General features: G+C 43.9%; 1 protein-coding gene and 1 long non-coding RNA gene across 2 annotated transcripts; one reads left to right on the top strand and one right to left on the bottom strand.

The window, feature by feature from the left end:
- Nucleotides 1–63,630: 63,630 nt before the first annotated feature.
- On the top strand, nucleotides 63,631–71,607 carry LOC123649356. The gene is made up of 3 exons (XR_006738999.1): nucleotides 63,631–64,909; nucleotides 67,668–67,833; nucleotides 71,310–71,607. It is a non-coding gene; the product is annotated as an uncharacterized LOC123649356 (long non-coding RNA).
- Nucleotides 71,608–74,907: 3,300 nt separating this feature from the next.
- Nucleotides 74,908–113,496, bottom strand: ZNF496 (zinc finger protein 496). Its single transcript, XM_045567433.1, has 10 exons — nucleotides 113,412–113,496; nucleotides 113,048–113,245; nucleotides 111,566–111,682; nucleotides 110,790–111,216; nucleotides 110,267–110,456; nucleotides 105,736–105,812; nucleotides 84,940–85,072; nucleotides 84,299–84,406; nucleotides 83,091–83,204; nucleotides 74,908–77,620 (listed from the first exon to the last, which is right to left on the bottom strand). The coding sequence occupies exons 4-10, from the start codon at nucleotides 111,177–111,179 to the stop codon at nucleotides 76,878–76,880; spliced, it is 1,755 nt and encodes a 584-aa protein (XP_045423389.1). The 5' UTR covers nucleotides 111,180–111,216; nucleotides 111,566–111,682; nucleotides 113,048–113,245; nucleotides 113,412–113,496; the 3' UTR covers nucleotides 74,908–76,877.
- Nucleotides 113,497–138,809: the final 25,313 nt, after the last annotated feature.

Below are 138,809 nucleotides of genomic sequence, written 5' to 3'. Positions count from 1 at the left end.
CTTTTTGAAATGTTTTTTCTGGATCTATTGGGATACTATGTTTATTGAAATTTGTTCTGTCAATGTGGTATATTAATTGACTTTCAGATATTAAAAAACATTACTTTTCTAAGTTATATGTCTCTTAGTAATGAGTATAAGTCTTTTCATATATGGCTAGACTCAGTTTTCTAGTGTTATGTAGACTTTACATCCGTATTCAAAGAGATTTGTGATACCCTATTATAGTACACAGTACATCATTATCTGCTGTATATAGTGTGCATATGTGTGGGTCTATATAAATAAGTAGATTACATCTTTATGTATACACATATATATGGAGAGAGAGAGAGAATGTCATGCCATGTTACCATATTGGCATCAGATGATGCACATGTGTGTCATTCAGGTTTTTTGACTTGAGTCCAGAGGATGCATATGTGTGTCATTGAGATTTTCACACACCTGTCTTAAAATGTAGAAAATACTATAAATCATTCATTTTCCCTTCAGAAATGTCATAACAGATGTTTCACAAATTAGAACAATTAGATATGTTTGCAACTTTTTGTTTTATTTCATGATTATCAACACCCGAACTGTCTATACATTAGGGTGGTAAGATACAAGTTTGACACTTGGATTTTGTTCTGCAATGTAATTAAAGACAGCAGATAAATTTGTTTATAACAAATGGGGTATCCCATTACACATAATAAAATGACCCTGCATCCATAGGGTGAGAATAAAATCTTTCAGATTTTTCTTGGCCTCTGCAACACTCACCTGTGTTTCTCACTAAGAAGTGCTTTATTTTTTGTTTCTGTGTTTGAGTGTAAGAGTGCCTGCATTGTGTATGTTCACCCAAGTGTTTGAGAGGACGATATCTGAGTTAGGACCCCAAGGGTCAGGGTGCGTGTGATGACCTGAGTGAAAGTGTGTCTGTATCTACGTGAAGGCATAGACAAAAAAGCGTTGCTTTTGAAAAACGAAGAGGTATGGTTGGTGGGAGTTAGTTGTTAGTAAGAGTTTGAGAGTCAGTGTCTGAAGAGAATTAGGGTGAGAAAGTCGGAGACAATCAGAAATCCAGAGGTGAAGATCCAGCGTGAGAAGATACACAGAGATGATCAATAAAGTGCTACCTGTTATTGTTACTGAAGAGTCTTTGATCCCAACCCAGCCCACTGGTTATATTAAAAAATGTGATAATCACATGTAAAAAAGTATAAATCATGATATGAAAAAAGTAACTTACCACTTTCCTCAAAATTTCTTTGAAAAATATCAATTGGTTAAAAAGTTACAGCAAGTTTTTCTAACATAACGTGATTGAGAGAAATGACGTGAAATCCCCCATACCCAGGTCAAGCGTGGCTCCAAACACCCTGACACCAATGTGTTAATATCAGGATTATATTCTGAGAAATATCAGTAGGCAAGTTTGTCATTGTGGAAACATAGAATATACTTACACAAACCTAACTGGTATTACCTACTGCATACCTAGGCTATATCATTTGTGAAGACTAAAATATTTCTATCTTGGATGCTAATCTGCCATGTTGACTTTTGATTAACCCCAGTTTTGGGACTGTCTCTAAGATTTTCACTTTATCTGTTACCTTAAATCCTAAACCCTTAGGTCAAAAACAAACTTGACATTATTGTAAATATGTACATAAATCTTGTCTTTAGGCAAATTTACAGAGTGACTTTGATTGCCCTACACATTCCTTCTCTATGGCACGTATACCCAGGGTTTGGGGGTTAAGAGTGCAGGAAACCATCATCTTGTGGCTGCCCGAGACTTATGTTCATTAGTCTCTATTAAATGTTCCTTTCTGAGAAACTGGATTTGTCAGCCTCTTTGTTCAGCCTCTCAGCTCCCTCAGCCTTTGCAGGGAGCTTTATATATACCAGGCCACTGTGGAACATTTGGCAATGTAGCCAGGAGCTAAGGGAAAAGGAATGGGAAAAGGAAATGAAGCATCCCATTGTGGCCAGCCACTTCTGTGTGGAGTGGTGTGGCTCACCTTTCAGGCCTTTGTGGACCACCATGTGAGCATGAGGACACCGCAAAAGCGCTGATGGGTTCAGAGCGATTGTTAACTGAGAGCTGTCTATCACACTGCTGCGAGGAAGGCCAGCAGACAGCTGCTGCCGTGGAATGGCTGCTTCTGTGGGCTAACCATTTGGAGACAGTAACCAGCTAGCAGTAAAAGCAAAAGTAAAATGGGTTGAGAAGGAATTACAATTAGAAAAAAGATTTTTTGGAAGTGCTCTATAGTCAAAAGTTGACTTAATTAAAACTGATATTTAGGCTATATATGTATACATATGTATTGTTTTAAGACCTGCGTTCTTTGTAAAACCGTCTCAGCTGACTGAATTCTGTTTCTCCACTTACTTCTGTCTGTCCCTCCTTTCTCTTGCCACCCTGGTCCCCCATGAGGGAACCTAAAAAAAAATCCTAACAGCCTGGGATCCTTTAAGGAGAAAAAAAAAAAAGTACCATAGACTCCTCTTTTTGGGAGGAACCTCTATTTTTCCTCATAACACCCCAAGAGGTGTGAACAGACAGATTCCTCTCAGGTCTAAAACTCTGCTCTCATTTGTTTCACATTACCTAATCTCTTTGGCTTTTAAAGGGTACCAGAGATTATTTTGTATGGTAAGAGGACTTGACCTTGGTGTGTGTAATGGTTGGTGAGTCCGTGGCAAGAGCTATAGTGTTAGAAGTGGCTGACCGCAGTCGTTTAGAGTAAATGGTTATTACTACAGGGGCCACTTGTTTCTTTGCATGTGTGGTTAAGAAAAGCATCCTTTAGTCACATAGAGGCTATAGAAACACTTGCCACTGAGGGATAAGATTCCTGTAAGGCGGTCAGGTAATTACATTATGGTATGATTGCCATTGGCTTGCTCAGCAGCCTAAGAAAGACACCTTGCAGTAAGGGTGCACTGTGAAGACATTATGCTGTCCAATCCTGTGGCATTTCCCCCTCTGGGGGACCCAGAATTCAGAGTAAAAAATGGGATCCTTGATTTTGGGAGATCTGTGTGTTCTGCCTTACAGCTGTGCCTGCTTTTTAACATACTTAAATATCAAGGCCTTAAAACTGCATATGTGTTGTTTATTTGTTTGTTTTCCATTCTCATTAAGGGGCTCAACCCTAAAGCCGGTAATCTAATTAAGAAATAAGCTAAGTTAAAAAGACTACCCATCAAACTAAATCAGTCTCCAAACTACAACTTTCTGACATTTAGCTGGCTATTTTAAAACTCTGGAAAAAAATTTGCATCTATAAAGAAAATACTCATTTATAAAGGAATCTCTCTCTCTATACCTAAAACCCCTAAATACTTTTACCCTGGAAAAGAGAATGGCTTAAATTTTACATAACCTTACCTTTCTTTAAAATGCTTTTCTTGGTAATCTTATCTTAGCTGGGCTTTTACTTATGTTATTCTTAGTCTCAAATAACAGTGTTTAGACCTAAGTTCTGTGCCTTGGACTTGTAAATTTTCTACCTTGTTTCACCTAAGGGTCATGTATTTAGAAATACAAATTTAGAGTTGCCTAGCTAACAATGGTTTAGGGCAATATAATAAAATAGGTAGTAAAGAGATTAATAGTCTAAAGAGGGGGAGAAAAACTATTTAAAAACTGACAAATGAAGAATCTTATTAATCTATAAGATCTGCTGTGTCCATGTGTCTGTATGTCTATATGTTTATCCTTTTGCCCTCTTTGTTTTGTTTTTATTATTTTTGTTTGGTTTTCTCTTATAAAATCTATACTTGTGGAAATGTTTTTTTATTATTATTTTATATTTGTTTAAATGTATAAGGTACAAGTATAATTTTGTTACATGAGTAGATTGCATGGTGATGTAGTCAGGGCTTTTAGAGTATCTATTGCCCAGATGACGTACATTGTACCCATTAAGTGATTTCTCATTATACACCCCCTGCAAGTCTACACTGTCTGTCATTCCACATTCTATGTCCATGTGTACACATTATTTAGCTTCCACTTATAAGTGAGAACACGCATTATTTGTCTCTCTATGTCTGATTTGTTTCACTTAAGATGATGTCCTCCAGTTTCATCCATGTGGCTGTAAAAGACATGATTTTATTTTTTTAAGGCTGAATAGTATTCCATTGTGTATATAGAATATACACACATTTTCTTTATCCAGTCATCTGTTGATGGACACTTAGGTTGATACTATATCTTTGCTATTGTGAGTAGTACGATAAATGTTAGGGTGGCCTTGAATCTCCCAATTTTCTAGTAACAGCTAAAGATCAATATTCAGCTCTCCCTACTCTGGCTGCTTCTCTCCCAAGGTAGCAGGCTATTTTCACAAACATCCGAAAAGAGCCAAAAGAAAGGAAGTGAAAATCTTTCTCTTTACCTTCACCAGCTCATAGCCGTTAGAATTTGTTTCTATAGCCTCAAGGTGTTCCCGAGAAGCTCCTAGACTAGACAACAGGTGGGTAAACTCCAGGCCCTCATTTCCTGCCCCAAACCGTGGGCAAAACATAAGTGCAGGTATATTTTAGATATATTATTAATAATTGTTTTTCCCTTTGAGTATATACCCAGCAGTGGGATTGCTGGATTGAAAGTTTTAATTTTAGTTATTTGAGAAATCTCCTTACTGTTTTGCATAGAGATTGTACTAATTTACATTCCTACCAACAGTGTATAAGAGTTTCCTTTTCTCCACATCCTTGACAGTATTTCTTAATTATGATCTTTTTAATGATAGCCATCCTAATTGGTATAAGATGATATTTCCTTGTGGTTTTAATTTGCATTTCTCTGATGATTAGTGAAGTTGAACATTTTTTCATATCCTTGTTGACCATTTTTATGTTTTCTTTTGAAAAATGTCTATTCTTAGGCCGGGCGTGGCGGCTCACGCCTGTAATCCTAGCACTCTGGGAGGCCAAGGCGGGTGGATCGCTCGAGGTCGGGAGTTCGAGACCAGCCTGAGCAAGAGCGAGACCCCGTCTCTACTAAAAATAGAAACAAATTAGCTGGTCAACTAAAATATACATAGAAAAAATTAGCCAGGCATGGTGGCACATGCCTGTAGTCCTAGCTGCTCGGGAGGCTGAGGCAGTAGGATCACTTAAGCCCAGGAGTTTGAGGTTGCTGTGAGCTAGGCTGATGCCACGGCACTGACTCTAGCCAGAGCAACAAAGTGACGCTCTGTCTCAAAAAAAAAAAAAAAAAAAAAGTCTATTCTTTGTTTAGAACTGGAAATTAGCAAAAAAATAAATGTCTATTCATTTCTTTTACCCACTTTTTGATGGGGGTATATGTTTTTTTGTCATTGAGCTGTTTGAGTTCCTTGTAAATTCTGGATATTAGTCTCCTGTCAGATACATTATTTGCAAATATTTTCTCCAATTCTCCTGGTTGTCTCTTCACTTGTTGATTATTTCTTTTGCTGTGCAGAAGCTTTTTAGTTTAATTAAGTTTCATTTGTCTATTTTTGTTTTTGTTGCCTGTGCTTTGGCAGACTTAGTCATGAATTCTTTGCCTAAATTAATATTTGGAAGAATTTTCCCTAGGTTTCTTCTAGTATTTTTATAATTTCAGGTCTTATATTTAAGTCTTTAATTCATGGCAATTTAAAAAGCATGCAATACAGTAATTGTTAATCCTAGGCTGTACAGTAGATCTCCAGCAATTATTTATTTTGCATAATTGAAATTATATTTCCTTTGATCAACACCTTCCCCCATCCTCCTCTTCCCGTCCCCTGGAAATCACCATTCTACTCTCTGTTCCTGTGTTTGACTATTTTATAGTCTACATAAAAGCAAGATCATACAATACTTGTCTTTGTGTACCTGGCTTAGTTCTCTTAGTGTAATGTTCCAGGTTCATTCTTGTTGTTGCCAATGGTGGTATTTCCTCGTTTTGTACGGTTAAATATTAACCAGTTCTGTGTGTATGTACCACGTTTTTATTTTTGCATTCCTCCATCAGTGGACATTTAGGTGGATTCCATGTCTTGGCTATTGTAAATAATCATGTAATGAACAGGAGATCTCTTTGAGATCCAGATTTCAATTCGTTTAGAGACAAAGAAGTTGTACTGCTGTATCAAATGATTCTATTTTTAATTTTTGAGATGGCTGTATATTCTTTTTTTATAGTGGCTCCACCAACTTAAATTCTCATCAAGAGTGACCAAGGGTTCTCTTTTCTCTACATCCTCATCAGTACTTCTTGCCCTTTGTCTTTTTGATAATGGCCATTCTAACAGGAGTAAGTTGATTTTTTTTTTTTTTTGAGACAGAGTCTCGCTCTGTTGCCCAGGCTAGAGTGCTGTGGTGTCAGCCTAGCTCACAGCAACCTCAAATTCCTAGGCTCAAGTGATCCTCCTGCTTCAGCCTCCCAAGTAGCTGGGACTACAGGTGTGTGCCACCATGCCTGGCTAATATTTTTCTATTTTTAGTTGTTCAGCTAATTTATTTTTAGTAGAGATAGGGTCTCACTCTTGCTGAGGCTGTTCTCAAACTCTTGACATCAAGTGAGCCCCCACCCCCAGCCTGGAGTAAGTTGATATTTTATCATAGTTTTGATTAACATTTCCCTGATGATTAATTATGTTGTGTCCTTTTTCACATACTTATGTGTTAGTTCGGCTTCTTTAAAGAAATGTCTGCTTAGGGCCTTTGCTTATTTGTTAATTGGATTATTATTAGATGTTTGCTTTGCTATTAAGTTGTAGGAGTTTCTTATATATTTTGGATATTAACCCTTTGTCAAATGTCAGATATAAGGTCTATGAATATTATTTTACATTCCATAGGTTACCTTTTTATTTTGTTAATTTTTTTCTGTTTGGAAGCTTTTACTTTAATATAATCCCACTTATATATTCTTGCTTTTCTTGCCTATGCTTTTAGAGTCCTGTGTAAGAAGTCTTAAACATAATTGAGACACACTGATTGCAGAGAGGCTTGTGAATAAAAGAGATAGAGATTCTGTTCCTATATGTAATAAATACTGAATAATAGCAATGGTAAAATAAGTTGTAATCATTATTTGTGTACGCATATAATTGTATTTAGTAATGATTACAATGTACAATCAATAATAAAAGTCTGTCCTAAAATAATACATATAGAAAATGTCTTTGAGTATGTAAATTGTAGTTTGAGATACTATATTTTTCCAAGGTTTAACTTGATATGGGATTGCAGGGATAGTTTGATTAAGACATAATAGCATGTGGGATGGTCCTTTAATAAACTGAAGGTAATCATGGGGAGATGGTTCTGGTTTGGCACAAGTGGCCTGGGATGAAGCTGGAGGGAAAATCAGGTGTTAGTTATTGTGGACATTGGAGGCAGGTTTTTAATATTGGGCCTTAGGTTTTGAAATATTATGCCTAAACATATTAGACATAATAAGTATATTATTCTTAAACATACGGGGTTTAAAAATTGGGACAATAAACTTCAAGAGACAAAGGGGAACACAGAAAGCTATGTTAGCTGTTTGTTATTAAAAATGGTGCAGTAAGAAAGCAAATGTTAAATAGAAATTTCATGTCTGTGATAAAATAGAATGTATTTCTAGAATCTTTAATAGGGAGATTGTTTGGGTTAAGCCTTGATGTCAGTTGACTGTTGATAAGAGACAGATTTTAGGGATAACTCCAGAATTTCCAATTTGAGGAAACAGGTTGATGGAGAAGACATTCATGCTTGGATCACTGGAGAATTAGCCAAAAACATAATCCATTTTGTGTATTGAAAAATTTCTTTACTTTTAAAATTACCAAGGGAACAAAGTAGACACATTCAAAAGCAAAAAATATATATTAACTCAGGCAAGAAAATTATTTAATGTAAACTTATTTAATAAAATTATTAACAATTGCAATTTTTAATACAAATTTTTGTTTTGGAATAAATTTGTATTTACTGAAGAGTTGCAAAGATAATGCAGAGTGTCTTCATATACCCGATGACCCAATTTCCCCTGATTTTAACATACTACATTACTATTTTCAATACCAAAAACCAACATTGGTCTATTACTGTTAAATTCACCATAGTCTTCATTCATATTTTACCATTTGTAACGCCAATGTTTTTATCTATTCTAGGACATAAACTAGAATATCACACTATAATTAGTCATCATATTTCCCCAGTCTCCTTTGCTTTGTGCCAGTTTCTAAGTCTTGCTTAGATTTTTCCTGACTTTGGAAGATTTGAGAAGGACTGGCCAGGCACTTTCTAGAATATTTCTAAAGTTGGGTTTGTCTAAAGTTTTTCCCACGAGTAGACTAGGTTTTTGGATATTTAGAATAATGTCTGATCTCATCATGTCTTATTAGGAAATTCTTGCAATTAACATGGCATCACTGGTGATGTTAACCTTGGTCACTGGGTTAAGATGATGTTTTCCAGGATTCTCCACTATAATTACAGTGTGTCCATTTTCATAGTCTGTTGTTTGGAAAAGAACCACTAAGTCCAGCCCCATCACAGGGATGGTCTCAGTCAAATTAATTTCTACCACTTGGCAAATTAAGGAGAAAAAAATATATATGTATTATTTTGCTTTCTTATGTCAGGAAGATTTCTCTCTTCTCCCTCATTTAATTATTCAGTCTTGATTCATATCAGTATATATTTATATACTTATTTATATTATACTTTCTATTATACTCAAATAATCTGATATTTTGCATACTTAATCCATAGTTGGCCATTGGGAGATATTTCAGGTTGAACCATGTAGCCTTTGATAATAATATTTTAATTTTTTTGAAAATGTTTCTTTAATGTAGTACAAGGTACACCAGGCCTGTGATATCTTTCTCTCCAAAACTTATAATCAGGCATTCTAAAAGATTCCTATAGGCCTTTTATTGGACAATGGTACTATAAACTACAATCTGATTATGGGTGTGGCCATTGCTCCTGAAATGTCATTGTTCTTAGACCCACTCAGTAGACAGAGCTAGAAAATGTTTGTTTAAACTCATATCTATCTACCCACATATATTTATCAGTGTGTTTAGCTAGCTAGCTATATATGAATTGAGCCTGTGTCTTAAATGCTAATCTGGCTCATTTAACCTTTCCACTTGATTATTTTTATTTTTGTTAATTTTTTTTTATTTTAACATATTACGGGGGTACAAATGTTTAGGTTGTGTGTACTGCCCTTGCCCCACACAAGTCAGAGCTTCAAGCATGTCCAACCTCCAGACAGTGCACACCACACCCATTACGTGCATATATTCCTATCCCTGCCTCCCGCCTCCGATCTGCCTGACACCTGATGAATGTTATTACTATATATGCACTTTAGTGTTGATCAGTTAATACCAATTTGATGGTGAGTACATGTGATGCTTGTTTTTCCATTCTTGGGATACTTCACTTAGTAGAATGGGTTCTAGCTCTATCCGGGATAATACAAGAGGTGCTAGATCACCATTGTTTTTTGTGGCTGAGTAGAACTGCATGGTATACATATACCACATTTTATTAATCCATTCATGTATCGATGGGCACTTGAGTTGTTTCCACATCTTTGCAATTGTGAATTGTGCTGCTATAAACATTCTAGTGCAGATGTCTTTTTTATAGAATATTTTCTGTTCTTTTGGGTAGATGCCCAGTAATGGGATTGCTGGATCAAATGGTAGGTCTGCTTGTATCTGTTTAAGGTATCTCCATATTGCTTTCCACAGAGGTTGTCCTAGTTTGCAGTCCCACCAGCAGTGTGTGAGTGTTCCTATCTCTTCGCATCCACGCCAACATTTATTGTTTTGGGACTTTTTGATAAAGGCCATTCTCACTGGGGATAAGTGATATCTCATTGTGATTTTTATTTGCATTTCCCTGATGATTAGAGATGTTGAGCATTTTTTTCATATGTTTGTTAGCCATTAGTCTATTTTCTTTTGAAAAGTTTCTGTTCATGTCCTTTGCCCACTTTTTTGATAGGGTTGTTTGATTTTTTTTCTTGCTGATTTTCCTGAGTTCTATGTAGATTCTAGATATCAGGCCTTTATCAGCTGTGGAATATGCCAATATTTTCTCCCATTGTGTAGGTTGTCTGTTTGGTCTCATGATAGTTTCCTTGGCTATGCAGAAGCTTTTTAATTTGTTTAGGTCCCATTTATTTATTTTTGTTGTTGCTGTGATTGTCTTTGGGATCTTCTTCATAAATTCTTTGCCTAGGCCAACGTCTATAAGAGTTTCTCCAACATTTTCTTCTAGAATTCTTATGGTGTCACGCCTTAGGTTTAAGTCTTTTATCCACTGTGAGTGCATTTTTGTGAGAGGTGAAAGGTGTGGATCCTGTTTCCGTCTTGTAGATGTGGCTATCCAGTTTTCCGAGCACCATTTATTGCGTAAGGATTCTTTTCCCCAGTGTGTGTTTTTGTCTGCTTTGTCAAAGATTAGATTGCTATATGAGGATGGATTCATATCTGGGTTCCCAGTTCTGTTCCATTGGTCTATGTCTCTGTTCTTGTGCTAGTACCATGCTATTTAAGTTACTATAGCCTTGTAGTATAGCCTGAAGTCTTGTAAATTGATGCCTCCCAGTTTGTTCTTTTTGCTTAAGATTGCTTTTGCTATACGGGATCTTCTCTGGTTCCATACGAAGCATAGTATTATTTTTTCTAGATCTGTGAAAAATGATGTTGGTATTTTAATAGGGATTGCATTGAATCTGCAGATCACTTTGGACAGTATAGACATTTTAACAATGTTGATTCTGCTGACCCATGAGCATGGTATGAGTTTTCCACCTGTTTACATCCTCTGCTATTTACTTCCTCAGTGTTTCATAGTTCTCCCTGTAGAGGTCTTTTATCTCCTTAGTTAAATATATTCCTAGGTATTTTATTTTCTTTGTTGCTATTGTGAATGGTATTGAGTCTTTGATTTGGTTATTAGTTTGACTGTTGTTGGCGTATAGGAATGCTACTGATTTGTGTATGTTGATTTTGTAATCTGAGATTTTGCTGAATTTGTTTATCAATTCCAGTAGTCTAATGGCAGAATCTTTGGGGTTTTCTAAATATAAGAGCATATCGTCAGCAAAGAGCAATAGTTTGATGTCTTCTGCCCTCATTTGGATGTCCTTTATTTCCTTCTCTTATCTGATTGCTCCGGCTAGGACTTCCAGCACTATGTTGAAAAGAAGCAGTGATAGAGGGCAACCTTGTCTGGTTCCAGTTCTAAGTGGGAATGCTTTCAATTTTTCCCCATTCAGTATGATGTTGGCTGTGGGTTTGTCATATGTGGCTGATATCATTTTTAGGTAAGTCCCAGCTATGCCTGTTATGTTAAGCGTTCTTATCATAAAAGGGTGTTGAATTTTGTCGAATGCTTTTTCTGCATCTATTGAGAGGATCATATGGTCTTTGTTTTTGCTTCTATTTGTGTGGTCAATTACATTTATAGATTTGCATATGTTGAGCTATCCCTGCATCTCTGGGCTAAAGCCCACTTGGTTGTGATGGATTATTTTTTTGATAAACACGTGAATTCAGTTTGCTAGGATTTTTGTTGAGAATTTTTGCATGTGTATTCGTGAGGCATATTGGTAGGTAGTTTTCTTTTTTTGTTGCATTCTTTCCTAGTTTTGATATCAGGGTGATGTTGACTTCATAGAATGTGTTGGGAAGGATTCATTCCTTCTCAATGTTTTAGAATAATTTCTGCAGGATAGACATCAGTTCTTTGTAGGTGTGGTAAACTTCGGATGTGAAACCATCTGGTCCAGAACTTTTCTTTTTAGGAAGGTTTTTATTGCTGTTTCAATTTTGGTACTTTATGTTGGTCTGTTCAGAAATTCTATTTCTTCCTGATTGAGGCTAGGGAGGCTATATGTTTCTAAGCATTTGTTCATTTCCTCCACATTTTCCTGTTTATGTGCATAGAGGTTTGTATTTCCATGGCATCAGTTGTAATTTCTTCTTTTTCATTCCTGATTGGGCTTATTAGAGTTCTTTCTTTTCTGCTTCTCATTAATCTAGCCAGAGGCATATAAATTTTGTTTATTTTTTCAAAGAACCAACTTTTTTTTTTTTTTTTGAGACACAGTCTCGCTTTGTTGCCCAGGCTAGAATGAGTGCTGTGGCGTCAGCCTAGCTCACAGCAACCTCAGACTCCTGGGCTCAAGCGATCCTACTGCCTCAGCCTCCCGAGTAGCTGGGACTACAGGCATGCACCACCATGCCCGGCTAATTTTTTTTCTATATAGATTTTTAGTTGGCCAGATAATTTCTTTCTATTTTTAGTAGAGACCGGGTCTCGCTCTTGCTCAGGCTGGTCTTGAACTCCTGACCTCGAGCAATCCACCCGCCTCGGCCTCCCAGAGTGCTAGGATTACAGGCGTGAGCCACCGCACCCGGCCAGAACCAACTTTTTGTTTTATTAATCTTCCATATAGTTTGTTATCAATTCCGTTTATTTCTGCCCTGAGCTTTGTTATTTCTTTTCTTCTGCTTGGTTTGGGGTCGGTTTGCTCAGCCTTTTCCAGTTCTTTGAGACAATTCATTAGATTGTTTATTTGTGATTTTTCTGTCTTTTGGGTGTAGGCATTTATGGATATAAATATTCCTCTCAGGAGTGCTTTAGCTGTGTCCCACAGATTTTGATAACTTGTGACTCCTTTATGATTTAGTTCAAAGAATCTTTTGATTTCCAGCGTGATTTCCTCCTTAATTAAATAATTGTTCATCAGAAGTTTGTTTAGTTTCCATGACTTTGTGTAGAGATGAGAGTTTCTGTTGGAGTTGATTTCTAATTTTATTGCACTGTAGTCTGAGAAGATGCATGGTGTAATTTCTATTTTTTCAAATTTTTTGAGATGTGCTTTGTGGCCTAGGATATGGTCAATCTTAGAGAATGTCCCATAGGCTAATGAGAAAAAGATATATTCAGTAGTTTGGGGGTACAATGTTCTGTAAATGTCAGTCAGGCACATTTGTTCTAGAGTTCTGTTTAAGTACATTGTTTCTCTGTTTATTTTCTTTTTGGAAGATGTGTCCTGTTCTGTCAGAGGGGTGTTGAAATCTCCAGCCATTATGGTGTTGCTTTTTATCATTTTGTTTAGTTCAAGTATGATTTGCTTTGTTAATCTGGGTGCACCTGAGTTAGGTGCATAAATATTTAGAATTGTTATGTCTTCTTGTTGAACTGTACCCTTGACCATTATATAGTGACCATCTTTGTCTTTCATGATTTTTGTTGATTTGAAGACTAAGTTATCTGAAGTCAGAACTGCCACACCAGCTGTCTTTTGAGTTCCGTTTGCTTGAAATATTGTTTTCCATCCCTTCACTTTGGGTCTGAATGCATCCTTATGGGTTAGATGTGTTTCCTGAAGATAGCAGGTACTTGGCTTTTGTATATTTATCCATTCCACCGGCCTATGTATCTTTATTGGACAGTTCAAGCCATTCACATTTATTGAGAGAATTGATAAATGGGGCAGATTTCTGTTCATCCTGTTGAATTGAACTTTGTTGTTTTGTTTTCTCTCTTGAGCCATTGTGGTAGCTGGCCTATGACCTTTAGCTTTTGGATGATTTTACATTGGTGAGTGTTTATTGTGCTGATCCATGTGTTAACACTGTTTTGAGTACTTCCTGGAGGGCAGGTCTTGTCTTGATGTATTTCCTCAGTCTTTGCTGGTCTGCGAAGGTCTTTATTTCTCCTTCATATACGAAACTTAGTTTTGCAGGGTACAAGATTCTAGGCTGAGCATTATTCTCTTTGAGAAGAGTGAGAATGGGGCCCCAGTCTCTTCTTACTTGTAAAGTTTCAGTTGATAAGTTTTCCGTTATTCTGATGGGTTTTCCTTTGTACATTAAGTGCTGCTTTTGCATTACAGCTCATAGGATGACCTCTTTAGTGATTATTTTGGTCAGTCTGATGACTGTGTGTCGTGGTGTCTTCCTGTTTACATTGAATCTCCCAGGAGTCCTTTCAACCTCTTATACCTGGATATCTAGATTTTTAGCAATGCCTGGGAAATTTTTCTCTATCATATCCTCAAATACCTTATCTAACCCTTGTGTATTTTCTTCTTCATTCTCAGGGATGCCTGTGATTCTCACATTAGGCCTCTTCCCACGTCTTGTAGGCTTTGCTCTTTTCTCTTATTTCTCTGCTCTGTCTCTGTGACTGACTTATTTAATTCAAAGTTGTTATCTTCAATCCCTGAGATTCTTTCCGCTCTTTGATCTACCCTGTTTTTGAGGCTTTCCACTATGTTTTGTAATTCCTTGAATAAATTCTTCATTTCTGGAAGTTCTGTTTGATTTCTCTTGAATATTTCAATTTCTTTAGTGAATTTTTCTTGCAAGTCCTGGATTTCTTTTGTGGTTTCTTTGTGTTTATTATCTATTTTCTCTTGCATATTTTTGAGTTTTCTTACAATCTATGTTTGAAATTTTTCCTCTGTCATTTTAGTGTTCTGAATTTGGTTGATGTCCATTGTTAGAGAGCTGGTGTTTCCCTTTGGGGGTGTGCTTTCCGTTTGATTTTTCATTCTTCCAGAGTTCTTTCATGGATTCCTTCCCTTCTGGATTAGCTGTAGCTTCTTACCTTTAGATTTTCATTTGGATAATCACACACCCTGTTTAGTCTCTGTGCCAGTAGGTGTTGTTTGTGGGTGAGATTTGACCACACCCTGTATGATGAGTAAATGCAGTAAAAGGGTGTGCAGAATTTACTGCCCTGTCAGTAGGTGGTGCTTGCCGGGATGAGTAAGCTGCAGTGTTTTTTTGGGTTCCTGTAAACAGCTCTTGTTCCTCTGGGGAGGCACTATAGTGCCTCAGGTGGTTAGTGGGGCCATGGGACTTCTAGATGTGTCCTTATTCTCCACCTCAGTGGGGGCAGGTGTGGGAGTGAGTCTGGGTGGAGCTGGGTTACGTGAGCCTGCCCTTAAGCTCCACAAATGCTGTTACCAGGGCTCAAGGGTCTGTTCTCTGCTTCTGGACAAAGCTGCCAGGGAGAGTCTTAAAGGGCCCCACTCAGCCAAAAGGTCTATGTTTGGGGGTGGGGCTGTCTGAGACCTGCAGTCTGGAGTGGGCCTGGTGACTTTCAACCCTCCCCTATTTGCGGTTTCTCCTGGACCTCTGCCAGCAGGCAGGACCTCAAGCCTGCGGCTCTCCCCTGGCTGTGATGCAGGCCGGGAGGTTCCCTGAGCAGGACAGCAGCCTCAGCTGGGATCACGGCCCTCCACTGGGAGCAGGGTTTCTGCTCAAGCACGCTGATCTGCCCCTGGGCAATGTGAGACCTGGGTGTATGGGATGTGGTCTGCAGACCTGTCCCCTCAGCCCCAGTGATCAGTCCCTGACCCTGCTAGTGAGAGGAGTGCTGGTCTTAAGTCAACCAGAGGTGCCCAAGCTGGATGGGTGTCTCTCTGTCTCGGGATTTGCCCCGTTCTCCTGGAGTCACCAGTCAAGCGGCAGCTGGGAGGGCTGGCTGGTAGGGAACTCACAGTCTGAGTATCCCTCAGTCCTCTGTAGGGCCCCAACAGAAAAGGTCCCGTTCATATAGATGCCTCCAGGTTGTGGCTAAATTGTCTCTCTCGATAGCCACGGGTAGGGAAGGGGAAGGGGAGAATGAAGCAACATGGCGCCTGCCGGTCAGCTCAAATATGCTGGCCAGGAGATGCCCTGAGGGAGCTGGGAGCCTGGTGCCCTGTCTGCAAGAGGCTCACGGCTCACTGGCAGTGGCCGTCTGACTTGGTGCTGGCAGGTCTCTCCAACTGCTCTGGAGCTCACCAGCAGTCTGAGATGCAAGGGACTGGAAATTTAACCACCTCACCTACTCTTGTCACTGGTCTCCAAGCTTCTCAGGGGCCTTTCTCCTTCCAGTTCTCCTCCGCAACTTCTTCCCGAGGAGTCTCCTGTAGTTTCAGGCACCCTTCCTTCCAACCCTCATCTGATCTGTTTGTGTGTTTATTTATTTTCACTTTCTTCTAAAATCTATCTTTCCTGTAGAGACACTCTGGCTGGCGTTTTTTCTCGTCTTCCATCTTACCCCTCCAAGATCATATAGTTATAAAGTTTATAATATTCTACAAATATTCTTTGTATGTTTTTTGACCTCTGTAACAAAAAAAGACACGAAGAATGCATGAAACTGTTTTCAAGAACTGGTAAAATTTGTCCTTGTACATCACTCTAGCAAGATTAGTGCCATAGCAATTGGGTAAAATAATTTTGAGAGGAACAGGGAATGTGTCTTCTGAGCTCTAGGTACCCTCATCAAGCCCACTGCAGCCCCAGGGTGCCCAAAATTACCCTCCCTAATTCATGAAATGCAGAATTCTAACGTGAATGATTAAGTTGAACAAATATATATAAAATTCTTTAATGTTTGGATACATAAAGAGAAGTTTTCTATTAATCATATTTTTTGAGGAGTTGATGTGCTTGGCACTACAGCTAGACAATCACTGTCATTATTTTGTTCCATTTAGTTTACAGCAGTGACATAATTCTGTGTTGTCTTTTGTTGTAAAGATGCATGGATACTAGGAAACTCTATTTTTTTTTCAAGTTTGGTATTGACTTTATTCTATGTTCTGTATAACTTTAAGTACATAAAGGTTTATTTCCACAGGCCTCAGGGAATGGGTAGAAATCACAGGACAATCTCGCTTCCCACCAAAAAAAGCTGCATATTTTGGTAATTGTCTAGAGAAAAAAACTGAAATTTACATTAGCAATGCTGTGCAAGATTCTTATATAAATCAAGTCCTAAAACCAGCCTGAAGTAGAAAACTCTATTTTTATTAAATTCAGAGCACATTAACAGGAAACTTATGATTCAGCCACTAAATTGAAAATTTATTGTTTTTGTGAATATGTGCTTCAATAAACAAATACAATTTGAAATTTTTGGAGGAAACATCAGGGATACTAACTTTGGAGAATTTATTTATTTATTATTTATTTTTTATAGAGATGGGGTCTCGATATGTTGCCCAGGCTGGAGTGCAGTGGCAATTCTCAGATGTGATCCCACGACTGATCAGCATGGGAGTTTTGACCTGCTCCATTTCCAACCCGGGCCAGTTCACCCCTCCTTAGGCAACCTGGTGGTCCCCAGCTCCCAGGAGGTCACCATACTGATGCCGAACTTAGTGCACACACCCAATTAGCATAGCGCACTACAGCCCAGAACTCCTGGCCTCAAGCGATCCTCCTGCCTCAGCCTCCCATGTAGCTGGGACTACAGGCACACACCACCTCATCCGGCTGGAGAATTTTTTTTAAATATACACTATCTTCTTCAAGTATTGCAAATTATTTTTCTAATTCTGCCATACAAGTTTTAGCTAACCTAATATTCTGATCAGTGTTTTAAGTTTTAGTTTATTTAGAAAAACTAAAATACTAAAACTGAACTTACTTTAAGAAAATATTTGAACTCGTGCTGAACATTTTCAGCTGACCTCCATCTAAGCTAGTCCTTAGTTTACAAACATTTGATAAACTTCCAGATACTTTTGTAGTAAACAGAAAAAAATCACTTTATTAGTAATTACTATAACAGAATAAACAAAATCATCTTTATAGCTATCTATTAAAAGCTCATTAAGAAGATGTTGGCCAGGCACATTGGCTCACACCTGTAATCCTAGCACTTTGGGAGGCTGAAGTGGGAGGATTGTTTAAGGCCAGGAGGTCCAGACCAGCCTGTGCAAGAGCAAGATCCCATCTCTACAAAAAAGAGAAAAACCATCCGGGTGTGGTGGCATGCACCTGTAGTCCCAGCTACCTGGGAGGGTGAGGCAGGAGGATCACTCAAGCCCATGATTTTGAGATTGTAGTGAGCTATGATGATGCCAATGCACTCTAGCCCAGGTGACAGAGTGACACCCTCTCTCAGAAAAAAAAAAAAAAAAAAAAGCAAAAACACTCATGGTTTATTATTTCATGAGTTTAATGTCCTAAAAGTTTTGAATTGTCTTTAAACATCTCCAAACATAAAAGGACAACAAAAAAATGATAAAAGCATACTGAATTAGTTCAAGAGTTGTATGTTTTACTATGTAAAATTTCATGTAAATGCATACAATAAGTTAAATTTTAAAATATTAAAATGAGAAGAATCAAATCTAATTCTAATTCAAATATATTAGAAAATTATAACTGTCCTTTCAGAAGCCTATGTATAGCCTTATAAATTTATGAAATTTATATTTTAATGTCTGGAAACATATGTTCCTAGTTGTGATGCAGTAAAATTTAAGACTGGAATTATGAGCAGAGAATTCTAATGTTTCACTGAAAAAAATTCTTGCTTCATCTCATCACCCACCTATGTCTTGTGCTCTCACTGTTGATGAAGTAGAGAAATACACCCAGCTAAGGTTTTGGAATGAGTCTGAGAGGTAAAGGCTCCAAGACATGTCAGTTTATGTCCTTCCAGGCCCATAATTGTCATGTCACTCATAGAAACAGGACAGCCCTAGCCTTGAGATTGTTAGAAACAGGAACCACTAAAGGGGAAAACTGCAATTAACTAATTCCTGGAAAGCAGCAGAGTAAAAACTGCTGGGGTCCAAACTTTTTCACGTGAGAGCTCATTTCACTAGACCTTGTCATTCTAGGTAGGTTGTCTGATCACAGTCTTTGTCAACAAAACAGAAGTAAAAATAATAACTACCCCCTTCAAAACAAGTAGAAAGCTATGCCAGGTTCCCCAGTGTATCTCCACTGTACAGTTTGGTGTCTCAGCTAGATGATACAACACCTTTGTGAAAATTAGAAAAATCTCTTTGACAAAGAGATATTTTCTTTAGAGAACACAACCCTGAGCTAGAGAACCTGCATTAGAAGCAGAATGTAGGCTTCATTTCTCTATCCCCTCATCCCTTTGGGCAGTTACATTTACGGAGGGCAGAAACGACACCTCCATTCCAGGCAGTATAGAGGGCTGGGATATGCGTGTTCCTCACAATATCTTATTTAGATGAGAATGTCCATGCTCCCATGGTAGTGTGTTTTTTCACCCCCATCCTCCTGTTTCTCGGTCTTCTCTACTGATTCTACTCACAGAACTGTCTTATTTCACACACGCACACACACACAAACACACACACACAGACAGAGAGAAACTGTTGTTGAGCAGTTGACAAATTTCTTTCTTTTTCTGTGACACTCACTGATCACTCCTTTGTTATAACTAACCTTAAGGTGAGCCTTAACCCTAATTATGACTGCCATAATTCTGATCCCCTTTATTAATCAAACACCATCTCATTTTAAAGTGGTGGCATTTGTATTTTAAACCTGTAGATCTTCTATCACAACACTAGCTCTGAAACTCTTGGGTAGAGCCTGGTGTACCTCTCCCATGTCACGTTTGGTCCTCCACAAACAGTTTTGATCTGGCCTGTGTCAGGACCATCTTCCCCAGCTGTGTCTGAATTAGGATGGATGCACTTTCTTATGAGAAGCAGAGGCCACCCTGAACCCAGACTACCCAGATCTGCACTGCCAGTCTCATTCCAGCAATGCAGCTGGCTCCTCTCCTGCACTCACACCTGTGGTGTCTGGTTATTGTGAAGTTGGGAGTTTACTTCCCTTAAGCCCTGAGGTTTGTGTTTACTGAAAACAGGAAATTTAATTAGAAAGATAGTTTTTTTGCCCCCAGGTTGGCTGAGCAGAAGCATTTTAACCACATCTCATCCACTTAGTAGAACAAAATTAGTATAGGCCATCACACTTTAAATACATTATCCAAGGGGAAACATGGAGTTCAACAGAAAAGCAAAAGGAAATTCCAAAATCTAGGAAGAAGAAGGAAGAGGTAGCCCAAGTGGCTGGGACTGGCTGGGAACCAGAAGTGAATTCCCAGTATAGCAGAGGGCGAATGAGTGAGTCCACTTGACCACTGGGGAGTCATACAATCCAGGCCACAGAAGAGCACCTTGAACTCCCAAGCCCTTAATCTAACTTAGGTAGTGGCCAGAGACTATGAGAAGAAACTTTTCCAGGGAGAGAATACACTTTGAGTCCACATCTTTCCTGAGACCTAAGTGGCTACAGGACGATGGCATTCTCAATCCTAGCTCTTACTAAACTGTGCATAGGCTTGGGAACCAGTGGTGCCAGTACTAGACATTAGGGAACATCTAGCTGTGGCTTGTGGAACAGGGAGTGAGTGAGCTATGGGTTCCCCCAACCAGGACTGAGAAGTGAGCGTGACATGGGATCCAGCCACCAGCTCTGGAACCAGGCACCCCCCTGGCACCCGAGCAAGATAACAGTTTCCATGGGGATACGTTCTTGAGCTGAGTGGTCTTGAGCTCCAATGGCCTGGGGCTGAGTTACAGGCTAGGTGTGAACTGTCCAGTCTGACTGAAAAATTGGATCGGCTGTGACAGCTGGGAAAGAGGAGGAAGCACTGCTGGGACTGCGATATGAGGGGGATGAAAATCCATCACTCACCAGCATAGCTGTCACCAGTGGAACTGGCCCCATCCTCACCATATTGGGGCCTCAGTGCAGCAGCAGTCATCCCTCACAAGCATTTCACTAGGACCACCCCAAAGCCCCATAATAGCTGATACGTACACTCACCAGTAGGGGGCCTTTGCAGAAACTTGCCTGGTCCATCTCCCCCTAGCTTCCCGCTTACCCAAGGCAGAGTGTAGAATCCAGGCTCCTGGGGGTTTCATAACCCAGTCCACCACATGGGATACCCAAGCACTTCTGGAAAGCTGAACTTGGATATAAATACCCAATTACTACCACCTCAATTGGATTCTACCTGAAAGTGCACCACTGGCCTGTAGGCTGACCCACACAGATCATTGCAACCACTGACAATACAAGAGTACAATATTTGGGAAGTAGAAGATCATCTCCCCCAAACTGCTACCATCATTATCCATGCCACCCTGGCTCCCCAGGAGCTTGAGAGCCTACTTATCCACCCAGTACACTGCTACTACAATCAGCATTTGAGAAAGCCACCTAGAGGCCCAAGAATCAGCCTTCCTGAAACTGCCAACACATGCTGACGTATGCTGCCCAGGTCACAAGGATAGACATGCTTAGCCCATCAACACTACCACTAAAAACCTGAAGATGGGCCCATATGACATTCTAGTTCCTACTATAATTTCACCACAGCCACTACCAATAACTGCACCCTAGCACACTGAGAAAACCACAAATACCACTAATGCTATTTATAGCCAAAGAAATCATACAGAGTCTTCACTACTTCACACATACAGAAACAAAGCCAAAAGGCCCTACAAAACCAACATTATAATCTCATATTTAAAAAAATTCCTCCAATCAACGTAAATTCAGAATAAGAAACAACTATTATGCCAGATGTGCAGAAACCAAGATAAAGACACATGAAACATAAAAATGCAAGGTAATTACACACCCTCAAAAGAACACAACACAATAATTGTCTACTAATTGCCCCCCACCCAATCCTCGAAATCTGAGATAAGGAAATGAAAAAATATATATTGATTTTTAAAGAAATTCAATGAGATACAAGAGAAATCTGAAAACCAATATAAAGAATTCAGGAAATCAGTTCAGGATATGAATGAGAAATTTATCGATGAAATGGATATCTTAAAAACAAACAAAAACCCTAGAAATTCTGGAAGTGAAAAATTCATTGAAGAAAATACAAAATACATTCAAAAGCTTTAACAGTAGACTAGACCAAGCAGAATAAGGAGTTTCAGGACTCAAAGAAAGGTATATTGAAATAATCAAATCAGACCTAATAAAAAAGAATGAACAAAGCCTTCAGGATGTTTGGGACTACATAAAGTGACTGAACTTATGAATTATCAGTATTTCTGATAAAAGGATCAAATCTCCAGACAAATATAATGCAAAAAGGACTTCCCCAAATTTTGATTGGATTTTATAAAGTCAAAGTGAAAGAGCAAATTTTAAAATCAACAAGAGAAAAGCATCTAGTCACCTATAAAGAAAACCACATCAGAGTAACAGTGTATTTCTCAACAGAAACCTTATGGGCCACAAATGAATTGACTAATATTAATATAATCAAAGTGCTGAAGGAAGAAAAAAAAAAAAACCTGTCACCTAAGACTACTATATTTATCAAGATTAAGCTCCATTAATGAAAGAGAAATAGTCTTTCCCAAACAAGTGCTCAGGAAATTCAATTTGTCACCAACTGACTGGCTTTACAAGGGGTGCTCAATGAGTCCTAACCCTGAAAGCAAAAGAACAATACTTACCATCATGAAAACACACAGAAGTATAAAACTCACAGATAAAGTAATCACACAAAGGAGGTAGAGAAAAGAATCAAATGGTACCACCATAGAATTCCACAAAACCACCAGCAGAGTAAAAGAAAGAATTTATAAAACAACTATCATAAAAAATAACAACATGACAGGAAAAAAAAACTCACATAGCAATATTAAACTTGAACATAAATGGATTAAGTGTTCCACTTGATAGATATGGATTGGCTGAATGGATAAAAGACATGATCCAATTATTTGTTGCTTACAAGAAACTCAACTGTAAAGACACATACAGACTGAAAGGGGTGACAAAAGACATTGCATGCAAACAGAAACCAAAAGTGAGCAGAAGTAGCTGTACTTCTATCAAATAAAACATGCTAAATCAAAAACAGTAAAAGAAAAAAGGTAAGGAAGGTCTTTATGTAATAGTAAAGAGATTAATTCAGCAGTAGGATATAACAATCCTAAATATATATGCATAAAACAAATATTACTAGGCCTAAAAAGGAAGATAGACAAAAATACAGTAACAGTGAGGGACTTCAACACCCAACTCACAACATTAGACCATGTAGACAGAAAATCAACAAAGAAACATTGGACATATGTTGGACATCAGACCAAATGAACCTAGCAGACTTTTACGGAATATTCTAACCAACAACTGCAGAATATACATTCTTTTCATCAGCACATGGAACAATCTCTATGACAAATCCTGTTAGACCACAAAACAAGTTTCAATAAATTTTTAAAAATCAAAATTGTATCAAGTATCTTCTCAGGCCACAGTGGAATAAAACTAGAAATCATTACTAAGAGGAATTTCAGAAACTATACAAATCCATAGAAATTAAACAACATGCTCCTGAATAATGCTTGAGTTGACAAAGAAGTTAAGGTGAAAATTTAAAATATTTCAAAACAATAGAAAATGGAAACAACGTAACAAAACTTGTGGGATACAGTGAAAATAGTGCTAAGAGAGAAGTTTATACCATTAAATGTGCACATCAAAAAAGTACAAAGATCACAAATTAACAACTCAACAAAGCACCTGAAGAAACTGGAAAGAACAAACCATACCCAAAATTAACAGAAGAAAAGAAAATTTACAGAAGAAAGGAGAACTAAATTAAATAGAGATACCCCCCCAAAAATCCAAAGGATCAAAAAAACAAAAAAGTTCATTCTTTGAAACAAAAATTGACAAACTGCTAATTAGACTACCCAAGAAAAGACCAAAATAACCAAAAATCAGAAATGAAAAAGGAGACATTACAACTGACACCACAGAGATACAAAGGATTCTCAAAGACTATTGTAAACAAATATTCACAAACTAGAAAACCTAGAGAAAATAAATAAATTATTATAAATATACTACTTCTCATAAATGAACCAGGAAGAAATAGAAACCCTGAACAGAGCAATCACAAGTACCAAGATTGAATCAGTAATAAAAAAAATCTCCCACCAAAGAAAAGCCCAGGACCAGATGGATTCACAGCCAAATTCTACCAAATGTATAAAAAAGAACTGATACCAATTCTGAAACTTTTCCAAAAAATTGAGGAGGAAGAAATTCTCCTTAACTCATTCTACTAGGTCAATATCACCCAGGTATCAAAACCAGACAAGAACACAGTAATAATAACACTATAGACTAATATTCCTAAAGGACATAAATGCAAGAATCCTTAATAAAATACTAGCAAACTGAATACAACAGCACACGAAAAAGATAATATACCATGATCAAGTGGGTTTTATTTCCAGGATTCAAGGATGGTTGAACATATGCAAATCCAAAAATATGAAACATAAAATAAACAGAATTAAGAACAAAATCTTTATGATCATTTTGATTTAATTGTTTAAATTCAGCATCCCTTCAAGATTTAAAAAAAAAAAACCCTCAAAAAACTAGGCATGGAAGAAACATACCTGAAAATAATAAAAGTCATATATGACACGTCCACAGCCAACCTCATACTGAATGAGGAATAGATGAAAGCACTTTCTCTAAGAATTGAAATAAACAAGGATGCCCACTTTGACAACTGCTATTTAACATAATACTAGAAGTCCTAGTCAGAGGAATCAGGCAAGGGAAAGTAATAAAAGGCATCCAAATTGGAAAAGACAAAATTATCCCTGTTCACTAATGTTGTGATCTTATATCTAGAAAAAACTAAAGAAAGACTCCACCAAAAACTACTAGATTTGATAAATGGATTCAGTAAAGTAACAGGGTACAAATCAATGTTCAAAAGTCAGTAGCATTTCTATATACCAATAATGATCTAATCAAGAAAGACATCAAGAAATCAATCCCATTTACAATAGCTCCAAAAAATAAAATATTTAGAAATACATTTAAGCAAAGAGGTGACAATCTCTACAAGAAAAACTACAAAACACTGAGGGAAGAAATTGAAGAGGACACAAACCAATGGAAAGGTATTCCATGCCCATGGATTGGAAGAATTAATATTGTTAAAATGACTGTACTGCCCACAGCAATTTATAGAGGCAATGCAATATCTAACAAAATACCAATGCCATTCTTCATAGAATTGTAAAAAGCAATCTTAAAGTACATATGAAACAAAAAAAGAGCCCAAATAGCCAAAGCAATCCTGAGAAAAAAGAACAAAGCTGAAGATATCACATTACCTGACTTGAAAATATATTACATGCAGCTGAGGTGAGAGGATTGCTTGAGCTCAGGAGTTCAAACCCAGCCTGGGCAATGTAGCAAGAATCCCATCTCCAAATATATCTATATTTTTAACTATATTTCTATATTTCATGGCTATAGTAACCAAAACAACATGATATTGGTACAAAAATACACAATAGACCAATATACAACTCAGGGATAAAGCCACATATTTATAAGCAACTAATCTTCAACAAGGCCAACAAGTACTTACATTTGGGAAAGGACACCCTCTTTAATAAATGGTGCTAGGCAAATTAGACAGGCATACACAGAAGAATTAACTGGACCCGTATCTCTCACCATATACAGATATCAACTCAAAATGGATTAAATACGTAAACACTAAGCCCTGAAACTACAAAAAGAATAAAATAAAACTAAGAAAATTTTTCCAGGATATTGGTTTAAGCAAAGAGTTTATGACAAAGACCTCAAAAGCACAGACAACAAAAATTAAAATAGGCAAATGGGACCTGATCAAACTAGATAGCTTCTGTATAGCAAAAGAAATAACACAGTAAAGAGACAACCTGTTGAACAGAAGAGAATATTTCGAATTATGCATCTGACAGGAACTAATTCCCAGAATATACAAGGAACTCAAATAATTTAATTGGATAAAAACAAATAATCCCATTTAAAATTGGTAAAAGGACATGAATATATATTTCTCTAAAGAAGATGTACAAGTGGCCAACAGATGTATGAAAAAATTCTCAACATCACTAATTATCAGAGAAGTGCAAGTCAAAGCCACAATGATAGATTATCTTACCCCAGTCAGAGTAGCTATTACTAAAAAGTCAAAAAATAATAGATGTGGGCGAGGATGCAGAGAAAAGGGAACTTTTACACAATGTGGAAATGTAAACTAGTACAGCTACTATGGAAAACAGTATAGAGATTTGTCAAAAAACTAAAAATTAGATTTATCATTTAATCCAGCAATCCTATTACTGGCTATGTACCCAAAGGAAACGATATCAAAGGGATACCTACACTTCCATGTTTATTGTGGCACTATTCACAATAGAAAAAATATGGAATCAACCTAAGTGTCCATCAATGAATGAATGGATAAAGAAAATGATACATATGCACTATGGACTAAAGATCATATGATCCTCTCAATAGATGCAGGAAAAGCATTTGACAAAATTCAACACCCTTTTATGATAAGAACACTTAACAAAATAGGCATAGACGGGGCCTATCTGAAAATGATACAAGCCATATATGACAAACCCACAGCCAGCATCATACTGAATGGGGAAAAATTGAAAGCATTCCCACTTCGAACTGGAACCAGACAAGGCTGCCCACTGTCCCCATTACTTTTCAACATAGTATTGGAAGTCCTGCGAGAGCTATCAGGCAAGAGAACATAATCAAGGGAGTCCAAATAGGGAAAGAAGAGATCAAACTCTCACTCTTTGCTGATGATATGATGTTATATCTAGAAAACCCCAAGGATTCAACCGAGAGACTCCTGGAAATGATCAATGAATTCAGTAAATTCTCAGGATACAAAATCAATACACACAAATCAGGGGCATTCATATATGCCAATAACAGTCAAACGGAGAACAAATTAAGGACTCAATACCCCTCAAAATAGCAACAAAGAAAATAAAATACCTAGGAATATATTTAACTAAGGAGGTAAAGGACCTCTATAGGGAGAACTACGAAACACTGAGGAAGGAAATCGCAGAACATGTAAATAGGTGGAAAACCATACCATGCTCATGTATCGGAAGAATCAACATTGTTAAAATGACTATACTGCCCAAAGTTATCTACAGATTCAATGCAATCCCTATTAAATTACCAACATCATTTTTCACAGATATAGAAAGAATAATTCTATGCTTTGTGTGGAATGAGAGAAGACCTTGTTTAGCAAAAGCAATTTTAAGCAACAAAAACAAAATGGGAGGTATTAATTTACCAGACTTCAAACTATACTACAAAGCTGTGATTATTAAAACTGCTTGGTATTGGCACAAGTGCAGGGACACAGACCAATGGAACAGAACAGAAAATGCAAATATAAAACCATCCTCATATAGCCATCTAATCTTTGACAAAGCAGACAAAACATACTCTGGGGAAAAGATTCCTTATTTAATAAATGGTGCTGGGAAAACTGGATAGCCACATGTAGAAGACTAAAACAGGACCCACAGCTTTCACCTCTCACAAAAATCAAATCACGGTGGCTAACAGACTTAAATCTTAGGTGGGAAACTATTAGAATTCTAGAAGAAAATGTAGGAAAGACTCTTACAGACATTGGTCTAGGCAAAGAATTTATGAAGAAAACCCCTAAGGCAATCACAGCAACAACAAAAATAAACGAATGGGACCTGATTAAATTAAAAAGCTTCTGCACAGCCAAAGAAACAGTCACAAAAATAAACAGACAGCCTACAGAATGGGGAAAAATTTTCGCATACTACACATCAGATAAAGGACTGATAACAAGAATCTATTTAGAACTCAGGAAAATCAGCAAGAAAAAATCAAACAACCCTATCAAAATGTGGGCAAAGGACATGAATAGAAAATTTTCAAAAGAAGATGTAAGAATGGCTAACAAACATATGAAAAAATGCTCAACATCCCTAATCATCAGGGAAATGCAAATCAAAACCACAATGAGATATCACTTAACTCCAGTGAGAATGGCCTTTATCAAAAAGTCCCAAAACAACACATGTTGGCATGGATGCGGAGAGACAGGAACACTCATACACTGCCGGTGGGACTACAAGCTAGTGCAACCCCTGTGGAAAGCAATATGGAGATACCTTAAACAGATTCAAGTAGACCTACCATTTGATCCAGCAATCCCATTATTGGGCATCTACCCAGAAGAACAAAAGTCATTCTATAACAAAGACACCTGTATCCGAATGTTTATAGCAGCACAATTCACAATTGCAAAGATGTGGAAACAACCCAAATGCCCGTCAATCCACGAATGGATTAGTAAACTGTGGTATATGTATACCATGGAGTATTACTCAGCTATAAGAAATAACGGTGATACGACATCTCTTTGGTTCTCCTGGAGAGAATTGGAACCCATTATATTAAGTGATGTATCCAAAGAATGGAAAAACAAGCATCACATGTACTCACCAGAAAACTGGTTTCCCTGATCATCACCTAAATGCACATCGGGGAAGGATACCAATTGGATATCAGACTGAGGGGTGGAGTGCGGGGAGGGGATGGGGTGTATGCCTACATGATGAGTGCGTTGCGCACCATATGGCGAATGGTCATGCTTGAAGGTGCTGACTCAGGGAGGTGGGGGGGTGGGGAGAGGGGATGGAGGTATGACTACATGGTGAGTGCCAGGTGCACTGTCTGGAAAATGGACACGCTTGAGGCTCTGACTCAGGGGGATGGGCAGGACATGGACAATGTATATACTGAACTTATGTACCCCCATGATGAGCTGAAATAAAAAAAAAAAGTCCAAAAAGAAAAAAAAAAAGAAAAAAGAAAATGATACATATGCACTCTGGACTACTGTTCAGTCATAAAAAAAGAATGAAATCCTGTCATTTGTAGCATGGATAGAACTGGATGTCATTATCTTAACTTGAATAAGCCAGCCACAAAAAGATAAATATCACATGTTCTTACTTATATGTGGGAGCTGAAAAATTTGAACACATAGAGGTAGCAAGTAAAAAAATAGATAACAGAGAGAGGGAAGGGTGAGTCAACGGATGGAGGAGGATGAAGAGAATTGGGTCAAATGGTACAAACATATAGTAAGATAGAATGAATAAATTCAGTGTGTTTGATAGCAGAGTTGGATGACTATACTAAACAAAATTGTACTCACATGATCTGAATCCCAGGACTTATATACTATGTGTTATATATGTGTAACAAAATTTCAGTAGGTATTATATACAGGTAACAAAATTTCTCATGTACCCATAATTTTGTACAAATAAAAATAAAAGGCAAAAACCCCCAAATTAGGCCTGGACTTGGCTGCTTATTGTTAGCATGCTAAAATAAACAGAGTGACTGCTTACTAAAAGAATATATTTTTAAAGAGCTCACAATCTCCTAACATACTATTAATAGGAAATAATATACACAGGATAAAACAACCGAAAAATTCATAAAATAAATTAAATCAGAACTGGAGTGAGAAAACACAAATGATACCAACACTAATATGAATTAGATGTGGAAAATTTTTTATCATTATTTTACATAAGTATAGTAAAGTATACAAGCATTCCCTTGTTATATTCAACTATGGCCAGGCATGGTGGCTCACATCTGTAATCCTAGCACTTTGGGAGGCTGTTACAAGATAATGGCTTGAGTCCAGGAGTTCAAGACCAGTCTTGGGAACAGAGCAAGGCCTCATCTCTAAAAAAATAAAAAAACATTAGCTAGGTGTGGTGGCACACGCGTGTAGTCCTACCTACTCAGGAGGCTAAGGTGGGAGAATCCCTCTAGCCCAGGAGTTCCAGGTTACAGTGAGCTATAATTGTACCATGGCACTCCAGCCTGGATGACAGAGCAAGACTTTGTATCAAAAAAAAATTTTTTTTCAACTGTGAACCTTCAAGGATAAAAAGTAAGAAAAAATGAAGACATCAACACAAAAACAAGAACTATGCAAGTTTTTTCCTAGTAGATTTATCTTTCATAAAAGGGCAAAGGACATTGTTTTGGCAGAAGTAAAGGTATGCTAGATGGTAACTCAAAGCCATATGAGGAAATAACACTATCAAAGGTAACTACATAAGTAAATAAAAAAGAAATCAATATTATTTTAGTATTGTTTGTAACTCGTCTCTTTTTCTATATTATTTTTAGAAATCTAAAAAATATATAAATAAGTATAAATAATTGTTAATAGACAAATGATATATGAATATGTGATCCATGGCAATAACAACATAAAGAAGGACAAAATAATAAGAGAGAAGGATGGAATAATATGGAAGCAGAGATTTTTGTATACTGTCAAAGCTAAGTTGGCATTAAACTGGGTTGGTATAGATTTAAATTGGCAGCCAGTGTGGTGGCTCATGCCTGTAATCCTACCACTCTGGGAGGCTGAGGTTGGAGAATCACTTGAGGTCAGGAGTTTGAGACCAGCCTGAGCAAGAGTAAGACCCTATCTCTACAAAAAAAAAAAAAAAAATGGAAAGAAATTAGCTGGACAACTAAAACTATATAGAAAACATTAGCCAGGCATGGTGGCGCATGCCTATAGTCTCAGCTACTCGGGAGGCTGAGGCAGGAGGATTGCTTGAGCCCAGGTGTTTGAGGTTGCTGTGAGCTAGACTGATGCCATGGCATGGTAGCCTGGGCAACAGAGCAAGATCCTGTCTCAAGAACAAAAAAAAAAAAATTAAATAGGCAATTGTTAATCATCAGGGTAACCATTAAGAAATATAAACATACAGAGAAAAGGAAATAAGAGGAGAATCAAAGTAAAATACATTTTTAAAAAACCACTAAAGAAGACAGTGATATAGAAAAAGAGGGCCAAAATGATTTAATATATATAGAAAATGAATAGAAAAATGGCAGAAGTCCTTCCTTCTGAGCAATTACTTTAATGTAAATGGATTAAACTCTTCAATAAAAAACATACTGGATAATTCAAACCATAATCAGATTATATGTTGTCTACATAAGATTGAAAATCTCAAATAGTTCGAAAGTGAGAAAATTTAAAAGTGTATTACATGGAAATAGTAATCAAAAGAGAATTGGAAATTATACTAATATCAGAAAAAACAGGCATTAAGTCAAAAATTGTAATAAGAGACAGAGAAGGACGTTACATATTGATAAAAGAGCAAGAAGATTTAATAATTATAAGCATACACACGTTACAGATGAACCCCCAAATATATAAAAATATCTTAAATATACCATAATATATGAAAAATTGACAGAATTTAAGAGAAAATTGAACAGTTCCACAGTAAGAGTAAATACTTCAATACTAGAAAATATCAGAGCTTCCCAGGACAAGAAATTAGTCAAGAAAAGATTCACAGCAAAATTAACAATCTTGTAGGCTGGGCGCAGTGGCTCACGCCTGTATTCCTAGCACTCTGGGAGGCCGAGGCGGGTGGATCGCTCGGGGTCAGGAGTTTGAGACCAGCCTGAGCAAGAGCAAGACCCTGTCTCTACTAAAAAAATAGAAAGAAATTATCTGGCCAACTAAAATATATATGTAGAAAAAATTAGCCGGGCATGATGGCACAGGCCTGCAGTCCCAGGTACTCGGGAGGCTGAGGCAGTAGGATTGCTTGAGCCCAGGAGTTTGAGGTTGCTGTGAGCTAGGTTGACGCCATGGCACTCACTCTAGCCCGGGCAACAGAGTGAGACTCTGTCTCAAAAAAAAAAAAAAAAAAGAACAATCTTGTGCCAGGTCAACTAGAAAAAATAAATAAATAAATATACTGATTGAAGACATTCATAATGGGAGATATTCCAAATGTGAGAACTAAATTATAAAGCACACAAGAAAATAAGCTGCCAGAATATAGGATCGGAAGAAATTAGATGCCACATAAATTTCTGATATTGGAATTGTGTCTAAAATGTTTAAGTCAATAAAATGGGAAAATAAGAAGCTACAATAATGTTGAAAGAGCCAGAATCTTTAAAGCTGAGAAGCATATGTGAAAAAAGCCAAGTATAAATTGAATAAATGAAAAATAAAAATGTATAAATTGAATATACAGCATATGGATTAACTATTAAGTTAGAATCAGCTGATGAGAGACATAGTTCACTGGGAGATTAAGCAGAACATCTATAATAAAAAAAAGGCAAACTGGTGTAAAATACAAACAGATATATAAAGACTAGAATGAAAAGGAATAAAACACATTTAATTACTTCACTGGAATATATGAAAAGGAAATACAACAATGAAAAATTATTATTTTTTTGTAAAATTAAAAACCCAAAATTCTTGAATTCAAATGTTCATAGTGTCTATAAAAGAGGTAAATAAAGGTAAATACTGATGCAGAAATAATCATCAAACTGCATCACACCAAAAGGAAGGAAAAAACTTAAAAAGTAGTGAGATAGAAAATAGGGATAAGGCCGGGCACGGTGGCTCACGCCTGTAATCCTAGCACTCTGGGAGGCCGAGGCAGGTGGATTGTTTGAGCTCAGGAGTTTGAGACCAGCCTGAGCAAGATCAAGACCCCGTCTCTACTAAAAATAGAAAGAAATGATTTGGACAGCTAAAAATCTATATAGAAAAAAATTAGCCGGGCATGGTGGTGCATGCCTGTAGTCCCAGCTACTTGGGAGGCTAAGGCAGGAGGATTGCTTGAGCCCAGGAGTTTGAGGTTGCTGTGAGCTAGGCTGATGCCACGCCACTCACTCTAGCCTGGGCAACAGAGTAAGACCTCTGTCTCAAAAAAAAAAAAAAAGAAAGAAAGAAAATAGGGATAAGCTTCAAAGTTAAGAAGCCCATCCCCACAGCTTTGATAGAAACCAGAACACAGGGAAATAAATATTAAGAATGCAAGAATTTAGTACTTAGCCAAATGTCTTTAATAAATATGGATAAAATAAAACATTTTCAAAAATATAAACACAGAGATTTCATTACCACTAAGACATTCTTAACATTATATACCAGGAAGAAAGAAACATTTTCCTGTACTAAGGTCCGAAAATCAAAATGAAAGAGTAAAGAAACTTGTAAACATGTGGATATTACACTAAAGGAACCCCAGAGAATTGGCTTGGTAACTGGCTGGCCTTGTACACCATCTGTGCAGGGCTAGGAGCATCATCTGCCTGACTACTGAAGCCCAGCTGCTGCATCTCGTTCTCTCCAAATGCAAACACAGAGTCAGCTTCCATCAGGACGAGGGTGTGGTTCTGCCCACATGCTGCTGACCCCATAACCCCATGGCTGAGACCTTCAATGAGTTTGAAGGTTTCATCTTTCTTGGTGTCATGAAGTTTCAGCTTCCCTTGCTCATTTCCATGGTGATGAGTGGGCTGTGGGCAGCACGTGGACCCCAAACCTCTGTCTATGCCAGACCTCCAACTGGCACTCAAATCTGTGGGACCCCCACAAATGCTGACGGAGATTACAATAAGTACCTTGTTGTTTACATACTTCTTTTTAACCAATCACATCCCAGTCCATAGCCCCCAAATCAAGGCTTCCGTTTGCACTTACACCCTCCAAGTCTGACATGCTCCTTGGTGTGCTTAGCTCTACAGATGACCACAGTCATTCCTACCTTTCTACCGCCTGGTCTGCAGAGCAGGGTGCTTGCCCCTGCTGGGGGCAGCCTTAAACTCTAGGCCTCCCTCCTCATGCAGCTACTGTGGACACTGCTGTTGCTACAGTGTTTGGGCTGCTTGCACTTACTGCCTGCCTAGCCATGAGCTTCCCGGGCCTGGGGTGGGCCATGCCATTGCCCAAGCTCAGCTCTGAGAGACTGTTCTGGGCTCCTGCCAGGCTGTCTTGGAGTCAGAGTGCCACACCTGGGTGCACAGAGATGCCTGCAACACCCTGAAGACAGCAGGGTGGCCTCAGGCTCTCGCCATGAGTGCCTGCTGGCCATGCCATGATGATGGCCTCTGCACAACCTCTGCCACGAGCCCTCAGTCACCTTCTCTGCTGTGGCTGGTAACATTGCAGAGGCAGCTACTCCTTCTCAGCCAAGTGTATTGCCTCTTTTAAATTTGTATTTACTAAATAGTATTCTATTATATAGATACACTTTTCTTTTTTCCTTTCACTGTTTGATGGGTATATGGGTTGTTTCTACTTTGGGCTACTATAAATAGTGCTGCTATGAGCATTCACATGTAAGTCTTTGTGTTGACATAGGTTGTCACTCATTCTGGGTGTATATTTGAGAGGGGAATTGCTGGATCATATGGCAATTCTATGTATGACACTGTGAAAAACAATCAAATTGTGTTTCAAAGTGGCTATATTAATTTACATTCCTGTAGACAATGTATGGGAGGTGGTCCATATTCTTTCCCTCCTTGCCATCACTTGTTATTGTCTATTCTTTGATTAGAGCCATGCTAGTGGATGTGAAGTTATATTGCATTGTGATGCTGGTATGAATGTCTATAATGACTAATTATATCATACATGTTTGAATAGTATATCTTCCTTAGAGATATGCCACTGAAATTCCTTTTACATTTTAAATAGTTTATCTTTTGTTAATGGGTAGTGAGAGATGTTTATGTCTGGATAGAAGCGCATTATCACATATATTATTTGCAAATATTTTATTCCTTTCTGTGACTTGTCTTTTCATTTTGAAAGATGAATATGCAAAAGGATAACAGCCAGTCTATATATAAAAAGAGAATTCTGAACACAATCTGAAACAATCAGTCCAAAACAGTCAAGTCTTGATTGATAAGTAACAGCTGTCCTAACTTTTGCCTCTGCTTTCAACTTAGGACCAAACTGAGAAAGCCAAACATGCACCCTCACCAGGAAAACAGGGTATTTGGGCTTCTACTTAGTGCTCCTACCGCTTCCCCATGTCAACAGCCTCCAATCAGAGCACATTGGAAGCCTTCCCTCTTTTTCCACTATGAAGCCTTCCCACTCCTCTGCCTGCCTTTGTGATGGTGGCTGATTTCCTTGCTAGGGCAAAGCTGGAATACATAGCCTTTGCTTGTTTTCATTTGGGTGGTTTACTTCCATTGTTATTATAGAGGTCCCACGGAGATATCTTCTGCACTTTCCACTGCCTTGGACCTTATCCTTTGACCAGCCCCTACCAAGTCATCTTGTGTCTTCTGCTTGTAGTTTGCCAAATCAGCACCGATGTGATAAGTCAGCACCAAGTCTGAACTCTGCTCTCTTTTCACTGAGTTCCTTAGGCATTTATTCTCCTTTTGTTACCTAGTTTTTGTTGTTGGTTCCCAGTTGTTTTTTTTTTTTTGTTACATTCTTGGTGGAATAATTAACCTGTTCATCCCATTTTGCTGTCTTTATGTTAATGTTCTGTGCCACACAAAAGTGTTGTTTACCATAAGGAAAAGAATCAGAGGGTAGAACATAGTCACAGACCCTGCGAGGCTGTAGTGCAAGCCAGCCTCACACACCAGTGAGTTTGTGGTTCTCACTAGACAGGTATCGTTTGGACAAATTTTGCTGTGTGTCATCAATGAAACTGGATCAGGTTCTCCTTTCCCTTGTGGATCTGAAGAGTGCGTTATTTTTTTATTTCCACCTGCTGGAGGCACAGAGTTTTGTGTCTTCATTCAGAGGTGAACAACCATCAGGATGAGGGCCCAAGACATGAGGTGCACAAGCATTATGTTCCTACTGAATGTTGCCAGCTCTCATAGGATTGGCTAAGTGTAAGTCCTCTCCACTTCCAGGAAAAATTCTTGCTCCTTTTGTGTACTTTCATCACAATCCTCATTCTTGTGCCTATCTTTCTAAATTAACCAGTTCATCGAGAATTGGGCCTTCTGTGGCCACTGTGGGGAATATTTGGTTTGAACACCCTTGCTCATTTGAGAGGTATCTTAAAAAAGAAGGGAATGATATTTTTCAGGCCCCATGAGCAGTGTTATTTTGTTGGTATGCAGAGGCTTCCAAATTACCAAGCTGGATATGCTACTGTCTTCTTTGACAAGGTTAGAATTTGGCCCCCTTCCTGATGCCACATATTCCCAACAAAAAGAACTTTATGTTCTCATGAGGGCATGTCTTTTAGTCCAAGGTAAAACATTATTTATACAGACAGTAGGTTTGCCTTCAGAGTAGCTTGTGATTTTGGCATGCTTTGAAAACAAAGAGGCTTTTTTTACCTTATCTGGACAGAAAATAAGGACCATGTCTTGGCACTCCCCCACACCATTCAAGCTCTAAGGACTTTAGCCATTATTAAAGTTTAGGGCCATTCCTCTGTCCAAAATAGAAATAAAAGGAAAGGTTCATACTGTTACCATGTCAGCCCCATTCCAAAAATTAGCGTCAGTCCTATTAACCAAAACCAAAATCTCACCAATTTCTGCCTTACCTCTGGTCCCCCAGTGATGTCAAAGACTAGCTAAAGCCCAAGATATCTCCCCAGAGAATGAAAGGGTGAAATGGATTAAACAAGGTTGTTCTTTTGACTTTTCTTGGAGCCTCTGTGTGAGTCCCTATCACTAGCTCATTCTTCTTAATAGCATCCAAAGAAAAATTTTAATATTTATGCATGACCTAACCCATTGAAACACTCACAAAATGGTCCAACATGGAAGACAATATTATTGGGGTCCCTCTCCCACTATTGCCCACTGGGTATACCAACTCTGTAAAATGCATTCACAGTACAATCCTGGAGATCCATTATATGCCTTCATGGGCCACTTGCCAATACCAATGTCTCCTTTGAAGTATGGCAACAAAAATTTATTCAACTCCTTGCCTCACTAAAATACCAATATCTACTGGTTATGGTTTGCAGGATTTTACACTGAGTTAAAGCTTTCCTCTGTCATCAAGCCACAGCCATGGCAGTAGCTCAGGCCCTATTAGAAAAAGATTATACCAACCTGGAGATTTAGGAAAAATGACAGACTAGAGATGGCCAGCCAGCTCACTGCTCCTAGGAAAGGAGGTTAACAGTGCAGGCAGCAGCCTACATGCACATCACTTGTGCTGGAAGCAGCATAGTGAATTCACAGAGAAGCAACATGGGACACTCAGTGCAAAAAAAAAAAAAAAAAAACAGGTGATGGGGAGATACCTATACAAAGATTAGAAAACATAAGAACAATAGAGAATAGAGCGTGGGAGGGCCATGCTTGTCTTCCCAGCACAGTGCAATCTGACCTGCAAGAAGACATCCACCAACCCTACAGACTTCCTACCTGCTCAGACAGGGACATGCCTGGAGTTAGTGCAGAGTCATTGTACTGGACAACAGGCAATGTGAAAAGGAGGCAATAGCTGGGACCATCCTGAATTCTTGGGTGCACTGTGCTGGGTCTACACCAGGCTGGGGAGGGACTGGACTGATTTGTGGCTTCTCTGAGTGATACCCTGGAATTTGGAGCAAGACACTTTGCCCCTAGAGCTCAGCAGGACCAGGGCATGGGAATTGACCAGGGAACGGCAGGCGCTGACCTGAGAGGCTCTGGGCGACCACTCTGGTGGGTTCTGGGTGGGGCATAGAGGGCAGTGACCACTCCATGTCTGACCTGGCCTCTGCCAGACCCTTGTGCCTGGGAGGCAGCCCACAACTGGCTTGGCCCTGACCCTGTCCTCCAGGTTGGGTTGGACCAACATTTGCACAGCCCCAGCCTCAGAGCCTTCAGTCAGAATTTTTGCTTCTAGCTCTACCCCAGTTCCAGCTCGGGGGCTCTCTAGCCGGGCCACAGAAAGCTCCACCCTCAGAGGCCTTGGCAGCTGCTTCGATGGGCTCTAGGCAGGGCCATGAGAGCTGCAACCTCTGCACATCTGACCTACAGCTGCAGGACCCTTATGCCCAAGAAGCAGTCTCCAGTCTGCTCCCAGGCAGCTGGAGAGTCCTTCTTCCCACACAAGTCCAGAGATGGCTGCCACTAGTGAGCAGGGAGCTTCTTGCAGACAGAGCGTCAGGCTCCCACCCCCGACCCCCAGGGCACCTCCCACCCCACAGACCCAAGCCAAACAGCAGGTGCCATATTGCTTCAATACCCACCAGGTGCCTTTGTGCTCTCCAGGGGCTTCAATTCCTCAGGTTCTGTCTTGCTTATCCCCACACTGGCATTTCTCAACTCTGACCCACACTGCAGGAGCCACAGGTGTCCAGTGGGTCCTGGGGCATCCTGTGTGACTCCAGAGCCCAGTCATTTTAAGCAGACTGCCTCCTAGAGAGAGGGTCAGAGAAAACCTGATTGCTGGCTTGTCTACACCCAGTCTCTTATTCTCCCCTGTCCCTATACCACCCACAGCTGAAGAGAGAGACAATGGAGCCACCACACGAGTATCCCACAGGGAACGAGGCACAGACCTTTCCTTCTGGGGTCCTACAGAAGACTGAGGGGTGCTCGGACTGTGAGCTCCCTGCCTGCCAGCTCTCCCTGCTGTGACTTGCCTGGAAGCCCCATTAGAGCAGGACAGGCCCCAAGGCAGAGGGATATCGAACCACCCGGGGCACCCAGTGGGTAACACAGGACCAGCATCCTTTGCCCTGGCATGGTCAAGGATTGATCTCTGGGGCCCCAGGGACAGGCCCACAGGACAGATCCCATACACCCAGGTCTCAATTGCAGTGCCCCGGGAGTTGGGGGGAACAGAGGGGATATTTGTGGTCTAGTCTTAGAAGGGGTGGGTGCCTGCAAGGGGCAGGTCAGGGAGAGCACACAGTGTGGGGTTCTAGCTGAAGCATGCTTGTGGGGCAACCCTCCTCCCATGGGAGGGCCACACTCCCAACTCAGGTCGGGATCCTGGGCAGGAAACCTCCCTGCCTGCATCATAGTCGTGGGGGAGTTCACTGTCTTGAGGTCCTGCCCACTAGCAGAGGCCCGGGAGAAACCGAGAAAGACGGTAGGATTGCAATGAGCAAGGCCTGCTGCAGACTTCTGGACTGTGGATCTCAGGAAGCCCTGCCTCCACACGCAGACTTTCTGGTTGAGTGGGTCCACTTTAGCCCCTCCCAGGCAGCTTTGCCTGGAAGCGGGGAATGGACCTTTACCACTGTACATTCGTTGCCAGCATTTGTGGAGCTTGAGGGGAGGCTCACCCAACCTAACCCTGCCCAGCCTCACTCTCCGACCCACCTCTGCTGTGGTGCAGAATAAAGGACTCACCTGGAAGTTCCAGTGCCCCACCCACCACCTGGGGCATTAGAGTGCTTCTCCTGAGGAACTAAAACCTGTCACAGGATCCAAAAACAACAGTTGAGCTTGTTCACTCCAGCAAACACCACCTACTGAGAGGAAGGTCAATTTGCACACCCCTTATAGCATTTACTGACTCAGTCATGGAGGGTGTGGTTGATTTTCACCCACAAGCACCACCTACTGACTCAGAGATTAAACTGGGTGTGTTATTATCTAGACAAAAGAAAATCCAAAAGTAAGAAGTCACAACTGCTCCAGATATGAAGGACTCAATGAAAGAATTCTGGAAACATGAAGAATCAGAGCAAAAGGTCACCTCCAAAAGGGACCACCAGCTCCCTAGCAATGGATACAAACCAAAACCAGAATATTGAAACAACAAATGAAGAATTTCAAACACGGGTTGTAAGGAAACTTATTGAAATACAAGATAAATAGAAACCCAACACAAAAAAACTGCAAAAACAATGCAGGAAATGAACAAAAAATTCACTAAAGAAATTGAATTATTAAAGAAAAATCAAACAACTTCTGGAAGTGAAAAATTCATTAAATGAATTCCAAAACACAGTGGAAAGCTTTAAGAATAGGTTACATCAGACAGAAGAAAGAATCTCACAGCTTGAAGACAACACCATTTGGTTAAAAAAGTCAGTCACAGAGGCCGGGCACGGTGGCTCATGCCTGTAATCCTAGCACTCTGGGAGGCCGAGGTGGGTGGATCGCTCGAGGTCAGGAGTTAGAGACCAGCCTGAGCAAGAGCGAGACCCCGTCTCTACTAAAAAATAGAAACAAAATTCGCTGGCCAACTAAAATATATATAGAAAAAATTAGCCGGGCATGGTGGCGCATGCCTACTCGGGAGGCTGAGGCAGTAGGATTGCTTGAGCCCAGGAGTTTGATGTTGCTGTGAGCTAGGCTGACGCCACAGCACTCACTCTAGCCAGGGCAACAAAGTGACACTCTTGTCTCAAAAAAAAAAAAAAGTCAGTCACAGAGACGGATCAGAGAAATAAGAGGAATGAGCAAAGCCTACAAGAAATATGGGATTATGTAAAGAGGCCTAACATAAGAATCATAGGCATCCCTGAGGGTAAAGAAGAAAATACAAAAGGGTTGGATAACTTATTTGAGGGAGTAATTGACGAAAATTTTCCTGGCCTGGCTAGAAATCTTGATATCCAGGTACAAGAAGCTCAAAGGACTCTTGGAAGATTCATCACAAAGAGGCAAACACCATGCCACATAGTCATCATGAAAGAGGCCCTCCTATGAGCCATAAGGCAAAAACAGCAGTTCATTTACAAAGGAAAACCCATCATACTAACTGCAGACTTCTCAACTGAGACCTTAAAAGCCAGAAGGAATAGGGGTCCCATTCTCAGGCTTCTCAAATAGAATAATGCCCAGCCTAGAATTCTGTATCATGCAAAACTAAGTTCTGTATATGAGGGAAAAATAAATAAAGTCTTTCTCAGACAAGCGAATACTGAGGGAATTTGTCAAGACAAGACCTGCCCTGCAAGAAGTACTCAGAACTTCATTATTCATGGACCAGCACAATAAACACTTACCAGTGTAAAATCACTCAAAAGCTAAAGATCAGATACCAGATACCACAATGGCTCAAGAGATAAAACAAAGCAACAAAGTTCTACTCAACAGGATGAAAAGAAATCCACCCCACTTATCAATTATTTCAATAAATGTGGATGGCTTGAACTGTGCACTAAGGAGACATAGGCTGGCTGAGGGATAAATATACATATGCCAGTATCTGCTGTCTTCAGGAAACACATTTAACCCACAAGGACTCATTCAGATTCAAGGTGAAGGGATGCAAAACGATATTCCATGCAAATGGAAGCCAAAAGAAAGTTGGTGTAGCAATTCTCATTTCAGATAACTTAGATTTCAAATCAACAAAAGTAATAAAAGACAAAGATGGTCATTATATAATGGTATAGGGAATAATTCAACAGGAAAACATAACAATTCTAAATATTTATGCACCCAACACAGGTGCACCCAGATTCATAAAGCAAATCCTACTTGATCTAAACAAAATGATAAACAGCAGCACCATATTAGCCAGGGACATCAACACCATCTGACAGAACAGGACAGATCCTCCAAACAGAAAATGAACAAAGAAACAATGGATTTAAACAGAACTCTAGAACAAATGGGCATAACAGACATTTACAAAACATTCTACCACAAAACCACTGAATATGTGTTCTTCTCATCAGCTTATGGGACATTCTCTAATATTGACCACATCCTAGGCCAGGAAATATGTCTCAACAAATTTTAGAAAGTAGATATTATTCCATGAATCTTCTCAGACCACAGTGGAATAAAATTAGAAACCAATAGCAAGAGAAACTTTGAAACTGTACACATACGTGGAAATTAAACAACATGGTTCTGAACAACAATGGGTCAAGGAAGAAATTAATGAGGAAATCAAAAAATTCTTAAAACAAAGTAAAATCAAAACACCTATACCAAAAGTCATGGGATTCAACAAAAGCAGTACTAAGAAGGGAGTTTGTAGCAATAAACACCTACATTAAAAAAGTATAATAAAATGATATAATTAAAAAATTTAACAGTGCACCTCAAGCAACTAAAAAAGAAATGATACCAAACTCAAAATTAGTGGAAGGAAAAAATAATAAAGATCAGAGCAGAACTAAATGAAATGAGCCTAAAAGAACAATATAAAAAGTCCACAAAATTAAAAGTTGTCTTTTGAAAAGATAAACAAAATTGATAAACCACTTGCTAGACTAAACAAGAAAAAAAGAGAAAAAACTCAAGTAACCAAAATCAGAAATGAAAAAGGAGACATTACAACTGATACTACAGAAACAAAAGACCATCAAAGACTACTATGAAAAACTATACACAAACAAACTGGAAAACCTAGAGAAATGGATAAATATTTGTACACATAAAACTTACAAAGAGTGAATCAGTAAAATATAGAAAATAACTGGCCAATAATGAGTGAGGACATTGAAACAGAAAAGTCTCTGAACAAAGAAAAACCCAGGATGAAATGGCTTCCCTGATGAATTGTATCAAACTGTCTAAGAAGAAATAGCACCACTTCTCTTTAAATTATTCCAAAAAATTAAAGAGGAGGGAATTCTCCCTAACGCATTCTACAAGACCAACATTACTCTGATGCCAAAACCAGACAAAGATGCATCAAATAAAGAAAACTACAGGCTAAAATCCCTGATAAACTTAACACAAAAATCCTCAAGAAAATACTAGCAAACAAAATCCAACAACAAACCAAAAAGATAATAAACCATGACCAAGTGGGATTTATCCCAGAGAAGCAAAAATGATTCAACATATGCAAATCAATAAGCATAATATATCACCTTAATAGAATGAAAGACAAAAACAATGTTATCATCTCAATAGAAACAGAAAAAGCAATTAATAAAATTCAACATCCCTTTATGATAAAATTCTCAACCGTCTAAGCACTGAAGGAACACATTTCAACATGATAAAGACCGTATATGACAAACCACAGTTAACATCATACTGAATGGAGAAAAGCTGAAAGACTTTCCTCTGAGAACTTGAACAAGGCAAGGACACTCAATTTCACCACTCCTATGCAACATAGTACTGCAAGTCCCAGCCAGAGTAATCAGGCAAGAGAAAGAAATGAAAGACATCCAAATTGGAAAAGAGGAAGTAAAATCATCTCTCTTTGCAGATAATGTAACCTTATATCTAGAAAAACCTAAAGACTCTACCAAAAAAAATTTCTTAGATCTAATAAATGAACTCGGTATAGTTGCAGTATGTAAAATCAACATACAAAAATTAGTAGCCTTTCTATACACCAAGAATGAACTAGCTGAAAAAGAAATAAAAATGGCAATCTCATTTAAAATAGCTACCAAAAAAATTAAAAACCTAGGAATAAATTTAACCAAAGAGGTGAAAGGCCTCTACAAGAAAAGCTACAAAACACTAATGAAAGAATTTAAAGAGGCACAAACAAATGGAAAGACACCCCATGCTTATGGGTTGGAAGAATTCATATCATTAAAATGACTATACTGACCAAAGCAATCTACAGATTCAATGCAATCTGTATCAAAACACCAATGTCATTTTCATATAAATAGAAAAAACAATCCTAAAATTTGCATGAAATAAAAACAGAGACTGAATAGCCAAAGCAATCTTGAGTAAAAAGAATGAATCTAGAGGCATCACACTACCTGACTTCAAAATGTATTACAAGGCTATAGTAACCATAATGGCATGGTATTGATATAAAAACAGACACATAGTCCAATGGAACACAATAGTGAACCCAGAAATAAATCCACATATTTACAGCCAACTGATATTTTACAAAGGTGCCAAGAACATACACTGGGGAAAGGAAGCCTTTTTCAATAAATGTTGCTGTGGAAATTGGAAATCCATTTGCTGAAGAATGAAACTGGATCCTTATGTCTCACAATATACAAAAATCAACTGAAGATGGATTAAAGACTTAAATGTAAAATCTGACTATAAAATTAGTAGAAGAAAACATAGTGGAAACACTTCAGGACATTGGGCTAGACAAAGACGTTGTGGCTAAGATCTCAAAACCACAGACAACAAAAACAAATATCGACAAATGGGACTATATTAAACTAAGAAGCTTCTACACACCAAACGATATAAGCAACAGAGTGAAGAGATAACCTGTTGAATGGGAGAAAATACAATATTTGTAAGCTATTCATCCAGCAAAGAACTAATACCCAGAATTTACAATGAACTCAAACAATTGAACAGTAAAAAAAAAATAATAATCAAATAATCCCATTAAAAAGAGGACAAAGGACATGAATAGATATTTCTCCAAAGAAGACATACAAATGGCCAACAGGTGTTTGAAAAAGTGCTCAACATCACTAATCATTAGCGAAATGCAAATCAAAACCACAGTGAGACATCATCTTAACCCAGTTAGAATGGCTATTAATAAAAAGATGAAAAATAACAGATGCTGGCTCAGATGCAGAGAAAAAGAAACTCGTACACTGTTGGTAGGAATGTAAATTAGTACAGCCACTATAGAGAATAGTATAAAGATTTCTCAAAAAACTAAAAATAGTACTACATACGATCCAGAAATCCCACTACTGGGTACTTAATCAAAGGAAAGGATATCAGCATATCAAAGGGATACCTACACCCCCATGTTTATTGCAGCACTATTTACAATAGCAAAGATACAGAATTAACCTAAATGTCCATCAATGTATGAATGTATAAAGAAAATGTTCTGTATATACACAATAGAATATTATTCAGTTATTTTTAAAGGATTGAAATCATGTCATTTGCAACAACATGGATGGCTCTGGAGGTTATTATGTTAAGTGAAATAGGCCAGGCACAGAAAAACAAATATTGCATGTTGTCACTCATATGTGGGAGCTAAAAAAGTTGATTTCATGGAGAAGAGGGTAGAATAATAGATACCAGAGGCTGAGAAGGATGTGGGGTGGCGGATGAAAAGAAATTGCTTAATGGGTACAAACATAGAGTTAGATAGAAGCAATAAATTCTAATGTTTGATGTCTGTTGAGCCTAAGAATACTGAGTTATAGAAATTCCCCCTGTATTTCTGGAGACAAGATTTGATTTCAGAAGTCACATAAGGCTTTGCCTTAAAGAAAAAAGAAAAGTGTTGGTTCAAAAACTGCCTCGTCTCAGGAGGGCGTCTCCTTGGTCAGTAATAGCTACACTTCAATGAGACAGCTGTAAACTGGGCCTATGGTTCTCACCTGTTTTGAAAGACAAGACAGGCCTCTTCCTAGAGCCATGGGTTGCTGGAGCTGACAAGGACCCCCGGAGATGAGAGCTGATCAGAGAGATATGCTAATGCCCAAGCCGGGCCCAGAAGGAGCCATGCGGTTAAAGTAATTAACACAAAGCACAGCTCATGTTGACTTCTGAGATCATCTCTGTCTCCAAGAACACAATCACAGGAGCCAAGATGTCTCTGTTTTTTGCTAAAGTAATAGCCTTATCAGAAAACTTAGAAGTTTGCCCCAAGAAGATTTTACAACTCATTGTTCCCCTAGTTAGAGTTAGTTAAAGATCTGTAGTAGCCTTTTAGAAGACTTTGACCCTAAAGCAAACTGCCTGTTAGTATGTGAATTCCGTTGCCCTTGGCAATGGGAGCTTGTAGCTACCCTATATAATACCTGTGTGGATTTTCAGTTGGGGATATATTTTTGGCGGGAAGAAATATATCCATCCGGATACCCTCCTTTTATCTATTTTCATAAACCTTTACTTTATAAACTATATCTTTGGCTCTGTGTATTATTATTATTATTTCTGTTTCCTACTATTTTTTCATCCTTTGCGATGACCCCTGCCTGAGAGACCTGATCGGAAGAAAAAACCTCTTTGCTGGGAGCGAAGCTAACTCCCTGCAAACTGGCGTGGTCAACTTAGAGACCTGATCCGAAGAAAGAGAAAAAACCTCTTTGCGGGGAGCGTAGCTAACTCCCTGCAGATGTCAGAGTAGAGTGACTACAGTTAACAAGTGCATTATATATTTCAACATAACTAGAAGAGAGGACTTGAAAAGTTCCCAGCACATAGAAAAAATAAATATTCAAGTTAACGGATACCCTGTATCCTGACTTGATCAGCACACATTGTATGAATGTAACAAAATATCACATGGACCCCATAAATATTATGTATCAACATTAAAAATATAAAAATAAATAAATAAATTGATACCAAAGACATTCAAAATGAATTATTACAGTTGATACAGACTTCAAATAAAATCATAACAAAACTAAGCTACTTGGCTGAATAAAATCTGTAGAATGCAACTGATAGAGCAGAGTGATCTAAAATATGTAACAAAAAGACTTTAAGTGATACAAAGAAAAAAAGAGCATGCTTAATTTACATTATGTTGAAAATTCAGAAGTAGAGAAGAGGGGAAATAAATACATAATATTTGAAATGATAAGAACTTGGAATTTTATAGAAAAGACAAAGTCAGGAAGTAGGGATTTATGTGGGATATCAAATAAATGTGATAAATAAAATAGTATATCCATATACAGATAGGAATAGTGTATAAGAACAGAAAATTTAGAGAAAAATATTATATATATATAAAAATAAATGTCAGCATAATTTTCAAAATTTGTAATGGAATCCAAGAAATAAGGTAACATTATCTTCAAACTGTGGTAAGAAATAATAAATATAAAACTATATACAGTTAATCCTCATTATTTTTGGATTCCATATTTGTGATTTCACTTATTCATTGAAATTTACTTATACCCCCCAAATCAATACTGTCAGTGCTTTCATGGTTATTGAAGGACATGTGCAGAGCAGCAAAATATTTGAGTCATCTGATACTCATGTTTCCAGTAGAGGTCAACAAGGCTCTGTATTAAATTCATTGATTTCATCTTTTTAAATTAATACTTTCCTTTTATTCATTTTATTCTTCATCATTGCGATGTTAATACATTTAGTTGCATTATTTATGTAGCTGTTAAATACTGTAAATAGCCATTTGATAACTGGAATTTCAGCTCTCTGAAAGATGCTGAGGGATAACTGGGTGTAGATATTTCTAAATATGTTATATTCTTGTCTTTTTCCATTGTAAAATATCTTTCTCACCTTGTTTCCTGCTCTTTGTCATGTTACCATGTCATATACTAAGAAAGCAATCTTTACTTTCTTTTTATTATATTGCCCTAATTTTTTTACACATCTTTTTGTTTAAAAATAGTGCTGAAATGCATAGTTCATGTAAGTTTTCTGTTTTTGTTTTTATTTGTTTGTTTGTTTGCCAGGGTGTCTTTGGAATCCTAGATAAGGGAATGATGAACCAAATGATAAAGGCACAGGTTTGTACATGAATATCACCCAATTCTCCTCCTTTGGAATTGTATCATTTTACATCTCAATTGGCAATGAATAAGAGTGACTTTCCCCAACAGATGATTCATTGCCTGGACATCAGAAACTCTTTGTGCCCCTTACACTTACCCTGAAAGCAAAAACTCTACTGACTTCAACACTGTAAAGAATAGCTTTGCCTATTTTGAAGTTTAATACAAATAGAAACACACACAGGAAGTACTCTTTTGTATCTGGCTTCCCTTCTTCAACGTTATAAGATTCATCTATGTTGTTGATGTAATTGAAGCTCATTCATTCTCATAGGTTAATCAATTTGAACATACCTCTATTTATAATCCGGGATGAATATTTATTATTTTTCCATTCTAGGCTATTACAAATAGTGCTGCTATACAATCTTGTATATATGACTTGTGGATACACACACGCACACACATTTCTTTTGTATTTATATCTAAGAGTAAGATTTATGAGCCATAGTATGTTCACAAATTCAGCTTGTAGATTCTGCCAGTTTTCAATTTATATCCCACAGACAGGCAAGTAGAGTGGAATGAAATAGAATAGAACAGAATGGTGTGGAGTGGAATGGAATGGAATAGCATAGAGTGGAATAAAATAGAAAAGAATGGAGTAGAGTGAAATTAAACAGAATGGACTGAAATGGAATAGAACAGATTGGAATGGAATGGAGTAAAACAGAATAGAATAGAATGTATTGGAGTAAAAATGGAATAGAGTGGATTGGAGTGGAATGGAATGGAATGCAATAGACTAGAATAGACAGTGGAATGAAATGGAATCTAATGAATGAAATGGAATAGAACACAATAGGTTGGAATGGAATAGAATAGAATGGAACAGGATAGATTGGAATGGAATGGAGTGAAACAGAATATAATTGAATAGAATAAAATAGAGTGGAATGGAGTAGAATGGAATAGAGTGGAGTGGAATGAAAGGAACAGATGGTAATGGAATGGAGCAGTGAAGTGGGATGGAGTGGCATTGAATGAAATGGAATAGAATAAGGAGAATGGAATAGACTGAAATACAATGGGATAGGATAGGACAGGATGCAGTGGAATGGGGTGGTGTGGTGTGTAATAGAGTGAAATTGAGTTGAATTGAATAGAATAAAATGGAGTTAAATGGATAGAGTGCAGTGGAATAGAATGGACTAGAATGGAAAAGAATGTCATTGAATAGAATAGAATGAAATTGAGTCAGGTGGAATGGAATAGAATAGAATGGAATAGGAAAAATGTAATAGATTAAAATAGAATGAAGTAGAGTAGTATAGAAAGGAATTGAGTAGAACAGAATAAGTGAAAGGGGATTAGGCGGAGTAGAGGGAGTGAAATGGAATGAAAGGGAATTGAATGAAATAGAACAGAATAGAATTGAATAGAAGGGAATAGAATAAGTGGAATGGATTGGAATGGAATTGAGTGAATTGGAGTAAAGGGAGAGGAGTAGAGTGGAATGCAATGAAATAGAACAGAATAGAATGGAATACAACAAGTGGAATAGAATGGCATAGAGTGAAATGGAATGGTATGGAATGGAGTAGAATATAATGGAATAATGGTATAGAACAGAAGAGTTGAACAGAGTAAAATGGAAGGGAGTGAAATGAAATGGAGTAGAATGGAATAGAATAGAATAGAGTGGAGTGAAATAGAATGGAATGGAATGAGTAGAATGAAATAGAGTGGAGAGGCATCGAACAGAACAGAATGGAATGAAAAAAATAGATCTGAATGGAATGGCATGGAATAGAATGAAGTGGAGTGGAGTGAAATGGAATAAAATAGAGTGGAATGGAGTACAGTAAAGGAATGTATTAGAATAGAATATAGCAGGATAAAATAGAATGGAAAGCAATGGAATGGGGTGGAGAGGAGTAGAGTGAAGTGGAGTGGAATGGAATGGAATAGAATAGAATAGAAGAGAATGAAATGGAATATAATGAAATAGAATCGAGTGAAATGGAATAGAACAGAATATAGAAAGAGTTAGAAAAGCCAAAAGTTTTAGTAGAGTCAACAAATGTAATAACAGAGAAATCATCTACAATAAGGACTATAAACTCTCCTAGCATGAGAACAGTCACAGGAGTGCAACATAGCAGAATGACTGGGTGTCTTATTCTGGTTTTTTGTTATTGTTGTTGCTTATAACAGAATGCCTAAAACTGGGTAATTTTTAAAGAAAAGAAATGTATTTCTTACAGTTCTGGAGGCCGGGAAGTCCAAGATCAAGAGGACACATCTGGTAAGGGCCTTGTTGCTGGTGGGGATTCTCTGCAGAGTTCCAAGGTGGCCAAGGCATCACATGACAAGGGGGGTGAGCATGCTAGCTCAGGAGGTCTCTCTCATCTTATAAAGCCACCAGTCACAAGTCCCATACCCATGATAACCTATTAACCCATTAATTTATTAATCTATGAATGAATAATTCATTCATAAGGGCAAAGCCCTCATGACCTCATCACCTTCTAAAGGCCCTACCCCTAAATACAACCACATTGGGAATTAAGTTTCAACATGACTTTTGGTACGAAAAAACCATATTCAAACCTTAGCACTGGAAGAGTGTGCTTTCCTTTTAAAGTTGAAAGGGTAGAGATTGCCAGGGACATAGAGCAAAGAAATCACCATGGAAAAAAATTTTGTTTTTAATTTTTTTTTTTTTTCTGAGACATGGGCTCGCTTTGTTGCCAAGGCTAGAGTGCAGTGGCATGATCAGAGCTCACTGCAGCCTCAAACTCTTGGGTTCAAGCAATCCTCCTGCCTCAGCCTCCCAAAGTCCTGGGATTACAGGTGTAAGCTGTATTTAACTTAATGTATTAAAAATGCATTCAGATGCTTCAAAATTGAAAGGACAGAACAACATAACTTGAAAACTCTCCAGACCTTTTATCACCTGGACCCTCAGTTCCCTTTTCCAAAGAAAATGTTAGCGTATCTATGCAAATCTCCAAGAAATATTTTATAGATACACAAGAATATACAGGTATATGTGCTTTAAAACAACACATATTTATTATCTTACAGTTTTAGAGTTCAGAAGTCTCACATGGGCCATACAGGCCTAAAATCAAGGGATCACCAAAGCTGTTTTCCATTTGGAGGCTCTGGAGTAGAATCAGTTTTCTTGAATTTTTCATCTTCTAGAGACTGCCAACATTCCTTGGCTCAGACCCCAATGTTCCTGCTACAGAGAAACTAACCCACTCCCTCTAAATTCCTTCTTCATTTAACAATTCCGAAAGCAGGCCTTAAGGGATGGACGCAGGCCAAATTGCAAAGATAAATAATGCCTTTCTCCAAGATTGCAATTCCTGCATGGCCAAAACCCACCAAATTTGCAACTAACATTTTGCCACTTTTGTTTCTTACTCATAAAACCCCACTCAGTCTCAGGCACTGGTCACTGAGCCCCCTCTCCTTTGGAATTTGAGTCTCAGGGAATTTTTAAAAGTTGGACCCAATGAGTAGTATGTCAAGACTCAGAGAACTGAATGTGTTGTCACCATCTGCCCAGCATGGGCAGGGGCCCCACATGGGATGGAGGAGGAATTGAAGGAGCAGGGCCAATATGCCAGAGTTAGGATGGAAATGGGGGAGGGTTAGATTGGATCCTGGGGTGGGGATGGGGGAAGTCCCAGAGCTCAGAGGCTCAGAGCTGGTGGAGAGGGGGCTCCACCCTCCTGAGAGTCTGCAGCAGCACTCTGCAAGCTGCATGTCTAAGCAGATGCCTGGTTGCCATATTGATATAAGACTGGGGCTTTGCAGGATGGTGGGGACAGGGCCTGACAGCTGAGCTGGTTCAACAACGGGGTGGTCAGAGCACTCTGTTGGAGAGAGAAGTCAATGCAGACAACAGGGGCAGAGGGTCTCATGCTGCAAGGAATAATGAATCACAGTCATGCACACGTGCAGACTCACACACAGCCACACAAGCACATACATGCCTGCACACACACATATACAGACGTGTATGCAAACAATGCAGATGCCCACACATGCTGGTACACTTGTACACATACAAGCATATATACTCACATGCTCACATATATGTACAAGTGCATATCCATACATATGTATGCAAACACCACACACAGACACACCCCTACCCGCACTGATATACATGCACAAACTTACACACAGATGTGCACACAACTCACATGCACCCCTGTAGGCACAGACCCACTTACACATTGATACACAGTGCACACAGGCATGTGTGTGCTCATGCACAAATGCTCATAAACACAGACTCACATACATGCACATGCATACACATTGCACACAGGCACATGTACACACTCACACACACACAAATGCCTTTTTTATCCTTAATGAAGACATGCACTGGGATTTGCCATAGCAGAGCCCGGCTGCTTCTTCCATCTCCAAGAAGACAGCAATGGTGAGTACAGTGCAGGTGGGGCCTCCTGTGAGGCTCCAACAGCGTTTTCATGTGGGTTCCCCAGGGCTGGGGTGCCGGCTCTGCTGGAGTCACCGAGAGCTGAACATGAGTCCTGGAACGCGTGGTCACATGCTTGTGGAGGGAGCTCTGACTGCTCATTTTCACACTTGGGGAACTTCTAGTCAGTCTTTCCCTCTGGGCCTTTCATCTGTATGCGTGGGCACCCGCACTGTTCGCAGATGTGCCTGCCCATCCCGGCCGTCGGCGCAGCAGAGACAGCTGACCTGGGCATCAGTTTCCTTCTGGAAAGTTTGTAGTTTTAGCTGTAACATTTAGGTCTATAATCTATTTTTTTTTTTGAGACAGTCTTACTCTGTTGCCTGGGCAACAGTGCCATGGTGTCAGCCTAGCTCACAGCAACCTCAAACTCCTGGGCTCAAGTAATCCTTCTGCCTCAGCCTCCTGAGTAGCTGGGACTACAGGCGCGTGCCATGAACCCCGGCTAATTTTTTCTATTTTTAGTAGACATGGGCCTCAAATTCCTGACCTCAAGCGATCCTCCCACCTCTGCCTCCCAGAGTGCTAGGATTACAGGCATGAGCCACCATGCCCAGCCTATAATCCATTTTAAGTTAATTTTTGCATATGGTATGAGGTAAGGGTCTAGGTCTATTCTTTTGTGTTTGGATTCTAATTGTCACAATATTATTTATTGAGAAGCTTATTTCCGGACTTTCTCTATTCCTTTTGCATAGCACCATATATGTATTCATATGTTCAGTATCCGTTTCTCCTGCTGGACAGTTTGTTCATATGATATTCACTGCTAGATCCCCAATCACTAGAGTAGCACCTGGACTGTTGAGTGACTGACTGGAGGCTAAATACATGAATTACTTTAACCTGACCTCACTGCCCATGTGTCAGTTGCTGTGCTAAATCCTTTCTATAGTTCACGTTATCTGTTCAACAACCCTGACAAGGAGGCATTATTGTCCCCATTCCACAAGCAAGGAGGTTATAAACTGGAAGGTCGAGTGACTTATCCAAGTTCCCTCTGCAATGACTAAAACCCAAAGCTTCTGATTCCAAAAACCGTCTTGGTAAATGGTATCATATCACTAACAGGATGTGAGTACCATTAAGATCTCCAATTTTCCCCAATAAATCGGTTCAGGATTCTGAGTTCAAATGTTCTATTGTTAAAATTGCAAACACACTTAGGTCTCAAATGGATATTAAGTGGGCATTTACATATGCTGTGATTTTAATGCAAATTCTCTTTACCTTCAAAGTGTTTACATATCTCTGGCATTAATATTTCCCAAACTTATATGCTTTCAAAAACACTAGACTTGTACGTTTATTAGGCACCTAAAGCTAACCTGATTGACTAGTTGGTTAGGTTCTGTTGTTAGCAAATGCCTGGCAGAAATTCTGGGGTTTCCTCAGTAAGAGAAATCTGACCCATTCTCACACGGAGAAAGAACAGGCCACATTCTCATTTGGCTTCAATGGTGAGCTCTAAGATTGATTTCTATTGTCATGTAAGACAGAAGCAGATTTCAAGACACAACTTACCTTTGATGGAGGTAGAGGCCAGGCTGCCCTGGACCCACGAGGTCCCCATTTTTGCCATCCCCCTGCCCCATGAAGGAGGCATCTTAATTAAGCTCTCAGACTCAATAGCACTGGCGAAGATCTGTATTTGGATAGGGTGGCTAACCTTTGTGAAGGAAAATTTAAAAATCTCAGGACCTCCAAACCCATTATGCCAAAGGGCAAGTTAAGCCTGGAGATGAGTCACACAATGTCCTTCAAATAGACAGCTGTCACTTAGCAATGTATCAAAGCATTATACATAAGCCAGACCTCCACAAAAGGCAAAAAGGCTTCATGCATCTCTGGATGACTATCCTCACAAATTGCCCATAAATAAATTCTTTGCTGGCTCCTACACCTTTCAAGATGTATGTTGGGCCGGGCACGGTGGCTCACACCTGTAATCCTAGCACTCTGGGAGGCCGAGGTGGGTGGATTGCTCGAGGTCAGGAGTTCGAGACTAGCCTCAGTAAGAGTGAGACCCTGTGTCTACTAAAAATAAAAAGAAATTATCTGGCCAACTAAAATATATATATAGAAAAAATTAGCCGGGCATGGTGGTGCATGCCTGTAGTCCCAGCTACTCGGGAGGCTGAGGCAGAAGGATTGCTTGAGCCCAGGAGTTTGAGGTTGCTGTGAGCTAGGCTGACACCACGGCACTCACTCTAGCCTGGGCAACACAGCGAGACTCTGTCTCAAAAAAAAAAAAAAAAGATGTATGTTTTCCACAAGTAAGAACATGTCAACTGTAACTTTAGGTCTGCAACTTAAGTCTAACTCCTGGTCCACAAAACTAAAGTCTGTTAAATTTCACATTCACAACGTCGATTACAAGCTTATCTACGGGTGCAGAACAAAGACAGGATAAGATCAATCGTTCCTCTATCTACCCTGAGAAATCTACAAAATTAACTCTTCCTATATTCCCTTTGGTTTCTGAATGTTTACCTTATCTTATATATAACAGATTTACTGGGCACTTATTAAAACCTCACAATCACTTGATGTCAGGAGTTCGAGACCAGCCTGAGCAAGAGTGAGACCCCATCTCTACTAAAAATAGAAAAATTAGCCAGGCCTGGTGGCCAGCACCTGTAGTCCCAGCTACTCTGGAGGCTGAGGCAGAAGGATCACTTGAGCCCAGATGCAACAGAGTGAGACTCTGTCTCAAAAAAAAAAAAAAAAAATCTCATGAGAATGTAATCATTGGCCTCACCCTTATCCGCCATCTTCCTACATGCCATCCCCCCTTTAATCAAATTTATGATACTGAGCCTCCTAAAAATCTCTTCAGAGAGCACGGGCCACAGACATTTTCATGGCTTGTGTTTTTTCCCAGGCACACCCTCAGGCTCTGGCTCAGTAAACCCCAAATTGGGTTTTCACTTTACTGTAGGAAAAGTCAGGACTGCCCTCCAGAGTCGCAGGAATGAAAGTGAAGATAGGTGCTTGGCAAAAGAAAGGCAAAGACTTTTTTTCAAGTAAAAATTCTGTTGATACCCCTTTATTGACATTTGCTCTGTACCAGGTCCCAGGCTGTGCGCCTGGCATACATCCTCTCTTAAATCTCATAGCAACTGTTGGGGCTCAGAACACGGTACCCCAAAGTAGGCACTTTGGTCTGCTGAGTAGTTTAAACTGAAGGTCAGAAAGGTCTAAAAGAAAGAAGTTGTCTCTGACCTTCTCTTAACCTACTTTTTCCTTCCTCTATTTCTCCCCCAAAGCAGGTCATAGAAACTAGAATTTTTCTTCCCCATGGTGGGCCATAGAAACTAGAAACTCTCCCTTGGGGCAAACCATAAAACCTAGAAATGTCACTGTCTGACCTTCTCTCTTCTCCCCTGAAGGCCCTGTGTGACAGGTATCCTGCTATATACCTGCATACGGGAGGAAGGAATGCTACAAAGAAAGGCTAAGCCAGCCTCGGCAAGAGCAAGACCCCATCTCTACAAAAAACAGAAAATTTAGCCAGGCATGGTGGTGCACACCTATATTCCCAGCTACTCAGGAGGCTGAGGCAAAAACATTGCTTGAGCCCAGGAGTTGGAGGCTGCAGTGAGCTATGATGATGCCACTGCACTGTAGCCCAGGTGACAGAGTGGGAAGGAAGGAAGGAAGGAAGGAAGGAGGGAGGGAGGGAGGAAGGAAGGAAGGAAGGAAGGAAGGAAGGAAGGAAGGAAGGAAGGAAGGAAGGAAGGAAGGAAGGAAGGAAGGAAGGAAAGGAAAGGAACCTGGGAAGGAAAGGAACCTGAGAAGCATCTAAATAGGCCTTGCTGGGTTCACCCGTTGGCTCATCACCATTAGATCATATCCTTTTTGTCCACTCACATTTCTACATGGCTGCCCATTCTTTTTCTAAATTTTATTTTATTTTTTAGAGGTGTGGTCTTGCTATGTTGCCCAGGCTGGCCTCAAACTCCTGGGCTCAAGCCATTCTCCCGCCTCAGCCTCCCAAGTAGCTGAGACTACAGGCATGCCACAGGGCTGTCCATTCTTTGTCAAACCTAAGTGTCACCTTCCTCCAAGTGGAGGGCTTTTTCCAAGTTCTTGGTGTTCCTCGCAGAAAAGAATTTCAGGGCACACCACCCACATAAGGCAAGCAAGCAAAAGCTTCATTGAAACAGAAAGTACACTCTCGAGAACAAGAGCACACAGGCCGGAAAGAGAGCAGCTGCCCTGAGGAGAGGTGGTCTTGGACCTTTTGCAGCCTTACTAATTGAGGGGAGAAGTGTCATGGCGATCTGAAGGGTGGAGAAATGTTTAAAACCACAGTGTAAACGATGCTGTAATAGCTAAAGTTCATGTAAGGGGGCAGAGATAGCCGACCAGCCGCCGCGGTTATCAGCCCCTCTGGTTAAGTTCTGCTTCAGGGTTTACTTTACCGCCCGCACCTCTCTCAGGCCCATCCCCTCGTCTGCGAGGCTACATAAGCATGAAAATGCAGTTTTCCTGGGGTTTTCAGGTCTTCCTTTCTGAAAGTTCCTGTGTCTTGTAAAACGTGGATTAAATACATCTGTTATGCTTTTCTTTTGTTAATTTGTCTTTTGCTCTAGGAGTGTTGGCCGTGGATTTTAAGACGAGTAAGGAAACACCTTTACCTTTTCGCCCCCGCACAACCCGCCGGGCCGGCCACTCCGGCGAGCGGAGAGGAGCTGCCCCGCCGGTCCGCTTGCTCCCCCAGGAGGCTCTGGGCTTTGCTTCCGAATTTTTATCTCTAGGCATTTTATTTAGGCAAAGAAAATGAAAAGGAAGAAAAGGGAAGAAGAGACGGAGGGAGGGAGGGAGCGCAATAGAGAGGAAAGAAGGGAGAGCGGAGGAGGGAGTGGGGCCGAGCCGGCCAGGCCTGGACCCGAGCGGCAGAGGCGGCCGCGGGGGCGGTGCCACCTGCGTGCCCCCTTCCCCGTGCGTGCTCCCCCCTCTGTGCTCCCCCCTCTGTGCTCCCCGCTTCGTGCTCCCCCTATGTGCTCCCCCCTCCGTGCTCCCCGCTCCGTGCTCCCCCTTCCGTGCTCCCCCCTCCGTGCTCCCCGCTCTGTGCTCCCCCCTCCGTGCTTCCCCCTCCATGCTCCCCCTTCCGTGCTCCCCCCTCTGTGCTCCCCGCTCTGTGCTCCCCCCTCTGTGCTCCCCGCTCCGTGCTCCCCCTATGTGCTCCCCCCCCGTGCTCCCCCTCCATGCTCCCCCCTCCGTGCTCCCCCCTCCGTGCTCCCCCTCCATGCTCCCCCCTCCGTGCACCCCCGTGCGTGCTCCCCCCTCCGTGCTCCCCCCCTCCGTGCACCCCCGTGCGTGCTCCCCCCTCCGTGCTCCCCCCTCCGTGCTCCCCGCTCCGTGCTCCCCCTTCCGTGCTCCTCCCTCCGTGCTCCCCCTTCCATGCTCCCCCTTCCATGCACCCCCCCCTCCGTGCTCCCCCCCGTGCTCCCCCCTCCATGCTCGCCCCCCTCCGTGCTCCCCTCCTGGAGCGGATCCCTCCTCCCCAGCCACAGAGCAGCCCCGGAAGCGGAGGCCCAGCCTGTACAAAGCAGCTCAGCTCCAACCCCTGGGGCCCGGGAGACCTCAGAAAAAGAAGAGCAGGAAGCAACTGAACATGCCCATGGAGTCCGATGGGAAATCCGCAGACTTAACGATCACGCCAGTGAGGAGAATTTTGAAAGTAGAACAGAAATATAACAGACACCCCCAACCATTTTTTTCAGAACAGTTCAGAACTGAGCGCTAAAATCCCCAATTTTAGGGTAATAATATTTGTCAGCCGTCCACAGGTACCTGCACGGCTTGGGGAGGACAGAGAGGTGCTGCATTATCTGGCCAGAGTTAAAGTGACAGAACTTGAAGATAAATTAAATCAGGTTATAGAATTGATTTTTATTTAGACGAAAACAAAGCTCTCTTCAGGCTGGGCGGGGGGTTCACGCCTGTAATCCCAGCAGTCTGGGAGGCTGAGGCAGGAGAAGCACTTGAGGCCAGGAGTTCAAGACCAGCCTGGGCAACATAGCGAGACCCCTCCCCCACCCACACACACACACTTCTCTCCAAAAAAATCAAAAACTTAGCAGGGTGTGGTAGCACATACCTGTAGTCCCAGCTGCTCAGGAGGCTGAGGCAAGAGGATCCCTTGAGCCAGGAGTTTGAGATTGCAGTGAGCTATGATGATGCCACCTCACTCCAGCTTGGGCAACAGAGGGAGATACTGTCTCCAAAAAAAAAGTGTGAAAGTTGCTTTATTACAATAAAACTAAATGTGTACAAAAAAGAAAAAAGAACAAATACTTCTCAGGCATATATTGGAGTGCTCACTCTTGTAATGTGAGTATTCCCCATTTTTCTGACAATTCTACTTCCTGTAGATACATCTCTACTAATATCTGTTCTTGGGTAATTGACCTGGGCATATAACATTACTAAAGATTTTTGCCTTTCCTCAATCCCCCATCTCCATCCACCTATCTCCTTTTTTCAAAGGCAAGCACTTTCTGCCATTGCTTCTAACCCAGCACTGCCCAGCTGAAATGTCATGCGAGTCACATACACAATGTTAAATCTTCTAGTAGCCAAAAAAAAGTAAAAAGAGGAAGGCAAAATTAATTTTGATATTTTATTTAACTCAGTATATCAAAGCTATTGTCATTTCAACATGTAATCAATATAAAATTATTAATGAGACCTCTTACATGTTTTTTCTTTGTTTTTCCAAATGGAATCTCTAAAATGTGGCACCATGTATCACTGAGGACTTGCCTGTTTCACATGTTCAATAGCCACATGCAGCTAGTAGCTGCTGGGTAAGAAGGCACAGAATAATACGGTCTCAGCTCCCTTTGCTATTGAGCTGATGCCAATCTTTCATCCTGCTGAAACTTGGCTGGTAAGGAAGGCATTTGTTTTCTCTCTCATCCCTGGAACACATTTTATAAGCACCTACCATGGGCTATTTTTAATTTCATGTTTATTCCTTTACAAACATTTAGTAAGCATCTCTTATATGCCAATTACTAGCATTACAAGGAAGCATAAAGATGGGGCCTTTCACCTTGTGTGGGGAAAGACAGAAGGAAAGAAAATGGGCCGGGATGGTGGTTCATGCCTGCAATCCCAGCACTCTGGGAGGCTGAGGCAGGAGGATTTTTTGAGGTCAGGAGTTCAAGACCAGCCTGAGCAAGAATGAGACCTTGTCTCTACTAAAAATAGAAAAAATTAGCTGCGCGTTGTGGCATGCGCCTGAAGTCCCAGCTACTGGGGAGGCTGAGGCAGGAGAATCACTGGAGCCCAGGAGTTTGAGGTTGCTGTGGGCTAGGCTGATGCCACCACACTCTGGCCTGGGTGACAGAGTGAGAGTGAGACTGTCTCAAAAAAGAAGGAAAGAAAACATTACAATGCAGGGACCATGTGCCTGTGATGTGTCCTCAGTACTGGCAAATGAGAGCCCGCGAGCCCATGCGAGCTGTTAGGGGCAGGGAGGGCTTTCTGGGGAGGAAATGCTTGGCTGGGCTTTGGAGACCGTGCACAACTGAGCCAGACAGGGAAAAGGGGATGCTTCTTCCTCCTTTTCTACTCACACTGTAGTCTGTAAATTGTTTCCCACCTAGAGAAGCATAGCTCCTGGAAAGGCAGCTGTTTTTAGGCTGAAGAAATGCTCCTGTAACTGTACCAGAAAGCAAGGCTGGTGGCCAAAGGACTCAGGTTCCCAAATGTCAAAGCTCCCCCAAGCCACAAATGAAACAAGTTGAGCGTCAGTGAAGACAAAGACTACGTTGGTTGGAACAGATCAAAAATGTTCATGATGATATTTTTAAAAACTCATTAATTGCTTCTATAGGACATTAGAGAAACATACAATCAAAAATGGATAGTTTAGGCTGGGTGCAGTAGCTCACACCTGTAATCCTAGCACTTTGGGAGGCCAAGGTAGGAGAATTGCTTGAGACCAGGAGTTCTAGACCAGCCTGAGCAAGAGCGAGACCCCATCTCTACAAAAATAATAAAATTAGCAGGGCATGGTGGCACGTACTCGTAGTCCCAGCTACTCAGGAGGCTGAGGCAGAAGTTTGAGGTTGCGGTGAGCTATGATGGGGAGCTAGCCTGGGTGAAAGAGGGAAACGCTGTCTCAAAAAAAGAAAAAAAGATGGATAGTTTAGTTTATTGACTCAGAAGAAAGAGTAAAAAGAAAAAATAGATAATTTACAGAACCATCAGGAAAACATGAACATTGGATATTTGATGGTATTTTGGAATAACTGTTAATTTTTTGTATGTGATGATGGCATTGTAGCTCAGTTTAAAAGTATTTTTTTAAGAAATGGATACAGATATATGTATTTATTGATGAAATTTATTAAATGTTTAAAACCATATGATTCCACCCAGCAACCACACTCCTGGAAACTTATCCTATAGGAATAAAACCACTAGTATGTTAATGTTAAAAACATTAATTGTGGCATCATTTATAGAAATGAAAATGGAAGTTCAAATGCATGCCCATAATAGAAGAATGATTGAATAAATTATAATGCATCCCATAAAAGAAAAAATGGAAACTAAACTAGGTAACTTGGAAGGATTTCTCAGTAAAAAAGTCAAGATTCAACAAATGACTACCAACTTGGCAAACCTGTTGTGTGCACGTGCATATATATATGTTTGTGTAGAAAATCATGGAAAGACATACACTAGGTTATCAACATGGCTGAACTGTCGGGACGGAGCACAGGCTGGCAGACGGGTTGGGAGCAGGGCAGCAACGCAAACGAGAAAGCAAACAAAGGACTGCACAAAAAAAAATTGACAGGAATGTCTTAGACTACTATATACATAGATTTATGCAAAGTCATATGGGAATTTCTGTGAAGAAATGATAAACTTATTTAAATGGAAAGGATTCTAAAATTGGAAGCTGGGCTGGGCATGGTGGCTCACACCTGTAATCCTAGCACTCTGGGAGGCAGAGGTGGGAGGATCGCTTGAGGTCAGGAGTTTGAGACCCATCTCTACTAAAAACAGAAAAAATTAGCCGGGCTTCATGGCACATGCCTGTAGTCTCAGCCACTCGGGAGGCTGAGGCAGAAGGATTGCTTGAGCCCAGGAGTTTGAGGTTGCTGTGAGCTGGGCTGAGGACACGGCACTCTAGCCCGGCAACAGAGTGAGACTCTGTCTCAAAATACATAAATACATAAATAAATAAGTAAATAATAAAATCGGAAGCTCCCTTCTACATCTGAGAAAATAATAACCTTGGAAAGGCATGAGACCAGAGGCTTAGTGAACAGCTTCTGAATACTGCAGGAAACCCCATGCTGGGCACTGAACACTGGAGCTCAGCCCGACTCGGGGATGGAGGTGCTTTCCCTCTTTCAGCTCTCTCTTCCACTCCCCGTAACACCTATCCCAAACCCCTGCAGGTCTCCAAAACACTGCATTCAAAGTTTGTAATCCTCCAGCCCCATCTTTGCGTATTCCCCATCTTACTTCCAAAAAAAAAAAAAAAACGGTCTATTGACCCCCTCATACCTTCTTGCCTTCAAATCCACAAGCTTGCTCACAGGTGCACCCCCTGCCCCCTGCCTGGGGCCCCTGTGGGTTTCCCTCTTCCTGTCCGGTCCCCTCTCTCCGCCACCCACCCGAGGCCCACACCCTCTTAGGCTTTCCGAGCATCTCACCTTTTCTAAGCCATGTCTTGGCTTAATTCTCCTCCTCTCTCTGATGTTTTTCAAAATAAACTTTGTTTTTTGGTACAAAATGTACATGGCTAATATTTTTCAGAACGCTGCTTTGCAGAGATATGCATAACTATGCATATGCAGTATCAGTTAAATAGATGAGCCAATCTGACATATTTATTTCTTTATTTTGAGAAAGGGTCTTGCTATGTTGCCCAGGCTGGACTCCTGGGCTCAAGTGATCCTCCTACTGAGCTCAGCCTCCTGAGTATCTGGGACTGCAGGCTCAACACCACCATAGAAGGATATATATTAAACACCTGCTAGATCCAGGGACTCTGGTGTTGGGAACACAACAGATATGAGCTCACAGTCAGTCCAGCATCCAGATGAACAGCAAGGATTCAAACTAAATACAGGATGATAGCTCCCCAAACCACTGGCTTCTTGTTTCATAAATACAGCATTTCTGATTCTTCACTTATTCACAAACCACTTTCATGACATTGCCATTATGAATGTCACCTGTAGTAAGTCAAATACAGAACAAATTCCAATTTAGGAGAGACTTTATTCAAAAGGATTATTGTGAGGGGAGGGGGGAAGGGACTGTTGTAATGGGGAGGGGACTACTTCAGTAGGGAGAACACTCCCACCCCGACATCTGCCAGCATCTCAAATGTTGGACAGAAAGGGGTTTTCCTTCTAGAGTGAGGAAAGGCTATAAAGAACCAGGTGAGGCGAAGTGGGATGAGCCCGAGGAAAGTAGAGCGAAAGGAAGGTAGATGAGAGAGTATTTTACCGGGAGGCCAGCCTATTCTCAGGAGGGGTTGTCTGCTGCCTCAAGCTGAGGATGAGTCACAGAATTTTAAGGAAAGTTTGGTTAACAAGCCCTTTATTCTGATGGATCACTGGCGACAGGCAGTTCAGCTAATTTGTGGGATAAGGAATGGGAATTCGGAAGATGATGTCTGACCTCATGCTAGGTAAACAAGGGGACATCCACTAGTCTTCTCTAAGTCACACGGGGAACGGTGTTCTTTGCTGTGTGAACCAAAATTAAGGCTGTTGAGCATGTTCCACAGTCTTAGAAGCTGGCACGCTTCTATAAGGAAGTTTAGGAGTAGGGAGGGGGATTTCTTTTGTCAGAGGGTACAATACAGAGTTTACAATCGTCGGCTACAGATTACAACATATAGACTTAAATATAGACTTAAGCGTTTTATGTTCAAGGCAATTAGTAACACTTAATGATTTAGAAATAAATCAGTATCTTCCTTAACGTCATTAAGTTATGTATTAATTGGCATGTCAGCAGTGTGAGAAAGTCACGGTAAGATTTGAGGACTGGCAATGAGATTTTTTCACTCAGGGACCGGATGTAAGCCACACATCATTACGACCTTCTGCAGGTGGCTAGTTTGGAAGCTTGCCCAATGTGCCCTGTAGGTTATAAGCCGCTTCCAGAACACAAAGGGGGGGAGGGATTATTTTAACTCACACTCATAGGGCTCAGATAAAAGTCAGCATTGTCAACTAGTACACTTACTATTCCTCTTTTCAGATACTGTAATCAAGCTCCTCAAAGAAAGCTTCATATTACTGGTACGAAAAGACAACCAGTAGCATTTGCCATACAGAAAGGGTGCCTTGGCCGGGTGTGGTGCCTCACGCCTGTAATCCCAGCACTCTGAGAGGCCAAGGCGGGAGGATCACTTGGTCTCAGGAGTTCGAGACCAGCCTGATCAACAGTGAGACCCTCGTCTCTACTAAAAATAGAAAAAAGAGCCGGGTGTGGTGGCATGCCCCTGTAGTCCCAGCTACTCGGGAGGCTGAGGCAGGAGGATCACTTGAGCCCAGAAGTTTGAGGTTGCTGTGAGCTAGGCTGACGCCAGGGCACTCTACTCAGGGCAACAGAGTGAAACTTTGTCTCAAAAAAAAAAAAAAAGTGTGCCTGAAGATGAACTCAAAATAAGACAATGGTATTAAATTCTAGACACTGCTTTCTGCCTTGGACTATGAGCTTGTCTTTATTAAACAATGGAGATTAGCAAATGCCAAGGAAGCCATAAAGACATCCTAGCACTGAAAGTGGCTCACTTTGCGTTCTAATCAGAGGGTTGAAATGAAGAATAACTATTTAGTATCTCATTCAATGTTTTTAATACTACATCCATCTGCCACCTAAAATCATCTCATTCATTCCTTACTTTGGGAACCCCAAATAATATGTTATGATGCTAGTGAAAATTTTCACTTTTTCATTTTTTTTTTTTTTTTTTTTTTGAGACAGTCTTGCTCTGTTGCCCTGAGTAAAGTTCCCTGGTGTCAGCCTAGCTCACAGCAACCTCAAACTCCTGGGCTCAAGCGATCCTCCTGCCTCAGCCTCCTGAGGAGCTGGGACTACAGGCTCATGGCACCACACCTGACTAATTTTTTCTATTTTTAGTAGAGATGAGGTCTCGCTCTTCCTGAGGCTGGTCTCAAGCCATCCTCCTGCCTCAGCCTCCCAGAGTGCTAGGATTCCAGGCATGAGCCACCATGCACGGCCAGTTTTTTAAAAAAATTAAACTTTTTTTTTTTTTTTTTGACACAGGGTCTCACTCTGTCACCCCAGCTAGAACGCAGTGGCATCATTATAGCTCACTGCAACTGCTAGGTGAGAAACCATGGGTTCTTGGCATGCTCACGGCTGAAGAACGAAGAATGACCAGACACACCAAAGCTAGGCAAGCATGAAAATGAGGTTTATTGAGGAGAGAAAGACAGGATTATAGGGCAAGAGCAAGATACAGGTTTACAGAGCAAGATACATGTGCCACACATGACGACGGGACCCATTGTCCTAGCAGAGCAAGCAAAAGGAAGGGCAAAGAGAGAGCTTGGCTGTGGTCTGCATCCTATTTTATAGTGTCCAGATAGAGACCTCCCTCGTGGTTCAGAGGTCACCAAGAAACCACTTTGATTAGACAGTTGGGAGTCACATGACCTGAGCCTTAACTACACATGTGGGTTCTAGGTCACTTTCCGGACTTGATGGTACCCATGTGGCTTGGCCTGTGGGCTAGAGAGTCCTCTGCATTCTTTTGTAGCTGGTGTACCAAGTTCTGACTGGCAGATTCATATGGTGTTCCCTCCTCCCCCAGGTGTGGAGAATTAGGGTGGGGCAGGGCCAAGACTGGGGCAACAGCACCCCCTTCGTCCATAGGAGACCTGGAATCCCTCACTATCTACCTAACACAACCTCAAACTCCTGGGCCCAAGCAGCCCTCCTGACCCAGCCTCCCAGGTAGCTGGGACTACAGGTGTGCACCACCACTGCCCAACTACTTTTATGAGTCTCACTCTGCCTCAGGCTGGGCTCAAGCGACCCTCCCGCCTTGACCTCCCACAGTGCTAGGATTATAGGTGTGAGCCACTGCACTGGCCTCAACTTTATTTTTTAGAACAGTTTTAGACATACAGAAAACTTAGTAAGATAATGCAGAATTTCTATAAACCCTGCATCCATTTTCTCCTATTACTAATAATTTATTAATTTATTTGGCACTTTTTTTTAAGCAAGCACGAAAATGAGGTTAATTGAGGAAAGATTGGATTACAGGACAAGAGCAAGACACAAGTTTACAGAGTGTGATACACACACCACTGAGGGCGACTGGCCCCGCTGTTGCAGCAAAGGGAGAGCCACTGGAGGGGCACAAAAAGAGGACTGGTACACTTGCTATAACTAACGAACCAACGTTGATATTTTATTAACTAAAGCCCATGCTGTGTTCGTATTTCCTTAGCTTTCCCCTCGTATCTTTTTACTGTTGGAAGAGCTCATTCGGAATACCCCGTCATGCTTGGTCCTCCTGTCTCCTTAGTCTCCTCTTGACTGTGAGTTTCTCAGACTTTCCTTGTTTTTGATGGACTTGATGGTTTTGAGGGACTCTGGTCAGGCATTTCGGAAATTGTCCCTCAATAGGGTTTTTTCTCATGACTGAGCTGGGTGTGGGGGAGGAAGTCTTTTGGAAGGAAGATGGCAGAGGCAGTGCCCCTCTCTTCACTTCATCTCAAGGGTTCGAACTGTCCGGTGACTTATCACTGTCGATGTTGACTTTTGTCCTCTACCAGAGGTGATGATTGTCAGGTTTCTCCGCGGTGCAGGGAGCCCTTCCTGCGTGCCACACCGTGCTTTGCAAGGAAGTCGCTGTGCACAGCCCACACTAAGGGTGGGGCATCATGCGCCCCCTCCCTCGGGGGAGATCATCTACGGAAATTATTTTGTGAACTAAAATAACATCTTAAGCTCCTTCCCCCCTGCTGACTGAATGGACCCCTCTTGGCCAAGGGGATACCTTAAAACTGAGTTGCTGGTCATGAGAAGGGAGGTCAGACAGGCCTCCTCGTCCCTCCCTCCCCTGGAGACATCCTTCGTAACTCACTAACAGGCGTAAGGCTGTGAAGACAAAGCTCAAACCACACCTGCAGGTCCTCAGTTTACTTAACAAACCACTTGAGTCTGGGTATGTGTCCAGCATGGCTGGTGGCTCATCTCTGACTAACAGAAGCCCTTATCTTAACTCAAGCATCCCGGCAGATCTTTACCCTAACTCTAGTGATCCTCCTGTCTTGACCTACCTAGAGTGCTCAGACCTTATCTTAACTTGAGCATTCCTTTCCACTGACTCTGGGAGTTTTAGACAAAGCTTAACTCTTTCAGCCAACTGTCAACTAAAGAATCCTTAAACCAACCTATGACTTGTAAGCCCCCGCTTGGAGATGTCCTGCCTTTTCAGCCCAGACCAAGATTTACGACATTGCTGTAATTCCTGTCTCCCTGAAATGTATAAAACCAAACTGTAACCTAACCATGGCGAGTCCACTTGCTCAAGGCCTCATGGGCATGGCATGGCTCTGGGCTCTGGTCCTCAAACTTGGCTCAGAATAAACCTCTTTAAATTATTTTACAGAGTCTGGCTTCTTTTCTGTTGATGATTTGGATTTCTACACAGGTGATTTGTATCTACTCCCCCATTTATTTATTCAGTTATTTGTTTTAACAATATGAACTTGCTCTTGACTTTTAAATACCGAGCAAGGCCTGTCCACCCAGGCTTCCTTGTCTGTGTCCTTTCTCCTCTGACCATCTCAACTATTCTCACAGCTGTAATGACAGCGACACAGCAGGACGCCCAGCACTTCTCTGGCAGTCTAAAGCTCTCTGTTTTCGGGACTTGCGTGTCTCCCCTCCTCCTGCCCAGGGCTACCCGCAGGCGCAGCACGCCCCACACCAAGCTTGTGCTGCAATATTCCTTTCCTCCCTCGGACGTCACCCCGTGTTTATGTTTAGAAACCTGGAAGTCCTCTTCAGCTTGCCTCCCGGGTACTTCCCAGCTCTCTATACTCCTCTTCCCCCACAATGTTGCCTCCACACTGCTCCAGGCTGGCCTCTCACCTGTCCTAGCTCAGTGGCCTTCAAACGCACCTCCCCAATCCCCCAGCACTGCCCTCTCCCCTGTACCCCACTGACCTCTTCCCCGTGTCCCCCACCCCTTCCACACTTACCTCTCCCCCACACCTCACTGCCCCCTTTCCTGCTTCCCACTGTCCCCTTCCCGGTACCCTACTGCCTCCTGCACCCTACTACCCTCCCCCTGCACCCCACTGCAGCAGAGCCATCTTTAAAAATGCAAAGTTGGTTACGCTACACCCCTACTGTAAGAGGAGCTCAAGGTGCCCTCCAGCAGGGTCTGTTCCACTCTGTCCCTTGTTCCCCCAACCTCATGGTTCCCCCTTACGTCCTTCCAGCCGTGGAAACCCTGCCTTCGCCCTTTACCCTGCTACCTTTTACTCATCTTCCACATCTCTTTCGAAGTTACTTCTGTGAACTAAAATAAAATCCTAAGCCCCCCAGCTGACTGAATGGACCTCCTCTTGGCCAAGGGGACCCCAGAAATACCACTGAGTTGCTGGCAGTGAGAAGGGAGGTCAGTCATACCTCATCACGGCCCACACCGCTTCTTGGAGACGTCCTTTGTAACTCATCAACGGGCCTAATGCTGTGTAAGACAAAGCTCAAACCACATCTGCAGGTCCTCAATATACTCAACAAATCACTTGAGTCTGGGGTATATATCCTCCGGTATATTCCTGGTGGCTCATCTCTGATTAACAGACTTCATATCTTAACTTAAAACATTCCAAGCCTTTAAACGAAACTTCATTTCTTTAACTAATTACAAATCAAAGAATCTTTAAATCCACCTATAATTTGTAATTCCCCGTTTAGAGATGTCCTGCCTTTTCCGGCCAAACCATTGTATGCCTTCCGTGTATTGATTTATGACTTTACATGTAATTCCTGTCTCCCTGAAATGTATCAAACAAAACCATGGCAAAACCACCTGCTCAAGGCCTCTTGGGGTCTGGCTCTCCAGGCCATGGTCCCACATATTCAGCTCAGAATAAACCTCCTTAAATTATTTTACAGAGTTTGGGTTCCCTTCCATTGACACTTCCTGGGAAGTCTTCTCTGATCCCTCAGATGAAGGGAATACTCCCTGTTATATTCTCTTAGTATTCCTAATCTCTAGCCCCTATCACAGCAATAATTTTAAATCATTTATTATTTGATGCCTTTAATTACTGTCAGTGAGCGCAACCCCGCCTACTATGAAAAGCCCAGCCCTTGGATGTGCTGCCTGGAATGAAATCGCGGGTCTCCTGTGTGTTCCTGAGCAACTTCCTTGAGCACCCAGCGCCTTCTCTGTAAAACGGGCGGTGATGTCTCCTTCAGGCTGGTCACGTACATTAAATGGGTGAGTGTGTGCAAAGCTCTTTCAAGAGGGCCTGGCACTCAGCAATTGCCATGGGAGGTAAATGGTAAGTACACAACTCTTCTCCCAGGTCATAGGAAGATCCCTGAGCCTGTTTTCCTGCTTTGCACGGGGCGGAGTGGGGGAGGGCATGTTGAAGCATAAACAAAATCTTGTAGAAAGAATGTACTTTCCCTTTCCAGTTTGCCAGGCTCCTCTCCACGCCTCCGCCATGCCCGCCCAGCCCAGCTTAGGTTAAGGGCTTTGCACACGCAGCTGCACCTGTGCCCACGCAGCCCGGAGGACACGGTCCTGGTGCTGCTTCCGCTCCCAGAACCCTGAGGCTCAGAGCGGCTAAGTGACTCCGAGGAAACCACTGAGGGCCATGCAGACGTGGTGCGACCAGAATGCGGTCAGGCCTGCGGCCTGGGTCTGCACACGACTCGCAGGCCTATCTGGACGGCAGGGCGGCAGGGCGGCAGGCCGAGGCTGGCGAGGAGCAGGAGGTCAGAGCCGGGAGCACGGAACGCCTCCACGGGGGCAGCTGTGCACGGGTAGCCGGTGGTTCCACGACTCACTCTGGAGGCCCAAGTCAGTTATGAGGACAACAGATACGCTCGGAGGCGCCACAGCCACAAATGAGCCGGCCCCAGAGGCGATCGCTTGGGGTCGCAAAGAGAGCTCTGCCCCGAGGGGACGGGCGGGGCTGGTCGGGCGGCGCCGCGCGGCAGCCAAGCCGGGCAGGGGCGTCTGCAGCTCGCTCCCGGCGGCCGGGCGGGACGGGTGGCTCTGGGCACCTCCAGGCCAGACAGGTCCTCTTCCTCCAAGTCCCTTCTCCCCCAGCCCCATTTCAAAACAGACCAGGGTCTTCTTATTATTACGAAAACGATTATTGTTTCCTCCTCTGGATTTGTCGTGGCTTCGGGCCGACGCTCAGCCCGGGCAGAGGGTTCCTTGTTCAGCCACACGCCGGCCGGAGCGCGGCCACCAGGGGGCGCCCACGGGCCGGAACGGCCGCCCCCACCCCCCGCCCGCGCCGCCGCCGCCGCCCTCTAGGCGGGAGCAATCCCGGCGGGGGGGGGGACGGCTGGCTTCGGCCAGGCCTTTGTCTCAGACGTGTCCTCACCGTGCAGCCAGGATAAAATTCAGAAGCGCCATTTGCTTTCTCCCGCTTCTTCTCGAGACCCAGCTCAGAGAATCTCCCCTCCCCACCCGCGGTCACGCACTCCGTGTTCTCGCTCCGGCTGCGGCCCCCGACGGAGGGAGGCCGCACCTGCCACGTCTGTCCGCCCTGCTGCGGGCCCGGCCCGGCGACGGCAGCGCCTCCGCGGCCCGTGCGGCCTGCCCGTGTCCCCGCCTGGCGCCGGCAGGAGCGGCGGGGCCGGCCAGGACTGAACGAGGTCGGCGACGGAAACTCAGCGACCCACGCTCTGAGTCTTGGCCTCGGATAAACCGTCCGGCCAAGCTGTCCCCAGTGGCCAGACGAGGGCTAGAGACGACTCATCGTGTCTCTTTCAGTTTTGACACTCTGGATTCTTGACTGAAAGGAAACATTTCCGGGGGAGCATCACTTTGCTATGGACAACCAGAAAGAATGCCAAGGGCAGCTTGGGTTTCCTGGTGCCGTAGAACATTATTGATGGGCTAACTGGTTTTGGGATTTAAATCCTCCCTTGAAAGAGCTGGATGGATCATCGATAATCTCTGTTGTGGTTTGAATGGGGCCCCCATGAAGATCTGTCCCCTAGGAACTGTAAAGGTGACCTTATTTAGAAGAAGGGTCTTTGCAGATGCAATTAAATCACAGATTTTGAGATGGGGTCATCTGGAATTACCTGGGTGGGTTTTAAATCTGATGACCTGAGGGCTTAAGAGAGACAGAAGAGAAGATGTGACAAGAAGGCCATGTGAAGAGATACAGGCAGAGTTTTGAGTAATGCAGCCACAAGCCAAGGGCCCCCAGAGGCCACAGAAGCTGGTGTAAGTTAGGGCTATTGTAACAAAGTCCAGAAAACTGGGTGGCTTAACAGACCTGAAATGTATTCTCTCACAGTTCTGAAAGTCAGAAGTCTGAAATCAAGGTTAGAAGCCCCTCGGGAGAATCTGTCCTTGCCTCCTGCAGTTCCTGGTGGCTCCAGGTGTCCCTTGGTTTGTGGCTGCATGACTCCAATCTCTGCCTTTGTCTTCACATGACTTTCTCCTCTGTGTGTCTCAAATCTCACACTCCTTCCTCTTATAAGGACACTTACAATTGGATTTAGGGCCCACCCAGTTAATCCAGGATGATCTGTTCTCAAGATCTTTAATTCAGTGACACCTACAAAGACACTTTTTCCAAATGAAGTCACATTTGCAGGTTCTGAGGGTTAGGATATAGACGTATCTTTTAGTGGGGACACAATTTATCCCTATCCAGTTTCCCAGCATATTCTCTCATTCCCTAGGACCTTGCTTTTAATCTCCTTTTATATGCAGGGTTTAATTATTATAATCTTGTTAATAGCAGATTATCAGAAATTTTGAATGAAAGTTCTCTCCCAACAGTATTTGCTTTAACTTGGGATTTTACTCCTAAGAGTGAAGCCTACGGCGCCTAGTTGTGTGGTAAGAGATGAGTCTCTGTGGCCGCTCAAGATCAAACTAGTCCCAAAGAGGGCATTCAGGTGACCATAGCCACTGGTCCGAAGGGTCCTATGTTAAATCAGGCACCTGATCAACCCCCCAGGGTCCTGATATCAAGACCCTGCCACAGACACTAATAAGCCTCAGGTTCTAATGTTTTCTGTTGCTTATAACAGAATAGCTGAAACTGGGTGATTTATAAAGAAACAATAGGCCAGGTGTGGTGGCTCATGCCTGTAATCCTAGCACTCTGGGAGGCCAAGGCTTGAAGTCAGGAGTTCAAGACCAGCCTCAGCAAGAGTGAGACCTCGTCTCTACCAAAAAAAAAAAAAAATAGAAAAAATTAGCTGGGCATGGTGGCGCATGTCTGTAGTCCCAGCTACTCGGGAGGCTGAGGCAGGAGGATCGCTTGAATCCAGGAGTTTGAGGTTGCTGTGAGCTAGGCTGATGCCACCCCACTCTAGCCTGGGCAACAGAGCGAGATTATCTCAAAAAAAAAAAAAAAAAAGAGAAACAAAGTTTATTTATTACAGTTTGGAGGCTGAGAAGTCCAAGGTTGAGGGGCCGCATCTAGTAAGGACCTTCTTGCTAGTAGGGACTTTCTACAGTCCAGAAGCAGCACAGGCTACCACATGGTGAGGGGGCTGTGGGTGCTAATGTGCTAGCTCAGTGTCAGGTTTGTTCCAGGTGGGAACCTGAAAAGTATGTATAGGACAGAATGTGGTTAATGCAAAACTTAGGCTGCTAAAACAATAGCTGCAGGAGTCCAGGGAGTCCCCGGGCTTTGTAGATCTAACAGCTGCAGCCAGCATTCCTCCCCCTCCCTCCCTGACAGAGAGTGGTTCATCCCTCCCTAGCTCTCCTGATAAGAGCGACACTAGAGCTGAAGGATGGATGCGACTGGGGCAAAGGGGTCGTAGGAGTTGGTGGTTTGAAGAATTCATTACAAGCAGCTGTTCTGCCCACCGTCCTCTGCCGTACACGAACTGCACCTAGCAGGAAGCAATTCTTCACCTGCCAGTTTGGCCCTGAACAGGGCAGGTAGGATGGGGGGCGGCTATCTCGGTTTATAAAAACCCTCACAAAACCCCCTTCTGTGCTGACTCTCTTTTCGGACTCAGCCCTCTTGCAAATAAACCAGCCATGTTGCTCCCACATAGCCTGTGTGTTAAATGTGTCCTTTGGGTCATTCACTCTTTCACTCAGGTCTCTCTTCCTCTTCTTCTAAAGCACCAGTTCCCCTTCCATGATAACCTGTTAATCCATTAGCTCTGTAATACATTAATCCGTGAAGGGATTAAACCATTTATGAGGGCAGAGCTCCCATGATCCCATTGCCTCTTATCGGCCCTACCTCTCAATACTGCCACATCGGGGATTAAGTTCAGCAGGAGTTTTGAAGGGGGACATTCAAACCATAGCAGATGGTAACTGGATTCAGTCCTGGTATGATTTCCATGTGAGTTTATACTCTTTCAGGTCTTCTTCTGGTACCTGTAAGAGCACCAGAAAAAAACTCTTAAAAATACTCCAAAATCTCCTCTGAATTTACCGTCAGTTGGCTGCAGCAGGCCCCATCTCCTCTCAGGGCAAACAGACAATTCCAAGGGGTTCCAGAGGGGTTGATTTGGATAGAATTGATTTACCCCAACTACTAGATGTACCTTTTCTGACTAGCAACACTTCAGGGCAAGAGTACTGTCAATATTTCCCCCCAAGTTTCTGGATATTATGGTGTTTGGACACCTTAAACAACCTTTCTGTCTGGGGAGAGACTGTCCCTCTGGGGCTGGCCAATGCCTGAGAGATAGCAAAGTGCCCAGCCAGGAGCATGCATTGATTTGCAGACTGACGGATCCAGACCCGTACCTCCCCTATCTGGCCTGTATACCCCCAGGAGGCAATATTCCTCCACCTCAATCATCCCAGGGTCAGACGCCAGGCAACTAAGGACCACCCCTGTAGCCCAGAGCCCACAGAAATTATTCAAACTAGCCAATCCTAAACTGTTCACTCTGCCCTGACTTGACTCTCTCCTAGGAAACCCCAATACCGATAGCGATGTAAACCCTCCCCTTGCTCCTGACTTCTGCCTCCTGGTGTCTTTCCCATGTGGCCCTGCGTGGCATGCTGTGCTTCCCGTCACTAGGATCTGTGAGTGTAATAAACGTTGTCTTTTCCTAAGACTCTCCTCTTTCTTCTCCTGCAGCCACAAATCACTGAGCATCACATAAAAAAGTGCAAAAGCCAGGCACCCTAGTGTGTGCCTATAGTCCCAGCTACTTGGGAGGCTGAGGCAAGAGTATTGCTCGAGGCCAGGAATTTAAGGACACAGTGTGCTATGAGCACTTCTGAATAGCCACTGCACTCCAGTGTGGGCAACATAGGGAGACTCTCTCTTAAAAAACAAACAAACAATAACACAAAATAGCAGGTATCCCAGCCCCTCCATGTTTGGACAAGATATAGCAAGACCAGTATATAATGGCCCAGTGTAGACACCACAGGTGAGGGAAAAAGAGTGGTTCCCCTGCCATTTGGTTGCATGATTAGAAGATGGTCCTTAGTCTTGTAGAGGCTACCAGCACACCTGTGATATTCTTGGCTATAGCCAAGATGTGTGAGGTGGGCCTCTGGTTCTTCCCATTTGTATTTAACATGTATTCCTGAAGAATATGTTTTCCCATCCCTTTCTAAGAGAATTTGGCATCTTCTCACAGGGAATTTCCAGGATGTCAATGTACTCTGGTGATTACGAGGGCTGTCCAAAAAGTATCCAGCCATTGTTAATACTATTTTTCATATTACAAGGGCTGGATACTTTCTGAACAGCCCTTGTATATACACATTAATAATCATGGCCCTGACTGTAGGCTATGTTTTCAAGAGAGGATAAAGCCCCCAATCAGTATTGGATGGTCTAAACAGTTAAGGATGGACCCCTGGGCTTTGCCCTTGATGAGCTTGTGGTCCCTGCTAACCAGCCCACAGATGCTGGGCTATGGGCGCTCTGCTGCGTGCCCTGGCTGTGGGCAGGGCTGCAGGAGGCACCTGGTTGTCCAGTGGTCCTATCAATACGCCCTTTCCTCTGGCCAGTCTGCCTTAAGCAAGTTTTCTAAACTGTAGCCTTGTTGCATGGAACACTGGTGGGCATTGGCCATCACTTTTGAGACCAAACATTATCAATATTTGTTGCTAACAGAAAAACATGTCTGGCCTTGTTTGATGGAATTGGGAAAGGGCTATCATTATCACCAAATGTCCTACATAATGCTGCAAGCAGAAGTGCCTGCATCTGGTCCAAACTTTGCTTTTGGCAGAGGACAAGAAACCATCTCACAAGAAGAGTGACTTGGAGAAGATCTCCACAGGCTTGGACTCTCGCCTTCTCTTCCATTTGTCATGGTATGATTTAGGACGGACAGTGGACCTTCCCACCACTGGCCTCCTTTTGTTTGTTCTTCCTAGCTGGGGTGAGAGGTGGGGAGATAGAGGATACCAGGAAATGCCAAAGGTTGGGTTAAAGCAGTGATGTAAGAATGCAACCTACCTCCAGTGAATGAGAAACAGTCGTCACTTCCTCTGTACTTTGGGGAGGGGCAGATCAGGTGACTGGAACTGTCCGAGCCTAAAGGTCTCACAGGACACCTGACACCCACCCCTCTCAGCTGTGCTCCACATTACCTTTTCAATGAAGCCTATCACGAATATTAATTCTGTGAGTGAGTTTTTATTATGCACCTGTGGGTTTGTGGGAATGATGCCAAGGGATCAGGGGAACAAGGAGGGAGGATGTCGGGGTTCAGCCTGGATGGCATGGTGGAAACAGAGCTCCAGTTGGCCTGCCAGCCCCTGTGAGGAGGGGAGAGAGGAAAGGGACCCAGTGTGTCAGCTGAGGCCAAAAGTATCAATGGCCAAGAGGGAAACAGAGACCAACTTGGTCCAGCTGCCCCGCACCGGGGCGAGGGTGTCAGGCTGGAGGGCTGGCAGGCCTTTCCCCAGAGCAGGTAAGCCACCTGCTCCTTCTGCATGGGGTGAACCAGGGAGTGGAGCTCCATTACCCAGGAGGGTTTCCAAGTCCAGAGGAAATGTGACTTCTCAATTACTGAGGTGACTTTGTTGGCTTTGGATCAGTGATGGGGGCCTCCCTGACATCTGGTGGGGACTCAAGAGACAGCCTCCTGTGGGCCCCAGTTCCATTACATTTCCTTTGTCACTTTCTCATTTAGGATCTGGTTTTACATGTAAAATATACTGGTAAGTACAGCAGTTGTTGCTCTTTTAGACAAATGTCTGGAGCAGGAGGGTAAATAACCTTCCCAAGGCCTTGGAGCTGCTGGTGGAAGTGGGTGGGGTAAATGTGCAGTCTGCCTTCTAGTTGGAATGTTCCCCTCCCTTGGCTTTAAAGATCTGATTTCTCCCTTATCCAGGCAGATCAATACAAGAGACAAACTATTTAGAAACTAAAAGCCTCAACAGTTTATTTCTTGTTCAAAGTATGGCCAAATGGTTTTATTGCATTTACTATTCCTGGATATGTAGATGCACCTACACAGAAACAGTGATTGTAGTTATAAAATCTTTTAACTTTCTTATTGGGTTTGGAGCAGAGGCTTCTTGATGTGAAAATTATGTGGGTGACAGAGCACCAGGCACCTTGCATTCACTTACCCAGGCTTACTGCCCATGGGGGGATCTGGTGTACACAGCACAAAATACCTACCTGGGTGTGGCTTTCAGATTCAGCCACTGCTACATTCCAGCCTCGACGCCTCCTCATTGCTGACCCTAGCTGACATAAGCAGTCTTCCAGGAACAGTAAGACCACATTTTTGGTTGCTTGAGGTTTCACTACCAATGGTCTCCCACAGTCCAGAACCCCAGGCTATGAACTTTAAAGGCGTAAGATCTTCCATGCAGAGGATACCAGCCCTGAGTGCAGACGCTTGGGGCTGAAGCCTGCCTTCAGTGGAACCGTGAGCAAGCTAACTGGTTTGTAGTGACTCGCGTGAATCAGTAATGACAGCACACTGAAGGATTAACTGGAGTTGTGGGTTGAATTGTGTCCCCCTAAAATTCCAATGTCGAAGCCCCAACCCCTAGTACTTCAGAATGTGACTTTATTTGGAAACAGCCACAGCAGATGTAGATGAGGTTATACTGGAGTAGGGAGGGTGGGCCTAATCCAGCATGACTGGTGTCTTTATACAAAAGGGAAACTTGGACACAGACCAGCCATGGCGAGAGCACCGTGTAACAGTGAAGGCAGAGTTGGGGCGATGTTTCCACACACCAAGGGACACCAACAACTGCCAAGAAGGCACCCGAAGCTAGGACACGGAGCAGGCTCTGCCTCACGGCCCTCAGAAGGGACAAACTGCTGACACCTTGACCTGGGACTTGTAGCCTCCAAAACTACGAAAAACAATTCATTTCTGTCATTCTAAGCCACGCGGTGTTTGGTACTTTCTAACAACAGCCCTAGGAAACTAGCACAACCGGTACTCTAAGTGTCCACAGAGTAGGACGTCATGGAAGATTCTGTTCGGGGCTTGGCTCACCCAGACAGAACCCTTCATTAGGGGCTGAGCTCCATATTCCTAGACAGGACCGAGTGGGAGGAGGGATTTAAGTGCCTTTTAAATGATGACAACTCCGTTTCCATCCCACAAGCATTCACCAAGGGCCTTCAGGGTACAGAGACAAGACAGTTTGGGGAGGGTGTGCAACATAATTTAAAACACAAGCTTTGCCTTCCATGAGCTCCTGGTCCCAAACAACCAGCCGCCAAGGCAAATCCAAAGGCATGAGGAGCTTCCACACCTCAAGGAGCTCTGGGGCTTCCCACCATGGACTCCAGGCCCAAAGGGCCACCTGGTAATCTCAGGGTCTCTGCAGTGCTCCTTGCCTGTGGGCCTGACGGTCAGGGACCTGGGCTCAGACTTCTGGTGCCATGACATGGCTGTTGTGCTTGCAGGCACTGCTCCGGGCTGCGCCTACAGGTCCTGCCCGCCAGTCACCCTCCAGCAGCCACCCTTGAACTTCAGAATCCGCCCCTAGTGTTTAGACAGGGTAGGATGGGAAGGAGTGTACTGAGGGGCGGTTGGTGACCGGGAGGTTGCTGCGACAGGAGCAACGCAGTCCCCTCCATGAGCTCTGAGGGCGTTTGGCGGGGGTCCCTAAGACCCGACACACCGGGTACGTTGAAGCTGGTAGTGACGCCCCTCCCTGTTTTTTGGCACAGCAGAAACAAAACACACTCTTAGTGGCCGCTCTCTCATTATCTGTGGGGAGGGAGGGGACTACCATGGCACCACGCAAAAGTTGGGCACTACCTGAGAGCAAGGGCAGGAGGAGGTGCGCCCTCTGGCCCGGGGAGGGGCCGGGCTGGGGCGCGAGGGCAGCACCCGCCCAGGGGCCGCGGCTCAGTAGGAGTTCAGAGCCTGCTTGGACCGGCGTTTCATGTGCAGGCGCTCGTGGCGGAGGAGGTCGCAGTTCTGCTTGAAGCTTTTGACGCAGTACCGGCACTGAAAGGGCCGGGCTTTGTCCTTCGGGTGCAAGTAGCTGCGGTGCCGGACCAGGTGGTCGTGCCGCTGGAACGCCTTCCCGCAGTCACAGCACTGGAAGCTCAGCTTGGCCTTGCCCTTTCCCAGCAGGTGGCTGGGGTCCTCGCCAGCGTCCTCCGAGGCCCCCTGCCCGAGTGTGTCTGGCTGCAGGTGTATCCGCCGGTGCGAGAGCAGGTGGGAGTTGAGGCGGAAGCTCTTCCCGCAGGAGCCGCACCGGTAAGGTTTCTGAGCCTCGTGGGTCTCCAGATGCCCGTCCAGGTCCTCGCTGTCACTAAACAGCTCCCCGCACACGGAGCACTCGTGCGGCTTCTCCTGCTCCTTGCGGCTGCGCAGGTGCCGGATGAAGTTGACTCTCCAGCGGAAGATTTTCCCGCAGTTCGGGCACACGTAGCACTTCTTGGAGGAGGTCTGCACCTCGCCCCCCGCCTCGGCACTGCTCCGGCGGGAGGCGGGGAGCCCCCGCTGCTTTTCCGCGGGGCTCCCCGGCTCTTCAGTGCAGTACGGGCTGTGCTGGGAGTCCTCGTCCCCAGAGCTGGACAGGACAATCTCGATGGTCACTTCCTCCTCGAGGCTGTGCTGTAGGGATGGTGCGTCGCCTCCAGCTACAGGAAAGCACGGTGCAGGTTAGTGGCGCTACGTCCCAGCCCTTAGGAATCTGACCCAGGAAGGTCCAGCATGGAGTCCAGAAACCCACGCTTTTGCAAGGCTCCTTGGGGGCCAGGGCGTCCAGCCAGTCCTGCAGGGGCCACTGGTGTAGCCCGTGAGAAGGAAATTCTTAGCATGGGCCGTGTGTCCAAAGCAGCCTAGGGACCTCTTTATCCTCTCGCTCCCTCTTCCCAGCCATTTCCCCCTAAGCCCCACCGCGACCGTTTTATTCTCTAGTCACTGAGAACCACCCCCCAAGCCCTAAGAGTCTGTATTTGTCCGTGTAAATCCTTGACCATTTACACATTATTTATTACCACCTTACTTAACCAGGTACAGGGAAAAATTCTATCAGGATATATGACAGTACTTGGGAGAGAGCGAGACCTCCGTTCTATACACGGAGTTCCAGGAAGGTGCCCGCTACCATGCTCTGCGCACTTAAATGCTCCAGGGACCGTTCCAGACGCCTGCCGTGGGCAGCCCCATTTGCGCCTGGATGTTGTTATTATACCACGTCAGGCACACAAACAAACTAGGGCATCTGTCCCAGGGAGGAGGGTTGGAGTGGTACTCACGCCCTGCTGGGCTGACATTAAGGCTGCTGCTGCCCAGGGTCACTGAGTCCCCCCAGCATCTTCCCCTCTCAGTGTCACCGCACGTCTGAGGCCGCCCAGCGCTGATGGGTAGAGATGCTTCAGACTTTCTAACCGAGGCTGAAGCAGGCTCAGTGGGTCCCGAGTGTGTGACGGTGGAAGGCGGTACCATGGGGAGGGGTGAGCAGGCAGCAGGGAGTCCAGCCGGAGGTCCTGCCCTGTGGCCCAGAGCCCATCACACTGGTGGCCTCTGTTTCCTCACTTCGTAAAATGTGGAACTCAGGTCTACACCCAGCCGGGGCGGGGGGCGGCGAGGTGCTGAGCCCTCCCAGACATTAGTGAAAACATGGCTGGTCTGGCCTTACTGGCTCGGGGGCGGGGAGGGCCCTGGCCGGTCAGAGCAGCTTAGGGCAAGTGCAGCTGGACAGACAGAAGCAGGGCAGCAAGACCCAGAAGCTACCAAGAGCAGGGCAGTGGGAGACCTGTGGGGCATTAGTCCCTCAGTCAGAAGGCAAAGGAGTGGGGGTCAGGGGAAGGTGAGACTGCGGGGCGGGCCAGGAGCCTGCCAAAAACCCATGCAGTGTCCGAGAGAAATCACCAGATGAGGGCTGAGTGTGTTTCATGCTCATCTGTCCTCTTGGTTTTCTAGTTTCTGGGGCCTCCTTCTAGCCAGACGGCTTCTCTGAGCTTGCGTCACTCCATCTATAAGGTGAGCATGGCACTGGCAGCCCAGCGTTCCAGGTTGCTGGTGGGGTAACTGAGGTCGTGCGTGTGACGTACTTTGCGGGCCTCATACGGTGGACAAGTGGAGGGTCTTAACTAAACTTTATCAGCTCTCGATGAGAAGACACCTGATCAGCAGTTTGCCTCTGGTAACTGTTGATGGAGTTTGGTGGAGGAAGGAAGAACAGTGCTATAGTGGACCACTAAGGCCTTGTCTGCTACCTGGGCGAGGGGCGGGAATTACGACAGCAGCAGGGCGTGCTACGGGCCGAACTGGGCCCGCCTGAAAACTCATATGTTCAAGTCCTAACCCTTCGTACCTCAGAATGGACTGTATTTGGAGATGGGGTCTTTTAAGAGGCAGTCAAGTTAAAACAAGGTCATAGGAGCAGGCCCTAATCCAACAGAGTGGTGCCTTACAGGAAGAGGGAAGACCCTGTGAGAACACAGCAAGAAGGGGGCTGTCTCTAAGCCAAAGGAAAGGCCTCGGAAGAAACCAGCTGACAGCTCAGGCTTGGACTTGTAGACTCCAGAATTGTGAGAAAATAAATTTCTCTTGTTTAAGCCGCGCAGTCCGTGGTCCTTTGTTCTGGCAGCCCTGGTAGAAACCAGCACAGACTCTGGCAACAGGAAGTATACGTAGGGGTGATTTTAGAACTAGGAAATGGGTCAAGGCTAGAAGAGTTTTGAGGTACATGTTAAAAAAAAAAGCCTTGAAGAGATGGTTGGTAGAAACATGGACATTTTCCATCTGGTGAGAGCTCAGACAGAAATGAGGAAGATGTTACTGGAAACTGGAAGGAAGGAGATCTTGTGTTTTGTGGAAAGTAGAAATTGTAAGTGATGAATTTGGATACCTAGCTGAGGCGTTTTCTAAGCAAAGTGTTGAAGGCATTGCCTAGTTTCTCCTTGCTGCTTATAGTAAAATGAGAGAGGAGAGAGATAAATTAAAGAAGGCATTCTTATGTAAAAAAGAACCAGGACATCAAGATTTGGAAAATCCTCAGCCTCTCCATATTGCAGACACACAGCGTACTCTGGAAAGAACACCGAGAGCATGGCTGCAAAATCACTGCTGAAGCCATAATGTGCACAACTCACGGACCCAATCAACCATCTCAGGAGCAGGCGGGAACACAGACAGGGCTATCCAGGAACAATCGAGGGAAGACACTCCAGTCCGATGGCTTGGACCCCGTGAACTGCATGGGAGGGCAAGGTTTCTGAGAATTTTATACCAGCAGAAACCCTGCCAACTTGGACTGAAGGGAACAGAGATGGGGGGAAATGAAGGACTGCGTCAGGCTGCTGGGATTTCACAGAACCGGCCAGTAGAGCTATCTGGCTGCGAACACGTATTATCCTTTGACAAAAGGGAAGAATGATCCCAAAGGCGGCTCAGTGGTTACAGGGCTGCCATTGGCATCATGGGTCCAGAGGGCACAGGTCAGGGGAATGCAGGCATCACCTCCTGACTTTCAGAGGGCAGGGCTGCCACCCTCATGGGCCTGGAAGGTGGTAACCTGGAGAACAGAACTGAGCCAAAGATTCTTCTTCCAAGGGAATTTGCCCTGTGGTAGGTTCTAGACCTGAGTGGGACCATCACCCTTTCTTCTCTCTAATTTCTCCCTTTTGGAATGGGGCGAATTGACTGTCAGGATAATGTTAGGAAAGACAGGGAAGAGTTTTTGGTCCAAATGCCAAAACATATATTAAATCACTTAATTTTTAACAGTAACTCTACAAGGAAGCTATAACCACTATCTCTGTTTTATAGACAAAAAATTTAAAGCAGAGAAATGAAGTTGCCCAAGACTGCAGAGGAATTGAGCCCAATGTGGGTGGAGGACCAGAGCCTGTGGCCGCGAGGGCAGCAGCAGCCAGGCTGCTGCGCGTGTCCACGGGGGCGGGGCAACCTCGGCCATCGCTAACAGCTCAAGAAGGGCACTCTGTGGGCTGGAAATAAACGGTTTCCTGCGAGCTGGAGGGGTTGAGAAAAAAGCAGGAAGGATAAGAAGCTAGATGTGAAAAACCAAAATGATAAAGGCATTATTAAAAAAGCATAGAATAGTCTTATAAAGTTAGGATGGGGAGGCTTTTCTTAAGCAAGACATAAAACCAAAAAATGATGAATAAATGTATTTACATTTTAAAAATATAAAAAACACTTTTATATGCTGCAAGACACATAAACAAAGTTTTAAAAAATCGAAGAAACTACGTTTAAAGACATAAGAGGAAATAGACTCAGACCCATAATTTTCAGTTTCCATGAATCCATAGAAAAAGCAAAGTATGGTTTGGTTACGTGAAGTAAGAGCGTGGGTCTGGAGCCCGACAGACCGGGTTCAGATCCTGGCCTGCCACCCCCGGCCTGCGTGCACTGTGAGCACTGGACCCGGGCAAGTGACTGCAGCCTTTGGGGCCTCGGGTGCCCCAGCTGCAGAGAGGGGACGGTCGGCACGCACGTCAGAGGTGCTGTGAGGACACAATGCACAAAACCATGTGAGCACTTTATTCTGGTGCAGTGCTTGGGGCATAAAGAGAGCTTAATAAATGTGAGTGGGGGCTGGTCCCACAGGAGTGGGTTATCAGAACTTATTAACATTAGTGTCATCAAAGTTGGTATACAATCCCCCACTGCTACATCTGACTGGCTTTAAAAAAAAAAAGAAAAACAAAAACAAACCCCCCAAAAATGTGGAATGGAAAAATGCAAAAAAGAAAAAAGGACAAATGAATATTAAAAAGGCAATTCACAGAGAAAACACAATAAACAAAAAAAGATATTCCACCTCAGTGGCAGACACAGTAAGGCTTTCATCTGACTGGCACAAACTGAACAGTTTGGGCAAGTCCTGTTGAACGTGGGCAAGGAGAGGCAGACCCTTCACTGGCTAGCGGTGGGCATGGGCTGGCAGGAGAGGCCTTTTCGGAAGGTGAGCTGGCAGGAGCTGCCAAAATAAAAATGGTGCCTGCTCTTTGAAATCCATCATCCCTACCCCTTCTCAGGTAGCAAGCGTTGGCTTCCTGCCATTGGAGCAGATGCTGCGTCAGAGCTCGGGAAGAGGAGAATGGAGTTGAAAACTCCCCTGTGTCAATGAACATCCACCCACCTTCTGGAAGTACGCTGACAGGGCTGAGGGACACACTCCGGGCAGAGAAAGGCCAGAGAAGATTCCAAATGCACTGCAAACAGCAAGTCTGCATCCAAACGGACAGTGGGCCCCTCATGCTCTTTAGAAAACCAGGGGTGGACATCGGTGCTTGTGGGGAGGGGTCTCATCCTTTCAGATCTACCACACCATAAAATCCCCTTTGTCCCCACAACAGGGGCCAAACACAAATGGGTACGTGCCCTGCACGGGGCTAGGTAAAAATAACACAATCTTGCCTTCAAAAGCATCACAGGTGAAAGAGATAATGTGTGCATGTCAGTCTCCACAGCTGCAGAAAACCACAGCGACACAGCGGGTTCGAGCAAGAATCAGAGACTTGGGTTTGGTATTTAGAAGAATGTCTGAAACTGAGGATGTTAAAAACAGCAACAATTTAGTCTTTGCCTCTGGAGGTGGTGACTTTTACCAGGATGACTCAGCGATGATACTGTGGCTATCCCTGAGGGGAGTAATGGAACACGCACTTTCCAGAAGTTCCTTGCAGTTCTGGCATTCCAGAAACCTGCTGTTTAATGCCAGGGCTCTGTCCCAGGATTCTGGCCATCCGTGCTCAGGGAAGAAATACACTCTCTACAATAGTGCTGCCTCAGCATCCTGCCTCAGGCTACCCAGGAAGGCAAGGAGGGAGAATCTGGGACTGGGAGTCAGCTGGAGAGAGACCCCAGCAAAACAGGACCAGGGCAACAGCTGATAACGCCACAGCCGCGGTCAGCGGTCAGCGGGGATCTCGGAGAGTTTAACTCCTCACTGTACCGTGCCCCACCACTGCCACCACGCACACACCTCCACGCCAGACACAAACACACACCACCCGTACCACACGTGCACACGCCCCACAACCACCCCCCACCACGCACACGCACACAGACACGCCATGTGCGTGTCCACACAGGCACACGCCCCTCCACACGCCCCAGACCCTCCTTTACCTGGGCAGGCGCTTTGAGCCGGCGATGTCTGTTGGCAGGTCTGGGACTCTGGCACCTGCAGCTCGTCCCGTTTCCTTCTTTCTTCCACCTGGAATGGCTGGAGACTTGGAAGGTCTTTCCAGAGGAGAAAATGGAAAAATGGATTTGTCTTGTACCTACAGCGCTATCTGGGGGAAGTATCTGAATAGATGCCACGTCGTGATCTGAGGGTGGTCTTGGGCTCCCTCCTGGGGCCTGGCACAGGGTGGCCACTCAGTAAGTGTTTGCTGAGTGAATGAACTTGAAGGCAAAGTAGGCCAGCTCCATGAACTCGGGTTCCGAAGCCAGACAGAATCAATTCAGATCCTGGTTCTGCTCCATCTAACTCTGCGGCCAGAGACATGTAACTGCCCCAACCCAGAGGCCGTTTCCACTTTCTGTGGTAGGTTTTTAGGTACCACCACAGGGCCCTGTTTACCCTGTATATGCTCCAGTCTGCCTGCGCAGACCCTACAGGGCAGAGATGGGACGGAGCCACCAGGCCACACCGAGGCTCTGGATTCCTGTTCCTGGTGGGGATGGGGCACCGGGACCTTGTCTGCTCCGTGCCAGCTCTGGGCCCCAAAGGGGAAGCAGGTGCGGGCTGCTGCCAACTCTGTACACAGCTGTTTTCCCCTGAAGGCGCAGATGCTTCCAAACACCAAGGCATGGAGGTTACAAGTTCCAGTGACACAGAAAGCCTGGAAGAGGACTGGAGACTGCCACTGCTGAGCCCCAGCACCTCCCCGCGCTTCAGTGTCCTCACGCAGCCCTGTATAAAGCCGCATGGGAGGACTGACAGGTGAGGCATCTGAAGGGACTGTGCTCGGTGCCAGGTTGAGAGACTCCCTCTCCAACCAGGCTTGTCCTGGGTATCTGACTCTCAGAGCGGCCACTGGATCATCAGCACAAGCCAGGTGTTACTTATAGGCAGAGGAAAGAAATTCCTATTATTTCCTAGTCCCTGGTAGAGGGGGTACAATCCCCATACCTGGCAAAATTAAGATCGTCCTGATTCTTTCTGGGGAAGTCAGGGACAAGGCAAGACGTGCAAGACAAAGACAGAAAGAAGCGAGGGGGACAGGGGAGGCATCTGGGGGCCGCAGAGAGAAGCCAGGGAACAGACCTGCCTCTCTGGCTGGCAGCAACCTTCCCCCACTCTTCTACCCAGCTCTGGAATCATTACTCACCCAAGTAGGAGACCTGGGGCGCTTCTTTCCCCTGGAGGTCCTGCAATTCTGAAACCTGTAGCTCGCTCTCCTCTCCCTGGGAGAGATCTGGGTGCGCAGCTGGGTCGTCTGTTCACAAAAAAAGGTAAAATATTTGTTTACTAGTGATCTGCTCCTGCCAGCAACCAGAGCGGGCCCAAAAGAGAGAAGGTGGAAGGATGCCAACAGGCCATGCCTATCATGTGTAAAGCGCGCGTGAAAAGAGAGGATAAGTACAAATAATAGGAGAAAAGCGAACACGTTCTATCTGGTTTTGTGTGACAAACAGCCAGGTGAGCCCAATCCACATGTGGTAAGATGGCAGACCGTGGTCAGATGACCTCCCGTCAAGGATGGGGGTGAGCAGACAGATCTGACGTGGCTCCAAGTTCCCTGATTTTCCCCCCGTTTTTAGTAGAGACGGGGTCTCGCTCTTGCTCAGGCTGGTCCCAAACTCCTGAGCTCAAGCGATCCTCCCACCACAGTCTCCCAGAGTGCTGGGATTACAGGCATGAGCCACCGCGCCTGGCCCCAGTTCCCTGATCTTATGGGAAGAGGTTGACTCTTGCTCAGAGTGAGAACCCTAAGTTCCCTGGTCTGGGGGTGGGGAGGTTAAGTCTTACTCGGAGGCATTGAGACCCTGCAGTCCTCTTCAATGATGAACTCTCCATAGAAGCCAGTCTGGGCAGGGTCTAGGAGGGACCAGTCCTCTTCAGAGAAGCACAAGATCATGTCCTTGAATGGAGAAGCCCGATTCTGAAACCACAGAACAACAGGGATGGCTCAGTGCAGTGACGAGGTAGGTGTTAGTCCATTCAGGCTGCTACACAAAGTACCAGAGACCGAGTGGCTTATAAACAGCAGAAATTCATTTCTCACAGTTCTGGAGGCTGGAAGTCCAAGATGGAGGCAGACTGGGTGTTTGGTGAGGGCCCGCTTCTTGGTTCAAAGACAACTGCCTTTTCATTATGTCCTCACGTGGTAGAAGGGGCCAGGCAGCTTTCTGGGGTCTCTTTATAAGGACACTAATTCCATCATGAGGGCTCTGCCCTCGAGACCTAATCACTGAATGGGGCAAAGGCAATATATATAACCTAAACATCTGTATCCCCATAATATGCTGAAATAAAAAATAAATAAATAATTTAAATAAATTTAAAAAAAAAAGACCTAATCATTTCCCAAAAGTCCTACCTCCCAATATCATCACACTGGCAAAATTCAACATATGAATTTTGGGGGAGACAGAAACATTCAGACCATATTACTCTGTCCTTAGCCCCCCCCAAATTCGTATCTTTCTTGCATGTAAAACACATCTATTCCATCCCAAGAGCCCAAAAAGTTTTAACTCCTCCCAGTATCAACTCAAAAGTCTTAAGTCTAATGTCTCATCAAAATGTTGTCTAAATCAGATATGGGTGAGACTCAAGGTATGAGTTTGGCTAAGACAAACTGCTCTGCAGCTGTGAACCTGTGAAATCTGCCAGAAAAAAGAAAACCTAAAAGAAAAATTTTCTGAAGTGGCCCAAGATGGCTACAGTTTGGACAGAGGGTAATAAAAACGAGGCCTATTAACAAAAGTCGAACTCTCACTTGCAAGGCTGGGGTTTGTCAAATATTTCACTGACAGGTACTGATTACAATTTTGTCTGTCAGATGAAGCACAGAGGCAGGATAGAATTAATCATCCCTCCCCAGACCTCAAAATGCCTACATACTAGTTAACGTTTTACCCGATATAGGTCAGCCACATATTTGCTTTGTCTTATGTACAAAGTCATTTAGCACCAATCAGAGTTGTAAGAATGCCACCTCGGCTTCACTCTCCCCTTCTCCCACTTTCTATGAACAGAACGTAAAAATGCTGAGCCTCACGCAGCCCGTGCCGGGACGCATTCTCAGTTTGCCCTGAGTCCACGTCTCTGGGTTACAATCCTCACACTTGGCTCAGAATAAAACTAACTTTGATCTCTTTAAGTCTATAGTGACTATTATTTCGAATTCTGGTCTGTTATGTGCTTCCAAAACACAATGGTGGCACAGGCATAGGATAGTAAACATTCCTATTTCAAAAGGGAGAAATAGAAAAAAAGAAAAGGAGTAGCAGGTCTCAAGTAAGCCTGACACCTACAGGGCAAACATTAAACCCCAAGGTTCAAGGATAATCCTCTTCGGCCTGATGCTCTGCCCTCCAGGCCCTCTGTGTCAGAGGTCCTGCCTTCCAGGTGGGACAGGAGTCAGGTGGCTCTGCTCCTGGCTTTGGGTGGCCCCACACTCTAGGTGGCTCTCCGTGGTGGCCCCACCTCTGTGCCTCTTTCAGAGGTCCAAGGCTCCCTTGGGCTGGAACTGCACTGATGACTCTACCAGTCTGGGGGTGCAGGGGTGGGAAAAGGGGGTTGCTGTGGCCCCATGCTTGCTGGAGCTCTTGCCCTCTGGGCCTGTGATGGCAGGAACAGTCCTGATGATTTCTGAATTGCCTTGGGAGTCCTTGTCTTGGACAGTAGCTCCTAGCCTCAGCTCAGATTTCCCAATCCGATGTGCATTCCGCTACACCTCTTGTGTTCTCTCCTCAACAGGCTCTCTCATCCCGTTCAACATAGATATGGTTCCTGATCTTTAAGTTGTGCTCCCCTTTTGAGTGGCAATTCCATCTTTAAATCATTTCTCTCTTTTCACATTTTACAAGCTGCAAACTTGCTTAGATATTTCCATAGCCAAATATCCAATTTCGTTGCTTGCAAGTTCTACCTTCCACAAACACTAGGACATAAACACAACTCAGCCAAGTTCTTTGCCAATGTATAACAAGAACAGCTGTCCCTCTAGTTTCCAGTAACATGTTTCTTGTTTCCATCTGAGACCTCATCAGAATAGCCTTTATGGTCCATATTTTTACCAACATTCTGTTCACAACCACTTAGTTAGGTATTCTTTTTTTTTTTTTTGGAGACAGAGTGTCACTTTGTTGCCCTGGCTAGAGTGAGTGCCGTGGCGTCAGCTTAGCTCACAGCAACCTCAAACTCCTGGGCTGAAGCAATCCTACTGCCTCAGCCTCCCGAGTAGCTGGGACTACAGGCATGCGCCACCATGCCCGGCTAATTTTTTCTATATATATATTTTAGTTGGCCAGATAATTTGTTTCTATTTTTAGTAGAGACGGGGTCTTGCTCTTGCTCAGGCTGGTCTCAGACTCCTGACCTCGAGCGATCCACCCGCCTCGCCCTCCCAGAGTGCTAGGATTACAGGCGTGAGCCACCGTGCCCGGCCCCTTAGGTATTCTTTAAGAAGCCTGAGACTTTCTCTACAGATCTCCTGTCTCTGTGAGCCCTCACCAGAATTGCCCTTAACAGTCTGTTAGGCCAGGCACAGAGGCTCACACCTACAATCCTACCACTTTGGGAGGCCAAGGCAGGAGGATCACAGGAGGCCAGGAGTTTGAGACCTGCCTGAGCAACATAGCAATACCTCGTCTCTACAAAAAATTGAGAAATTAGCCGGGTGTGGTGGTGTACACCTGTAGTCCCAGCTATTCCAGAGGCTGAGCCAGGAGGATTGCTTGAGCCTGGGAGTCGGAGGTTGTAGTAAGTTGTGATCTCACCACTGCACTTCAGCCTGGGCAACACCCTGTCTCACAACAAACAAGCAAAAGTCTGTTCACAGCAACGTAGGCTTTCTTTAGCCTGCACTTCAAAACTCTTCCCGTTATCCAGTTCCAAAGCTGTTTCCACATTTGTAGGTATTTGTTATAGCAGTACCCCCACTTCTTGGTACCAAGTTTCTTAGTCCATCTGGGTTGCTATAACAAAATACCATAGACTGGGTGGCTTATAAACAACAGAAATGTATTTCTCATAGTTCTGGAGACTGGGAAGTCTCTAACCAGGGCGCCAGCACGGCCGGGTTCTGGTGAGGGTGCATTTCCTTGTTCCTCGTTTCATTATGTTCTCACACGGCAGAAGGGGAATGGCAGCTCTCCGGGGCCTCTTTTCCGTCTCTTTCTTTCTCTCTTTTGTATTCAATTTCCTCTTCACAGAATCTTGGGCCTCTTTTATAAGGGCACTAATCTCATTCATCCCACCCCATAACCTAATCATCTCTGAAAGCCTTTTAATACCATCACTGTGGGGGTTAGAATTTCAACATAAGAATTTTGAGGGAATGCAAACATTCAGACCATAGCACTAGGGGAGAGGGGCGGGGCCCAGGCTCCGGGGTCCATGCTGCCTCATAATTCCTACCCTGAGAACTACTTCACGCCTGCTTTGTTTGGCAGAATCCAGAGAGTGGATGCCTCATGGGGTGGCCAAGGATGTGGCCACCAACAGGCCTTCCTATTCAGGCTGCACACCCACAGCTCCCACGGTGGGCTGCCGGGCAATGTCCACCAAATTACCAGTGTGCTCACCCTTCACTGCAGAGATTCCATTTCTAGAGTTTACTTTGTATGTGTGCAATGTGAGGTCTGTATAAACTCCTTCACTGCAGCACTGATATAACAGTTAAAGACTGAAAACAGGCTGGGTGGGGTCACTCATGCTTGTAATCCTAGCACTCTGGGAGGCCAAGGTGGGAGGACTGCTTGAAGTCAGCAGTTCAAGACCAGCTTGAGCGACAGCGAGACCTTGTCTCTATTAAAAATATAAAAATCAACCAGTCATGGTGGTGCATGCCTGTAGTCTCACCTACTCAGGAGGCTGAGGCAGGAGGATCGCTTGAGCCCAGGAGTCTGAGGTTGTAGTGAACTACAATGATGCCACTGCACTCTACCCAGGGTGACAGAGTAAGACTCTGTCTAAAAAAAAAAAAAGACTGAAAACAACCTTCATGACCATCAACAAAAGAAATGATTATGTAAACTACCAAGGGATGCTCATATATGTTAGAAAGGGTGAGGGCTTCTCTGTACTGAAGAGAAATTCTCTCCAAGGTATATCGTAACAGGCAAAGCCCCTGTGCAGAAGGGAGTTTGGACTGCCACCACGTTCAGAAGTCGAGAAGGTCAGCTGCTTCTGAAGACGGAGCTGAGACCTTGGGGTTAGGTGTAGCAGGGAAACTTTCTAATACACTTTAAATAATGGACCACGGGAGTGCATAAAAAAAAAAAACAATTTTTAACTTTTAAAATGATGGTACATCCATATAATACCAGAAGACCTTTATACAATTAATCGGAAAGGACTTCAAAATAAAATTTTTATAGAGAAAAAATACAATTTGTAGGACTTTTGTATTACTAACATCTATGTGAAAAATAAAAAAGAAACAAAATAGAATAATTTTTTAGACATATGTCCTTGCATCTGCCTAAATCTCTGGAAGACTGCCGGTTATTGCCAGATGGTTTCCCTGGGTGACAGTGCCCAGGCATCCGGGACAGGGCTGGGAAGGAGAGTTTTCAATGAATGTTCTCTGGTACCTTTGTACTCATCCTTCTCCACACACACACTTTTTTCTTTTAAACTAAAACCCAGGAAAAATACAGAGAGAAACTTTGCTAAATATAAATTGTGTCTTTACATGTCAACTCTCAGGAATACAAGAGAAATTCAACAGTCTTCCATATATTTACAACTATTATTGTGTGTGTGTGTGTGTAAAATCTCATCCAAGCAGCAAAGATCGGAAGCATGATGCACGATGCTGCACTGTCGCTGAGAATGCAGGAAAATGGGTCCTCAGACACACTTAGGAGAACGCACGTTTATAGACAATACTTGGGAGCATGTAACAGAAGCAAACTCTGAGATCCAGTAATTCATCTGCAGGAAATTTTCCTAAGGAAATAATCAGAGATATATGCAAAGATATGTAAAAGGACATACAACACATTATTCCATGGAGGTTACTTCTCTTCTTCATGTTTTTCCCTAGTGTCTGAGGATTTGTTCTGAGCATGAGTCATTTTTAATGCATTATTAAAAATGGTGATCAGCCTGAACAGGAGCGAGCCTTGTCTCTACAAAAATTAGAGAAATTAGCCAGGCATGGTAGCACATGCCTATAGTCCCAGCTACTCGGGAGGCTGAGGCAAGAGGATTGCTTGAGTCCAGGAGTTTGAGGTTGCTGTTAGCCGTGGTGATGCCACTACACTCTAGCCCAGATGAGACAGCAAAACTCTATCTCAAAAAAAAAAATAAAAAAAGAAAAGAAACAAAATACTCATGTACCCACCACTAAGATTTAAAAATTGCTGCCATACAGTGATCTTAGATTTTCTTTGGCAGGGCGTGGGTGTCTCAGGTGGGACTGTGGTCTCTGAGCTTCTGTTCCCAGTCCCCCTGCCCTCCACTCTGGACATGGTGTTTAATATTCAGTGCATGCCTTTTAAATTCAACAACATCTGAATACAGCTTGAAATGATATCATGATAACATTTAAAAAACTGTTCTGTTTGATTTCAAGTGTTAAACTTGCGCTATACTCACCATCACGGTTAAGATTACTTCACGTCAGTACAGGTGGGTCTAGCTCGTTGACTTAAATAAATGTGTTCAAATTCAGAGTACACAGTTGATTTTACCCATTCTCTATCAATAATGTTTAGGTTTCTTCCAGTATTTTGCTATTATAAGCAACAGTTCAATGAACTCTCTTGTCTATCTGCCTTGTCCATATGTAAAAGTGTCTCTAGTGTATACATGTAGGAGAATTACTATCCTAGACCACTGGGAACACATCTTCATCAATATTAAATATTTCCACATCATTCTTCAAGTGTAGTACCAAGTACACTCCCAACAGCAGCACACTGGTACCCCTGTCTCCAAACACCTTTGCCAGCACTGGGTGTTGTCACGTGTCTGCGACTCTGGAGGTGCCCTGGGTGTGCAGCAACCATAGCATTATAACTCCTCTTTCTCTGACGGGTATCGCCTCACGGGTTTATTGCAGAACTGGGTTTCATCTTGTTTGAGATGCACATTTATTTTCCTTGTCTATATTTCTAGTGCATTTTTTTAAAAATTGGCTTGTAGTTTTAAATAGTGGATATATTTCACTATTATGACAGAAAGGATAACACTATCTCAATTTTAAAAAGTTAAATATGGCCGGGTGCTGTGACTCACGCCTGTAATCCTAGCACTCTGGGAGGCCGAGGCGGGTGGATCGCTCAAGCTCAGGAGTTCGAGACCAGCCTTAACGAGACCCCGTCTCTACTAAAAATAGAAAGAAATTATTTGGACAGCTAAAAATCTACATAGAAAAAATTAGCCGGGCATGGTGGCACATGCCTGTAGTCCCAGCTACTCGGGAGGCTGAGGCAGTAGGATCGCTTAAGCCCAGGAGTTTGAGGTTGCTGTGAGCTAGGCTGACGCCACGGCACTCACTCTAGCCTGGGCAACAGTGCAAGACTCTGTCTCAAAAAAAAAAAAAAAAGTTAAATATAATCTAAATGTGTCTCAATCATTCACAGTGGTATAAGTAATCAGTAATATTGGTGGTAAAGGATCAGTATCAAGAAAGTATTTAACAAATTAGTATGGTAATAATTTTGATAAAAGAGCTTTGAAATCAGAAATGTGATTTTGGAACAAATAGACTGATAGAGAAGAAAAAGTACAGAAACAAAATTTGGTCAACAAAAATTTAATTTACAAGAAAGAACAAAATGATGAGGAAAGAGAAAGATGATTTTTATCCAATGTGCCTGATATAAATTATTGACTATTTAGAAATACAAGTAGATTCTTAATCATAATTAAAGTAAAAGCATTAGAGAACCAAAAGATTTTTAAAAAAGGTCTGTCAGGGGATAAAAATAAAGAAACTATATGAAAAAATGACTGGCAGATGTTCTACATAAAAATTATAAAAATCTACAGCAATGAAACAGCATAAATGAAATTAAAAGATAAGTGACAAGCTGAAAACAAATGTATATCATTTATGAAAGGCAAAGGGTATACCCAGAGCCCATGGAATACAACTGGAAAAGCCTTCTAGCCCAATAGAAAAAGAAAATGGACCACAAAAGTAGGCATCTAAAAACATACAAGAAAAAGATCACCTTCACTAATAGATGAAAAATTCATATAAAATACCATTATCAATCATCACTTTGATGAAGATTCAAAAAAAAATCATGGAATTTCATCATAAAAATGTCATACTGGAAACACTTTAAACCCCACTGTAGCCTAAGAAGCCCAAATTCCCACAAACCAATCACAAAAAACCTCCGGAATCTTCAGAAAGCTATAGTAACTAATGAGAAAATATAAGAAGGTTGCTGGATACAAAGTAAATATATAGAAGTCATTTTTTTTTTTTTTTTGGAGACAGGGTCTTACTCTGTGGCCCACGCTGGAATGCGGTGGGGCAGGATTGTGGCTCCCTGTAACCTCCAACAGTCCTGGGCTCTAGTGATCTTTCTGCCTCGGCCTCCTGAGTAGCTAGGACAACAAGCACGTGACACCATGCCCAGCTAATTAAAATAGTTTCTTCTTATAGAGATAGGGTCTCGCTGTATTGCCCAGACTGGTCTTGAACTCCTGGCCTCAACTGATCTTCCTACCTTGATCTCCCAAAGTGCTAGGATTATAGATGTGAGCCACCACACTTGGCCTAATTGTATTTCTGTATACTAGTGACAAACAACTGGATGATGATGATATATATATGGATAGACATAGATATATTTTAAAAAACATATCGTTTACAATAGCATCAAAAATATGAAATTCTTTAAAAAATGTTTACAAAATATTTACCTGAGCTGAATAGTGAAGAACTAAATAAATGGAAGAATTTAACATATTCCTGGACTAGGAGACTCCATATATTGTTAAGATGTCAATTCATCCTACACTGATCTATGGATTCAGTGCAGTCCTATACTAAACTCCAGGAGGCTAGTTTTAGAAATGAATGAGCTGGTTCTAAAATTTATACAGGCACACAGAACACTTAGAGTAGCCAAAAGAATTCTAAAAAACAAGAATCAAGTCAGAGGATTCATACTATCCCATAGCAAAACTTGCTATAAAGTTATAGTGGTATTGCATAAAGGATCAAAACATAGGTCAGTAATGGGCATAGTCCAGATGTACAGATGTATGTTAACAACTAATTTTCAATGTGGGTGACAAGGCAATTTGATGGGGGAAAGAAAAATCTTTTCAGTGAATAGTGCTGAAAGAACAAAATATCAACATTAAAAAAAAGATCCCTACACCTCACATCATATACAAAAAAAAAATCACTTAAAATGAGTCAAAGATCTAAATGTAAAACCTTCAATTGTAAAACTTCCTAAAGGTATAAATACAGAAGAAAAATCTTTGTGGCCTTGGAGTAAACAAAGATTTGTTAGGACACAAAAAGTATAAAACCATGAAACACTGATAAATTGGACTTCATCAAAGTTAAAGATGTCTAATCTTCAAAAGACACCATTCAAACAATGAAAAGGCAAGTCACAGACTGGTGGAAAATATTGTATAATACAAATATCTGAAAAAGGACTTTTATCCAGAAATATTTATATATTTATATATATATATATATTTATATATTTAAAAGTTCTTAAAACACAGTAAGATGACAAGCAACCTAATATATAAACAGGGAAAAGATTTGGACACTTTACAACACAAGATGTATAAATGGCTCACAAGCACATGAAAAGATGTTCAACCTCATTAGTCAAGAGGGAAATACAAATTAAATCCACAATGAGATATCTACTTTTTTTGTCTTTCTTTTATTTTTTTTTTTTTTTGAGACAGTCTCCCTCTGTGCCCTGGGCAGAGTGCAGAACTCCTGTCCTCAAGTGATCCTTCTGTCTCAGCCTTCCAAGTAGCTTGGACTACAGGTATGTGCTACCACACCCGGCTAATTTTTCTGTTTTTTATAGAGATGGGTCTTGATTTTGCTCAGGCTGGTCTTTAACTCCTGACTTCAAGTGATCCTCCTGCCTTGGCCTCCCAGAATGATGGGATTATAGGCGTGAGCCACTGTGCTAGGCCTGAAATATCTACTTTAATGACCAAAATTTAAAATTTGGTATAGATGTGGAGTAACTGTAACTAATCTACTGCTGGCAGGAATGTAAGTGGTAAACCACTAGAGAAGGGAATTAGCCATTTCTCACATATTTAATCATATACGTAACCTATGACAATTTCACTCATAGGTAATTACCCAAGAGAAAGGAAGACATATGTCCACCAAAAACTTATACATGCATGTTCAAAGAAGTTTCATTCATAAGAGCCAAAAATGGAAGTGACCCAAGTATTCATCAACAGGTAAATGGGGGCCAGGTGCAGTGGCTCACGCCTGTAATCTTGGCACTCTGGGAGGCAGAGGCAGGAGGAATGTTTGAGTTCAGGAGTTCAAGACCAGCCTGAGCAAGAGCGAGACCCGGTCTCTAATAGAAAAAATTAGCCAGGCCAAGTGGCGCATGCCTGTAGTCCCAGCTACTCGGGAGGCTGAGGCAGGAGGATCGCTGGAGCCCAGGAGTTTGAGGTTACTGTGAGCTAGCCTGATGCCACGGCACTCTAGCCCGGGCAACAGGGTAAGACTCTGTCTCAGAAAAAAAAAAACAAGAAACAAAAAATAAATAAAAATTAAAAAATAGAAAAGTAAAAATATAGAGAGCAGTTTAAGTCATCATATTGGTGACCATTAAAAGAATGTTAACATAAAAATAAGCACCTATGGAACAATTACACGTAAATTGTGCATGTGCATACTGTTAAATATCCCTTCAGACCCCTTATCCCAGTGACCACAGCTGACATGACCCATGCAGGGCACACTACCATTGATGCCGCTCGATGTACCCCACTGGGACGCACACAACCCAGCATGGTACTCCTGCAAAACGTGTGACTTGAATGTCACTGTGAGTCACACCCCACCTGAGAGAAGTCTATATCACAACTATCCTTCTACTCTTCAGAACATACCGCTGTCACTTCAATGGCATGACAGACACAGAAGATGTGAGGAAGAAATGTGAGAGAAAGGACGACATGAGAAGCAGTGATGCTGGACAGTTATTGTCTCAGTGTTAAATTTCCACAATGTGATAACGGTATTGTGGTTATATAAGACATTGTCCTTGTGTTTAGCAAATAATCCCCCTTGGCATGCATAAAGGTGCAAAAATGTCTGTTATCTAATTATCTAAAGATTTAGGGAAAACTAAAATGGGGGGGGTGGAGTTAGAGAGAAAGAGAGAGAATGAATGGGGAAAATGAAGTAAAGGGTATTTGGAAGTCTCTGTGCTATTCTTACAATCTTTCCCAACTTTGAAATTAGTTCCACAGAAAAAGTTTAAAATAAAAATAAAAACATAGAATACTTCAAAAATTCTAAATTTGGATCAGGGTTTTGGAACAGGGATTTTTGCATGTACATACAAATTATCTGGGTATCTTAGTAAAAGTGCAAATTCTGGCTCAGTAAGTGGGGTGGAGCCTGAGAGGCTGCATCTGAACAAGCCCTAGGCGGCTGTGTTGCTAGGAAGAGGTCAGTGTGGAAAAGCCTATCTTCCCACGTTGTTCCACAGAACGGAAAACAGCCCTCAGGAAGCTGCTGAACTCTTTACAGAGGCTTCTGAGACACAACCTGATGCTGGTTTTCTTTTTTTTTTCTTTTGACACAGAGTCTGGCTCTGTCACCCGGGCTACAGTGCCATGGTGTCAGCCTAGCTCACAGCAACCTCAAACTCCTGGGCTCAAGTGATCTTCCTGCCTCAGCCTCCCAAGTAGCTGGGACTACAGGTATGTGCCACCACACCCAGTGAATTTTTTCTATTTTTAGCTGCCTGGCTCATTTCTTTCTATATTTTTAGTAGAGACAGGGTCTTGAACTCCTGAACTCAAGTGATCCTCCCGCTTCGGTCTCCCAGAGTGCTACAGGCATGAGCCAACACACCCAGGCATCCTGATGTTGGTTTTCTTAGTTGGGGAGAAAATGGTAGTTGCCACTGTTGACAAAGTGGGAAAGAACGCAGCACTCAGACCGCATTGCGGGGGAGGGCGTGTGTGTGAGGTGGGCTGTATTGGGAGTAATTGGGAAAACTTGGGAGTATGTATTAATAAGAGACTTGGCTATTTTTTCCCTTTTCCTTTTGGTTGGATGTTTCAGAATCTACACACACGAAACTGAAAATAGGAACAAAGCTAAGTGTGCAAAGATGGTCATGGCATAATGGAAACAAACCCAATCTGAGGGCCAGGTGGGTAGACAGATAATATTCCAATCACTGACAGAATCTGACACAGCCACTTAGCAGGATACCTGGGGATCTTTTAGAATCATATCGGAAAATGCTTACATATTGGGCAGAAGCATAAAAATAAGACAAAATTATCTACAGCAGGATCCTAGTGAGGCACAGAAACAAAATGGCAGAGAAGAGTCAAGAAGGAAGCTCATGGGAACATTCAGAGGTCTTCTCACATGATTGGGAATGAATGATATCCTTTCACTTTCTAAATTTTGCCTATTTTTAACATGAGAATGGATAGGGAAAATAGATAAATATGTCTATTTTTTTTTTTTTTGAGACAGAGTCTCGCTGTGTTGCCCAGGCTAGAGTGAGTGCCGTGGTGTCAGCCTAGCTCACAGCAACCTCAAACTCCTGGGCTGAAGCGATCCTACTGCCTCAGCCTCCCGAGTAGCTGGGACTACAGGCATGCGCCACCATGCCCAGCTAATTTTTTCTATATATATTTTTAGTTGGCCAGATAATTTCTTTCTATTTTTAGTAGAGACGGGGTCTCGCTGTTGCTCAGGCTGGTCTCGAACTCCTGACCTCCAGCGATCCACCCGCCTCGGCCTCCCAGAGTGTTAGGATTACAGGCGTGAGCCACCGCGCCTGGCCTAAATATGTCTATTTAAGATTAAATCTTCCAAGGAGACTTTTCTAATTACTCCCACTAAGTAGAACTAAAAGCCCTGACATTGTACATAAAATAAACACTAGAAGACTCTGCAAAGTGGAGAGAGGGCAGCAGATCAGCTAGAGACCTTGGAAGCCAAGGAACAACACATGGTGAGTTCCGTGGTCTTTCTTTTTGCCTTATGTATCCCAGACTGGAAGCTGAAGGAGCCAGCAACCCAGAAATGCCAACAGGCACAGAAAGAAAAACAAGCCCCAGCAAAAGCCTGCTCTCTCAGCCACAGGGCCAGGAAAGCGGCAGATCGGGAAGGCAGTTAGTCACTGCTACTCTAGTCAAACACTATAGAAAAAAACTGTGGCCCCTCCTCACCAGCACCAGCAGAGAATGAGTGGGAAGCTGGGATGCTCACCCACACCAGGCTGCAGTGAGGTGCCCTAACACCCCTGCTGGGGTGGTCTCAGAGAAGGCCAAGCAGACGGCTGGGATTTCCAACCCTGCTGGCTGATGACAAGGACCCCTGCCCACCATGGTACCAGCGAAGACAGTGTAAAGAGGGTGGGACTAAAAAAGTACTTCGAAAAAAATACATAGCTCAAAACTTCCCAAATTTAGAAAAAGACATAACCCTAGAAATGTAAGAAGCTGAGCAAACCCCAAAAAGGTTAATCTAAAGAAATTCACACATACCCAAGACACAGCATAATTTAACTTCTGGAAACTAAAGGTAAAAGAAGAAGAAATTTTAGAAGCAACCAGAGTAAAATAATACCTTTTTTAGACAGGAAAAATTTTGAATGACAGCAAATTTCTCATCAGAAATCATGGAGGCCAGAGGGAAGTGACATAAGATTTTTCAAGTGCTAAAAGAAAACTGTCAACTGTAAATCTTATATCTGATGAAAATATCTTTCAGGAATGATGGGAAATTAAGAAATTCTCAGATGAAGAAAAAATAAGTAAGTTTGTTACCAGTAGACCTATCTTAAGAGAATGGCTAAAAGAAATTCTTTAACCAAAAGGAAACAATAAAAGAAGGAAGCTTGGAACATAAGAAAGGAAGAAAGAAAATGGTAATCTAAAATATGAGCAAATAAATAGGCTTTCCTTTTCCTTTTGAGTTTTCTAAATAATGTGTGATAGTTGAAGCACAAATTCTAACACTTTCTGATGGGTTTTTCATGTATATAGAGGAAATATTTAAGACGAACATAATTATAAAAGGGGAAGGGTGAGGGGACGTAAGTTTCTACACTTCACTCAAATCAATAAATTGACAATACCAGTAGGAATGATAAGTTATGCATATGTAATACCTAGAATAACCACTAGAAGAGCTACACAAAGATACACATATACTCAACACACTAAGTAATCAAAATGGAATTTTATAAAATGTTCAATTAACCTACAGAAAAATAGGAAAAAGAAAACAGAGAAACAAAACATAACCAGAAAAACAGACTTAAGCCCTAACTTGCCAATAATTACATTAAATATAAATGGTCTAAATACATCAATTAAAACACAGCAATCAGTAGAGTAGATTAAAAAACATAATCCAAATAGATGTTGTCGACCAGGCACAGTGGCTCACACCTGTAATCCTAGCACTCTGGGAGGCTGAGGTGGGAGGATTGCTTGAGATCATGAGTTCGAGATCAGCCTGAGCAAGAGCGAGACGCTGTCTCTACTAAGGATAGAAAAAATTACAGTAGGTGCGCCTGTAGTCCCAGCTACTCAGGAGGCTGAGGCAGGAGGATTGCTTGAGCCCAGGAGTTTGAGGTTGCTGTGAGCTAGGCTGACACCACAGCACTCTAGCCCAAGTGACAGAGCAAGATTCTGTCTCAAAAAAAAAAAAAAACATTAGTTGGGCATGCTGGTGCATGCCTGTAGTCCCGGATACTTGGGAGGCTGACGCAGGAGGATCACTTGAGCCCAGGAGTTTGAGATGGCTGTGAGCTATGATGACACTACTGAACTCTAGCCCAGGTGACAGAGTGAGACCCTATCTCAAAAAAAAAAAAAGAAAAAGAAAAAGAAATAGTAAAATAAACCCAAAGCATGTAGAATAAAGAAAATAATAAAAAGCAGATAGCAATAAAATTGAAAACAGAAAAATAATAGAGAAAAATCAATGAAACAATGAGCTAGTTCTTTGAAAAGATCAATATAGTTAAAAACCTCTAGCAAGACTGACAATAAAAAAGAGAGAAGACACAAATTTCCAAACCAGGAATGAAATGCATATCACTACAGACCCTGCAGATACCAAAAGGATGACAAAGGATTACTACAAATAACTCTACATGCATAAATTTGACAATTTATATGAAACGAACCAATTCTTCAAAAACCACATACTACCACAAGTCATCCACTATGAAATAGGTAATATAACCATTAAGGAAGTTGAATTTGTAATTAAAATTACCTTCCACTCCACCTCTGGCCAAATATCCAGGTTTGTATGGTTTCACTAAAGAATTCTACCAAATGTCCAAATAATTAACACCAATTCTACACAATCTCTTTGAGAAAAGAAGAGGAGGGGACACATCCCAGTTCATTTTGTAAAGCTAATATATTATCCTGATACCCAAACCAGACAAAGATAGTAAAGAAAAAGAAAACCACAGACCAACATATCCCACGAATATAGATACAGAAATCTTGAACAAAATAACAGCAAAAAGAATTCAGCAACATGGAAATAGAATTTTATATCATGACAAAAAGGTATTTGTTCCAGGGATGCAAGGCTGGTTCAATATTCAAAAATCAATCAATGTATTCTACCACATTAATAGGCTACAAAAGAAAATTCACATGATATCAATTGAAGCAGAAAAAGCTTTGCAAAATTCCACACCTATACATAATAAAAACTCTCAGAAATATAGAAATGAGGAACTTCCTCAACTTGATATAAAAGAATTTAACAAAAAACCTATAGCTAACATTTTGTTTGTTTGTTTGTTTTAGGCTAGTCAAGTGAAGCAGTGGGAGTGGAGAGGAACAAAGGGATCTATAACTGGTTGTGACCAATTAGTTGTAAACACCACTGCACTCAAACCAGCCCTAACATTACACTTAACGGTGAAAGACTGAATGAATCCTTTCCCCCTAAGCTCAGGAACAAGGCAAAGATCTCTGCTTTCCTACTGCTATGACACATAGTGTTACATGTTTTAGCCATTGAAATGAGGCAAGAAAAGGAAATAAAGCCATACAAATTGGAAAGAAAGAAAACTCTCCTTATTTGCAGATGACATGATTGTCTAAAAAAACAAAATCAGAGAAATCTGTTAAAAAATTCTCCTTGGGCCAGGTGTCGTGGATCATGCCTGTAATTCTAGCACTTTGGGAGGCCAAGGCTTGCTTAAAGCCAGGAGTTGGAGACCAGCCTGGGCAACATAGCAAGACCCTGTCTCTATGAAAACAATAATAATGAAAAAATTAGCCAGGTGTGGTGGTGCGCACCTTTAGTCCTAGCTACTCCAGAGGCGGAGTCAGGAGATCTCTTGAGCTCAGGAGTTGGAAGTTGCAGTGAGCTGTGACCACACCACTGCACCCCAGTATGGGCAATGGAGTGAGACCCTGCTCAGAAAAAAATAATAACGATAATCCTCCTTGAACTGATTTGCAAATTCAGCGAAGTTACAGAATACAAAATAAACATACAAAACCAATCATACTTCTACGTACTAGAAATGAATACGTTGACATCAAAATTTAAAACAGAATAACATTCACAATTGCTCAAAAAATGAATTACTTAGGGATAAATCTAACAAATCATGTATAGAAATTATATGCTGAGAGCTGCACAACACTGATGGAAAAAATCAAAGCAATAAATAATTGGAGAGGCATACCACATTCACAGATGGAAATTCACTTACTGTCAAGTCAGTAAAAAATGCCAATGCTTCCCAAATTGATATACAAGTTTAATGCAATTCGTTTCAAAATCTCCGTGAGACTTTTTATAGATATGAACAAGATTATACTAAAATTCATATAGAAAGGCAAAGACACTAAAATAGGTAAAATAATTCTGAAGAAGAATAATAAAATGGTAAGGATCAGTCTGCTCAGTTTCAAGACAATCTATAGCTACAGTAATCAAAATTATATGGTATTAGAGGAGGGGAAAACATATAGATCAATGAAACAGAAAAGAGAACCCAAGAATAAACCCACACAAATATGCCCAACTGATTTTTGACAAAGCTGCAAAAGCAATTTAGTGGAGGAAAGAGACCCTTTCAACAAACATTATTAGAGCACTGGCAATAAACATTCACTGGCAAAAAAAAAAAAAAAAAAAAAGAACCTCCATCTAAGTGTCACACATTATAGAAAAATTATGGACAGTGGTCTCAAATGCAAATGGGTCACAGATAAAGGACTTAAATGTATCATAGACTTAAATATAAAATGTATAACTATGTAACTTTTAGAAGAAAACATAGAATAAAATCTTTGAGGCTGGGCGTGGTGGCTCACGCCTGTAATCCCAGCACTCTGGAAGGGCCAAGGCTGGAAGATTGCTTGAGCCCAGGAGTTCAAGACCAGCCTGAGCAAGAGTGAGACCCTGTCTCTACTAAAAATAGAAAGAAATTAACCAGACAACTAAAAAATATATAGAAAAAATTAGCCAGGCATGGTGGTGCATGCCTGTAGTCCCAGCTACCTGGGAGGCTGAGGCAGGAGGATCGCTTGAGCCCAGGAGTTTGAGGTTGCTGTAAGCTAGGCTGATGTCACGGCACTCTAGCCCAGGTAAGAGAGTGAGACTCTGTCTCAAAAATAAATAAATAAATAAATCTTTGAGACCTAGGATTAGGCAAAGAGATCTTAGACTTTATACCAAAAGCATAATCCTTAAAAGAAAAAAATGACAAATTGAACTTAATCCAAATTAAAAGCCTTTGCTCTGCTAATGACCGTGTTAAGGGGATGAAAAGATAAACCATATCAATAGTGGTTACCAGAGGCTGGAGCCTTGGGGTGGTAAAGGGAAGCTGATTAATGGGAACAAACATCCAGTTGAAGAAATAAGTTCTAGTATTGGATAGCACAATAGTGTGACTACAGTTAACAATAATTTATTGTATAATTCAAAATAGCTCAAAGAGAAGATCTGGAATGTTCCCAACACAAAGAAATGATAAATATTTCAGGTGATGGATACCTCAATTACCCTGATTTTATTATTATACATTGTATGTTTGTACCAAAATATCACATGTACTCCATAAATATATACAACTACAGTGTATCAATTTAAAAAATTTCAAATACCAAATTATATCTTCTGACCTCAAAAAATAAAAAGATAAACTACAGAGTAGGAGAAAATATTTGCAAAACACATATCCAACAAAGGAAGAGTATCTAGAATATGAAAAGAGCTCTCAAAACTCAACAGTATAAAAGCAAAATGGCCCAGTTAGAATACTGGCAATACCAAGAAGAGGAAAAAGAATGACAAAAGAAGATAGAAGAAAAAAAAGTAATAGAATACTGGCAAAACCATGAAAAGAAACCATGAAAAGGCATTTCACAGAAGAGGATATAGAGATGACCGATAAGCACATGAAAAGACATTTAACATCATTAGGTATTACAGAAACAAATTTAAACCACAATGAGATATATTAGTGCACACCTATCAGAATGGCTAAAATAAAAAAAAATAATGACAACAAATGCTGACATGGATGTGGACAATGTAGATCACTCCAACATTGCTGGTGGGAATGTAAATGACAGTCACTCTGGGAAAGGACAGAGTAGTATCTTATAAAACTAAATATTGGCTGGGCACAGTGGCTTATGCCTATAATCCCACCAGTTTGGGAGGCTGAGGCAGGAGGATGGCTTGAGCCCAGGAGTTCAAGTCCAGCCTGGGCAACGTAGTGAGACCTCATCTCTACAAAAACAAGAAAACCCAGAGAAATGAAAACTGATGTTCACATAAAAATCTGTATGCAGATGTTTACAAAGCTTTATACTATAAGAGCCCGAAATTGGAAACAACCCAGATATCCTTCAACAGGTGAATGGTTAAACCAACCGTGGTACTTCCACACCACGGACTCCACTCAGCAATGAAAAGGAACAGACGATCAATACATGTTTGACCTGGATCAAGCTCAACAGAATTATGCTGCAGGAAAACAGCCAATCCCCAGAGGTGATATACTATATGAATCCATTTATATAATATTCTTGAAAACCCCATTTCAGAGATGAAGAACAGATTAGTGGTTACCAGAGATTCATGAGAGGGTGGGAGTAGGAAAGAAGTGGGTGTTAATATAAAAGGCAACAGGAGGGCTCCTTCTGATGAAGCAAATATTCTGTATCATGTCCATGTCAACGTCAATACTCCGGTTGTGACATTGTACTATTTTCACAAGATAGATTTTTACTATATATTTTACCACTGAGTGTAAAAAAAGTTCAAGGGATCCCTCTGTGTTATTTCTTACAATGGCATGTGAATCTACAATTACCTAAAAATAAAAAGGTTAATTATTAATAAAAAAGAAAAACAAAACTTTCTGTACACCCATGTTCACGGCACCATTATTCACAACAGCCAAAATGCAGAATCAACCCAAGCATCTATCGACAGCTAAAAGGATAAACAAAAATGTGGTCTATACATACAATGGAGTACTAGTCAACCTTAAAAGAAAGGAAATTCTGACACATGCTACAGCATGGATGAACCTTGAGGACATTATGCTAAGTGAAATTAGCAGTGACAGGAAGATAAAAACTTCATAATTTCATTTACATAAGGCATCCACTGTAGCCAAATTCATAGAGACTAAAAGCAGAATGGGAACTGCTATGGGTGGAAAAAGGGAGAAACGGGGAGTTCTTGTTTAATGGGCGAGGAGTTTTAGTTTGGGAAGATAAAAAGTTCTAGAGGTTGGTTGCACAACAATTTGAATGTACTTATTACTGAACTGTACACTTAAAAATGGCTAAGGAAAATTTTACGCTACATGTATTTTGCCACAATTAAAAATAAAAATTAACAAAAAATTAAACACACAAGGGCTTCATGATGACGACCTTTAGTGGACCAGGCAGAAATCAGGTCTTCAGAAGAGTGATAAATAAGCACCGACTTCTCAGAACTCCAAGGACAGATACCAAACCTCATTAGGTATTAAATTCACAGCATCCTCTTGTGTTTTGTGCTGACTAAAAGTAGCAGTTTTCAGTAAGAATTACGGGTGTTGCCTCCTTTGCACGCACAGCACACAGCAGACGCTCACATGCGTGTGCTGAGCATTCGGCTGTGGGGTGCGCACCACAGCTTTGGCAGGGCGGAGGCAGGAGCCCAGGTACCTGGCTAACTCCTGCCCGTTCCTAGCTCTCCCCACTGCAAGTTCAAAGTCATGTCAAATGAACCGTGTGAAAAGCAAACTGTGCAGCTTCCTACATTCTGTTGAGATGTGTTAATAGCGTGTCTACTGTTGGCCTTGCAGTCTTCTGACGGCCAAGGAGCAACTAGACAAAACAGGAGCCACACCTCCTGTTCCCATGGGAAGAGGTGACGCCATCATAACCAAATACCAGGCCTGCCAGTGGAGAGTGTTAGAAGGAAAAGTGAAGGGCATACAGTCAGAAAGCACGGCCAAAAGCAGCAACTGGGCTAGAGAGAGGCAAGTAAGAACACCTGCTAGACCAGCTCCCGCCCGACTGCTCAGAGCACCCGAGAAAGCGAGCCGTGTGTGGACACACCAATGGGGAACATGCCAGGGAAATTCCCGAACAGTCCACTGCATGGTTCTGTGTTGGCACTGAAATTGTGTTTTATTCCTTCCATTTCCTAACATTTCTGAAATACAGCTATTGATGAGATGATTTTTATTTCTGAGACAGAGTCTCGCTCTGTCGCCCAGGCTGCTGAAGCGCAGTGGCGAGATCATAGTTCACCGGAGCCTCCAACTCCAAGGCTCAAGCAATCCTCCTGCCTCAGCCTTCCAAGTAGCCAGGACTACATCCATGTGCCATCATACCCAGCTAATTTTCTTTTCTTTTAATTTTTTGTAACGATGGGGATCTCACTATATTACTCAGGCTGGTCTTGAACTCCTGGGCTCAAGTGATCCTCCCACCTTGGTCTCCCAAAGTGCTGGGATTACAGGTGTGAGCCCAGCCATGATGTGATGATTATTAAATTAAAAAATACCCTGTGAAACAATAGAGCAAAGAGGTTTCCCTTTTTCATAGGAGGGGAACTTAGAAATGCTGAGAAGTCAAGTGATGGGGACTAAGGGCCTCCGTTTTCTGCCATTGTTATCTGCACAAAGCTTCCTGAAGATGGCCTCACGGGCAGCCTAGAGAGCAGCTGGGACTATGAGGACAGGGATAGGGTGTCTGGTAAGCTCACGTCCTGCCCGTTTTAGTTTTCACAGGGCTGGGGCTGAATATCCTGTGTGGCCGTCAGCAAGCTGGCTGCGGTCCTGGGAAAGCTGCCCTGTAGCTTACAGAGAGGCAAACGTGATTTTCAGACTTGTAGAAATCACTCACCGGGGGCAGCTGGAGAGTGGCCACCTGCTGTGTGTCCCTCACAGTCTCTTCCTGAAGAAGGAAAGCGTCTTGTGGAACTGAAAGAGATCAGAAAAGGGGGCTGACGATTCCTGAGGTGCCTGGGACTTTTGTCCACTTGAGTTTTGGTAAACAAAGAAAATCACATGCTAGGCCCCAACAGGGAGCTGTTTCATGGTGCTTTTCTTAAAATGCAGGGTTTCTGTTCTTACCTGGAAAATGAGCATTATGAAATGATGCACATGAAAAGCACTCTGCAAACTACAAGGATTTCTGTTACTTTGCTTTCAGATACAACAATGGAAGCTATAACAGAGAATGCCTAGGTTCAAGTTGGCACTGCCAATAAATAATTAGCTATTTGACCTCTGGTAAGTCCCAGGACCTCAGCTTTGTCATCCAAAATATGGGGAAAATAAAGGTTAAAACTTTGCAGAGTTGAGGTTATCAGTAAGGCCTGTTGGCAATGAGCATCACTGTGGAACTCCAGTGTCATGTAAATTTATTTATACATTTATATGAGTGCTGTCCGGAAAGTACCCAGCCTTGTAACCATTCGTGTTATATTGACAGTGGCTGTAAACTTTCCAGACAGCCCTCCTAAGTTTATAAACTCTAAAGATCCATTAAAAAGACACCCAAGTATTGGTGACAATGTGGAGAAAAGGGAACCCTTGTACACTGCTGATGGGAGAGTAAATTAGTACAGCCATTATAGAAAACAGTATGAAGGTTCCTCAAAAAATTAAAAATAGAACTACCAAATGACCCAGCAATCCCTCTTCTGAGTATATGCTCAAAGTAAATGAAATCAGTATCTCGAAGAAATATCTCCACTGCCATGTTCACTGCAGCACTATTCGCAATAGTCAAGATATGGATTCAACCTAAGTGTCCTTCAAGAGATGAATTGATATAGAAAATTTGATACATACACACAATGGAATACTAGCCAGCCTCAAAAAAAGAAGAAAATCCTGTCATTTGTGACATGGATGCACCTGGAGGACATCATGCCAAGCGCAATAAGCCAGGCACAGAAAGACAAAGACTGCATGTTCTCATACGTGGAATCCAAAGGCAGAATTGGCAGAAGCAGAGAGTAGAATGTTGGTTAGAGAGGCTGGGAAGCAGGGCCTTCTGGAGATGTTGGTCAAAGGATACAAAATTTCAGTTAGATAGGAGGAATAAATTCAAGAGTTCTATTGTGCAACTTGGTAACTATAGCTTGTAACAATGTATTGTGTACTTGAAACTTGCTAAGAGAGTAGATTTTAAGTGTCTTAACCACAAAAAAAGGATAACCACGTGAGGTAATGCATATGTTAATTAGCTTGATTTTTTTTTTTTTAAAGAGACAGAGTCTCAACATGTTGCCTACAATGGCCTGGAACTCCTGGCTGAAGTGATCCTCCTGCCTGAGCCTCCCAAGTAGCTGGGACCACAGGCACATGCCACTGTGCCCAGCTAATTAGCCTGATATAATTATTTCACAATGCATACATATATCAAAACATCACATCGTACACCATAAATATACACAATTTTTGTCAATTAAAAAGTTCTTTAGAAAGGCACTGTTAGGTGTTCCTAGAAGAGCACTTGCTGCAGTACCCTAACCACCATTATACCAAAGTGTAGAGTGTAGAGTGTGGGTTTGGGACCATCTCACCCTGCCTTATTTTGGGCTACCAGGCCTCATGTTCTAATGTTTTCTCTCCTGATTGGCAACTTCACCTTGCTCAGGTTTCTGCAATGAGCCACATAAAAATGGGCTCTGTGTTTCAAAAGGTGCTTCTTTTACAGACTAACACTTGGAAAGCTGTACTATAGACTCTTAATTTAGAGAAAAATCCCAGACGTTAACCCTAGACGTGTCAAGTCAACATCAAAGCAAACCCCAGCAGCCAGTGTCCCTGACCTTTCAGACCTGGGATGCAAAGCCTACAGGAAACAGCAGCTGCAGGAGTAGCTATTTGGAACAAAGGACTGGGACAGGAGCTGACACAGATGGCAGTGACATTCCAGGGGTCCCAGTGGAAGGCAGACTCTTCACTGCTGCCTGAAGGAGAAGCTCAGGCTGGGAGGGTGTGGATTTGAGGAGAAAGTATTTTTTGTGTACATGTTCAACTAAGGTTTATTTTTCATCTTTCTAATTTACTTTCATCTCCCGGCTTTATTAAGGTATAATTGACAAATAAAAAGAATTTTATGTATTTTTCGTACAAAAATTGTGTACAATGTGATGTTACATTTTTACATTGTAAAATAAATCAATCTAATGAACATTTCTATTGCCTCACATTCCTTTTTTTTTTTGTGATGAGAACATTTAATATTTACTCTCTTAGCAGTTTCCATGTATAAAATGCATTATTTTTAACTACAGTCACCACAGATCTCCAGAATTTATTCATCCTAACTGAAATTCGTATCCTTTGACCAACCTCTCCAGGAGTGGGTATTTTAATTCTGCTTTCTCACACCTGCCACCCCTTGGGAGAGGGACTATAGCTTGACTCTACCTTTGGCCATGATAAATGACTACATGGACACTTTTAAGAATCACTTTTCCTGCATCAGAGCTCAGTGGGACCTGGGCACCTCCTGCCAGCGCTGTAGCAATAAATAAATCAAATTAAATCAAAAATAAATTAAAAGGTTTAAATGGTCTTAATTTTAAAAATTGAATTAATTTTTAATTAATTGCTGGCTTATCTCAGAACTTCACCAAGAAGCACCTGCATAGGCGGCTGTGGTTCCTGAAGCTCCCCCCTCTCCTGAGTGCCTTCCCAGACCCCACTACAAGGCCTCTCCCACAGCCTCCCACTTCCTGCATAACCCAGGCTGCTTGCTGCAGTCCTAATCCCCAGATAACTCAGATTTGACTGTGTTTGGAGATAGGGCCTTTAAAGAGATAATTCAGTTAAAATGATATCATATGGGTGGGCCCTAATACGATACAACTGGGATCCTTCGTTATAAGAAGAAATTAGGACCAGGCTCGGTGGCTCATGCCTGTAATCCTAGCACTCTGGGAGGCCAAGGCAGGAGGATTGATTGAGTTCAGGAGTTCGAGACCAGCCTGAGCAAGAGCGAGACCCCTGTATCTACTAAAAATAGAAAAAATTAGCTGGGTGTAGTGACATGTGCCTGTAGTCCCAGCTGCTTGGGAGGCTGAGGCAGGAGAATCGCTTGAGCCCAGGAGTTTGAGGTTGCTGTGAGCTAGGCTGACACCACGGCACTCTAGCCCAGGCAATAGAGTAAGACTCTGTCTCAAAAAAAGGCAAAAAAAAAAAAGAAGAAGAGATTAGGACACAGATACACATCCAGGAAAGATAATGTCAAGACCCAGAGAGAAGCTATCTACAAGCCAAGCAGAGAGGCCTCAGAAGAACCCAAAGCTGCCACACCTTGATCTCAGACTTCTAGCCTCCAAAACTGCAAGAGAGTGAATTTGTTATGTAAGCCGGCCAGTCTGTGGAATGTTGTTATGGCAGCCCAAGTAAACTAACACACCTGTCCTGACTTTTAACCAAAGACATGTCTAAGAGTTCATTTGATTTGTGCAGAAGTCAGTATAGTTTTGCACACAGGGAAATTTAATAGGTATTTTGGTTCATTTACTGAAAAGCTTTTTATAATGCCAAGCACAACTGCAAATCACAAGACAGCACTCTTGGCTTCTCAGATTCTCTTTTTCCTTTGTAGCTATAGGGCAATGCACCAAGCACACCTAGAATAACTCACTCCCCACAGACTTCCTGCAGTCTGAGGGCACCAAAATTTCCCATGATAATTATTTCAACTTAAAGTTTTGGGTGGCTCAGGCCTTGTGCTCAAAATTTTATGGGTTGGATCTCATTTAATCCTCAAAAATAGAAAACGTAACTACTCTCTCTACTGGACAGAAGAAGAAACCAAGGCTTTGAGAGTTTAGAACCATGCCCCGGGTCATACCTAGAAGATTCAAAGTCAACTTTATCTGGTGACAAAACTATCTGCACTGTAGCCACTGTATATTTTGTATAGATATTCAAACCATGCTAACTGCCATTCAGGCCCCATACACGGAAGCCCTTTAAAGTATTTTTGTATCTCCTTGAAGCATCACAGTGATTTTGCGGCCAAGGAAACAGAAGTTCTGAGAGACAAGAAGAAATGTTCATGTTCAGCTCACATTACAGGTCCTAGTTGTATAGTGACGGTCCCTGGCTCTCCCCAAACTGACAAATCCCACAGCGATGCACTCTCAAAGAGATGAGGAGGCACAGCCTTAAAGACACCCACCTACAGAAGAGTTTCTCTCTGGGAAGACCTAGCACCACGAAGAGAACAGACATCCTCCTGAGATTCTAATTCAATTGCTCTAGGGAGGGACTCACAGTTCCTCAGGGGACAGGGAAAGGCTTTGATGTAAAAAGCCATCAGCTTAACAAAAACCACACCCAGCACACAGTATGGGGTATGCAGACTCCCAGCTCACCCTCCCACATTCCCTAAGGCTGCATACCTGGGTCTCCATGGAGTTGGCCTGCTGGTCTGCTTGGGAGCCCAAAGCCCTGTGCCAGGGCCACGGGCTGGGCATCCTGGCTCTTTGCAAGGTCACTCTGGGACTCCACTGACAGCCGCTCCTGCTCCTGCTCCTGTTCCAGAGGGCTGTCCCCGTCATCAATCACCACGGGGTCTTCACAGTGCTTGAGCTGCAATCCCAGAGAGAGCTTTTCAGGGCTAGGTGGAGAGGTTCCCTCCCTCCCTGGGCCTGCTGACCATCGAGTCCACAGCTGACCACCAAGTTCGACCTGGGCCTTGGACGGGACTGTGAGGGGGATGACACGATCATGCCCAAATTAGAGCCTTTACGGAGTGAAACCTGTTTTCTCAGGAAACTCTAGTCTGGGCATAAGCTAGGTATACGGCTCCAGACAGAACGAATTCCTCGTCCCTGGAAACCAGCTGTATGACCCAGCCAAAGTGTGTGAGCATGGGGCTGCGCAGCCCAGGTCACTCCCCTCCGGGTCCCACCCTCCACTCACCCACTGCCAGGGTCTCCCAGGCTCCCGTTCCAGCGCCTCCACGGCAGCCACGGCCTGCTCGCCACTCTCGGGCTCTTGGGCCCGCACCCAGCTCTGAATCTCCCGGGGCAGGATGGCCAGGAATTGCTCTAGCACCAGTAGCTCCAAGATCTGCTCCTTGGTGTGCCTCTCGGGCCGCAGCCAGCCCCGGCACAGGTCCCAGAGGCGGTGCAGGGCCTCCCGGGGGCCTGCGGCCTCCTGGTAGCGGAAACGGCGGAAGAGGCGACGAGAGGACTCGGGGCTGGGAAGCTCCCCCTGTGGGCTAGGGTTCTCTCCAGGTGGGCTCCTCATTTTCCTGGGCTCCTCACTTTCTTTCGGAGCCAAGACTCGGGGGCACAGGGCTGTGGGCATGATGGGATTTGATGGGGGTCAGCAGCAGAAGACGACCCTATTTCCAAACAGAAATCACTGGCTTCAATGTTCTGGTTTTCTTCAGTCATTTCTGCGGGGTAGTGACAGGAAACTGACAAAGCCCACAGAGACCAGCCCCTTGGAGAAGCCCTGGGAAATGTAAGAAGTGTCAGTGTGGTTGATCCTTACACATGAGAATGGGAACGAGAGAAAGATCCCTCCCTCAGTATTACATATGGATACCCCTAAATGAGTGACTGAATGAACAAAGCAGGAACTCTGGGAGAAAAGCGGTGGCATTTCAACATGACATTGGTGTTTCAAGCGTCCCGGGAGACCAACAGGGCCACATACAAGAAAAAGATGTAATCAAGACTCTCTGGTACCTTTGGTGGCCAGGTCCTCCTGGAGAGGACCCGAGATAGACGTGTCAAGCAGGTCACTACCTTGAGGCTTTGGAGCCAAAGTCACCGTCCTCGCTCATAAGACCTTTACAAACTGAGCTGGAAAGACAAAGACATACATGCATGAGAAAAACCTTCAAAGTGTATCCAGCAATGGAAACTTTATCCTGCTGGTGGCGGACCACTGCTGCTGCATGCTGGACGGTCAGCAGAGCCAGAATCAGCCTCTCCCAGCAGAGCCTGCACCAGGCGGCAGGGGATAAGCACAGGCGAGAAGACACCCAGACAGAGATGGGGAAAGTCACAAGAGGTGGCCATATGCAGTTTACCAGAGAGAAATAACACTGTTTAACATCAGTGCTTTCATATGAGTGTTCCACCCAACTCACTTGGACATCTCAACAGTAAACTTTATCATGTACGTAAAGATGCCTTGACCTTCAACCTTGTCTCCTTCAACCTCCTTCAACCTTCCCTACCCTTGCCCTCTTCAAACCACAGTCAAGGCATGACACACACGTCACAGACCTTCCCTGGCCAGGACAGAAGCTCTCAGCCCTCACGGAGACCACAGATATCACAGGCCACCACATACATTCCCCAGATGGGAGTGAGGGGTCCCCACAGCTCCTAAGCTGTTGTGTATGTAGACAACCCAGCCAACACACAGAGAGGGACAACAGAGACGAGGAGTGTACCTGACCGGTGTTCACTGATCCACACTTTGGGACACAGGGAAAGTGAAAGGGCAGATGGGGACACACGCACCACTGCCATCAAGCCTCTATGGTCTCTAGGCACAGCCATGGCCCTCCGCACCCCCATCTGTATGTGGTTCTCCAGCCTGGCAGCATCTTAACTTCCAACAGGTCACAAGGTGCAGATGGGGCACAAAAAGACAAAAGCTACAAAGCAACTGAGCGGCACAGGAAAAACCCAAGTCTCTGAACCTCTTTGCTTTCCAAAGTAAAGACACAGAGACAGGCAGCAGCGGGCTGTGAAGGAGCGTGGCTGGCCCCACTGCAGCTCTCCTCACCACCGCATTCCCCTCCACAGCGGCTCCCGCGTGTGGAATCCGCTCCGGGCCGCACCCACTCTCCTCACCTGCCCCCTCTGGCCACCTGCAGGGTCCCGATTACCCGGGTCTGCCCCCGTGCCGAGGCGCGGAGCGCCCCACCCTCAGCATCCAGTTCTTGCTGTGACTCTGCTTGGGATCATCTCTGACCAGACGACCGTACTCCTCTTTGTCACCCGGGCACCCGGCGTGCGGGAGCTCAGGAGCAGGTTCCCGATGAATGAACTAACGTTAGGCGGGGAGGCGCCCGCGGGGGCGGAGCCTGCTCCCAGCAGTTCTCGGCGGAGGACGGAGCAGGAGCGGCAGAGAGGGAAAGAGGAGGCGTTCGGAGCCGGGGAAGGGGAAGCGCGCTCTCACGGCCCGCCGGCCTGCCGCTCCGGGCTCCTCACCTCCCAGCCTGGAGCTGCTGCCCGGCGTCCACCTCGGGGCGCCCCTGCCGCGGCGGAAGTCCGGGGCAGCGGCTCCGCATCCTTCCAGCGCGCTCTCCCGGGGTCCTCGCCGAGGCGGGGTCTCCGCAGGGGCCCGACGACGCCTCCCTTGGCCGGTGCGGACCTCGACTCGCGACCATCCAGAAAACCGCGGCTCGGCTAGGAAGCAAATGGAGGCGCCTGAGAAACAATTGTGTCGCCGCGTCCCCCGCCCGCGCGTCCGCGACCGCTCGGCCCCGGCCGGGAGGCGGCGCCGGCACTGCGGGGCCGGGACGCTCGCGCCGCCGGGCGGGGCGGGGCCGGCGCGGGGGCCCGCGGCACTCACCGCCGCGGCGCGTCCGGGTGGCGGGCCGCTCAGGCCTGGCCGTCGCCGGAGCCCGCCGGACGCCGCGGGAAGGAAAGGCCGGAGCCCTCCGGCTCCCTCCCCTGGGACACTTCCTGCTCCGCTCTAGGACCGGGGAGGTCTCTGCATCTCAGTGGTTCGCTCCCCGCCCCCCGGCCGAGGTGCGCGCGGGGGGTGACATCCGACACCCCCCGCCCCGCCCAGCGCGCACCGGGCCTGGCCGCCGGGCCGGGGGCCGTGGGGGCGCCGCGGGGCCGGGCGGCCGGGGCGTCGGGGCGCGGCGGGGATGGCGCCGCGAGCGGGCGGCGGAGAGCGGGGGCCGCGGACGCGGTGGGCAGGGGGCTCGCGCGGGCGCGCCTGCGGCGGGAGCCGCGGGCCGGGAGGACGGGCTGGGGGCTCTGCTCCCCCAGGGGACCGCGCCGGGAGCCGCGGCCATGGCTGAACGCGGGAATTGGGGTGGGGGGGCGCGGGGCGCGAGGAGCGCAGGCAGGGGGTCCCCGCGCTGCGCCGGCCGCCCCATTTCGGAATCCGCCTGTGACCCTCCCCGCCCCGCGCCGGGCAGGCCCAGCCCCCTCCCAGCCCAACCCCTCCTCGGAGCCCGGCCCTAGAAGCCTCTTTCGGGCTGGCGGGGCTGCAGACTCGCAGACCCTTTTCCGCTTCGTCTCCCACCGGATGCGAAGGCAGCTCCCCGGCCCTCTTGGCCTGACGCTGGTTTGCCTAGCGTCACAGTGGCCCACCGTGTGGCCGCTCTGAGCGTCAGGACCGGCCTGAGGACTGTTCAGAGAGGCTGGGCCGAATCGGCGTCCCCAGTAGCGGAGTTTGGCTACCCCTGTTCACACTGAGGCAGTCGAAGAGCCTAAGGGACTTGGACCCGAGGTCTTGTGGCAGTGAGGGGCAAGCAGGAGTTACGGGCCTCCGGATCCCCGCCCAGAGACAGGGCTGCTGGCCACTATCCTATGCTCAACATATCCCACATTCTCAGTGGCTCTTCCCAGGGACAGCCTGACTTTTTCAGGTTCTAGAGCTTGGGGGAAAGTGTACCCCGGTCCCTGAGCAGGCTGATTCCCACAGCCGCTTCTCCATCCGCCCTGCGCTGAAGTTGGACTCTCCCTCGGAAGAGAAAAATCTCCATCTACTGGAGGGTACCTTAATTCCTAATTCGGGTAGCTCTGATTTCCTTCAGGTCCTGTTTCAAGGGCAAGCAGAAGGAAACCAGTTCCCCCAAAGAAAGTGGTTTGGCCGAGGAACTGGGGAGAAGGTGGTTGGACCAAGGTACGGGATCACTTACCTGCGTGGCTCTTCCCATTCCATGGGCTTGGGTACCTCCATCTCTCCTCTAAATTACTGGAATAATCACTTCTAACAAGCAGAATTACTGGAAGCCACCATTTGTCAAATGCCCAGATTCTGTGACTTTAGCAGGAGATGGACTAAGCAAACGAGTGAAGCTGTTGTTTGTAAACAGTGATTGTTCCCCAGATGACAGCCAAACTGGGGCAGGGCTGTGCTGGAGCCTAAGGATACCAACAGGAGCCACCTCCCTTGACTTTGTGTGATTCATGCACACCCCTCTTTCAGGAGCACCAGCCAGGAACCGTGGCCTAGAAGAGAGGCATTGGGGGTGGAGGGACCAAAAATCAGCAAAGGCTGGTCAGGGTTAGGTGCTTTAGCAAACGTCCCAGCCTGTGGTGTTCTGCAACTGTCCTGCTGGAGTTCCCGGCCCTGTGACTGGCCCAGGAACCAGCAGTTGAGTGTTTGGGAATCAGTGCTCATAGCTCTGTCCCCTGCAACCCTAAAACAGACAAAATGTAAGGCCCACAGATTGCCGGCAGACAGCATCAGGTTAATTCCCAGTACTCAGTCCAGTTCCTTGCCTGAACCGACACCTCCCTGCACAGCTGTCCCTCTCACTGTTAACAGGCACGGAATATACTCTTTATGTTTCTTCTGCATTTAGCTCAACACAGGGGTTAAGAGTCTGGGTTCTGGAATCAGATCACCTGGGTTAAATCCTGCCTCATCAATTCCTAGCCAGGTGAGCTCAGGCCTATGCAACCTTTCTGTACCTCAGTTTCTCAACCTGTAAAACAGGGATGATGCTATCGACCTCATTTCTTGGTTTTGTGGAATCATTCAGTCATTCAGCAAAAGTGTACTGAGCACCTACTGGGCATTTGTAATGCTAGGCACCCTTCCAGGAGCTCAGATACATCCGTAAACACAACTGGCTCAACTGGCTATTGGGAGGGAAACAAAATCAATGACGTGACCTGTGCTGTAGAAATAAAGGGAGACAGGAGTGCTGGGGTGGGGCTGGTGATGGTCACAGTATTAAAGAGGAGGGCAGGACAGGCCTCACTGTGAAGGTGATATTTGAGATGAAGGAGTTGATCAAGCTTGTAGCTTTATGGACCTATCCCAGTTGCTGGCCACCTTGACAGCAAAGGCCCTGGCGTAGGGGGAGGTACAAAGCAAGGTGGCCAGTAAGCAAGTAGGGGCACCGGAGGCCATGGGAAGGTGTTTTCCTCTGTACCAAATGAGGCCGTATCACATACTCTTGGTAAAGCATGGGGAAGAGGACCCTGCATGTATATCCTGCTCAGTGACTATCAGCTGTCATCATGCCCAGCGTGTACATTTATCCGGTTTATATTATGTTGCTGACTGTGTATATTTTTATGAAATGTTTGCCGTTTGCCAACAATTATTCCATCCTTGGGGAGATCATGGTAGACAGAAGAAATATCCTAGTTCCAAGAATCTGGGAGGGGAATCAGGTAATAAATAAATGACTCTCCAATATAATGTCATTAATGATAGGTGTCATGAAAAAAATAAAACGGTAAGGAGGAGTGTGCCAGGACAGTCAGGTAGGGCCTCTATAAGGAGGTGACATTTGAGTGGAGAGCAGGTGGGGGGCACCTGAACAGAAGTATGGGAAGAGCATTCCAGCGGAGGGAACAGCATGCATGAGGGCCATGAAGTAGAAGCTTGCTTGGCCGGGCAGAAGAATAGTGAGAGAATGGATGGTGGAACCAAATGACTGGATTTTGCACTCATTAGAGCATTTCAAGTAGAGGGGCATGGGCTGATGGGATCTCCATTTTACTGAGATCACTGTACAGAACAGATTGGAGTGGGACAGAGGAAGAAGAATTCCTATTAGCAACTGCTGCAGAAATCCAGGCAGGAGATGCTGGGTCCTGGAGTCAGGAGTCAGCTGGTGGAGGTGGAGTTGGTGAGCAGTGGCCCGATTCAGGCTCCATTCAGGCTCTGTGTTGAGGCAGAGCAGAGATTTCCTCATGGCCTGCTGTGGGTGTTAAAGGAGTGAGGAATGACTGCAGTTCAGGCCTGAAATGGGTGACTGGAGTGTCTTTCCAGAGATGGGGAATTTGAGGAAGCAGATTTCTGGGAAGGAGTTGGGTTTGGGGTTGAGATGGTGGGTTTGGCACTTGCTGGTTTTGAGATGCCCAGTAGACAAGTAAGTATTAATGACCCTGTGGAGAAGAAAGCCATGGTTGAAAGTGGAAATCTGGGGTTACAACATGTAGCAGGAGTTGAGAGTGGATTGAGACGCCCCTCTGGGAGGGCAGACCCAGGGAAATGCCAGCACTGGCCCAGGGAAGCCTAGTGGGAGGAAAGGAAGCAGGAGGGGGCTCTGCCACTTTGAGGTAGAAGGAACGCTGTAACTGCAAGTGTGGTGCCCTGGAATCCAAGTGAGGCGAGTGTGTTTCAAGAAGAGGGAGGGGTCAGTAGGGATAAATGCTGTGTAGAGATTAAGTTAGATGAGCAAACAACACTGACCATTGAATTTGGTAGAGAGACCCCCCGCGCAAAGCAGAGACAGGGAGCGAGTAGGCCAGAGCACTTTTTGGAGAGAGAAGGGAGATGAGGGAGTGGAGACAGCCCTGGTGAAAAATGGCTGTAGCCATTGGTCCCATCTTAAAGATAGGAGAAATTACAGTACATGGCCTGGAAGAGGGAGGGGCTGGGGTCCAGGGCCTACTATTAAAGGGATTGGTTCTCTAAAATTTGGATTCATTCAAAAGGCTGCACTCAAGGATCCATAAGACCAAATGTGGCCCCAAGGCCACAGGTTCCCTACCCCTGGAAGGGGAGGCAGTGACCGTGAGCAGCAGGGGAGGCCACCTCTAGACCCCAAGACACGTCAGTAGGCCCCGTGTACTGAGAGTCTGTGACAGGCTTCTTCCAACTTTATTAACACTCAAGTAAAATAAGAAATGGATGTGATGGTTTATTTTATGCGTCAACTTCACTAGGCGGTAACCCAGTCTAGATGTTTCTGTGAGGGTATTTTTTAGATGTGATCTGTAGACTTTGAGTACAGCAGATTACCCTCCATAATGTGAGTGGGCCTCATCTGATCAGTTGAAGGTCCTAAGCAAAGATGGAGGTCCCCTGAGGAGGAAGGAATTCTGCCTGTAGTCTGCCTTAAGACTCAAGTGCCAGCATCGACTCTTCTCCAGCCTGCTCTGCAGATTTTGGACTCACAACCCCTACAATCTCATGAACCAATTCCTTAAAAGAGAGTAATCGATCTCTCGCCCTCTCGGTCCCTCCCTCTCCGTATCCTATTGGTTGTGTTTCTCTGGGGAACCCGGACTGCCACACAGGGCCCTCAGCTGAAGGAGTGTGAGAGCAGGAAGGAGAAGGTGTGAGACAGTCATCTTGCAGTTTAAAGGTAAATGCACGGTAGCAAAGGAAATGCATAACGTGGACAGTGAACTGCACAGGGAAATAGGATGTGTAGCTTTCCTAAAATCCGGCAATCTGCAAGAAGGCAGCCATTACACCCTTACATCTCCCCCTGGGCGGAGGTTATCATTCCACAAAATATGCTCATAGACCAATGACAAATACAGGTGTGTAAAGAAGTGAAGACTTGTCACCCCATTGCCAGACCATCTGCATCTGCCTTCCCTGGGAGCTGGTAGAAACAACCATCAGGCCCCAACCACAGCCTACTTGGCTAACCAGGCCCTGGGGACTTGCGTGCTCTTTGCAATGTGAGAAGCTCTGTTGTAAAGTGGGCGGTACCGGGTCTGGGCATGGTAGATGCTCGATACACTGTAGCTTTATGAACAGTCCCAGGAATAGTAGTGCTAGTTCTTACTGTGACTGTCATTCACCGACCTCTGGAAGCGCAGACAGCAAGGTATTGATCTGGCCCCTAGATATCTAGCAGAGGTTATGGCCTGTGGAAAGGGCTCAGCGAGAAACCTTAGCTCACCATTTAGGCCTCTCAATTGTCACAGAGGCCTGTCCATCTATTTCTTTTTTCTTCTGCTGAAAATAAAAGTACTTCTAGACCTACAGGTAGGCTGACATAACTGCCTGCTCAGGGGCTCCAGTGAAATGTACCTCTAAAATGGCCAAGTTTTCACTAGAGAGAGAAGAGATATACTTTTCCTTAAAATCAGTGTTGGGTGCTGTGGTCAAGAAAACAAAACAAAGACCCCAAACATGGGTATTTGAGAACTGTTCTTGAGCATTGGCGTGTTAGCACCTGCTCGGCCAGATCACCAGGGACAAATCTGTGGTTTGATAAATTCAGATTTACTGAACAACCAGATTTATTGTCTTGATGTAGTGACAGGGGGGGTACCCAGAGGAGGCTGGGACATGGTTTGATAAGGAAGAAGTCTTTTGTAAGGTTTGGGTTCAGCTGAAGGATGGAGGAGGAGGAAGATGTCTGGTATGTTATAAATGGGGGAGTAAGTCTCCCTTGTGGGGTCTTTAAGGATCACTCCAAAGTGGTCACTGCAATTGCACTTTGGGAGGCATGTGAAATTGAAGGATTTATTATATTAAGGAGCCCTAGAGAGGGAGGCATTGCACGCCATGCAGCGGGCCGAGGGGTGGCTCAGCCATTGAGCCGTGCAGGTGGGTGGCTGAGTGAGAGGGAAATGAACCTGTGTGCACATGCCTTTATTGGCAGATCGGGGTGGAGTACAGAAGCAAAAGGTGTCAGGGGATTTTACTGGTGCATTTGAATGTCACTAGGTCACAGGGTAGGGCAAGAAGGGGACCTTGAGGCAGAGACTGGCCTTAACACACTGGTACATCTGGTTGCCTGGGTGCTCACAGCCTATTTGTGGCGTTATTGAGGCATCAGGAAAATATGAAGTTTAAAAAATTTAAAGTTAGGCATGATGGCTCACTCTTATAATCCCAGCACTTTGGGAGGCTGAGGTGGGAGGATCGCTTCAGCCCAGCAGTTTGAGGCTGCTGTGGGCTGTGATGGCACCACTGCACTCTAGCCTGGGTGGCAGAGCAAGACCTTGTCTCAAAAAAAAAAAAAAAAAATTAACAGTATACCAGGGAAGTGGGGGTCACATCTGCAATGCTTACTGTTTAGAGGTGGGCTCAGGAGAAGTGGGGTTAATTGGGTGTCATGGGCTGTCAGGAGGTGAGGATGGCTTAGTCATGGAGATCCCCCAGTTGTAAATGGGTGTAGCAAGCGGGGCTGGGCTATTTTTGGTAGGAAAGCTGGAGTCACTCTCAGGGGGGCCTGCTGTGCCACAGCTGCTGCGAGACCTGGGGGAATGCTGTACCCTGTGAATGCACAGCTGCTGCGCTGAGCCCCTCGGCCTGGTGGAAGGCACGGCTGCCAGGTCTCTTTTCAGTCCTTGCAGATTTTCTCATTTTCCTTCCCAGAAAGGTTTTGACTCTTTTAGGAGGGAAACGCCCCGATCATTGCAATTCCTTGGCTGTTCCCATGAATGTGAGTTTGGTCCTTTCTGAACTTCTTTTCTGTCTGGTTCTTTCGGTTTGGGTTTTTTTTTTTTTTTTTTTTTTTTTTTGAAACAGAGTCTCCCTCTGTTGCCTGCCCCGGCTAGAGACAGTAGTCTCAATGCTCCTGAGTAGCTGGGACGACAGGCGTACACCACCATGCCTGGCTAATTTTTTCTAGTTTTGGTAGAGACGGGGTCTCACTCTTGCTCAGGCTGGTCTCTTGAAACTTGTCACCTTCAGCTTCTCCCTGACTCTCTTCTTTTTCTTTGAGATGAGGTTTTGCTATGTTACCCCAGGCTGCTCTCAAATTCCTGGGCTCAAGGAATCCTCCAGAGTAGCTGGGATTACAGGCACACGCCACTGCACTGGGCTCTTTCCCTGCCATTTACCTCCCACACCCCACTGGTTAAAATTTACAGTGTCTTCCATCTCCTATCCATCCGTCAACTCCTTTGCTTTCTGGTTGCCTCTGTCAAGTTGTCTCCTGGAATATCGAGATAATTGCCAACAGACCTCATTGCCTTGTTTCACTTCCTCTGAGTTAATTTGACTTGGCATTTACTGGGTGTCAAATCAGAGAGAGCAGCCCCGCTCAAGCGTGGCTTATTCTGGATGACCTGAAAACCCCCTGGGTGCAATAGGAAGATGAAATAGGAGAGAGTGACAGTCATGCACAGAGTTGGGCAGTCGCCTCCATGGGAGGGGCACAAAATGCTGCCCTGGTGAGTCCCTCCCTCCCACCAAGAAGACAGCACAGGGGCGAAGGGAAAATTTCCCCTTTTCCCTCTGGAAGTTTCGCTGAGAAATCAACTGATAAAAGGCAAATTAATAGGAGAAAAGGCACACACATTTATTTGAGCATAGTTTTGTGTGGCACAGGATCCTTCAGAGTAAAGACCCAAAGATACAGGCGAAACTGCCTATTTTTATGCTGAAGTTCAACAAAGTATGGGCAGTCATTTAGAGATATGATTGGAGAAAAAGGGTGTGACTTAGTGCTCACAGCCTGAGGGTGAGACCCCGCGAGGCCTGTCTGTGTGGATCCTTCTTGGCCTCTCTGTGCAGCATCCTTCCTTCCGTGCATGGGCCAGAACCCTCTCTGGAAAGGGGAGTCTTTTGACCTATGGTCAATTGGAGTAGATCAGATCATTTCTTTGTGACTGTCACACAGAAAGGGAGGGGGTGGGGAAAGGTAGAGTAATATTTTTAGGTTTTATGGCTGGCTTTGGGGCAAAGGAGTTCAGGTTCCTGTGACCTACCTTGGGAAGAGGAATTTCACTTTCCCTGGCTAGCCTCAGGGCAGAGTGAGGGCCCATAGCCAGCAGGGCAGGAGAAAGAAAACTTTTGCTTTTGGAAGGCAGCTATGCTCACCACTATACCACCGATGCCGCTCAACTTTTACTTTTGAGTCTGCTACCGAGCCCTTTATTTGAGGGTATCATTTTTCAGTCCTCAGCAACAGGAAGCTTCAATCTCCTACAGAGGAGTTCACAGCCATGAGGGGCACATGCAAGGTTACTAGGATCGCAGCGCATTTGGAAGAGAACTAACAGAGCAGTCAGCAGGCTGGCTGGGCCCACGTTAGCTTTGGACTTCTGTGCTCTGTCAGCCAGGGTTGGCTCCAAGGAGGCATATTTTAACTTCAATTTCAAGCTTATTGGGGGCTTAGTAGCTTAAAAGTAAGAGGGAAGGGCATCCAGGAGTTTACACGAAGGTGAGGCCTCTTGAAAACACTTACTGATTGGAGGGAACTTTTAACAAACTGGGAGAAGACGAGTCCGGGAGGCCTCCTGTACACCAAGCCAAAGAATTTGGATTTTACTTTGCAGGCCAGAGTTTCTCACGATTTTTTCCTGCAGCCCAGAGAAAAGCACACACATCATGACTCACTGATAATTCCTGCTCTGTTCTGTTCTGCTAGAAAAAGGCAGGACTGCTATTGACAAAGGTTTTCTTCCTTGACCAAACTCTACACAGGCTCCCTGAACTCTCTTCTCAGCTAAGCCCTGGTTTGGGGGCTTCTGTGTTCATCTCTGCATTGTCTAATCCTGCTAAGTTAGTTTAGCCAGAACCCTGCGCTCTTGATACTGATCACCGTTGATGTCTGATTAGGTTCTTCATCCTCCAGCATCCCCCAGGGGATGTCTGGTCACCCTGGCCTACCTTCAGCAAGAATCCTGTTAGGTCAGTTCAGCCAGAATCTCTCCTTGCCCCGATGTTCCTTTTTAGTAATTTTCCATCCACTGACCCTCACCCTGCTCTGTGGCTATCAATCCCACTTTATTTGTTGTGTTCAGAGTTGGGCCCAATCTTTCTGCCCCACTGCAAAACCCCATTGTGATTATTCCTATACCTATCTCAATTGTCCTCCTGAATAGAGTCTATCATTCTTTAACCAATGTCATCAATAATTTTTTCTTGAACACTGTCACATGCTGTAATGGGTCTTTTAAGACAATACGGTATTGGCTAGGCTCAGTGGCTCACGCCTGTAATCCTAGCACTTTGAGAGGCTGAGGTGGGAGAATCACTTGAGGCCAGTAGTTAGAGACCAGCCTGAGCAATATAGGGAGATGCCATCTCTACAAAAAATTAGCCAGGTATGGTGGTGCACACCTGTAGTCCCAGCTACCGGGGAGGCTGAGGTGGCAGGATCCCTTCAGCCTAGAGTTTGAGGTTGCACTGAGCTATGATGATGCCACTGCACTCTAGCCCAGGCGACAGAGCAGACCCTATCTCACAAAAAGAAAAAAAAAAAAAGACAACAAGGTGTTAATGAAGGGTTCTCATAGGGCTAAGGGCATCTTAACAGGTAACAGGCTTCAGTTAGCATATTTGAGAAGGACAAACAGTGCAGCTCCAAGGCCGGGAAAGAGATGTTCAGGCCACTGGCTTACTGGTGTGACAACAAGATGCCATAAGTGGAAAACTACACACTTGACCTCATGTGATGGGTCGCATATTAGGTAAAATATTGCATAACATTACCCTCAGGCTATGTGTATGAGGTGTATATGAAACATAAATTAATTTCATGTTTAGACTTGGGTCCCATCCCCAAGATATCTCATTATGTATGTACACATATCCCAAAATTAAAAAAAAAAAGTCTAGAATCCAAAAAACTTCTGGTCTCAAGCATTTCAAATAAAGGATACTCAACCTATACCATAGATCAGGTGGCTTATAAAGAAGCATTTATTTCTGGGGACTGAGAAGTCCAAGATCAAGGTGCTGGCATAATCAAATGATGGTTCCACTCCCTGGTTCATAGAAGGCTGTCTTCTTGCTGTGTTCTGGGGGAAGAGGGGTAGTGGTGGCAGAGAGCTCTCTGTCATCTCTTTTATAAGGGCACTGGCTCTATTCATGAGGCCTCCACCTTCATGACCTAACCACTTCCCAAAGGCACCACCTCCTCATGCCATCACATAAGGGTTAGGATCTCAAAATATGAATTTCGGGGGAACACAACCATTCAGCCCATAACAGATAGTTTAAATGTTACTTTACATTGCCATTTTCTTTCCTTTTCTTTTCTTTTTGACACAGATTCTCACTCTGTTGCCTGGGCTACAGAGCCGTGGCATCATCGTAGCCCACAGCAACCTCAAACTCCAGGGCTCAAGCCATCCTCCTGCCCCAGCCTCCCGAGTAGCTGGGACTGCAGGCGCGCACCGCTGGGCCTGACCTGCATTCCCATTTTCTTTCTTTAAATTATTTAGTGTGGTGTGGAGGATTAGAATTTGTTTGTATCCTTATCCCTAGTGTTGCTTTCCAGAATCTGTGTGTTTCACCATCATCATTTTCACTATTTGTTAATAATTTCTTTGAAAAGTTTTTTGTTTTGAGACAAGAGTGTCGCTTTGTTGCCCCGGCTAAAGTGAGTGCCCTGGCGTCAGCCTAGCTCACAGCAACCTCAAACTCCTGGGCTTAAGCGATCCTCCTGCCTCAGCCTCCCGAGTAGCTGGGACTACAGGCATGCGCCACCATGCCCGGCTAATATTTTTTTTCTATATATATTTTAGTTGGCCAGATAATTTCTTTCTATTTTTAGTACAGACGGGGTCTCGCTCTTGCTCAGGCTGGTCTCGAACTCCTGACCTGGAGCGATCCACCCGCCTCGGCCTCCCAGAGTGCTAGGATTACAGGCGTGAGCCACTGAGCCCAGCCAATTTCTTTGAAAAGTTAAAAATTTTTTTTTTTTTTATTTTGCTGCTCCTATCAGTAAATCCTTAATATTCCGAGGACTCTGATTAAGTCCTCAGAAATTATCCAGTATCACACTGTTTAATTAAGCTGAAAGCAAGACCGGGAAAGGGTAGGGACCGAGGATTTTCTGGGGCTGCAACAGTTGATTCTGGCTCCCCATTTCGGATCTCTTCCTATCGGGACTGCAAGCCGAGCTCTAGAATGCCAGAGCCCTCCCTGAGCCTGGGGCCGGACGCTGGCCTCTCGCGGTCCCTCCCACCTTCCCCTCCGCAGTCAGCGCCCGCGGCCGCAGCCGCAGCCCCGCCAGCGAGCGCGGCGTCCCCGGCGCCTGGGGAAGCCCGCGCGGCCCGACGCGCCTGCTGCAGCAGAGGGGCGGGACAGGTGGGTTTCTAGCTGCCGCGCCCTGGGGCTCGCTTTCAGGCGGTGGACTCCTCCCGCCACGCCCGATAAATGCCCGCGAAGAAATTTTGGGCCTTGTACCTCCCACAGGCTTCCCCGTCCCCCTAAGCCTCTGCGTCAACTCGAGCAGGCAGCTGGACACTGTCACAGGTCACCAACTTTGGCCCTGGGACCCCGCGGTAGGAAGGGCTCGCGTGGGCCCTAGCGCCGTTGGAGGGGTGCAGCTGGGGGTTTCAGGTAACTACCCAGCTCCCACCCTGTTCTGGGCATAGATGAATGGGAGACGCCTAGAGGCGAGTGTTTATTTACAAATTACCAAGCAGATAGTTGAAATCCGGATTAGCTTTCCAGAGGGGGAAATTGATTTCTTCCTTCTTTCTTTCCTTCTTCCTTTCCTTTCCTTTTTCCTTTTCCTTTACTTTCCTTTTCCTTTTCTTTTTCTTTCTTTCTTTCTTTTTTTGTTGTTGTTGACACAGAGTCTCACTCTGTCACCCAGGCTAGAGAGCAGTGGCGGCCTCATAGCCCACAGCAACCTCCAACTCCTGGGCTCAAGGGATCCTCCTGTCTCAGCCTCCCAGGTAGTGGGGACTACAGGCGCGCACCACGCCCGGCTAAGTTTTCCATTTTTTGTAGAGACCGGCTCGCTTTTGCTCTGACTGCTCCGAACCCCTGACCTCAAGCGATCCTCCCGCCTCGGCCTCCCAGAGTGCTGGGATTACAGGAGTTGACCACCCCGCCCAGCCTGAAAATTTTTTTAAATAAAAAGTTTTCCTAGAGAACCTCCTTTAAAAGGGAATTAGCATACTTATGCCTCTCAATTGTTCCAATTGGTGTCAGAAATCGAATGAATGAGGGAAAATGTTGGAATGGTGCCCCCTAGATTCGCAAATGAAAGGCTCGCCAGGGCCTGAGGGTGAATTGCCTCTGACCTCAGCTCTCAGTCTCCAGTAGCTGCTGGCCACCTTTCCTTCCGCTTTGCCTTTTCTGGAAACGTTGCCGACTCGCGGTGCCTTTTGCACGCTTTTTTCCTACCGAGGCTTTTGGAAGCATCCGCGAATTCAGTTTCCCTGGATTGCTATTGGCCCGGCTCCAGGGACTCCCGCAGTGTCCTTCCATTTGAGAATAAGAACAGGGAGGCAGTTAACCCTGAAACAAACCCGCCTTCCCAGCAGGTCGGTGCTGTTCACCCGATGAGTTGTGCATGGTTTAATCAACGTAGTCGGCCAATGCCAGTGTTATTTTAAAAAATGAAAGAAACTAGTGGACATTAGATGTGAGAGTGTGTTGCTCTTGTTTAGGAAATAACCCGTAGGCTCCAGTATTTCAGAAAGAGGACTTTTGTTTTCTCAAGATCTGCAAGAAGGAAACAGGAGGGGAGCACCCACCAGCCAGAACCAGGGCTTACCTCACCACTGCCTTTGTCTCTGCGATTTTATGCGAGACATGCCCCTCCAGGAGTAGCTTTGGTTTGGGGATCCAACAAGAGGCAGGGACATCCTCAAAAGTAAACGCACCTTTAAGCTACCTTTGAAAAGTTGTTCAAGTATACATTTAGAAAATTAGCCCAAGCAACCACAGATAAAATGAAATGTGCACTTGAAAGTGATCTAGATAAATAAAACTTAAAGAAAAAAGTTTTCTTGACTCTGAAAAACAACACAAAAAGCATCAGCAATGTTTTAAACCAGAAAAGTCACAAAAAATAATTGTAGTCCAGTGTAATTCTTGTTCTGCTTGATGTTAGGTTAGCGATTTTATGAGCTCAGTTTTTTGGTTTTTTTTTTTTTTTTTTTTAGTTCTGGAAATTTTATACAATCTCAAAAACCTGAGATTGACAGTGTCAGAAATGTGTATTTGTCAGTGTTCCTTCCTTTGCATGAATTTCCTTGAAGACACAAAACTTCAGGATTTGCAAAGACTTTTCAGAAAAAAAAAAGAATGAATCAAACAATTAAATGTGCACAAGACTTAAAATGGTCAAGGTTAAAAACACAATCGATCAAGTTTTCCTTTGTGGTTTTTTTTTTTTTTTTTTTTGAAACAGTGTCAAGAACACGTTCCATTCCTGTGCTACTTCACTTAGGGTAATGGTCTCCAATTCCATGCAAGTTGCTGCAAAAGACATTATTTCATTGTTTTTTATGGCTGAGTAGTGTTCTATGAGGTGTATATGTACCTGTGTGTGTGTATATATATGTACACACACCACATTTTCTTTATCCACTCTTTGATTGATGAGCACTTAGGTTGATTCCATATTTTGGCAGTTGATTTAGAATAGTTTAGAAGGGCAGTTGGATTAAACTGTGCCTCTGTAAATGGAACAAGTTAAAGTTTATCTGTCCCACATAGCTGAAGCCCTTACCAAATTTTGGAGAAAACAGGGTAGCAAGTTTACATCTCCAAGCACACAGAGAGACTTGTAGCTTTTTAAAGAAGGAGTTTGGGTGTGTTAACTAGAGGAAGGTTAAAAATGGATGCCAAGGCAACACAAAATCATAGGAATTCACCACAGGATTTTATGAGACCAATTTTAGTTAGATGGGTAGTTTCTAGCTTAGTCTCTGTTTTCCAACTGGACTACTAAGCTCGGGGAAGCCGGTCAATGAACAGGGCCGACAGAGAATGTGCAGTTCCAGAGCCTAATACGTGTGCAAAGCAGGCGCAGCCAGAGGCAGAACACGTAGATCCCCAGAAATCGAGGATCCCGTTTGTACACTGAGCCCTGGCTCCTCAGAGCTGAGACAAAAGCCCACGAGGGGAACGCTGGGGCCCGGCCATGCAACACTTCCACAGCTCACTGTACTGCAAGGACCTTCTCCCCAGCTGGTGGGCGACCTGGCTCCAGTCGGCCCACTCTGCGATCAGCCCGTCTCCCGTAAGAGTCTTCTCTTTTCAGTGTCTCCAAGTGTCCAAACTCTGCTTTTCTTATCTAAATGTTCAAAGAAATGCGTAGCCCGCTATAGTAATAACCACTCACTGCAGCCGCGTTCAGCCCCTCCCAAACTGCAGCCCTCGCCAGCGACCCGCCAGCGACCCGCCAGCTTGCGCAGGTCTGGAGGGCAGGAGCTCTCTCACCGCGCAGAGTTCACTCCTGGCGCCCCCAAACCAAATAGACCAGGAAACTTAATGCAAAAGACAGCAGCAGAGCTTTACACCTGAGAAGAATGTGCCCGCAACTCTTGGGTCTCCACAAGGAAGACAAGACCCGCAAAAGGGGGTGTGGGGCACCTTTATCCGTGGTCTTCAAGGGGTCTCAGGGCCGCTAGACACCCTCTGTGGATTTCTACGTGTGTTATTGAAGGTGGCAAAAAGGAAGGAGGAGTAGAAGTAAATGGGAGAACAATTTTCAGAGGAGCCAATTTGGGGAGATTTTAGACTTTCCAAAAAGGCCAAGGAAGTTTCACAATTTTCTCAGTAAAAATCATGCCAACGAAAAAGGAAGCGAACAGAAGGGCAGAACGTAAAATTTTTTAAAAACGGTTTCGGTTGGCAGAAAAAAAATGCACAGGGTAGAAACAGGATCCAAAAGAGTAAAAGCAGAAGGGCCTTTTAAAAATACGCCAGCAGCAGGCTTTCCGTCTCGGCTGCAGTGCGCAGGGTTTGGCTGTGGAGCGGCGCCGGCACCTGCAACCCGAGGGCCTCGCCTCCCAGCTGCAGCCGCCATAGGAGGCCCAGGGGCAGAAGCAAGCCAACAGGAAGAAAGTTGCTATCACGCAAAGGCATACCTAAACAAATGGATCAAAACCAAAACAAGCACAAAGATGCCCTTCATGGCTCCAGCCAAGGTCTCCAAAGAGGGAGCAAAAGTTGAAACCCTCCTAACATCCAGCTGCCCAACCACAGCTCAAAGAAAGGAAAGTTTCACTAGCTGTAAATGGGGTACAGCTCGTATTTCTTTCTGTCCATATTCTCTAGGGTCTCAGCTTCTTAGCTAACTGCACACAAAGTCCCAAAAATCCACAGATGGAAGACTAAAACACAGTAAGACAGGCGATCAAAACCTGTCCATTCAGGTAGAAAAGATTACAAAACAAAAGAGTACTCCAAAGTTTAAGAGTCCTACAAATATCAGGTTGGGAGTGGTGGCTCATGCCTGTAATCCTAGCACCTCTGGGAGGCCAAGGCAGGAGGATTGCTTGAGCCCTGGAGTTTGAGGTTGCTGTGAGCTAAGCTGATGCCATGGCACTCTAGCCTGGGCAACAGAGCCAGATCCTGTCTCAAAAAAACAAAACAAAAAAATCCCATAACTTCTGTCCACTTGGGAGGCCTACTCAGACCTCCAGGAGTTCCAGCTGACTCCCATGGGAACAGGCAGCTCCACCCTGTGGCACAAAGAACAAAAGACATGACCCTGCCCCTCCTAACCACTGGCCTGAGACAGGGATACAGGTTTTAGTTCTCAAAAAGAGTCAGTGAGGTTTTAAAGGGACAGAAAACATTTTTTGCCATTTTTTTCCTTAGGCCATTCCCTTTGTAACATATTCCACATTCCCTCTGTAACCAGACAAAAGGAAACTTTCCCAGGCAGAGAGGGGCTATAAAGCCTGAGGCATCACTCTAGCCAGACCTCAGTGGTGGGCTTTTGACATTCTTAGGCAGTGCACTTCCTCTCTCTTCTGTCAACTGAGACAAAATTAATATAAGTAGAGAGCTTATTTGGACCAAATTTGAGAACTGCAACCAGGGAGACATAGAATCAAGTTGCCCTGGATATATGTTCAGATTAGCAGCAGTTACTTTAAAAGTGGGCTTTTAAAGCAAAAGAGAGGCAGTTTCTAAGTTGTTTACCAAGAATTTACATTAAAAGATGTTTATCAGCTATATAGCATGCAAATATTTTCTCCCATTCTGTAAGTTGTCTATTGGCTCTGTTGATTGTTTCCTTGGCTGTGCAGAAGCTTTTTAATTTAATCAGGTCCCATTTATTTTTGTTGTTGCTGTGATTGCTTTTGGGGTCTTCTTCATAAATTCTTTGTCTAGGCCAATGTCTATAAGAGTTTTTCCAACATTTTCTTCTAGAATTGTTAAAGTTTCATGCCTTAGGTTTAAGTCTGTTATCCATCATAAATTAATTTTTGTGAGTGGTGAAAAGTGTATCCTGTTTTAATCTTCTACGTGTGACTATCCAATTTTCCCAGCACCATTTATTGAATAAGGATTCTTTTCCCAAGTGTATGTTTTTGTCTGCTTTGTCAAAGATCAAACGGAAATATGAGGATGGTTTTATATCTGGGTTCTCTCTTCTGATTCATTTGTCTATGTCTCTGTTCTTGTGCTAGCTAGTACCATGCTGTTTTGGTTACTATACCTTTGCAGTATAGCTTGAAGTCTGATAAAGTCATGCCTCCCAATTTGCTTAAGGTTGCCTTGGCTGTTCAGGCTCTTTTCTGATTCCATACCAAGCACAGAATTATTTTTTCTAGATCTGTGAAAAATGATGGTAGTATTGACTAATGGCCAGCAAACATATGAAAATATGCTCAGTGTCTCTAATCATCAGGGAAATGCAAATCAAAAGCAAACGAGATATCACCTAACTCCAGTGAGAATGTTTATCAAAAATCCCCAAACAACAAATGCTGGTGTGGATGTGGAGAGATAGGAACACTTATACACTGTTGGTGAGACTGCAAACTAGTACAGCCTCCATGGAAAGTAGTATGGAGATAGCTCAAAGAACTAAAAGTAGAACTACCATTCGATCCAGCAATCCCACTACTGGATATTTACCAAAAAGAATATTTTATTAAAAAAGACATCTTCACCCTAATATTTATAGTGGCACCATTCACAATTGCAAAGATGTGGAAATAATCCAAGTGCCCATTGTAAGGTTTTAAGACCGGAGTGGCTGGCGCCAGAGAAAGAAAGACGAGCAGAGTTAAAAGGGATGAGTAAAGAGGCTTTATTGGGGTGCTCCCAGGTGGGGGTAACGGGTCCCAAGAGAGGGGCCCGGGCGAGCCTCATGGTCCCACGAGTGGAACCAGAGAAGCTGCCCAGCCCAGAAGTCTGGGTGGGCTTATATACCTGTTTAGGGGTGGGCGATGGGAGTTTCTCTGGAGGGAAGGTTTTGGCGGGAAGAGTGAGGAATTTCTTTGTTTCAGCTTTAGGGCGGGTATGGAGGAGTAGGAGGGGCTTCTTTTTCCATTAGGGAGGGGAGGGGTGCCTGCCACCAGCCTTACACCCATCAATACATGAGTGGATTAATAAAATGTGGTATATGTATACCGTGGAGTTCTACTCAGCCATAAAAAAATGATGAACTAATACCTCTTGTATTAACCTGGGTGGAACTGGAAACCATTATTCTAAGTGAAGTATCACAAGAATGGAAAAACAAATGCCAAAAGTGTACTGAATATTAAATTGGAACTAATCAAACAACTCTTATGTGCACATATGGAAATAAAACTCATTGGAAATCAAGCAAAGGGGAGGGGGAGAAGGGGATGAGTAAATTCACACCTAATGGGTACAATGCACATTATCTGGGTGATGGGCACACTTATAAATTTGACTGAAACAGTACAAAAGCAATTTACATAATCAAAATGTTTGTACCCCTATAATACTCTGAAATAAAAATTTAAAAAGTCAATAAGTACCATTTTATTAAACCAAAAAAAGCTGTTGATTGACTATGCATTCATTGTTCTTTTTTTTTTTTTTGAGACAGAATCTCGCTCTGTTGCCTGGGCTAGAGTGAGTGCCAGGGCGTCAGCCTAGCTCACGGCAACCTCAGACTCCTGGGTTTAAGCAATCCTCCTGCCTCAGCCTCCCAAGTAGCTGGGACTACAGGCATGCACCACTATGCCTGGCTAATTTTTTCTATATACATTTTTAGTTGGCCAGATAATTTCTTTCTATTTTCAGTAGAGACAGGGTCTCACTCTTGCTCATGCTGGTCTCGAACTCTTGACCTCGAGTGATCCACCGGCCTCGGCCTCCCAGAGTGCTAGGATTACAGGTGTGAGCCACCGTGCCTTCATTGTTCTTTGTATCACAAATTCCACGAACTTGAAGATAATGTATGAGGCAGCTAGTCAGGAACAAAATGCCTTCAAAAAATTGCCCCTGATGACAGAAGAGATCGAACTCTCACTCATTGCTGATGATATGATGTTATATCTAGAAAACCCCAAGGATTTAACGAAGAGACTCCTGGAATTGATAAATGAATTCAGTAAAGTCTCAGGATACAAAATCAATACACACAAATCAGAGGAATTCATATATGCCAATACCAGTCAAACCAAATTAAGGACTCAATACCCTTCACAATAGCAACAAAGAAAATAAAGTACCTAGGAATACATTTAACTAAGGAGGTAAAAGACCTCTACAGGGAGAACTATGAAACACTGAGGAAGGAAATCGCAGAGCACATAAACAGGTGGAAAACCATACCATGCTCATGGATTGGAAGAATCAACATTGTTAAAATGTCTATACTACCCAAAGTGATCTACAGATTCAATGCAATCCCTATTAAATTACCAACATCATTTTTCACAGATATAGAAAGAATAATTTTATGCTTTGTATGGAACCAGAGAAGACCCTGTTTAGCAAAAGCAATTTTAGGCAATAAGAACAAAATGGGAGGTATTAATTTACCAGACTTCAAACTATACTACAAGGCTGTGGTTATTAAAACAGCTTAGTACTGGCACAAGAACAGGGACACAGACCAGTGGAACAGAACTGAGAATCCAGCTATAAAACTATCCTCATATAGCCATCTAATCTTTGACAAAAGCAGACAAAAACATACTCTGGGGAAAAGAATCCTTATTCAATAAATGGTTCTGGGAAAACTGGATAGTCACATGTAGAAGACTGAAACAGGACCCACAGCTTTCCCTTCTCACAAAAATCAAATCATGGTAGATAACAAACTTAAACCTTAGGTGTGAAACTATTAGAATTCTAGAAGAAAATGTGGGAAAGACTCTTATAGACATTGGCCTAGGCAAAGAATTTATGAAGAAGACCCCAAAGGCAATCACAGAAACAACAAAAATAAGTAAATGGGGCCTGATTAAATTAAAAAGCTTCTGCACAGCCAAAGACACTGTCATGAGAGTAAATAGACAACCTACAGAATGGGAAAAATTTTTCGCATGCTACCCATCCGATAAAGGACTGATAACTAGAATATATTTAGAACTCAGAAAAATCAGCAAGAAAAAATCAAACAACCCTATCAAAAAGTGGGCAAAGGACATGAACAGAAACTTTTCAAAAGAAGACAGAAGAATGGCCAACAAACGTGAAAAAATGCTCAACATCTCTAATCATCAGGGAAATGCAAATCAAAACCACAATGAGATATCACTTAACTCCAGTGAGAATGGCCTTTATCAAAAAGTCCCATAACAATACATGCTGGCGTGGATGCGGAGAGACAGGAACACTCATACACTGCTGGTGGGACTGTAAACTAGAGCAACCCCTGTGGAAAGCAATATGGAGCTACCTTAAACAAATACAAGTCGACCTACCATTTGATCCAGTAATCCCACTATTGGGCCTCTACCCAAAAGAACAAAAGACATTCTGTAAAAAAGACAGCTGCACCTGAATGTTTATAGCAGCACAAGTCATAATTGCAAAGATGTGGAAACAACCCAAGTGCCCATCAATCCATGAGTGGATTAATAAAATGTGGTATATGTATACCATGGAGTATTACTCAGCTATAAGAAATAATGGGGATATAGTATCTCTTATATTTTCCTGGATAGAGCTGGAACCCATTCTACTAAGTGAAGTATCCCAAGAACGGAAAAACAAGCACCACATGTACTCACCAGCAAATTGGTTTCACTAATCATCACCTAAGAGCACAGTTAGGAATAACATTAATCGGGTGTCGGGCAGATGTGGCGGGGAGGAGGGGTGGGGTGTATACCTACATAATGAGTGAGATGTGCACTGTCTAGGGGATGGACACCCTTGAAGTTCTGACGGGGGGGGGTGTGGGAGGGCAAGGGCAATATACGTAACCTAAACTTTTGTACCCCCATAATATGCTGAAATAAAAAAAAATTGTCCCTGAGCATGGAGCAGAGGACATGATTAAAGTCCCATACTTATGTCTCTGTGATGAGCCTGATAAATTTTGTATACATCATATAGCTCAGACTGCTTTGAGCTATTTTTCTTTTCTCACCTCCTAGAATGAGAAGGCAAAGACGCACCATGGTACCACCCACCCCCAGTGGAGTGGAGAATTTTGTAATGTTATGAACTCCATGCACAATGTCCTGTAGCCTATTCTGAAATCAAAGGGTCTTGGGTGGGGCAAATACGGAAGAATATTTTTACAACTGGGTCTTGCACCTCTGGGGCCACCCTGGGGTAGTGGTCTTCTCTGCCCTTCATTGGCCTGGGGCCAAGAAATGACCTTGAACAGCCACAGCTGAGGGTTATCTGGAGGAATCCAGGCGAAAGGCAAGGCGTTTGCCAGGAGTGCACATCCAGAGTTCCTAGAAGACAGAGTGGAATACTGAGTACAGGGCGACAAAGGCGCCTTGCACTGTGCTGCCCGGGTTCCAGGCCACGCAGGCATTCAAACAATGTAGGTGAACGACGGTCATGGTCATCATCGTGACCAGGTGGAACATGCACATTTGGTGAAACGGTGACCCCAGGCTCTGGTGGTGTTTTTAAACAAATTGCAAGATCATGACTTTTTTAGCGGGAGAACTTTTCCACAAGTGTTACTTTTCTGTGACCACAAGAGGGCGAAGACAGTTCGAACGCGATCGGCGCTTTCTCGCAAAACAGTCTAAGTGTCCAGCTAGCAAATGAACGGGGGAGAGGCACACCGCGGAGCCCGGGCTTCCCGAGCGGTGTGGACCTGGCGTCCCAAATCTGCTCGGAGCGCGAGGGCGACTGGCCCTGGAGACGCTCGCGGGGCGCCCCCGAGGCCCCGCCGCACTGCATCCCCCCAAATCCCGCCTGTCCCCCGCCCTCCGCCCGCCCCCGCCGCTCGCCCTCCGCGTGCGCGCCCCCAGCCCCGCCCCACTGCATCCCCCCAAATCCCGCCTCCCCCGCCGCTCGCCCCCCGCGTGCGCGCCCCCAGCCCAGCCCCACTGCATCCCCCCAAATCCCGCCTGCCCCCCGCCCCCCCGCTCGCCCCCCGCGTGCGCGCCCCCAGCCCAGCCCCACTGCATCCCCCCAAATCCCGCCGCCCCCGCCCCCCCGCCCGCCCCCCGCGTGCGCGCCCCCAGCCCAGCCCGCGCAGGCCCCCGCGGCCGGAACTCGGACGCAGGCCCTCGGACCGGCGCGCCAAAGCGCCTTTGTTTTTTTATTTAAACTTCAGAAGTACTTGGTTGGGTTCGGCAAGTGCGAGGAGTCTTTCCGGCGCACTCTGGTGGAAAGTGTTCGCTTTTCTGCGCAGCCGTGACCTCCGCAGGTGGGCCTTTACTTTGCAGAAGCAAAGGGATGTGAAGGACTGTTTTCCCTCTTTCTTTTATTTTTGTTCTTTCTTCTTCCTTCCCCTCCTCTCCCTCTTCCCTTCCCCTCCCCCGGGGCCCCACTCCCCGTCCTCGGTACTCCTCCCTCTTCCTCATTTCTTCCCTCTTGGTATTGAGTTTGGGATTGGAAAATTTGGGGTGGAGCTCCTGGGGGCCAGGATGGTCACCCTCAGTCTTGCTGCCTTTGGTCAGTCTCACGGTGTTGTTTAGAGCTGGCTGTGAGAAGGAGACAAACCATGAAACTTCACATGTTTGCTGACAGCTGGTACACACTCACAAACACACCAACGAATGTGAGCCGGGGCTTAGCATGCCCGTATTCACCTCTGCCGTTTGGTGTGTATTTTTCTATGCCTATATGTTACGGTGCTTTGGAGCACACCTTTTATGCAGGGTGGCTGTGTTCACACCATTGGGGGTTGAGCTGTGGACAGGGCAAACAGTTCACGGGGTGTGTGTGTGTGTATACCTGCACAAAGATTTAAATTTTTTTCATTTCAACTGATCAGGAGATACATATATTTGGTACACAGTTTTCTTCACTTAGTAACACGTCAGGCACACTGTGGACGTGCTGTGACGTGATTCCCCATTCTTGGTTTTTCCTTTCTTGGCACACCACAGAGTTCTTCCCTGAGCACCCCTGAACACACATTATTGTGAACATGAGTCAGAATTTCTTTAGGAGACGCCTGCAAGTGGAGTTAGATCAGAGGTTACTGCAAAATGTCCTCTCAACGTACAGTTCCAGGAGAATCTGTAGGCCTACATTGGGGTCAATAACAACTATTATCGAACTTAAAGTTTTGGTTAATCTGGTGGAAAATGGGTTCTAACTGTTATAATTTGCACTTCCTAGTCACTGGGGAGAAAAATATCTTCCTATAGGGATAACTATTAATATTTTTATGTCAGTGGTGGCCAACATTTAAAATAGCCCCAGTGATTCCTTTTCTTTGGTCTTCACACCCCTTGTGGCCCTTCCCATATTGTTCCTAGCTGGTCTTCGTGACCAATAGGCAGAAGTGCTGGAATGTCACTTCCAGGATTAGGTTATGAATGGCTGCGGCTTTCATCTTGCTAGCTCCTTTGCCTCCTTTCTTTCTCTCTCTGATCCCTCGCTCCGGGGAAGACAACTAATATGTCATGAGCAGCCCCGTGGAAAGGCCTGTGTGGCCAGGAGCTGCAGTGCCCGCCTGCAGCCGTGTGCCAGCTGGGAAGTAGATCCTCCAGCCCTGGCAGGCCTCAGGTGAGGGCAGCTCCTGCCCCCAGCTCAAATGCAGCCTTTGAAAAGACCTGAACCAGCTAAACCCCTCCCACTGACACCGACCTAACAATTGTTTGTCGTTTTAAGCCGCTATGTTTGGATGTGCTGCAACAGATAGCTAATACGATGTCTTATTTGCTTGCTTAATTTTAGGAGCTCTTTACATACTTTGGATGTTAATAATTTACTATATAAAATGAAAGTATTTTTTCACAAAACTATCCTTCTCCATTTGTCTTTTTAACTTTATTTATGGTATCCTTTGTCAAATACAAGATTTGGAATCCAGGAAGTCCAGGCGCGGTGGCTCATGCCTGTAATCCTAGCACTGTCGGAGGCCGAGGCAGGCTTGAGGTCAGGAGTTCGAGACCCGTCTGAGCAAGAGCCAGACCCTGTCTCTACTAAAAATAGAAAAATTAGCTGGGCGTCCTGACATGTGCCGATAGTCCCAGCTACTTGGGAGGCTGAGGCAAGAGGATCGCTTTAGCCCAGGAGTTTGAGGTTGCTGTGAGCTAGGCTGACACCAGGGCACTTTACTCAGGGCAACAGAGTGAGACTCTGTCTCAAAAAAAAAAAAAATAGAATCTAGGAAATGTGAAGCTGAATTTTATTTCCATTAAGTGATTGGGGGAGTAGACATTTTAAGTTGAAGAGGATTCTTCAATGTGCTGGGAGGCAGATTGTGTAGTAACTAAGGGCCTCGAGAGATACACCCTTTAGGGAAATGCTAAGAGAGCAGTCTTAGCTGCCACCTCCCACTGTGTGACCTCGTGCACGTTATTTAACTTCTCTGTAACATAGTTTCCTCACTTGTCAAATATGCATGGTAATATTTCTCACCATAGAGCATTATTGCAGGGATAAATAACAGCACATATATAATGCAATAATAAGTACTAATGTATACTACTTCTTGATTATAAAATAGTATCTTATGCTAGTTTGTGTGTGATTATATATTATGGCACCCAGCAGAGTATGGTCTATAATTTACACAGAACTGTTGCTTACACATAACAAATGCCATGATCCATGCTGTGATTATTATAACTTCAGTTTCCTCACCCATAGAATGGGGTGTTCATAATAATAATACATACCAGGCAGGATGGCCGTAGGGTTTGTGATAATAGGAATTATAGATTTGATCTTTGTCACTGGTTCCTGACTGCAGGCTTCTAAAACCTTTGGAATTTCCTGAGTGATGGGGTGAGAGGAGGAACATCTTTTGTTATTCCTAACTAGCCCTTTTCATCTGTACTTGAGTTTATGCTAATGAGGTGACTCCTGAAGGCAAGGGGTGCCAGAGGAACCAGCCACGTAATTAAGGGTTGCTACTTTCATCCCCACCCCCTGACCTCCAGGGAGGGGAGAGAGGCTGGAGATTGAGTTTAATCACCAATGGCCAGTGATTTCATCCATGCCTATGCAGTGGATCATCCATAGAAACCCCTAAACTAAGGGCTCAGAGAGCTTCTGGGTTAGTGAACACACTGAGGTGCCGGGAGGGTGGCTTGCCTGGAGAAGGCAGGCTCTGTGCCGCTTGCCCCATACCTAGTGCTATGCATTTCTTTCATCTGGCTGTGCCTGAGTTGTACCCTTTATAATACTCTGGTCATAGTAAGTCAAGCGTATTCCTGAGTTTTGTGAGCCATTTTCTTGAATCATCCAACTTGGAATGGGAGATTATGGGAACCCTTGAATTTATAGCTGGTCAATTAGAAGTGCTGGTGACGACCTGGACGTGGGGATAGTCTTGTGGGACTAAGCCCCTAACCTGTGAGATCTGACGCTAGCTCCAGGTAGAGAGTGTCAGAATTGAATTGTAGGATACATAGTTGGTGTCTGGAGAATCAGAGAATTGGTCGTTGGGTGGAGGAAAACCCCACAGATTCGGTGTCAGAAATGATGAGTAAAAACAGTTCAGAGAGCTCAATAAGGTGGTATTAACAAAGTGCTGTGGACAGCCCTTGCAGCAGTTTTCCATGAGGATTACAATAAAATAACTGAGAAAAGGGAATTAAATTATTTTTAACTACTGTATATAAATCCAACAGGCATTGACTGTGCACTTAACTATTTGCAAAGCATGGTGCTGACCCGTAGAAGGGCTCACAGCAATATATAAGGTGCTTTGTGATTGTGCTTATAAGAGGAGATTAGTGTTATGGTCTGAGATGGGAGAAATGACCACCTGAAGACCGAATTGAGCCAAATCAGGAGTCTTTATTAGCTGGCCAGCTACCACCCCCTGTGCTGCTA

Source organism: Lemur catta, chromosome 13 (assembly GCF_020740605.2).
Source record: "Lemur catta isolate mLemCat1 chromosome 13, mLemCat1.pri, whole genome shotgun sequence".
In the NCBI taxonomy this organism is placed as follows: domain Eukaryota; kingdom Metazoa; phylum Chordata; class Mammalia; order Primates; family Lemuridae; genus Lemur; species Lemur catta.
The sequence above is the reverse complement of the archived record's forward strand: the minus strand, read 5'-3'. Positions and strand labels throughout refer to the sequence as shown.

What these genes read in the sequence shown, in the direction of transcription:
- ZNF496 (XM_045567433.1), bottom strand. Translation starts at nt 111,179, where the DNA reads ATGCCCACAGCCCTGTGCCCCCGAGTCTTGGCTCCGAAAGAAAGTGAG. An exon ending in CCAACTCCATGGAGACCCAG is followed by an intron (nt 105,813 to 110,266) that starts GTATGCAGCCTT and finishes GATCTCTTTCAG; the next exon opens with TTCCACAAGACGCTTTCCTT. An exon ending in CCACTCTCCAGCTGCCCCCG is followed by an intron (nt 85,073 to 105,735) that starts GTGAGTGATTTC and finishes CTGTGGTTTCAG; the next exon opens with AATCGGGCTTCTCCATTCAA.